General features: G+C 47.0%; 3 protein-coding genes, 2 long non-coding RNA genes and 2 pseudogenes across 10 annotated transcripts in view; 3 read left to right on the top strand and 4 right to left on the bottom strand.

The window, feature by feature from the left end:
• The first annotated feature begins 49,646 nt into the window (after window positions 1-49,646).
• LOC147984087 (uncharacterized) lies at window positions 49,647-92,112 on the top strand. The gene is made up of 2 exons (XM_087540975.1): window positions 49,647-51,547; window positions 92,091-92,112. The coding sequence occupies exons 1-2, from the start codon at window positions 49,647-49,649 to the stop codon at window positions 92,110-92,112; spliced, it is 1,923 nt and encodes a 640-aa protein (XP_087397101.1).
• A 2,132-nt stretch (window positions 92,113-94,244) lies between these two features.
• Window positions 94,245-104,437, bottom strand: LOC147984086 (putative GPI-anchored protein At3g06035 pseudogene; annotated as a pseudogene).
• Window positions 104,438-111,355: 6,918 nt separating this feature from the next.
• On the top strand, window positions 111,356-115,297 carry LOC125536025 (uncharacterized). 5 transcript variants are annotated; one of them, XR_015615845.1, is made up of 7 exons: window positions 111,356-111,846; window positions 112,804-112,915; window positions 113,015-113,184; window positions 113,342-113,506; window positions 113,651-113,787; window positions 114,171-114,306; window positions 115,054-115,297. XR_015615845.1 is itself a non-coding variant. In XM_087543367.1 (7 exons), exons 4-7 carry the CDS (start codon window positions 113,443-113,445, stop codon window positions 115,162-115,164), a joined length of 363 nt encoding a protein of 120 aa, XP_087399493.1. In that variant the 5' UTR covers window positions 111,356-111,842; window positions 112,804-112,915; window positions 113,015-113,184; window positions 113,342-113,442; the 3' UTR covers window positions 115,165-115,297. The 5 variants fall into 5 exon arrangements, 3 of the variants coding, with proteins under 3 accessions (XP_087399493.1, XP_087399492.1, XP_087399494.1); XM_087543367.1 differs by having other exon boundaries at window positions 111,356-111,842; window positions 113,651-113,707; window positions 115,059-115,297; XM_087543366.1 differs by having other exon boundaries at window positions 113,015-113,207; window positions 113,651-113,707; window positions 115,059-115,297.
• A 369-nt stretch (window positions 115,298-115,666) lies between these two features.
• On the bottom strand, window positions 115,667-118,974 carry LOC147984085 (uncharacterized). Its single transcript, XR_015615846.1, has 3 exons — window positions 118,598-118,974; window positions 117,292-117,365; window positions 115,667-115,989 (listed from the first exon to the last, which is right to left on the bottom strand). It is a non-coding gene; the product is annotated as an uncharacterized LOC147984085 (long non-coding RNA).
• A 472-nt stretch (window positions 118,975-119,446) lies between these two features.
• Window positions 119,447-120,773, top strand: LOC147984084 (uncharacterized). The gene is made up of 3 exons (XR_015615030.1): window positions 119,447-119,585; window positions 119,808-119,894; window positions 120,315-120,773. It is a non-coding gene; the product is annotated as an uncharacterized LOC147984084 (long non-coding RNA).
• An 18,651-nt stretch (window positions 120,774-139,424) lies between these two features.
• On the bottom strand, window positions 139,425-141,270 carry LOC147984083 (uncharacterized). Its single transcript, XM_087543365.1, has 5 exons — window positions 141,065-141,270; window positions 140,542-140,944; window positions 140,299-140,432; window positions 139,657-139,863; window positions 139,425-139,559 (listed from the first exon to the last, which is right to left on the bottom strand). The coding sequence occupies exons 1-5, from the start codon at window positions 141,170-141,172 to the stop codon at window positions 139,440-139,442; spliced, it is 972 nt and encodes a 323-aa protein (XP_087399491.1). The 5' UTR covers window positions 141,173-141,270; the 3' UTR covers window positions 139,425-139,439.
• Window positions 141,271-141,738: 468 nt separating this feature from the next.
• LOC147984082 (SAGA complex/NuA4 acetyltransferase complex subunit Tra1-like) overlaps window positions 141,739-144,179 on the bottom strand; it is a 4,147-nt pseudogene continuing 1,706 nt past the window's right edge. The window contains exons 3-7 of the transcript XR_015615841.1: window positions 143,498-144,179; window positions 143,151-143,411; window positions 142,777-143,067; window positions 142,233-142,676; window positions 141,739-141,822 (exon numbers count right to left, since the gene is read on the bottom strand). The exon at window positions 143,498-144,179 is cut by the window's right edge and continues 620 nt beyond it. The product of XR_015615841.1 is annotated as an SAGA complex/NuA4 acetyltransferase complex subunit Tra1-like (transcript). The remainder of the gene's footprint in view (window positions 141,823-142,232; window positions 142,677-142,776; window positions 143,068-143,150; window positions 143,412-143,497) is intronic.

The raw sequence follows: 144,179 nt of genomic DNA, 5'->3' as shown, positions 1-144,179 counted from the left end.
ATGGCAATCCCTACTCACTCACATTGATATCTAATGGGCATCTCCATAGCCCGTTGATATGCCTAGTTGATGTGAGACTATCTTCTTCTTTTTGTCCTCTCCACAACCATCTTCTATTCCACCTAAAGTGCTATATCCATGGCTCACGCTCATGTATTGCGTGAAAGTTGAAAAGGTCTGAGAACATCAAAAGTATGAAACAATTGCTTGGATTGTCATTGAGGTTGCATGATTTAAATATTTTGTGTGATGAAGATGGAGCATAGCCAGACTATATGACTTTGTAGGGATAAGCTTTCTTTGGCCATGTTATTTTGAGAAGACATAATTATTTTGTTAGTATGCTTGAAGTATTATTGTTTTTATGTCAATATTAAACTTTTGTTTTGAATCATACAAATCTGAACATTCATGCCACAATAAAGAGAAATACATGGATAAATATGTTAGGTAGCATTCACATCAAAAATTCTGTTTTTATCATTTACCTACTCGAGGACGAGCAGGAATTAAGCTTGGGGATGCTTGATACGTCTTTAACGTATCTATAATTTTTATTGCTCCATGCTATTATATTAACTGTTCTGAATGTTTTATATGAATTAATATGCTATTTTATATGATTTTTGGGACTAACCTATTAACCTAGAGCCTAGTGCCAGTTCCTGTTTTTTCCTTGTTTTAGAGTTTTGCAGAAAAGGAATACCAAACGGAGTCCAAACGGAATGAAACTTTCGCGATGATTTTTCTTGGACAAGAAGACATCCCGAGGGCTCAGAGTGCACGTCAGGAAAGCCACGAGGCAGCCACAAGGTCGAGAGGCGCGCCCCCCACCCTTGTGGGCCCCTCATGACTCCACCGACCTATTTCTTCTGCCTATATATTCTCAAATATCCCAAAACCTTCCAGGAGAGCCATGAAACCACTTTTCCACCACCGCAACCTTCTGTACCCATGAGATACCATCTAGGGGCCTTTTTCGACATCCAGTCGGAGGGGGATTCGATCACGGAGGGCTTCTACATAAACACCATTGCCTCTCCGATGAAACGTGAGTAGTTTACCACAGACCTACTGGTCCATAGCTAGTAGCTAGATGGCTTCTTCTCTCTCTTTGATTATCAATACAAAGTTCTCCTCGACGTTCTTGGAGATCTATTCGATGTAATACTCTATTGCGGTGTGTTTGCTGAGATCTGATGAATTGTAGATTTATGATCAGCTTATCTATGAATATTATTTGAATCTCCTCTGAATTCTTATATGCATGATTTGATATCTTTGCAAGTCTGTTCGAACTATTGATTTGGTTTGGCCAACTAGATTGGTTTTTCTTGCAATGGGAGAAGTGCTTAGCTTTGGGTTCAATCTTGTGGTGCTCGATCCTAGTGACAGAAGGGGAACCGACACGTATTGCATTGTTGCCATCGAGGATAAAAAGATGGGGTTTTCATCATATATTTGAGTTAATTCCTCTACATCATGTCATCTTTCTTAATGCGTTACTCCGTTCTTTATGAACTTAATACTCTAGATGCATGCTAGATAGCGATCGATGTGTGGAGTAATAGTAGTAGATGCAGAATCGTTTCGGTCTACTTGACAGGAATGTGATGCCTATATTCATGATCATTGCCTTAGATATCGTCATAACTTTGCGCTTTTCTATCAATTGCTCGGCAGTAATTTGTTCACCCACTGTAATATTTTCTATCTTGAGAGAAGCCTCTAGTGAAACCTATGGCCCCCGGGTCTACTTTCCATCATATAAGTTTTTGGTCTACAATTTTAGTTTCCTATTTACTTTCTTTGCAATCTTTTACTTTCCGTTCCATAAACCAAAAATATTACTTTACTATTTATCTATCTATATCAGATCTCACTTTGCAAATAACCGTGAAGGGATTGACAACCCGTTTATCGCGTTGGGTGCAAGTTGGTGTTTGTTTGTGCAGGTATTCGGTGGCTTGTGCGTTGTCTCCTACTGGATTGATACCTTGGTTCTCAAAAGCTAAGGGAAATACTTACTCTACTTTGCCGCATCACCCTTTCCTCTTCAAGGGAAAAACCAACGCAAGCTCAAGAGGTAGCAATGCCCAAGGAAGCACGCCAAATCTGTTGGGAAACATAGCATGCAATTTCAAAAATTTCCTACACTCACGCAAGATCTATCTAGGAGATGCATAGCAACAAGAGGGGGAGAGTGTGTCTACGTACCCTCATAGACCGAAAGTGGAAGAGTTTGACAACGCGGTTGATGTAGTCGAACTTCTTCTCGTTCCAACCGATCAAGTACCGAACGTACGGCACCTCCGAGTTCTGCACATGTTCATCTCGATGACATCCCTCGAACTCTTGATCCAACAAAGTGTCGAGGTAGTAGATGAGTTCCATCAGCACGACGGCTTGGTGACGGTGATGGTGAAGTGATCCGCGCAGGGCTTCGGCTAAGCACTACGAAGATATGACCGTGGGAGTAAACGGTGGAAGGGGGCGCCGCACACAGTTATGCAATAGTCTGGGTGTGCTAGAGCCCCCCCCCCCCACATATATATAGGTGGGGGGAGAGGGGAGTCAGCCAAGGGGCGCCCTAGGGTTGGCCGCCACCCCCTAGGAGACATGCCTTGCCCTGTGCCCCCCTTTCCATGTATGCATGAAGGGGGAGGAAAGAGGGGGGTGAGGGAAGGAAGTGGAATCCTAATCCACACTTTTGTTTCCCTCCCCTCCCCTTTCCTTCTCCTCCTCCTATAGCCTTATAGGGCACACCAGCCCCTTGTGGGCTTGTGTGTTCCTTCACAAGGCCCATATGGCCCATAGGATTGCCAGGGGTACCCGGAACACCTTCTAGTGACTCGATAAGTACCTGATACCCTCCGGAACACTTCCAGTATCTGAATACCATCGTCCTATATATCGATATTTACCTCACAACCATTTTGAGACTCCTCGTTGTGTCTGTGATCTCATCCGGGACTCCGAACAACATTCGGTCACCAAATCACATAACTCATATAGTACTATATCGTCATCGAACGTTAAGCGTGCGGACCCTACGGGTTCGAGAAGTATGTAGACATGACCGAGACACCTCTTCGTTCAATAACCAATAGTGGAACCTGGATGCTGTCGGTGTACAAAAGGAGGGGTACACTTTTTGTACCCCTACAACTGTGCACGGGCAGTCCGAGCCACGGGCACCGCCACACTGAGCAAGGCAAGGGAGGTGAGCCAAGGTAAGACCGAAGCTCAAGAGAAGCAGAACGACGCCAAGGCCAAGACCACAAAGAGCAAAGGGGACGAAGCGGACCCCCCCCGGCAAGATCCTTGCCGGGAGGCGGTTTTAGCAAGCCCGGCAAGACCCTTGCCGGGGGCCCGACAAGACCCTTGCCGTGGCAGCTCGCCCCCCACCTACGGAGAGAATCACCCTTGAGTCCACTGCCCCCATGGGGCAAGGATTCAGGAGACATCCCCGTGGTGGCATGCAGACCTTTGTGAAGACATTCAAGATCAGATACACCCTTTAGAAGATGATGATCCTTGGCGGGATCCCAGCCAAGGAGGACCACAAGGCCCCCGGCAAGAGCCTTGCCGGGGATGACAGCAGGCGCCACGGCAAGACCCTTGCCGGGGCCGCGGCAAGGCCCTTGCCAAGAACACCCATAGGGCCACCATCAGGCCCATGCCAAGCAAACCTCCACCGCTGTTCGCATGCAGCTGCCGACCCAACCAGCTGGACAGGCACCTGCGTGGCGGCAAGCAGATCTTCGTGGAGACCTACCACTGCGCCACCTCAGCTGCCTGCCTGCCTACATGACACCGCGGGCACCGCTGGCCAGGGCGCGTGTCGACACAAGGAGGAGCGGCGACGGATGAGACAGGGCTCTCCCCCGTCCCCGATAAAGCAAGGACACCTAAGCAAGGCGCACTAAATGCGCCTTGTCATGTAATGCGAAGGATAACCTCGCATCACTGTACCCTTTCCACCTCCTGTGTGCCACTGTGGCAACCCCTTTTCCTATAAAAGGAGGCCCAAGGTGACCAGGAGGGGGATTCGGCTTTTTGGAGCTCCTCATGCCCCATTGCTAGTTCAAGAACACAGATCAACAAACCACCAAAGCAGGAGTAGGGTTTTACGCATCCTCGCAGCCCGAACCTGGGTAAAGGAACCGTGTGCTCTCTATTTGATCCGCTCTTCTCACGACCCCGCGCCCCGCAACCGTAGTAGGGATTCTTGTGATCCCATAGGTGTCGTTCCACACCGACATCTTTGGCATGCTAGGTAGGGGGCGCAGTTGTGAGAATCGGCTCTAGCAGTTTGTTCGACGCTTCTTCATCGTCATGGCGCCCAAGAAGAAGACGACGACGGCGGTTGGCCCGTCGAAAGCCGGACATCCCGTTCCGACGCGGGCGAGCAGCGGACCGGTCGCAGAAAGGACCCGAGGCGTCGTTCGCGAACACTAACACCGTCCCAGCAGCCGAAGTTTGGGAGGCGGCGATGTTCGTGCGCCTGGTAACGGGTCGCACATCGCCAAATCCAAAGACGGAGCCAGGCCCTCCGCGGGTGGCGCGGGGCCTTCCAAGATCGCTGCCACCCCGCCCGAAGGCGACGCGAGGACTTCCAAGGCTCCCACGCCGGCGCCGACGGTGCGCTCCTCTCAAGTGGCGCGCAACGAGCGGCGTGATCATACTAAAGACCCCGGGCGTCGCCGTGGGAAGAGCCTCGAGCGCCACTCCCGGGATGTAGAAGACCTGCCCGCTCGCCGAGGCGCTGGTGAAGGTTGCGTGCGACCGCGGGGTCGTGATAGAGCTCCTTCTGACATGGTCAGAAGTCAAAGCGCGTCCCGATCCGTGCAGGTTTCGCTGCCACCCACGCCAGCAGAAGCCCTGGCGCGCGTGTAGTTGGTCCTTGATTTTCCTCCCACCACGGGGAAACTCGACGAATGGAGAGCCACTATCCGAAGCCTTGTTGCGGTGGCCAACAAAGACGAACCGAGTCCGGTGGAGCCCCCGGGTCGACGCTCCGACGGAGTCCCACGCACCAGTGGCGGGAAGGACGGCGGCGCCGCGATCACGGTGCACTCGCCTCCTCCTCGTCCGATGCCACGGACGCCAGCCCGTCGCGATGTTACGGGCGACGGAATCTCCATAGCGCCGTCCAACCCGCGGACCCGCTGTGACCAGCGCCAAGTTCTCCGGGAACGAGAACATGAAGACGCTCGAACCACTATCGAGCGCCGGCGCGGAGCATGCCACCAATCAGACAGGCGAGCTGGGCCTGTTGTGGACCACCCGGCACCGGGGAGCCCTGGAGGCCTACCCTACGAGGTAGGCTGTCCGGCTTTTACCCATGAGCTGCGGCAGTTCCAGTGGCCCACTCACCGCACCTTCAAACCTGACGTGGGCGAGAAGTACAGCGGCAAGACCCACCCGTCCGAGTTCCTTAGCATCTACACCATTGCAATGCAAGCTGCCGGGGCCCGCGACGATAAGGTGCTTGCGAATTACTTTCTGTTGGCTCTTAAACCCAATGCCATGTCATGGTTGATGCACTTGCCGGTGGACTCCATTTCCTCCTGGTCGGATTTGTGCCATGAGTTCGTGGGCGCCTTTACCGGAGGCCACCAAGCCCATGGCCAAGCAAGCGACCTGCACGTCATTCCCCAGAAGGGAGGCGAGAGTCTCCGCAAGTATATACAGAGGTTCAGCCGGATATAGTACAATATCCCTAATGTTCACCCTGCCGCCATCATCAGCGCGTTCCATCAGAACGTGCGTAACTGCAAGATGCGTGAAGAGCTGGCAATGAACAAGGTGAAAGATGTCGCAGAACTCTATGTTCTTGCTGACAGATGTGCCCGAGCTGAAGAGGGAAGGAAGTACCCCGGCGAAGATGCCGGCATGGAAACCGACTCCTCAGATGAAGATATTGCCGCCCGGCGAAGAAGGGTCGGTGCCGTAATAGGAAGCGCAAAGGTAAAGCCGTGCTTGCCGTCAAGGGATTTGATGACACCGGCTCCACCAAGAAAACCAAGGCAGATGACCCCGGCAAGGAAGTTGCCGGATGTGTCGCCTGCCGGGCCTTGGCGGCTGCCGAGAAGCCAGGTAACTACGACAAGCGATACTGCAAGATCCATCGCACCAAAGGCCATGCTCTCCAGGACTGCCGACAGGTTGAGCTCCTCGCTGAGAAGCAGAGGGCTGAGTATGAGAGGCGGGACAAGGAGAAGGGCCCAGACGGTGCTGAGGGGTCTGGCAAGAAGCGCGACGGCCAGGCGAGCCGTCGCGCAAGGATAAGCAACAGGAGAGGCCCGCCTAGGGCCGTGACAGAAAGCCAGAAGACGACGATCACGAAGAGGACGACGAATCCGGCGACCAAGGGTTTCAGAAAGCTATAGAGGCCATGTGCGTCGATGGCGGCGCCTCACTACATACTTCTCACCGCCGGCTTAAACAGTGGGCGCGAGAGATTACAGCGGTAGAGCCGTCGTTTGATGCCCAAAGGCCGCTGAAGTGGTCCAGCACTCCTGTCATTTTTGACACTAAGGATCACCCTGATCGCACTACTGTGGTCCGGTGCTTGCCATTGTTGGTTTCGCCGATAATACGCAACCTCAAGGTGACAAAGATGCTAGTCGATGGCGGGGCCGGTCTGAACTTGATCTCGCCTGCCGTGATCGAGAAACTGCAGATTCCTGATGGAGACCTCGAAGAGACGGGCACATTTCAGGGGGTCAACCCGCGAAGGAGCCAACCCAAGGGAAAGGTCACGTTGCCCGTGACTTTTGGAAGCGACCTGAACTACAGGACGGAGAGGATCGTGTTCGATGTTGCCAAGATCCCCTTGCCCTACAACGGGATCCTTGGTCGCCCAGCGCTAGACAAGTTCATGGCGGCGTCACACTATGCCTACAAAACCCTGAAGATGCCAGGGCCCATGACGATCATCACCGTCCCCTCCGATAAGAAAGATGCGCTGATTTGTGCTGACCAACTATACCAGCAAGCAGTTGCAGCAGCTGCCGCCACTAGGGCACTTGCTCCTGCCACTGGGACCCCGGGAGGGAAGAAGAAGAAGGCCGGTGAGACCTCGGACACCCACTCCGGCAAGCGCTCCTCTTTGGAGTGTAGCGCTGCCGTCGAGGACGTGCCAGAGAGCTCCACCGGCGGAAACAAGAAGCCCAGGGCCATACCACCGGGAACCAAGAAGGTTTCTGTCAATGAGGACGGCATGGGAGGAGCTTTCACCATAAGCTCCACCCTTGACGACAAATAGGAAGACGCGCTCGTCACCTTCCTGCGGGCGAATGTCGATGTGTTTGCATGGCAAGCCTCCGACATCCCCAGTGTTCCCAGGGAGGTGATTGAGCACCACCTTGCTATCTATCCTCATCCGCGGCCCGTCAAGCAGAAGGTCAGAAAGCAAGCTTTGGAGCGGCAAGAGTTCATCGCAGAAGAGATCCAGAAACTAGAAGCAGCGGGTTTGGTAAGAGGAGTGCTCCATCCAACGTGGTTGTCCAATCCGGTCATGGTGCGCAAGGCAAATGGGAAGTGGAGACTGTGTATTGATTACACGGATATCAATAAGGCTTGTCCGAAGGACCCCTTCCCGTTGCCGCACATCGACCAGATTGTTGACTCCACGGCTGGGTGCGATCTGTTGTCATTCCTCGACGCCTACTCCGGCTACCACCAGATCTTCATGACAAGAGAAGACGAAGAGAAAACAACATTCATCACCCCATGTGGTACGTATTGTTTCATGCGGATGCCTTTCGGGTTGAAGAGTGCTGGTTCGACGTTTGCAAGGGCGATCCAGATTGGTTTTGAACCCCAGCTCCATAGAAATATGGAAGCTTATATGGATGACATAGTGGTCAAAACCAAGGACAGGGCAACCCTCATACCATATTTGTAAGAAACATTTGCAAACCTGCGCAAGATCAATCTCAAGCTGAACCCTGAGAAGTGCGTCTTTGGCATCCCGCCCGGCAAGCTTCTCGGGTTCTTGGTGTCACAGCGTGGGATAGAGGCCAATCCGGACAAGATCAAAGCTATTCAGCAGATCGAAGCACCCAAGCGAATCAAGGATGAAGGATGTGCGTCGGCTTGCTGGTTGCGTCGCCGCCATGGGCAGATTCATTTCCAAGTCTGCCGAACACGCCCTTCCCTTTTTCAAGATCCTAAAAAAGGCGGGCCCGGTGGAGTGGACGCCAGAAGCCGAGGCAACATTGCAAGATTTGAAGAAGTACCTCTCATCTGCGCCAATACTAGTTGCGCCTAGGCCACAGGAGCCGTTGCTGCTATACCTGGCGGCAACGAACCAAGTGGTCAGCACCGCACTGGTGGCGCAGAGAGAGGTTGACGACGAGGTAATGGCGGCGGCAGAGCCCAACACCACTAATGCAGAGACGACACAGCCGGTTGGAGTGCTGCCAGAGAAGAAAATGATGCAGCACCCGGTCTACTTTGTTAGTTCCCTCCTGCAGGGGGCTAGATCAAGGTACTCCGGCGTGCAGAAACTGCTCTTCGGCCTTCTTATGGCCTCGAGGAAGCTGCGTCACTACTTCCAGGCACACGAGATCACTGTCGTCACTCGCCTCCCTCTGCAACGGATATTGCACAATCCAGATGCAAGGGGGAGAATTGTGGAATGGGCGAGCTGTCCAGCTTTGGCCTCAAGTTCGAAAGTACTTCAACGATTCAAAGCCGAGTCCTAGCGGAGTTCATTGCCGAATGGACCGCAACGCCCGACGAAGAAGCCCAAGAGATCGCCCTCCCCGGCAAAGAGGCAAGTTGTGACTGGATCATGTACTTCGATGGAGCTTTGTCCTTATAGGGCGCCGGAGCTGGCGTACTGCTTGTCGCACCCACCGGAGAGCACCTCAAGTACGTGATCCAGATGCACTTCCCCAGGGAGGTGTCGACAAACAAAACGTCAGAGTACGAAGGGCTGCTTGCCGGTCTTAGGATCGCGGCGGACCTCGGAATCAAGAAACTCATCGTCAGGGGTGACTCGCAACTCGTCGTCAAGCAAGTCAACAAGGATTACCAGAGCCCATTGATGAAGGCCTATGTCGATGAAGTGAGGAAGATGGAAGAGCGTTTCGACGGTATACAGGCTGAACACGTTCCCTGAGCGGAGAATGATATAGACGATTACCTGTCAAAACGCGCTGCCCTCAAGCTGCCTGTGGAACCAGGTACCTTTGTGCTTCAGCTAACTCAGCCATCCGTTGATCCATCAACAGAGCAGAACAAGAGGAGGAAATCAGGGCCCGGCAAGTACTTTCCCGCCGAGCTCCCTGGAGCCGCCGGCAAGGATGTTGCCGGGAACACTGAACCCGCCACGGGACGACTGGCTCCGGCGAAGCGTCAAGCTCTTGCCGTCGAGACAGCCGCTCCTGTAGCGGAGGGAATGCCTTTAGTCCTCGCCGTCGAGCCCCAGGCTCTAGCATGGGCACAACATACCGTCTGATTCCTCCAAACAGGGGAACTTCCTGAGGAGCAGGAAGAAGCGGAAAAAGTAGCCCGTCGCTCTACCATGTACCAATTCGTCGATGACGTCTTGTACAGGAAGAGGCCAAACGGTGTGAAATTGAAGTGTATCCCTCGAGAGGAAGGACTGGAGCTGTTGGCGGAGATACACGGAGGCATATGTGGATCCCACATCGGGTCAAGGGCCCTTGCCGGCAAGGCATTCCGGCAAGGCTTCTTCTGGCCCACCGCCCTCCAGGATGCGACGACACTAGTCACCAGGTGTGAAGCGTGTCAGTTCCATTAAAAGAAGCTTCATCAGCCAGCTCAAGCCCTTCAAACCATTCCTCTCTCCTGGCCCTTCTTGGTCTGGGGGCTCGACATAATGGGCCCTTTCCCCCGCGTTGTCGGGGGCTTTGAGTACTTGTACGTTGCAATCGACAAGTTCACAAAGTGGCCGGAGGTGGAGGCAGTGAGGAAGGTCACAGCTCAGTCAGCCGTCAAGTTCTTCAAGGGACTGGTGTGCCGTTTTGGCGTACCCAACAGGGTTATCACCGACAACGACACACAGTTCACAAGCCGCACCTTCATGCAGTATACCCAAGACCTCGGCAGCAAAGTCTGTTTCGCTTCCGTTGCTCACCCGCGAAGCAATGGTCAAGCTGAGAGGGCAAACGCTGAAGTGCTGCGAGGCTTAAGGACCAAGACCTTTGACAGGCTGCACAAGAGCGGAAGGCGCTGGATTGATGAGTTGCCAACGGTTCTTTGGTCGATCAGGACGACACCAAATCGAGCCACCGGCCAGACACCCTTTGCCCTGGTATACGGAGCAGAGGCAGTTCTCCCCACAGAACTCATACACGGGTCACCTCGAGTGCTCGCTTATGATGAGCTTGAGCAAGAGCAGCTGCGGCAAGATGACGCAATGCTCCTTGAGGAAGATCGTCTTCGGGCGGCTGTGAGAGCAGCACGCTACCAGCAAGCCTTGCGCCGCTACCATAGCCGCAAGGTTCGTGCCCGAAGCCTTGAGGAAGGCGACCTTGTCCTTCGGCGCGTTCAATCGGCCAAGAATTCCAACAAGTTGACGCCAAAGTGGGAAGGCCCTTATCGGGTAATACGAGTCACCAGGCCCGGCGCAGTCCGCCTGGAGACCGAAGATGCTGTTCCAGTGAGTAACTCCTGGAACATTGAGCATCTTCGCAAGTTTTACTCGTAAGGCGCGGCTTGCCGGGCCCCCCGGCAAGCCACCTTTTGTACAAGCATTGCCGATGATGCATGTAACCCTTTGTACAAAGCCAGGCGCAGACCCTGAGCATAAATAAATGAAGCGATGGCGCCCTAAGTTATAGCATGCATGCTAGATCGAGTCTCGTCCTTGGTTAGGGTTGATAGTGCTTAGCGGCGACTAACCCCTAGCTTAGAGGTCGAGTGTGCGTCTCTTTGCCGTTCTTTTGTCTTCTTTGGTTTGTAGGACTCACAGATATCCTTGCCGGATCATTTGAGGATGAAAAAGAGAAAGAGGGACGGACCAGCATCTAGACCCCGGCAAGCCAGTGTTGCCGGGGGCTGCAAGTGCAAAGATTCACCCACGGCAAACCAAAGTTGCCGGGGGCTACAGCTTCAGATAAGTTTTTCATCCCTTATCATGCATTCCCTTATGGACTGAGGTATGTGAAACCTTGTTTTTTTCCTAAGGCTGCCATGCTCCCCTAAACTCTGGGCCCTAGGGCTTGTTCCCGGGGGCAGGTTTGGTCGTGGTCGCGGTAGCAAAAGGATGAAACAAGGAGCCTGAACCCACCTCATCCCTGCCTCCGCCAAAAGCGCGAGAAAGGTCGAGCGACGTGGGAAGACGATAGGGCCTGCTGCCGGGCAAGGAAATGTTTATCTTAGAGATATCAAGGATTCACTCCTTAACGTGTGTTCTACCCGCAAACAAATGACCCGGCAAGCATCCCTTTTTCATTAAAGACATTCCACTCAGGTACAGTACATAGGGAATGAAAAACATGAATGATGGGATTACAAGTTTTAAATTCCGCTAAGGCCCGAGGGCTTACAAACTAAAAAGAGATAAGGTGCCCGTAATCCCTTTCTTGTCCCTCTCCTTAGGAGGCAGGTCAAGGAGGCGAAAAGGGCAAAAGGGGCGCCTAGGCGAGCTATGAGTGGTAGAAGACACCAAGAGAACATCTCGGTGGCCGTCCGAAGGCTGGATGGTGATGGCGGTGCCGGAAGCAGAGCTCGAAGACGAGGCGGCAGGGCGTCAATACGCGACGAAGGCGTCAGTGCCCGCGTACTCTGAGTTGATGGCCTCGCCGCCTGCCCTCTTCCTCTTCCGCAGCCTCCTAACGCCAGCCGCCCAAGGAGACGACCCCGAGAAGTTCAAGGAGCCGGCGACACGGATGATGGGGTCGCCGGTGCCGCACGGAGCGGCGCCCGACACCTAGTCGGACCCGTCATCCTGCCGCCTGCTACCCTCGTCGTCGCTGCCGCTGTCCTCCTCGTCACTCCCGCCCGAGGAGGAGTCTTCGCTATCAGAAGAGCTCTCCACGCAGCACCTTGCACGGGTCCCGAAGCACCCGAAGACCTTGACGGGGAGGAGACCGTCCTCCATCAGCTTGAAATGGAGAGTGAGCCCCTCCGTCAAGCAGTGGATATGAGCAAACGTCTTCCATCCCCGGCAAAGATACATCACATGAGGGGCTGGGAAGTCGACGCGAACCCGTGTGCCGCTAATCCCACAACCCCTCATGTGCAGCCGCAATGATTCCGGCGGATCCAGCTCCATCTCCCGCGCAAATGGAGTCGGGAGACGAAGGCGACAGCGAGGCGGCCGGCGCAGCCTGACGAAGAACTCGCAAGGGTCATCCCCAACGTGGCCCTCCATGGGGGAAGGGACTGCTAGTGGAGGCGAGGCCGGCGCGCCGCCCCGTCCTCGTCTTCCTCGAGCACCTCGGCCTCACCCACGGCCTCGCCCCCTCCCCCTTCCCCTTGCGGCTGGCTCCGCCATCACAGGTGCAGGAGAAGGAGGAGCGCATTGTCGAGCGGCGACCCTCGCCGCCACCGTTGAAGGAATAGGATTCCCTCTCTCCATGGCGGATGGAAGGGGGGAGCAGAAGCTGAAGGAAGGAGGAGATGAAAGAATGCAGGACACCACCCCCCCTCCCGCTCCTTATAAAGGAGCGGGGTGGGGGCTCGGCCGCCCCGCTCAGCCAATCAAGACGCAGAAGGCGCAGGGAACTGGGACCGACCCGCCGCCCTAGCCCGTGACGGCCCGGATTCCCGCCTCCACCGTTCGCCACCCCGGGCGCATGAGAGCCACGTGGCGGGCGTGCAGGACTGAGGCGACGGGTGAGGCGGCCTCTCCCCACCCCGTGATCGTGGGGAGTGGACGCCTTGAAGACCACACCTCGGCCCCGTTCAGTAAATAGGCCGCGCCTCCACGCCTCCCTCCGTTTATGGGGAAGGCGCGAACCGCCCCCTTTACTACGATGTGACGCATGCATGCGGAGGTCAGCCCCACGCATGCCGCCCACTTCACGCACGCCTCCCCACACCGCGCCGCGTGCGGGAGCCGTGGGAAGCGCAGCACGCGAAGAAACTTACCGCGGTAAAAACCACCCCGCCTGCCCGCACACTGTTTTTGGGCCTAGCCCACGACGCGAGTGCGCTTATGTGTGGCCCAGGCCCGGGGGCTCCTGTCGGTGTACAAAAAGAGGGGTACACTTTTTGTACCCCTACAACTGTGCACGGGCAGTCCGAGCCACGGGCACCGCCACACTGAGCAAGGCAAGGGAGGTGAGCCAAGGTAAGACCGAAGCTCAAGAGAAGCAGAACGACGCCAAGGCCAAGACCACAAAGAGCAAAGGGGACGAAGCAGACCCCCCCGGCAAGATCCTTGCCAGGAGACGGTTTTAGCAAGCCCGGCAAGACCCTTGCCGGGGGCCCGGCAAGACCCTTGTCGTGGGCCCGGCAAGACCCTTGCCGTGGCAGCTCGCCCCCCACCTACGGAGCGAATCACCCTCGAGTCCACTGCCCCCATGGGGCAAGGATTCAGGAGACATCCCCGTGGTGGCATGCAGACCTTTGTGAAGACATTCAAGATCAGATACACCCTTTAGAAGATGATGATCCTTGGCGGGATCCTAGCCAAGGAGGACCACAAGGCCCCCGGCAAGAGCCTTGCCGGGGATGACAGCAGGCGCCACGGCAAGACCCTTGCCGGGAGCCCGGCAAGGCCCTTGCCGGGGCCGCGGCAAGGCCCTTGCCAAGAACACCCATAGGGCCACCATCAGGCCCATGCCAAGCAAACCTCCACCGCCGTTCGCATGCAGCTGCCGACCCAACCAGCTGGACAGGCACCTGCGTGGCGGCAAGCAGATCTTCGTGGAGACCTACCACTGCGCCACCTCAGCTGCCTGCCTGCCTACATGGCACCGCGGGCACCGCTGGCCAGGGCGCGTGTCGACACGAGGAGGAGCGGCGACGGACGAGACAGGGCTCTCCCCCGTCCCCGATAAAGCAAGGACACCTAAGCAAGGCGCACTAAATGTGCCTTGTCATGTAATGCGAAGGATCACCTCACATCACTGTACCCTTTCCACCTCCTGTGTGCCATTGTGGCAACCCCTTTTCCTATAAAAGGAGGCCCAAGGCGACGAGGAGGGGGATTCGGCTTTTTGGATCTCCTCACACCCCATTGCTAGTTCAAGAACACAGATCAACAAACCACCAAAGCAGGAGTAGGGTTTTACGCATCCTCGCGGCCCGGACCTGGGTAAAGGAACCGTGTGCTCTCTGTTTGATCTGCTCTTCTCACGACCCCGCGCCCCGCAACCGTAGTAGGGATTCTTGTGATCCCATAGGTATCATTGCCCACCGATAGATGCTCATATTGGCTCCTACATATTCTACAAAGATCTTTATCGCCGAACCGTTATGACAACATACGTTATTCCCTTTCTCATCGGTATGTTACTTGCCCGAGGTTCGATCGTCGGTATCCACATACCTAGTTCAATCTCGTTATCGGCAGGTCTCTTTACTCGTTCTGTAATACATTGTAACTAACTCATTCGTCACTTTGCTTGCAAGGCTTCTTATGATGTGTATTACCGAGAGGGCCCGGAGACACCTCCCCGATACTCGGAGTGACAAATCCTAATCTCGATCTATGCCAACCCAACAAACACCTTCGGAGATACATGTAGAGCATCTTTATAATCACCCAGTTACGCTGTGATGTTTGATAGCAGACAAGGCATTCCTCTGGTATCCGGGAGTTGCATAATCTCATAGTCGAAGGAATATGTATTTGACATGAAGAAAGCAATTGCAATAAAAATGAACGATCAATATGCTAAGCTAACAGATGGGTCTTGTCCATGACATCATTCTCCTAATGATGTGATCTCGTTCATCAAATGACAACACATGTCTATGGTTAGGAAACTTAACCATCTTTGATTAACGAGCTAGTCTAATAGAGGCTTACTTGGGACACGGTGTTTTGTCTATGTATCCACACATGTATCAAGTTCCCGGTTAATACAATTCTAGCATGAATAATAAAAATTTATCATGACATAAGGAAATATAAATTAACAACTTTATTATTGCCTCTAGGGTATATTTCCTTCGGTCTCCCACTTGCACTAGAGTCAATAATCCAGTTCACATTGCCATGTGATTTAACACTAATAGTTCACATCTTTATGTGATTAACACCCATAGTTCACATCGCCATGTGATTTAACACCAAAGTTCACATCTTTATGTGATTAACACCCAAAGTTCACATCGCCATGTGATCAATACACAAAGAGTTTACTAGAGTAAATAATCTAGTTCACATCACTATGTGATTAACTCCCAAAGATGACTAAGGTGTGATCATGTTTTGCTTGTGAGAGAGGTTTAGTCAACGGGTCTGCCACATTCAGATCCGTATGTATTTCGCAAATTTCTATGTCTACCGCTCTGCACAGAGCTACTCTAACTAATTGCTCACACTTTCAATATGTATCCAGATTGAGACTCAGAGTCGTCTGGATCAGTGTTAAAGCTTGCATCGACGTAACCCTTTATGATGAACTCTTTTTCACCTCCATAACCGATTAACATTTCCTTAGTCCTCTTTAGGTACCTAAGGATAATTTTGACCGTTCTCCAGTGATCTACTCCTGGATCACTATTGTACCCCCTTGCCAAACTCATGGCAAGGTACATAATAGGTCTGGTATACAGCATGGCATACTTTATAGAACCTATGGATGAGGCATAGGGAATGACTTTCATTCTCTCTCTATCTTCTGCCGTGGTCAGGTTATGAGTCTTACTCAACTTCATACCTTACAACTCAGGAAAGAACTCCTTCTTTGACTGATCCATTTTGAACTCCTTCAAAGTCTTATCAAGGTATGTACTCATCAAAAGTCTTATCAAGTGTCTTAATCTATCTCTATAGATCTTGATGCCAATATGTAAGCAGCTTCACCGAGGTCTTTCTTCGAAAACTCCTTTCATCTCTATAGATCTTGATGCCCAATATGTAAGCAGCTTCACCGAGGTCTTTCTTCGAAAACTCCTTTCAAACACTCCTTTATGCTTTCCAGAAAATTCTACATCATTTCTGATCAACAATACGCCATTCACATATCCTTATCAGAAAGCATGTAGTGCTCCCACTCACTTTCTTGTAAATACAGGCTTCACCTCAAGTCTATATAAAACTATATTCTTTGATCAACTCATCAAATCGTATATTCCAACTCTGAAATGCTTGCACCAGTCCATAGATGGATCGCTCGAGCTTGCACATTTTGTTAGCACCTTTAGGATTAACAAAACCTTCTGGTTGCATCATATACAACTCTTTTTTAATAAATCCATTAAGGAATGCAATTTTGATATCCATTTGCCAGATTTCATAAAATGCGGCAATCGCTAACATGATTCGGACAGACTTAAGCATCGATACAAGTGAGAAAATCTCATCGTAGTCAACACCTTGAACTTGTCGAAAACCTTTTTGCGACAATTCGAGATTTGTAGATAGTAACACTACCATCAGCGTTCGTCTTCCTCTTGAAGATCCATTTATTCTCAATGGCTTGCCGATCATCGGGCAAGTCCATCAAAGTCCACACTTTGTTCTTATATATGGATCATATCTCAGATTTCATAGCCTTAAGCCATTTATTGGAATCTTCTTCATAGTTCATAGGTTCGTCATGGTCTACTAACATGACTTCCAGAACATGATTACCGTACCACTCTGGTGTGGATCGTGCTCTGGTTGACCTAGGAGTTTCAGTAGTAACTTGATCTTGAAGTTTCATGATCATCATCATTAGTTTCCTCTCTAGTTGGTGTAGGCATCACGAGAACGGATTTCTCTCATGTGCTACTTGCCAAATTGAGAGGAGGCATAAATACTTCATCTAGTTCTACTTTCCTCCCACTCACTTCTTTTGAGAGAAACTCCTTCTCTAGAAAGGATCCATTCTTAGCAACAAAGATATTGCCTTTCGGATCTGTGGTAGAAGGTGTACTGTCGGTGTCAAAACCGGCGGATCTCGGGTAGGGGGTCCCGGACTGTGCGTCTAGGGGGATGGTAACAGGAGACAAGGGACACAATGTTTTACTCAGGTTCGGGCCCTCTTGATGGAGGTAAAACCCTACATCCTGCTTGATTAATATTGATGATATGGTTAGTACAAGAGTAGATCTACCACGAGATCAAGGAGGCTAAACCCTAGAAGCTAGCCTATGGTATGATTGTTGTATGTTGGACTTGTCCTACGGACTAAAACCCTCCGGTTTATATAGACACCGGAGAGGGTTAGGGTTACACAAAGTCGGTTACAATGGTAGGAGATCTGAATATCTGCATCGCCAAGCTTGCCTTCCACGCCAAGGAAAGTCCCATCCGGATATGGGACGAAGTCTTCAATCTTGTATCTTCACAATCCAGGAGTCCGGCTGAAGGTATAGTTCGGCTACCCGGACACCCCCTAATCCAGGACTCCCTCAGTAGCCCCTGAACCAGGCTTCAATGACGACAAGTCCGGCGCGCAGATTGTCTTCGGCATTGCAAGGCGGGTTCCTCCTCCAAGTTCTTCATAAAAGTTTATAAACACTAAAGCTAGTGTCCGGCTCTGCAAAATAAGTTTCCACATATTTCCATAGAGAGAATAATATTAACACAAATCCAATCTGCTGACGTATTCCGTAACGTGAGATCACACTACGGCCAAGCCTTTATTCGAATCGTTTTCACTTCCCCACCTCAGCGTATTTTGTGAGGCGGTTTCCTTGGCACGTCTTGTCAAAGCAGAGATCGCGTCCCCTTTATTTACAGGATTCTCATCAATACGGACATGGGTAACCCAATCGTGCCCGTTAGTATGTTTTCTCGATTAAAGGCAAGTCCCAAACGGTTACGGGGAGGGCCCTTGGTATTCAACCTCTTATAAAGAGACCAAGGCCTTACTCCTTTTCAATCTCAAACGAGTTCGCCTGTCGCCTCGAGTTCCAACACCCTAGGATCCATATTCCAGGCGCTTCGGACCTTCGACAATGTCCGGTTCCGACCTTCGAGGCCGATGGATGCCCTCCCCTGTCACGGAGGAGGACGTGCTAAAGTTGAGAGAAGCCAGGTTCTTGACCGGTGAAATTTCACACATGTTGCCTGCTCAAGGGCAGGCCATCCCCAGTCCATAGCCTGGTGAGAGCGTGGTGTTCGTGTCTCACTTCCTTCGGGGGTTAGGCTTCCCAATGGATCCCTTCGTGAGGGGGCTGATGTTTTATTATGGGCTGGAATTCCATGACTTGGCTCCGGAGTCCATCCTCCAAGTTTCCTCATTCATCGTCGTGTGTGAAGCGTTCCTCCGTGTCACTCCTCACTTCGGATTATGGCTCAAGACCTTTAAGGTAGAGCCGAAGATGATCGAGGGACGGCACGCAGAGTGCGGAGGCGCTGTTATAAGCAAGAAGGCCGATGCTCCATGGCCCGAGGGCCCTTTTCAAGAGGAGCTCGGCTTGTGGCAATGAGAGTGGTTCTACATTACCGCTCCTAGGGGCACCAAGTGGGTGGCGCCGCCTGCCTTTCGCTCGGGTCCCCCAAAGCAGCTAGGGTCGTGGGACAATAAAGGCCTAGATTGGGGGTCACCCCAGGACGTGTCTTTGTTGCGGGGCCGCATCAGGGATCTCCTAGAAGGAGGTCTTATCTTGGTCAAAGTGACGCAAGTCATGCTAATCCGCCGAACACTGCCCGGTAAACGTCGTTCCCTTCATTTGTGGGAGTTTAATCCGGAGGGACCACGAGCTCTCCAGCATTTTATGGGCGCAATGCCCGTGGAGATGTATAAAATGTTCTTTGGATCACAAGCAATGTGTCCGGATTTGACCGAGGACGCAGGTCTGAGCTGCAATCGCGCGGATACTCAAGTAAGTAGCCTTGTGCCCGGACTCGTTATCCGTATATTTGTCATAAACTGGCCCCTAAAAGAGTTGTCCCTTTAAACAGGAGTGGATAGCGAAAGCAAAGCTGATAAGGTGTCCGGCTCCCCTCCCTGAGACCAGGCCGGATCCCGTCCTAGTCAGGATGTTGAAGATTGTGCCTTTGAAGGAAAGCGAAGGAGGGGACAAGGAAACTACGGCCTCCTCGAAGGAGGCTGTTCGGAGGGAAGGAACCGAAAATTCCTCTCCCCGGGGAAGAAAAGGACCGCCTCTGAAGACCTGGAGACCATAGCCTCAAAGCGGGGGGAAAAATCCTCGTCAGAGGGTCCTACGCCGGTGGATACTTCGGCCGAATTATGCCCTCAAGGGGACTAGACCTCCAGCGAGCCGTAAGTAGAGAAATATTATATTTTTGAGAGAGAAATCCTTGCTTTATATCTGTGAAGATTAACCAAAATTTTACCTTGTAGTTCAGACCCCAGCCCTTCTCAGCAGAGCTCGTCTTTGGGGGACCTTCTTCCAGAGATGATGGAGAGCAAGACGCCTCCCCCTGCCGTACCACCTAGCGAGGCAGGCGACCCTGAGGTGTCGTCGTGGAGGGCTTCTCCGAATCCGGCAGGGGAGGCAGGTAGCCACATGGCCCCCCAAGGTTCTCCTCATCCGGCCTTCGAAAGAGGCCATAGGACGAATCCGGCACCGTCTGGTGCTCGGTCGGAGGAGCTGAAGAATCTGCTAGGGCGAGCTTCTATCTCAGAGGAGCACCGTGCGTTGATGGGCACAGTGATTGAAAGGATCTCATCCGCGGAGAGCGGATTGCACGAGGCTGTCAGAAGTTTACTGACAGGTTTTGAGGTACGTGAAATAATGTACTTTTTCTGACAGTTGCACATAAATAAGATGCGCCCTGTGTAGATAGTAGCCCCTGAGACTCTTTGCGTTGTCAAAAGTGATGGCGCGCAGAGGATCATAATCCCAGGTCTAAAATGTCACCTTTGTATGTAGGTGGCGAATTGTCCGAAATCCAGCCGGACTGATGATTTTGCCGAGCTAAAGAGGCAACTCGACGTGGCAGATGCCGACATCACGCTCGTCAACAAGCGGCTTGATGAGGCTCAAGGTATGTAATTCCTCGGGCGGCACCTGGTAAGAGGAGCTTTATGCCAGTATCTTACAATGTGTGTGCTTGACGCAGATGGTGCGGCCGCCGTGGAGAGTCTTCAGGCGGAACTTTCCCAAGCTAAGGAACAAGCCAGAAAAAGTGATGCGGCTGCCGAGAAGGCCCTTGAAGAGCTGAGAGCCGAACAGGCTGCTCACTGCTGAAGCAAGAAAGAGATGGCCGAGATGGCCGTGAAGCTAAAGAGCGTTGCTGACCGTTGCAAGCTTCTGGAGAGAGAAGATCGGGCGGAACAGACGGACTTAAAGAAAGCCGTTGCCGATGCCAAGGATGCTCGCTCTGTGATGAGAGCTGCGAGGGAGGAGCTTCGTGAGGCTGGAGAGATTACGGCTGGAAAGCCCTTTATGCTGCGGAGGAAGTTTTGTGATCCTGAGCATGCTCCGTTGGACCGGCTATGGAGTATGACGGACACCTATCTGGATTTGGCGGCAAGTGCTGCTGATGCGACCAAACACTTTCGTGATCAAGCCGATCGCGAAGTGGAGAAACTCTTTTGGTCGCAGTTCCACAATCCAGAGCGTCCACTGTCAGTGGCCGATCGTCTGGCCGAATGGGCCGAGCTGAATAGGTTGTCCGGACTCGCCATGAAGTGCGTCATGAGTCATCTGTGGCCGGGGAGATCGGAGCCGAAGAGTTATTTCAGCTTGGTGCAGCAACTCCTTGGTGCGGTGCCATGTATCAATGCAGTGAAGAGGTCAGCATGCATAGAGGGTGCACGGATGGCTCTTGCCCGTGTCAAGTGAAAGTGCAACTATCCCTAGGTGGTTTTGGTAATTCATAACAACATATAGCTTATTGAGCTAATGCTATTCCAAGATGATCATTTCAGGAAAGCTCAATGATTGGCATGGCATGGATGGTGAAAGTGGAACCCTCAAAATGCTAAGGACAAAGGATTGGCTCTAGCTCATATGCTCAAGACTCTTCATTTTACATTTTAGTGGTCCAAGATCACATTGAGTCCATAGGAAAAGCCAATACTATCAAGGAGGGATGAGGTGTTGCTTAATGAGCCTCTTGCTTCATGTGCTTAATGATATGCTCCAAAATCCTCAGCTACTTTCCCATATCCACATTTGACCTAAACCCAAAGCCAAACTCGGCCCTACCAATTCTTTCAACCCGGCGCCACCGAGTTTCACTTGTCATAGCCATTGCCAAACCCTAAGCAAATCGGTTCTACCGATAGGGATCTCGGTCTCACCGAGATGGGATTCCAATTTCTCTGTTTCCTTTTTGTAACTTTTCGGTCTCACCGAAAGAGCGAATCGGTCCCACCGAGATTGCAATGTAAACTCACTGTTTCCTTTTTGTAACATTTCGGTCTCACCGAGAAGAGCGAATCGGTCCCACCGAGTTTTCCTGACCAACCCTCTGGTTAGCTTATTACCAAATCGGTCTCACCGAGTTTGTGTAATCGGTCTCACCGAGATTACGTTATGCCCTAACCCTAACCATATCGGTCCTACCGAGTTGCATGTCAGTCCCACCGAAAATCTCTAACGGTCACTAGGTTTACTTTTTTGGTCCGACCGAGTTTGTTGATTCGGTCCCACCGAGATTGGTAAATTGTGTGTAACGGTTGGATTTTGTGTGGAGGCTATATAAACCCCTCCACCTCCTCTTCACTCGTGGAGAGAGCCATCAGAACACATCTACACTTCCAACTCATATGTTCTGAGAGAGAACCACCTACTCATGTGTTGAGGCCAAGATATTCCATTCCTACCACATGAATCTTGATCTCTAGCCTTCCCCAAGTTGCTTTCCACTCAAATCTTCTTTCCACCAAATCCAAATCCTGTGAGAGAGAGTTGAGTGTTGGGGAGACTATCATTTGAAGCACAAGAGCAAGGAGTTCATCATCAACACACCATTTGTTACTTCTTGGAGAGTGGTGTCTCCTAGATTGTCTAGGTGTCACTTGGGAGCCTCCGACAAGATTGTGGAGTTGAACCAAGGAATTTGTAAGGGCAAGGAGGTCGCCTACTTCGTGAAGATCTACCGCTAGTAAGGCAAGTCCTTCGTGGGCGATGGCCATGGTGGGATAGACAAGGTTGCTTCTTCGTGGACCCTTCGTGGGTGGAGCCCTCCGTGGACTCGCGCAACCGTTACGCTTCGTGGGTTGAAGTCTCCATCAACGTGGATGTAGGATAGCACCACCTATCCGAACCACGGGAAAAACATCCGTGTCTCCAATTGCGTTTGAATTCTCCAAACCCTTTCCTTTACATTCTTGCAAGTTGCATGCTTTACTTTCCGCTGCCAATATACTCTTTGCATGCTTGCTTGAATTGTGTGATGAATGCTTGACTTGTCCTAAAATAGCTAAAATCTGCCAAGAACTAAAATTGGGAAAAGGTTGAGTTTTTATTTGGTCAAGTAGTCTAATCACCCCCCTCTAGACATACTTTCGATCCTACATCAAGACATACTGGGCGGAGATGGAGACCACTGTTGTTGCATCCCAAGATTCGGACAAAAGCCGAGTACCCTCCGAGCACTATTTTCAGGAAGTCCTTGAAGGCGCTCGTGTAATAGAGACGCAGTGCTCGAAGGATGCTATGTTCAAATAGCATGTGCCATTGTAAGGCGGTAGTTTGATAAATTGTAGGAACTTTTTATACTTGTGCCTGCAAGTATTATAACACCTCATGTGTGGCCGTTTAAAAAATATATATAAAATCTGAAAGATGGCAGTCGTTGGCTTCAGCCCCCACGCACATAGTGCGGGGTTGCTCGTAGAAGGCACATTTTCACACTTAATCCAACGTCTTGGTCCTACAAAGGAGTTGATAGCGCAGCGAGCTAGGCAACCGGACTATAATGCTTTAACACTTTCACTTAGCCATAGGAGCTTGACAGTGAGGCTACTTAGATAGCCCCTGGTGGCAACTGCGCTCGCCCGAGTTCGGGGCGCGTGTATGCCTGGCCGGGAAACGGCCCTTCGTTAATGCGGAGGAATCCTATAGATTCCGGAGAGTCATCGAGTGGTTGACTAATCTCACGCTATATCATGACAGTCAGTTTTCGGCTTTCTCTACTGAGGTGCTCGCCTGGCCGAACCAGGGCACAATCGCAGTAGTTCTCCTGGTGCCACCTTAGCCGATAGAGCGGAACGTAAGGTAGCCGAACACAGGAGCCGGGCAACCCAACATTTGACCAAAGACATGATTCAGAGCTGATGCATATAAGGCCAAACTCGCGACGCCGAACACTCCCTAAGGTGTTCGGTCTTTATGAGAGCGGGCGAAATAACGCTCTTAGGTATAAGCCCCTAGTGTCCAGGTACGCGCAGAAATTCTGACGTGGCCACATGCCAAGACGCCAGCCTCCTCCTTGGTTATAATACAGAGAACCAGGGGATGTGTATCAACAAGAGACAGTAAAAAAGGTTTACGCAGGGTCTTAATCTGAAAAGAATCCTTGTGACGGGTCCCCTGCTGCACGTCTGCGCCTGTGTCTCCGTTGTGCCGTTTCCTGGACGGGCGCAGCACGATATTCATCTGTGAAAGAGAGGAACTAAGTTGAAAAAAGGTCGTGCCGAACAAAAGTTATATTAAATAAACAAAGTATAAAGTAAAATATGTAAAATTGAGCTTTATTGTCTCTTATTTTATATGTGCGGAGCCCCTAGGGCAGGGGTATATGGCCACTAAGCCTTTATCAATGATACTTTTGTTCCGGACTCGTCTATCCGTGTCCATGGTCTTAATGACCTGTTCGGATGTCTTGGCTGGTGAAGCCATTTTATTGTGGGGCTGTTAAAGCAGCCGCAAATCCTCCGCTCGGGGGAGGCGCACTCAATGCTTCCCCTTCAAAGAGATGATGCCTCGTGGACCGGGCATCTTAAGCGTAAGAGATGCATAATGCGGTATTGCATTAAAGTGGGCGAAAGCTTCGCGTCCCAACAGTGCTTGATAGCGACTTGAGAATGGGACAATGTGGAAAGTTAGCTTTTCACGACGGAAGTTATAGGTAGAGCCGAATATAACTTCTAGCCAGAGAAAACCCATGCAGTGGGTGTCCGGGCCTGGCGTTACCCCTTGAAAGGAGGTTTTGCTGTGGAGAATTCTTTTTGGGTCTATCCCCATGTGGCGGATTGTATCCTGATATATCAGGTTTAGACCACTGCCGCCGTCCATCAAGACATTTGTAAACTGGAGTCCGTTGATTATTGGATCGAGTACCAAGGCAGTCCAGCCTGCATTCCTGATACTTCTAGAATAGTCCAGATGATCGAAGACGATTGGTTTTGACAACCAGTGGCGAGACTCCTTTGGGATAGGCCGTATGGCGCGTACCTTTATGGGTGCCGCGCGTTTTGTAATGCGAAGTAGGTTTACTGTTTTTACTTCTTGTGGAAAATTCTTTTGTTTCCTGGTACTCTGCTTTTGGGGTTCGTCATCGTCTTCGCTTAGTGTGTCGAGCCCCTTTTGTTCTGCGTTGAGTCTGCTGGATTGTTTGAAGATCCAACAATCTCTGTGGGTATGGTTAGCAGGCTTCCCGGGAGTACTGTGTATTTGACATATCCTATCCAGGATTTTGTTTAGGTTGGATAAATCATCTCTGTTATCCTGGAGGGGCGGCTTTTTCTGATTCTGCCATGAGCTTTTGAATCCGGCGTTGACTGACGTGCTCTTTGAACTGTTTTCTTTAGTCCGGCGACGATCCTTGTTGCGTCGCGGTTTTCCGTTTCCATCCCTAGTTTCGGATGTACTTGGGTCGCTGGTGCTACATCTTGCCAACCAGCTGTCCTCTCCTGCGCAAAAGCGGGTCATGAGGCTTGTTAATGCGGCCATTGTTCTTGGCTTTTCTTGCCCGAGGTGTCTGGCTAGCCATTCATCTCGAACGTTATGCCTAAAAGCTGCTAGGGCTTCAGCGTCCGGACAGTCGACTATCTGATTCTTTTTAGTAAGAAATATGTTCCAGAATTGCCAGGCTGACTCTCCGAGCTGTTGAGTTATGTGACTGAGATTGTCTGCATCCGGAGGGCGGACATAGGTCCCTTGAAAATTTTCTCGGAAAGCGTCCTCGAGCTCTTCCCAACTGCCAATTGTGTTTTCGGGAAGGCTTTTAAGCCAATGCCGGGCTGGCCCTTTAAGCTTGAGGGGTAAGTATTTGATGGCGTGGAGATCATCTCCTCTAGCCATATGTATGTGGAGGATATAATCCTCGATCCAGACTCCGGGGTCTGTTGTTCCGTCGTATGCCTCTATGTTTGCGGGTTTGAATCCCGCTGGAAATTCATAATCCAGGACCTCATCAGTGAAACATAGGGGATGTGCGGCGCCCCTATATTTGGGTGTGCCAGATTCGGATACTGGCTTTATTGCATTGCTCACGAGAGCTTGCTTTCTTGGCCCATAAATGGACCTGGCTGGGCCATCTTTTTGATGCGAATCCTTAAGTGGGTCGCGTGCCGGCTTAAGTGCGGCGCCGCTTGCTGCTTTGTGCTGGCCATGGGGTCGTCTATCCGACCGGGTGGCTTTCTTACTTTCTGAATGCGAGGGCTCTCCTTATCCCAACCTTGCTGACCGTATCCAAACCTTGCTGACCGTAGTCCGGCCAGTGCTCTCCTGATAAAGAGAGAGACTTTAGTGACTTCAGAATGTCGCCAAAGGGCGAGTGCTGAAAGATGTCCGCGGCGGTGAACTCCATGATTGGCGCCCAATCGGATTCGATCGGCGGGTGCGCGGAGGGCTCGGAGTCACGAGCCTCGCGGGGTGCGGGGCTGGCGTTCGGCTCGATCGCCTTTGAGATCACAGCCCCCGAGGCGGTGTCCAACCACTCATCCTCGATCGGCGTAGTAGGCTCCGAATTAAGGGTCGGAACCAATGCGCGTGCGGCCTCCAGGACACTGTTCGGCGGCAGAGATAGATCATGCCCATCGAGATAGTGCGGCGCGCTTGGCTGTGGCTCGAATTCGTCGAAGATCAAGTCCCCGCGGATATCAGCCGTGTAGTTTAGACTTCCAAATCTGACCTGATGGCCAGGGGCGTAGCTTTCGATCTGCTCCAGGTGGCCAAGCGAATTGGCCCGCAGTGCGAAGCCGCCGAAGATGAAGATCTGTCCGGGGAGAACAGTCTCAACCTGGACCGCATCGTTGTTGATGATCAAAGGAGCCATCGGGCCTAAAAGCGACGACACGGAGGAACTCTCAATGAAAGCACCAATGTCGGTGTCAAAACTGGCGGATCTCGGGTAGGGGTTCCCGAACTGTGCGTCTACGTAGATGGTAACAGGAGACAAGGGACACAATGTTTTACTCAGGTTTGGGCCCTCTTGATGGAGGTAAAACCCTACGTCCTGCTTGATTAATATTGATGATATGGTTAGTACAAGAGTAGATCTACCACGAGATCAAGGAGGCTAAACCCTAGAAGCTAGCCTATGGTATGATTGTTGTATGTTGGAGTTGTCCTAAGGACTAAAACCCTCCGGTTTATATAGACACCGGAGAGGGTTAGGGTTACACAAAGTCGGTTACAATGGTAGGAGATCTGAATATCCGCATCGCCAAGCTTGCCTTCCACGCCAAGGAAAGTCCCATCCGGATACGGGACGAAGTCTTCAATCTTGTATCTTCACAATCCAGGAGTCCGGCTGAAGGTATAGTCCGGCTACCCGGACACCCCCTAATCCAGGACTCCCTCATGTACCCAATTGTTTCCTTAGGGTATCCTATGAAGATGCACTTCTCCGATTTGGGTTCGATCTTATTAGGATGAAGCCTTTTGACATAAGTGTCACAACCCCAAACTTTTAAGAAACGAAAGCTTAGGTTTCTTGCCAAACCAGCCAAACCACAGTTCATACGGTGTCGTCTCAACGGATTTAGACGGTGCCCTATTTAACATGAATGCAACTATCTCTAATGCATAACCCCAAAATAATAGTGGTAAATCGGTAAGAGACATCATAGATCGCACCATATCTAATAAAGTACGGTTACGACGTTTGTACACACCATTACGCTGTGGTGTTCCAGGTGGCATGAGTTGTGAAACTATTCCACATTGGTTTAAATGAAGGCCAAACTCGTAACTCAAATATTCGCCTCCGCGATCAGATCGTAGAGACTTTATTTTCTTATTACGATGATTCTCCAATTCACTCTAAAATTCTTTGAACTTTGCAAATGTTCCATACTTGTGTTTCATCAAGTAGATATACCCATATTTGCTCAAATCATCTGTGAAGGTCAGAAAATAACGATACCCGCCGCGAGCTTCAACACTAATCGGACCGCATACATCGGTATGTATTATTTCCAATAAGTAATTAGCTCGCTCCATTGTTCCGGAGAACGGAGGTTTAGTCATCTTGCCCATGAGGCATGGTTCGCAAGTATCAAATGATTCATAATCAAGTGATTCCAAAAGTCCATCTACATGGAGTTTCTTCATGTGCTTTACACCAATATGAACTAAACGACAGTGCCACAAGTATGTTGCACTATCATTATCAACTTTGCATCTTTTGGCATCAATATTATGAATATGTGTATTACTACGATCGAGATTCAATAAGACCTTTACATTGGGTGTATGACCATAGAAGGTTTTATTCATGTAAACAGAACAACAATTATTCTTTGATTTTAAATGAATAACGGTATTGCATCAAACATGATCTAATCATATTCATGCTCAACGCAAACACCAAATAACATTTATTTAGTTTCAACACTAATCCCGAAGGTAGAGGGAGTGTGCGATGGTGATCGTATCAACCTTGGAATTACCTCCAACACACATTGTCACCCCATATTTAACTAGTCTCTGTTCATTCTGCAACTCCTGTTTCGATTTACTAATCTTAGCAACTGAACCAGTATCAAATACCCAGGGGTTGCTACGAACACTAGTAAAGTACACATCAATAATCTATATATCAAATATACCTTTGTGCACTTTGCCATCCTTCTTATCCGCCAAGTATTCGGGGAACTTCCGCTTCCAGTGGCCATTTCCTTTGCAGTAGAAGCACTCAGTTTCAGGCTTGGGTCCAGCTTTGGGCTTTTTCATGGGAGTCGCAACTTGCTTGTCATTGTTCTTGAAGTTCCCTTTCTTTCCCTTTGCCCTTTTCTTGAAACTAGTGGTCTTGTTAACCATCAACACCTGATGCTCTTTCTTGATTTCTACCTTCCTCGATTTCAGCATCGCGAAGAGCTCGGGAATTGTTTTCGTCATCCCTTGCATATCATAGTTCATCGCGAAGTTCTAGTAGCTTGGTGATAGTGACTAGAGAACTCTATCAATCACTATCTTATCTGGAATATTAAATCCCACTTGATTCAAGTGATTGTAGTGCTCAGACATTCTGAGTACATGCTCATGATGTCTACTACACAACTTTATTCTTGTAGACACGTGTTGGGCCTCCAAGCGTAGAGTTTTGTAGGACAGTAGCAATTTTCCCTCAAGTGGATGACCTAAGGTTTATCAATCCGTGGCAGGCGTAGGATGAAGATGGTCTCTCTCAAACGACCCTGCAACCAAATAACAAAAAGTCTCTTGTGTCCCCAACACACCCAATACAATGGAAAATTGTATAGGTGCACTAGTTCGGCAAAGAGATGGTGATAAAAGTGTAGTAGTGATTGTAGATATTGATTTTTGTAATAGGAACAATAAAAAACAGCAAGGTAGCAAGTAGCAAAAGTGAGCACAAACGGTATTGCAATTCTTTAAAACAAGGCCTAGGGTCCGTACTTTCGCTAGTGCAATCTCTCAACAATGCTAATATAATTGGATCATATAACCACCCCTCAAAGTGCGTGAAGAATCACTCCAAAGTTCCTATCTAGTGGAGAACATAAGAATAAATTTTTTTTGTAGGGTACGAAACCACCTCAAAGCTATTCTTTCCGTTCGGTCTATTCAAGAGTTCGTACTAAAATAACATAAAGCTATTCTTTCCGTTTGATCTATCCTAGAGTTCGTACTAAAATAACACCAAAGCAAATTCATATTCATAATACTTAATCCAACACAAATAACTTCAAAGAGTGCCCCAAGATTTCTACCAGAGAAACAAAGACAAGAACATGCATCAACCCCTATGCATAGATTACCCCAATGTCACCTCGGGAATCCGCGAATTGAGTGCCAAAACATATATCAAGTGAATCAATAAGATACCCCATTGTCACCATGAGTATTCAATTGCAAGACATATATCAAGTGTTCTCAAATCCATAAAAGTATTCAATCCGATAACAACGAAATCTCAAAGGGAAAACTCAATTCATCACAACAAGATAGAGAGGGGAAAACACCATATGATCCGACTATATTAACAAAGCCTGCGATACATCAAGATCGTGACATCTCAAGAACACGAGAGAGAGAGAGAGATTAAACACATAGCTACTGGTACAAACCCTCAGCCCCGAGGGTGGACTACTCCCTCCTCATCGTGGTGGCCGTCGAGATGATGAAGATGGCAACCGGTGATGATCTCCCCCTCCGGCAGGGTGCCGGAACAAGGTCTAGATTGGATCTTGTGGATACAGAGGCCTTGCGGTGGTGGAACTTCTGATCTAGGGCTACTTCTGATGGATTCTCTATTTATAGGATTTTTGGGCGTCGGTTTCACGGTAATATGGGCCTCGAGGTGAGCACAACCCACCGGGGCACGGACGGCCCACCAGGCGCGCCCTGGTAGGTTGTGCCCTCCTCGTGGCTCTTCTGGCCCTCTCACGAAGCTTCGGGGTTCTTTTTTGTTCCAAAAAAATCGTCAAAAAGTTTCAGCTCATTTGGAGAACTTTCATTTCTGCACAAAAAACAACACCACGGTAGTTCTGCTGAAAACAGCGTCAGTCCGGGTTAGTTCCATGGAAATCATACCAAAACCATATAAAATTATTGTAAACATGGCATGAATACTTCATAAATTATAGATACGTTGGAGACGTATCAGCATCCCCAAGCTTAATTCCTACTCGTCCTCGAGTAGGTAAATGATAAAAGAAATAATTTAGGAAGTGTGAATGCTAGCAAAGTGCATAATTTGATCAATGATAATTTCAATCACTTTTCCTAGCATCATAACAACAACTCTTCCTCATAAAACTTATCATGATAAAGTAGCAATTGAAAATGGAATTTTTGTTGTGGAATGCTACCTATCATATTCATCATAAACTATTTTCTTTTGTAGCATGGACACTTGGACTTTTATATGGTTCAAAGCAATAGTCTAATTTTGACATGAGGACTTTGATACTCAAGCATACCAACAAGCAACCATGTCTTTCAAAATATCAACACTAAAATAAGTTATCCCTAGACCATCATGCTCAATCATTTATCCATTCATGAAACACACACGCATATTAGCTACACCCAATGCTCAAGTACGATCATAGTGCCTCCTAGTTGGTGCTTTATAAGAGAAGATGGAGACTCAAATTGAAAATAAAAATTGCATAAAGTAAAAGAAAAGCCCTTCGCAGAGGGAAGTAGGGATTTGTAGAGGTGCCAGAGCTCAAAGCGAAAATTCAGAGATAAAAAACATTTTGAGAGGCATACTTTTCCCACCAACGAAAACGACTTAGAGCTCCCAACACTTTCCATGCTAGATAGTATATCATAAGCGGTTCCCAAACAAAAAATGAAGTTTATTCCTTTTTCCACCATACTTTCACTTTCCATGGCTAGCCGAATCCACGGTTGCCCTCCATACCAACACTTTCCAAGGAATTTATTATTTGACAACATAAAGTAAATTCATTTTTCATTTTGGGACTGGGCATCCCTAATACCTTTGCCTTACTCTCGTGCAATGACAAGTGAATAAACACTCATCGTGAGAATAACACATCTAGCATGGAAAATATTGGCCACCCCTCACCACCTCGCGAGCGATATGAGCACACAAAAGAGAAATTTATTTTGAAAATTAGAGATGGCACATACACATTTTCTTAGAACGACAAAAGAATACAGCATATAGGTAGGTATAGTGGACTCATGTGGCAAAACTGGTGTAAAGTATTTTGGATGCACAAGTAGTGATCATACTTAGTGCAAAATGAAGGCTAGCAAAAGATTGAGAAACGACCAACCAAGAAACGAATAATCTCATAAGCGAGCATTGAGCATAATTAACACCGAATAATGCACCACAAGTGGGATGTAATTTCATTGCATAACTATTGACTTTCGTGCTTGCATAGGGAATCACAAACCTTAACACCAATATTCTTACTAAAGCATAATTACTCATCAACATGACTCACATATCACATCATCATATCTCAAAACTATTACAAGGAATCAAGTTTATTTTGTCCAATGATCTTCCTGAAAGTTTTTATTATATCCTTCTTGGATATCTATCCCTTTGGAACTAATTCTCATGTGTTGATTTTGATAAGCTCAAACAAATATAAGTGAAGATGATGAGCATAATATTTATTTCTATCAAATTAATTTAGGTGAAGCAAGAGAGAATTTCTTCAAAAATACTAAAGCACGCCATGCTCAAAAAGATATAAGTGAAGCATTGAGCAATTCCATAGAAAAGAACTTCGTTGACGGGATGTGAGTGCTGCTTACCTAGCCTCTATAGCAACTATTTGAGGACTCTATTTTATTTAAAAGTTTAAGATCTAAGTATTTTATTAAAACAGCAAGCAATAAAAAGGACATTCCAAGAATAGCACACATCATGTGAAGAAGCAAAAACTTAGGCTCAACCGATACTAATCGATAATTGTTGAAGAAGAAAGGTGGGATGCTTACCGGGGCCTCCCCAAGCTTAGATGCTTGAGACTTCTTGAAATATTATCTTGGGGTGCCTTGGGCATCCCCAAGCTTGAGCTTATGTGTCTCCTTAATTCCTTTTATACCACGGTTTCCCCAAATCTCAAAAACTTCATACACACAAAAGTCAACAAGAACTCGTGAGATAAGTTAGTATAAACGAATGCAAAAACCTTATCATTCTCTACTATAGCAAATCACTAAAATTATTATTTAACATTGCATACTCATTGCATATTTAATACTCCTATCCTCAAATAGAATCATTAAACAAGCAAACATAACAGCAATCTGCCAAAACAATACAGTCTATAAAGAATGCAAGATTCATCATACTTCCCTAACTCCAAAAATTCTGAACATTTACCAAACTGTAGAAAATTAATCAGATCTTATTATGCAAAAAGTTTCAACATTTTATCATGTTCTGACTTTTCTAGGGAATTTTTGCAACAGCGATAAACTTTCTGTTTTGAAACAGCAACTCATATACTTGCAAGATAAGCATGGTAAAGGCTATCCCTGACATTTTTATTGACAAGAAAGATGCAAAACATTATTATAAATAACAGAAAGCAAATCCTAGCAAATTAAAATGACGCTCCAAGCAAAACACTTATCATGTGACGAATAAAAATGTAGCTCCAAGTGAGGTTACCGATAATTTTGGAGACGAAAGAGGGGATGCCTTCCGGGGCATCCCCAAGCTTAGTTTCTTGGATCTTCCTTGAATATTACCTTGGGGGTGCCTTGGGCATCCCCAAGCTTAGGGTCTTGTCACTCCTTATTCTCCTCATATCGATATTGTCGGCGTACAAAACTAGGGGCACATTTTTGTACCCCTTTACCTGTGCACGGGCAGTCAGAGCCACGCCCGCGACCACACCAAGCAGAGTGAGGGAGGTGAGACAAGGTAAGGCCGAAGCCCAAGACGAAGCAAAGCAACGACAAGGACCAAGGTCACAAAGATCAGATGGGCGAAGCAGGTTTCCCCGGCAAGGATCCTTGCCGGGGCAGCCTCAGCGGCCCCGGCAAGGGGCAGCCTCAGCGGCCCCGGCAAGACCCTTGTCGGGGCAGCTCGCCCATGCCAGCCGAGCGAGCCACCCTCGAGCCCACCAACACTCAACACATGCGTTGGGACAGGGCTCGGGAGGCACCTCTGTGGTGGCATGCAGATCTTTGTGAAGACAAAGGATAGTCAAGATCAAGTGAGGATAGAAAGGCAGCCATCCTCACTGAAGGAGCCCACAAGACCCCCGACAAGATTCTTGCCGGGGACGCCTGCACGCCATGGCAAGACCCTTGCTGGGCCGCCCGGCAAGGCCCTCGCCAAGCGCACCAGCAGGGCCACCGTCAGGCCCGCACCAGCCAAGTCTCCGCCGCCGTTCGCATGCAGCTGCCGACCCAACCAGCTGAGCAGGCACCTGCGTGGCAACATGCAGCCCTTCGTGGAGGCTCCACCACCGCGCCACCTCAGCTGCCTGCCTGCCTACATGGCACCGCATGCACCGCTGGCCAGGGCGCGTGTCAAAGCTTGGAGGAGCGGCGACAGACGGGACGGGCCTCGCCCTCGTCCCCGCTAAAGTGAGAGGACACCTAAGCGATGCATTAAATGCACCTTCTCCTGTAACACAAGGGATAACCTCGTGCCACTGTAGACCTTTCCACCTCCTGTGTGCCACTATGGCAGCCCCTTTCGCCTATAAAAGGAGGCCCGAGGCGACTAGGAGAAGGATTCGGCTTTTTGGAGCTCGTTATACTCCGTAGCTAGCTCAAGAACACAGAATACATCCACCAAAGCAGGAGTAGGGTTTTACGCATCCTCGCGGCCCGAACCTGGATAAACGAACCGCGTGCTCTCTGTTAGACCCGCTCTTCTCTCAACCCCGTGCCCCGCAACCGCAGTAGGGATTCTTGTGATCCCATAGGTGTCGTTTCCCACCGACATCTTTGGCGTGCCAGGTAGGGGGCGCGTTTGTGAGAATCGGTTTTAGCAGTGGAGTGAGTGTTTCTTCATTGCGATGGCTCTAAGTGGCGCAGGAGAGGGAGTCGAAAGATCGACACCGGCGCAACTACAAGCAGAAGCTAAGTCACACCAAACCCTGACTACTTTCTTTCCTTTTTATATGAGGTTATCTTCCTCAGAGATCTGGCCTTTGTATGGAAAACCTGCACGCCAGGGGCCTCTCCCGCTGTCGGCAACGCCCTTGCCCTGTTTCGAGTCCGCTCAACAGCTCAAGCGGCTGCGTCGAGGGCGGCAGGGTAGCCTTCCGCGGTTGACAACGCTCTCGATTCTGACTCGAGTCAAGCTCGACAGTTCGAGCGGCCGCGTTAAGGTAGCCTTCCGCAATTGACAACGCTCTCGATTCTGACTCGAGTCAAGCTCGACAGTTCGAGCGACCGCGTTAAGAACGGTAAGGTGGCTCGCCTGGCAGCACGCCTACTCGGCAGGCCAATGGGGATCCGTCCCCAAGACGCTGCCTTGGGATTCCGCGCCGGTGAACCTGCCCAGTTGGCGTAGGTGATACGTCTCCAACGTATCTATAATTTTTTATTGCTCCATGCTATGTTATCTACTGTTTTGGACAATATTGGGCTTTATTACCCACTTTTATATTATTTTTGGGACTAACCTATTAACCGGAGGCCCAGCCCAGATTTGTTGTTTTTTGCCTATTTCAGTGTTTCGAAGAAAAGGACTATCAAACGAAGTCGAAACAGAACGAAATCAACTGGAGAAGTTATTTTTGGAAGGAAAGCTACCGGATGGACTTGGACCCCACGTCAGGAGAGAAGGGAGGTGCCCACGAGGGTGGGGGGCGCCCCCCCTAGGGCGCGCCCCTGCCTCGTGGGGCCCCCGAAGCTCCACCGACGTACTTCCTGCACCCATATATACTCACGTACCCTAAAACTTCCAGAAAGGAGAATAGATCGGGAGTTCCGCCGCCGCAAGCCTCTGTAGCCACCAAAAACCAATCGGGACCCTGTTTCGGCACCCTGCCGGAGGGGGGGGATCCCTCACCGGTGGCCATCTTCATCATCCCGGCGCTCTCCATGACGAGGAGGGAGTAGTTCACCCTCGGGCTGAGGGTATGTACCAGTAGCTATGTGTTTGATCTCTCTCTCTCGTGTTCTTGATTTGGCACGATCTTGATGTATCGCGAGCTTTGCTATCATAGTTCGATCTTATGTTTCTTCTCCCCTCTACTCTCTTGTAATGGATTGAGTTTTCCCTTTGAAGTTATCTTATCGGATTGAGTCTTTAAAGATTTGAGAACACTTGATGTATATCTTGCCGTACGTATCTGTGGTGACAATGGGATATCACGTGACTCACTTGATGTATGTTTTGGTGATCAACTTGCGGGTTCCGCCCATGAACCTATGCTTAGGGGTTCGCACACGTTTTCGTCTTCACTCTCCGGTAGAAACTTTGGGGCACTCTTTGAGGCTCTATGTGTTGGTTGAATAGATGAATCTGAGATTGTGTGATGCATATCATATAATCATACCCACGGATACTTGAGGTGACATTGGAGTATCTAGGTGACATTAGGGTTTTGGTTGATTTGTGTTTTAAGGTGTTATTCTAGTACGAACTCTAGGGATGTTTGTGACACTTATAGGAATAGCCCAACGGATTGATTGGAAAGAATAACTTTGAGGTGGTTTCGTACCCTACCATAATCTCTTCGTTTGTTCTCTGCTATTAGTGACTTTGGAGTGACTCTTTGTTGCATGTTGAGGGATAGTTATATGATCCAATTATGTTATTATTGTTGAGAGAACTTGCACTAGTGAAAGTATGAACCCTGGGCCTTGTTTCCTGGCATTGCAATACCGTTTACGCTCACTTTTACCACTTGTTACCTTGCTGTTTTTATATTTTCAGATTACAAAAACCCATATCTACCATCCATATTGCACTTGTATCACCATCTCTTCGCCGAACTAGTGCACCTATACAATTTACCATTGTATTGGGTGTGTTGGGGACACAAGAGACCCTTTGTTATTTAGTTGCAGGGTTGTTTGAGAGAGACCATCTTCATCCTACGCCTCCTACGGATTGATAAACCTTAGGTCATCCACTTGAGGGAAACTTGCTACTGTCCTACAAACCTCTACACTTGGAGGCCCAACAACGTCTACAAGAAGAAGGTTGTGTGGTAGACATCAGTAGGGTGCGTATACAAAGGAAAAATCAAACAGGAAAATAACATGCAAGATACTAAAAGGTGCTGCAGAGTTATGTTACATCAAATTGTTGCTGCAGTTCTAACTAGAGATAGCAATTGTCTTGGTTATGAACCTGCAGCAGCGATAAGAAAACGGGGTGCCTAATCCCGGCGTTGGCCCTCCACCCTCAGAATTCCGCCGACTCGGCTGATGATGGGCTCAATGCGCTCCCTGAGCGGCGCAAGGTCGGTCCCGTCCGGCAAGCTCTCCAGCGCGGCATCGAAGTCGAGGTCGGGGTACCAGTGTGCCACCTTGGTGAGAACCTTGGTCATGGCGCCCTGGCAAAGCATCCGGGACTCGTCGGCCAGTGAGGCCGCCCGGCTGGCGTGGAGCCGCTCCAGAGCACCGAAGACCTTCTCAAAGAACATGGTCAGGCTGCAATTGGCGCTCACGCTCCGTTCTGGGACATACCTCACGTCCGGCATCCCCATGATGGCCAGCTGCGCGGCGGCCTGGTTGGCAATGGTGGCAAGGCGATCGAGCCAACGGTTCTCGCCCTCCACGTGCTCCGCAAAGTTGAGGCCCACGTTCTTCCACAACAGCTTCTCGCCCTCCAGCTCCTTGGCCAGGGTCTCCTCTTGGGTTGTAGCCTCCGACAGCACCTTCTCGAGACCCTCCAGCTTCAACTTGAGGTCTTTGATGGAGTTGTTGGCCTCGGAGAGCTCCCCGGCCTTGCTAGCGACCGCGCCCTGTGCCTCTGTCAGAGCACTATTGAGCGTGTCCTTTTCCCGGGACAGCTTCAAGGCCTGCTCCGTCAGCCTGTTGCGCTCCTCCTCCAGCTCCTTCACCTTGCCAGCATGGACCTGGGCCTGAGCATCGAGTGCCTCCTTGTGCCTCTGCTCCAACTCACCGGTCCGCTGCAAGACGAGCTTCTCCACCTCGGCATCTTTGCCACGAAGTATGGCGGCGAGCTTCTCCTCGCGTGCGGCAAGGTCCTCCTCCTGGGAGTTTAGCGCGGCCTCACACTGGATCCGAACGGCATCGGCGGCCTCGACCGAGTTCTTCGCCGCCTCCTGAGCTTTCTCGAAGTCGGCAAGCTTCATGGTGAGCTCCACGTCGCGCCTGGCCTGCTCGCCCTGGGCAGCCTTGAGCTCCTCGTGGGCCTCGCGGAACCAGTTCTACGCCTCGGCAACGCGCTCCTGGAGGTCCGCCTCCGCCTTCTCCACCACCATCGTCCTGGACTTCACCTTGTCCAGGCGGGCGTGGTGGAGCGCCTGGAGCTTCCGTAAGTTGGTGCCCATGGCCTGAAGGAGCCGCTCCTCCTGCGAGCCGTCGCCGCCAACGATTGGCTCGTCGACGACTCCAAGCCCGGCAGCGGCAAGCACCTCGTCGTCGAACACCTCTCCCTCGACAGGTGCCCTGGTGCTCGACATGCCTGGGAGGTGAACAAACAAGTCGTCGCTCACCCTCAGGTACTTGCCAGAGCCAGAAGCAGCTGAGGAGGAAGGCTGGTCGCCAACCTCCTCCTCCTCCTCCTCGACAGCGGCCCCGCCGGCCTCCCCGACAGGCCCCTTGCCGGTCTCCTCAGCGGTGGCCTTGCCGGCCTTCCCGGCGGACCCCTTGGTGGAAGCCTCGGCAGCGTCCTTGGCGGCCTCCCCTGCGGCGGCCTTGCCGGCCTCCCCTGCGGCGGCCTTGCCGGCCTCCTCGGTGGCCCCCTTGGCGCCGTCCTCTGCAGCCCCCTTGGCGGCCTCCTCCGCGGCGATCTTCTCGGCGTCCGCCTTGGCGGCCTTGGCGACGCCCTCGATGACGGCGTCCACGTCCTCTGGGTCCACCGAGGAGGAATCTGGGTGCCGAAGACGGGGGTGAGGCAAAGCCAAGACTAAGAACTGTAAAGAAGAAGAAGCAGGGGCGAACGGCGAGCGACTTACCGGTGCCGGCACCCGGCTGGGAAGCAGAAGTCCCCTCCCCGCCAACATTTGGCGTCGAGGCAAAGCCACCGGCGCCCAAGTTCTCTTCCTCCTCCTCCATGTGTGTAAGCTTGGTGCTTGGCGCCCTTGCCGGGGACGCCCCTCGGGGCGGCGTGGTCGATGGGGGTGGCACGTTGGGAGTAGCCCCCTGTGGCTCCTCCTGCTGCCGCTCCCCTCCTGCACACCTGGCAAGGTCAGCACCAAAGTGTTGCACCCGTGACACATGTCGAAGAGAGAAGAATGATGAACTTACGTTGGGGGTTTGCCGGGGGCTGCTGTCCGGGTTGCTCAATACCACCAAGGGCGCCCTCGAAGCACCAGCCGGGGGCTGGCCACCCGTCAAGACCTTGGCCCTTTTTGCTCTCTGGGCCAGCGTCTCCGCGTCCCTACAAAGACAAAGACAAGTAAAGATAAGCAACACAGAGTGAGGAGGGAGAGATAACAAAAAAGGAATCAGATGCTTACTCGTCGTCCGCCTCCTCCTATGTCGTTTTCCTCTACCTCCTCGGGCTGAGGGATCCGAAATCAAAGGTGATCCTCGTGCCGACGTTCGCCAGAGGAGGGGAGGGAGGCGGCGTCTGGGCACGCCTGGATGAAGAAGGGGCGGCCGTCTTCTTCTTCACCGCGACCTTCGCCGGCTTCTTCGCCGCCGCGGCCCTCGTGTGAGGCCGGGACCCCTCCAAAGTCATATGCGGCTGCGCAGTCCTGCGGGGCCGAACCGGCTCACCGGAACTGGCCCGCCGCAGGACTCGCCCCCTCCCCGCATGTGGCACCGGGTCTGCAGTCTCCTCCGACGACGACGACGACTTGCCGGTCACATCCTCAACCAGTGGAGCCTCGGTGCCGGCGCTGCTGGCTCCCCCGGCGGCCACCGCCCACCAGGCAAGCTCCTCCTCCTCCGCGGCTGTCGCGGCCTTGTCCTCCACGCCGCCATCGTTGCCGGCCTCCCTGGCGAGCTGTGCCTCCCTCTCCCTGGTGGCGATGTAGTCCAGCTCTGCCTGGGAGGTGTCTTGGACAAGCAGCCGCTCGACATCGGCATCGACATACCTATTGTGCAGGGTGTCGAAGAACTGCTGCACTTCTGCATCCTTCGGCTCTTTCCAGCTCGGGACGGGGTCGTGCGCGTTACAGTCCGGCATCATGGCAATGATCTCGGACCGACGCGAGTTGTTTCACAACGGGACCACCCCTGTTGGCAGCTTAAACAACGGCCCCTTGAGAACCTTGCCGGCCTTCGCGGCGGCCCTCGCAATCTTGCCGGTCCGCTCCACCTCGCCGTCATGGCCCACGTCAAGATGGAAGAGCCGCTGGCAGAAGTGGGCGTGCACCATCACCGTAAAGTTGTGGTCGAGGCCTGGGCGGAGTCGCATGATGTCAGCGGGGTTGGTGAAGAGCCAGGCTGGCCTCCCCTTGTTGTGCAACGGAGCAATCCGACAGCGGATGAAGTCTGCCCCGATCATCTTGAGGGTGAGCCCGGCCTGGGTAAGCCGGAGAATCCTAGTGGTGGCAACCGTAAGCTTTCCGTCGGCAGCATCAACATCGCTCCAATCGCTGCCGCGAACCGGCGGCGCCCGGCGAACTTTGCAGAACGTCGGCGGGTCCTTCTCTTCAATCCAGCACCACCAGCCCCGCCACTCATCCCACCTCTCCTTCATGGCGCCGTCCGGGTACGCCTCCTTGGATCTTGGGATCCAGGTGATGCAACCAGAGATGGCACCCCCCGTCTGGATCCGAGGGTAGAAGTAGTGGCGGAAGAGCGTCATGTTGGGGTGCACCCCGGCGAAGCCTTCGCAAAGGTGCGTGAAAAGGGCCATGCACGCCACCGCGTTTGGAGTAAAATCCAAGATACGGAAGCCGAAGTTGTGCATGATGTCGCTGAAGAAATCGGAAAAGGGAGGGTAGAGCCCACAAGAAAAGTAATTGACGAAGAAGGGATACCGATTTGGGGCAGGCTCGGCGCAGGCGGCGGGGATGACGCGCGTAGCCGGGTGCCCCGAATCCTCCCCCCCCCCCCCCCGTCTTCACCCCCCACAGGGGCCTGAAGAGGTCCCGAAGCTCGAACACATCGACCGTCGAGGGGAAGAAGGTGGACTGCGTCCGGTCCCCCGATAGCGCGCTCTCCGGCGGCTCCACAGCCCCGGCGTCCTCGGCCACCCCCTTGCCCTTGGTGGATTTTGGCACCATGGTGAAGGAGGAGGGAGGAGCAGAGGGTGACAGAAGCACGACGGCGGCGAGCGAAGACAAAGCTTGGAGAAGAAGAGAGGGACAGGCGGAGGTCTCCAAGATTGGGGTTGCGTGAAGGTAAAAGGAACAGTGCGCCCACGGTTATCCCTTTTTATGGGGAAGCCACGGGTCGCACCGCCCATTTACTGCGATGTGACGCATGCGTGTGAAAACCGCCCCACGCATGCCGCCCACGTCACGCACGCCCCTCCATGTCGCGCCGCGTGCACGAGTCGTGGGAAGCGCAGCGCGTGAAAAATCTTACCGCGGTAAAAACCGCCCCGCCTGCCCGCGCACCGTTTTGGGCCTGACCCAAGAACGTGTCGCGCTTATGTGTGGCCCAGGCCCGGGGGCTCCTATCGGCGTACAAAACTAGGGGCACATTTTTGTACCCCTTTACCTGTGCACGGGCAGTCAGTGCCACGCCCACGACCACACCAAGCAGAGCGAGGGAGGTGAGCCAAGGTAAGACCGAAGCCCAAGACGAAGCAAAGCAACGACAAGGACCAAGGCCACAAAGATCAGATGGGCGAAGCAGGTTTCCCCGTCAAGGATCCTTGCCGGGGCAGCCTCAGCGGCCCCGGCAAGACCCTTGCCAGGGCAGCTCGCCCACGCCAGCCGAGCGAGCCACCCTCGAGCCCACCAACACTCAACACATGCGTTGGGACAGGGCTCGGGAGGCAGCTCTGTGGTGGCATGCAGATCTTTGTGAAGACAAAGGATAGTCAAGATCAAGTGAGGATAGGAAGGCAGCCATCCTCACCGAAGGAGCCCACAAGACCCCCGGCAAGATTCTTGCCGGGGACGCCTGCACGCCACGGCAAGACCCTTGCCAGGCCGCCCAGCAAGGCCCTCGCCAAGCGCACCAGCAGGGCCACCGTCAGGCCCGCACCAGCCAAGTCTCCACCGCCGTTCGCATGCAACTGCCGACCCAACCAGCTGGGCAGGCACCTGCGTGGCAACATGAAGCCCTTCGTGGAGGCTCCACCACCGCGCCACCTCAGCTGCCTACCTGCCTACATGACACCGCATGCACCGCTAGCCAGGGCGCGTGTCGAAGCTTGGAGGAGCGGCAACGGACGGGACGAGCCTTGCCCCCGTCCCCGATAAAGTGAGAGGACACCTAAGAGATGCATTAAATGCACCTTGTCCTGTAATACGAGGGATAACCTCGTGCCACTGTAGACCTTTCCACCTCTTATGTGCCACTGTGGCAACCCCTTTCGCCTATAAAAGGAGGCCCGAGGCGACCAGGAGAAGGATTCGGCTTTTTGGAGCTCGTTATACTCCGTAGCTAGCTCAAGAACACAGAATACATCCACCAAAGTAGGAGTAGGGTTTTACGCATTCTCGCGGCCCGAACCTGGATAAACGAACCGCATGCTCTCTTTTAGACCCGCTCCTCTCTCAACCCCGCGCCCCGCAACCGCAGTAGGGATTCTTGTGATCCCATAGGTGTCGTTTCCCACCGATAGATATCTCAGCCAAAACTTGAAAACTTCAATCACACAAAACTTAACGAAACTTCGTGAGATGCGTTAGTATGATAAAGAGCAAACCATTTCACTTTGGTACTGTCAAAGACAAGATTCATAATTGTTTCCACACAATTCCTACTGTAGAATATCATTTCTACAATTTATATTGAGCAATATAAGCCGTAGAAACTAGAAAACAAGCAAACTATGCATTGAGAACAGAATCTGTCAAAGTCTGTAGTAATCTGTACCCCAACCATACTTCTGCTACTCCAAAAATTCTGAAAAACTAGGAAAACGTAGAGAATTTGTATATCTATCACCTGTAAACAATTCAGATCAAAAGCATGTCCCAGTGAATTTTTAAATTTCCTGGACTGAGCGCACAATTTTTTGTTTTTGGACAGAATCAAGTCAACTATCATCCACACTATCCCAAAGGCTTTACTTGGTACTTTATTGAAAAAAAGCAATAAAACATGATTACTACAATAGCTTAATCATGTGAACACATAAAAATAGTAGGGGTAAATGTTGGGTTGTCTCCCAACAAGCGCTTTTCTTTAATGCCTTTTAGCTAGGCATGAAGATTTCAATGATGCTCGCATAAAGGATAATAATTGAAACATAACAAGAGCATCATGAAACACATGGCAAGCACATTTAAGCCTAACCCACTTCCTATGCATAGGGATTTTGTGAGCAAATAACTTTTGGGAGCAAGAATCAACTAGCATAGGAAGGCAAAACAAGTGCAACTTCAAGATTTTCAACACACAGAGAGGAAACTTGATATTATTGCAATTCTTACAAGAATATGTTCCTCCCTCATAATAATTTCTAGTGGCATCATGAATGAATTCAACAATATAACTATCACATAAATCATTCTTTTCATGATGCATAAGCATAGAAAATTTTTATTACTCTCCACATAAGCAAAATTATTCTCATGAATAGTAGTGGGAGCAAACTCAACAAAATAACTATCATGTGATTGAAAATTAAAATCATGATGACAAGCTTTATGGTTATTATTATTCAATATAACATACATGTCATCACCATAATCATCATAGATAGCAACTTTGTTCTCATAATCAATTTTAACCTCTTCCAAAATAGTGGAATGATCATTAAATAAAGTCATGACCTCTCCAAATCCACTTTCATCAATATAATCATCATAAATAGGAGGCATGTTATCATTATAATAATTTTTCTCATCAAAACTTAGGGGACGAAAAATATCATAATCATCAAACATAGCATCCCCAAGCTTATGGCTTTGCATATCATTAGCATCATGGATATTCAAAGAATTCATACTAACAACATTGCAATCATGCTCAGCTTTCAAATATTTTGTGCCAAAAAATTTATTGACTTCTTCTTCTAACAATTGAGCACAATTTTCTGATCCATCATTTTCAAGAAAGATATTATAAAGATGATCAATAATATGATGCAACCAAAATTCCATTTTTTTGTAGTTTTCTTATTATAAACCAAACTAGTGATAAAAAAAGAAACTAAAAGATTCAATTGCAAGATCTAAAGATATACCTTCATGCACTCACCTCCCCGGCAACGGCGCCAGAAAAGAGCTTGATGTCTACTACGCAACTTTATTCTTGTAGACACATGTTGGGCCTCCAAGCGCAGAGTTTTGTAGGACAGTAGCAATTTTCCCTCAAGTGGATGACCTAAGGTTTATCAGTCCGTGGGATGCATAGGATGAAGATGGTCTCGCTCAAACGACCCTGCAACCAAATAACAAAAAGTCTCTTGTGTCCCCAACACACCCAATACAATGGCAAATTGTATAGGTGCACTACTTCGGCGAAGAGATGGTGATAAAAGTGTAGTGGTGATTGTAGATATTGATTTTCTAATAGGAACAATAAAAAAAGCAAGGTAGCAAGTAGCAAAAGTGAGCACAAACGGTATTACAATGCTTGAAAACAAGGCCTAGGGTCCGTACTTTCGCTGGTGCAATCTCTCAATAATGCTAATATAATTGGATCATATAACCACCCCTCAAAGTGCGATGAAGAATCACTCCAAAGTTCCTATCTAGTGGAGAACATAAGAATAAATTGTTTGTAGGGCACGAAACCAACTCAAAGCTATTGTTTTCGTTCAATCTATTCAAGAGTTCGTAATAAAATAACATAAAGCTATTCTTTCCGTTTGATCTATCCTAGAGTTCGTACTAAAATAACACCAAAGCAAATTCATATTCATAATACTCAATCCAACACAAAGAACTTCAAAGAGTGCCCCAAGATTTCTTCCGAAGAAACAAAGACAAGAACGTGCATCAACCCCTATGCATAGATTACCCCAATGTGACCTCGGGAATCCGCGAATTGAGTGCCAAAACATATATCAAATGAATCAATACAATACTCCATTGCCACCACGAATATTCAATTGCAAGACATATATCAAGTGTTCTCAAATCCATAAAAGTATTCAATCTGGTAACAACGAAATCTCAAAGGGAAAACTCAATTCATCACAACAAGATAGAGAGGGGAAAACACCATATGATCCGACTATATTAACAAAGCCCGCGATACATCAAGATCGTGACATCTCAAGAACATGAGAGAGAGAGAGAGATTAAAGACATTGCTACTGGTACAAACCCTCAGCCCCGAGGGTGGATTACTCCCTCCTCATCGTGGTGGCCGCCGGGATGATGAGGATGGCCACCAGTGATGATCTCCCCCTCCGGCATGGTGCCGAAACGGGGTCTAGATTGGATCTCATGGATACAAAGGCCTTGCGGCGGCAGAACTTCTGATCTAGGGATACTTCTGATGGTTTCTCTATTTATAGGACTTTTGGGCGTCGGTTTCACGGTAAGATGGGCCTCGAGGTGAGCACAACCTACCGGGGCACGGACGGCCCACCAGGCGCGCCCTGGTGGGTTGTGCCCTCCTCGTGGCTCTTATGGCCCTCCCACGAAGCTTAGAGGGTCTCTTTTGTTCCAAAAAAATCGTCAAAAAGTTTCAGCTCATTTGGAGAACTTCCACTTTTGCACAAAAAACAACACCACTGTAGTTCTGCTGAAAACAGCATCAGTTCGGGTTAGTTCCATGCAAATCATGCCAAAACCATATAAAATTATTGTAAACATGGCATGAATACTTCATAAATTATAGATATGTTGGAGACGTATCAGCTCACTGGCTGAGCTATTCTCCTCCATCTTCTAGGCAAAGTATTTGTCAAAGGTCTTATACCTCTCGACACGGGCATGAGTCTGAAATAGCAATTTCAGCTCTTGGAACATCTCATATGCTCCGTGGCGTTCAAAATGTTTTTGAATTCCCGGCTCTAAGCCGTAAAGCATGGCGCACTAAACTATCAAGTAGTCATCATAGCGAGCTTGCCAAAATGTTCATAACGTCTGCATCTGCTCTTGCAATAGTTCTGTCACATAGCGGTGCATCAAGGACATAATTCTTCTGTGCAGCAATGAGGATAATTCTCAGATCACGGACCCAGTCCGCATCATTGCTACTATCATCTTTCAACTTATTTTTCTCTAGGAACATATAAAAAATAAACCGGGGAGCTACATCGCGAGCTATTGATCTACAACATAATTTGCAAAAACTATCAGGACTAAGTTCATGATAAATTAAGTTCAATTAGTCAAATCACTCAAGAACTCACATTTAGATAGACATCCCTCAAGTCATCTAAATGTCACGTGATCCAAATCAACCAAACCATGTCCGATCATCATGTGAGATGGAGTAGTCATCAATGGTGAACATCTAGATGTTGAACATATCTACTATATGATTCACTTTCGACCTTTCGGTCTCCAGTGTTCCGAGGCCATGTTTGTACATGCTAGGCTCGTCAAGTTTAACTTGAGTATTCTGCATGTGTAAAACTGTCTTGCACCCGTTGTATGTGAACGTAGAGCCTATCACACCCGATCATCACATGGTGCCTCAGTAGGACGAACTGTCGCAACGGTGCATACTTAGGGAGAACACTTATACCCTAAAAATTTTAGTTAAGGGATCATCTTATAATGCTACCGCCGTACTAAGCAAAATAAGATGCATAAAAGATAAACGTCAGATGCAATCAAAATATGTGATATGATATGGCCATCATCATCTTGTGCTTTTGATCTCCATCTCCAAAGCACTGTCATGATCTCCATTGTCACCGGCTTGACACCTTGATCTCCACCATAGCATCGTGGTCATATCGCCAACTATTGTTTCTACAACTATCGCTAACGCATAGTGATAAAGTAAAGCAATCACATGGCGTTGCATACAATTAAGTGACAACCATAAGGCTCCTGCCAGTTGCCGATAACTTTTACAAAACATGATCATTTCATACAGTAACGTATATCACATCATGTCTTGACCATATCACATCACAACATGCCCTGCAAAAACAAGTTAGACGTCCTCTACTTCATTGTTGCAAGTTTTACGTGGCTGCTACGGGCTTCTAGTAAGAGCCGTTCTTACCTACGCATAAAAACCACAACGGTGATTTATCAAGTTTGTTGTTTTAACCTTCAACAAGGACCGGCCGCAGTCAAACTCGATTCAACTGAAGTTGGAGAAACAGACACTCGCCAGCCAGCTTTATGCAAAACTAGTTGCACGTCTGTCGATGGAACCGGTCTCATGAACGTGGTCATGCAAGGTTGGTCCGGGCCGCTTCATCCAACAATACCGCTGAATCAAAATAAGACGTTGGTGGTAAGCAGTATGACTATCACCGCCCACAACTCTTTGTGTTCTACTCGTGCATATCATCTACGCATAGACCTGGCTCGGATTCCACTATTTGGGAAATGTAGCATGCAATTTCAAAAATTTCCAACGCTCACGCAAGATCTATCTAGGAGATGCATAGCAACAAGAGGGGGAGAGTGTGTCTACGTGCCCTCGTAGACCTAAAGCGGAAGCGTTTAACAACACGGTTGATGTAGTCGAACTTCTTCTCATTCCGACCGATCAAGTACCAAATGTACGACACCTCTGAGTTTTGCACACATTCAGCTCGATGACGTCCCTCGAACACTTGATCCAGCAAAGTGTCGAGGTAGTAGATGAGTTCCATCAGCACGACGGCGTGGTGACGGTGATGGTGAAGTGATCCGCGTAGGGCTTTGCCTAAGCACTACGAACATATGACTGTGGGAGTAAACGGTGGAAGGGGCGCTGCACACGGCTATACAATAGTATCGGTGTGCTAGAGGCGCCCCCCACATATATATAGGTGGGGGAGGGGAGGCAGCCAAGGGGCGCCCTAGGGTTGGCCGCCGCCCCCTAGGGGCCCTGCCTTGCCCTGCGCCCCCTTTCCATGTATGCATGAAGGGGACGGAAAGAGGGGGGTGAGGGAAGGAAGTGGAATCCTAATCCACACTTTCCTTTCCCTTCCCCCCTTTCCTTCTCCTCCTCCTATAGCCTTATAGGGTGCACCAGCCCCTTGTGGGCTGGTGTGTTCCTTCACAAGGCCCATATGGCCCATAGGATTGCCGGGGGTACCCGAAACACCTTCCGATGACCCGATAATTATACGATACCCTCCGGAACACTTTTGGTGTCCGAATACCATCATCCTATATATCAATCTTTACCTCTCGACCATTTCGAGACTCCTCGTTGTGTCTGTGATCTCATCCGGGACTCCGAACAATATTCGGTCACCAAATCACATAACTCATATAATACTATATCGTCATCGAACGTTAAGCGCGCGGACCCTACGGGTTCGAGAACTATGTAGACATGACCAAGACACCACTCCGGTCAATAACCAATAGCGGAACCTGGATGCTCATATTGGCTCCTACATATTCTACAAAGACCTTTATCAGTCAAACCGTTATGACAACATACGTTATTCCCTTTGTCATCGGTATGTTACTTGCACGAGATTCGATAGTCGGTATCCACATACCTAGTTCAATCTCGTTACCGGCAAGTCTCTTAACTCGTTCCGTAATACATCATCTTGTAACTAACTCATTAGTCACTTTTCTTGAAAGGCTTCCTATGATGTGTATTACCGAGAGGGCCCAGAGATACCTCTCCGATACTCGGAGTGACAAATCCTAATCTCGATCTATGCCAACCCAACAAACACTGAAAGTGCAACTATCCCTGGGTGGTTTTGGTAATTCCTAACAACATATAGCTCACTGAGCTAACATTATTCCAAGATGAATATTTTAGAAAAGCTCAATGGATGGCATTGCATGGATGAGGAAAGTGGATCCCTCAAAATTAAGGACAAAGGATTGGCTCAAGCTTCAAGAACAAGACTCTACATTTTATACTTTAGTGATCCAAGGTCACATTGAGTCCATAGGAAAAGCCAATACTATTAAGGAGGGATGAGGTGTTGCTTAATGAGCCTCTTGCTTCATGTGCTTAGTGATATGCTCCAAAATCCTCAACTACCTTTCCATATCCACATATGACCCAAACCTAAAGTCAAACTCGGCCCCACCGATTCTTTCTATCCAGAGCCACCGAGTTTCACATGTCATAGCCACTGCCACAAACCCTAGCAAATCGGTTTCACCGATAGGGATCTCGGTCTCACCGAGATGGGATTGCAATTTCTCTATTTCCCTTCGTAACGTTTCGGTCCAACCGAAGTGAGCGATCGGTCCCACCGAGATTGCAATGTAAACTCACTGTTTCCCTTTTGTAACATTTCGGTCTCACCGAAAAGAGCAAATCGGTCCCACCGAGTTTACCTGACCAACTCTCTGGTTAGCTTATTACCAAAATCGGTCCCACCGAGTTTGTGTAATCGGTCACACCGAGATTACATTATGCCCTAACCCTAACCATATCGGTCCTACCGAGTTGCATCTCAGTCCCACCGAAAATCCTAACGGTCACTAGGTTTGCTGAATCGGTCCGACTGAGTTTAACGATTCGGTCCCACCGAGTTTGGCAGATTGTGTGTAATGGTTAGATTTTGTGTGGAGGCTATATATACCCCTCCACCCACTCTTCATTCATGGAGAGAGCCATCAGAATAGATCTTCACTTCCAATACAACTTTTCTGAGAGAGAACCACCTACCCTTGTGTTGAGCTCAAGATATTCCATTCCTACCATATGAATCTTGATCTCTAGCCTTCCCCAAGTTGCTTTCCACTCAAATCTTCTTTCCACCAAATTCAAATCCTGTGAGAGAGAGTTGAGTGTTGGGGAGACTATCATTTGAAGCACAAGAGCAAGGAGTTCATCATCAACACACCATTTGTTACTTCTTGGAGAGTGGTGTCTCCTAGATTGGCTAGGTGTCACTTGGGAGCCTTCGACAAGATTGTGGAGTTGAACCAAGGAGTTTGTAAGGGCAAGGAGATTGCCTACTTCGTGAAGATCTACCGCTAGTGAGGCAAGTCCTTCGTGGGCGACGGCCGTGATGGAATAGACAAGGTTGCTTCTTCGTGTACCCTTCGTGGGTGGAGCCCTCTGTGGACTCGCGCAACCGTTACCCTCCGTGGGTTGAAGTCTCCATCAACGTGGATGTACGATAGCACCACCTATCGGAACCACGACAAAAACATCCGTGTCTCCAATTGCGTTTGAATCCTCCAAACCCTTCCCCTTTACATTCTTGCAACTTGTATGCTTTACTTTCCACTGCTCATATACTCTTTGCATGCTTGATTGAATTGTGTGAAGATTGCTTGACTTGTGCTAAGATAGCCAAAATCTGCCAAGAACTAAAATTGGGAAAAGGATAGATTTTTATTTGGTCAAGTAGTCTAATCACCCCCCCCCCTCTAGACATACTTCCGATCATACAAGTGGTATCAGAGCTTTGGTCTCCATTTGCTTTGATTTCCATAGCTTTTGGTGGTCATAGCCTTGGTTTCACAACCTAGGAGAGTATGGCGTCTAGCGAGGGAAATTATCACCGTAGAGGTCCTTACTTTGATGGTACTAATTTTGCTAGTTGGAAGCATAAAATGAAAATGCATATTCTTAGACATAACCCTGCCGTTTGGGCTATTGTGTGTGTTGGTTTGCAAGGTGACTTCTTTGATGGGAAAGAACCAAACCGTGAAGCTACCGCGGATGAGTTGAAGATGCTGCAATACAACGCTCAAGCTTGTGATATTCTCTTCAACGGATTGTGCCCCGAAGAATTCAACAAAATCAGCCGTCTTGAGAATGCAAAGGAAATTTGGGATACTTTGATTGATATGCACGAAGGTACCGACTCCGTCAAGGAATCCAAATTGGATGTGCTTCAAAGTCAACTTGACAAGTTCAAAATGAAGGATGGTGAAGGTGTCGCTGAAATGTACTCTAGGCTTGCTCTTATCACAAATGAGATTGCTGGCTTAGGGAGTGAAGAGATGACCGATAGATTCATCATCAAGAAGATCCTAAGAGCCTTGGATGGAAAATATGATACCGTGTGCACATTGATCCAAATGATGCCTAATTACAAAGATCTCAAGCCAACGGAAGTCATTGGAAGAATTGTTGCTCATGAGATGTCACTCAAGGATAAAGAGGAACTTCACAACAAATCAAGTGGTGCTTACAAAGCCTCATGTGAAGCCCCCACATCATCAAGTGAGAAGCAAATCTTCAATGAAGAATTAAGCTTAATGGTGAAGAACTTCAACAAGTTCTACAAGAGTAGAAGCAAAGATAGAAGCTCCAAGTCAAGGTCCTACAATGACAAAAGATCTTCTAGTCGTGAGCGAAACTACTACAATTGTGGAAGACCCGAACACTATTCCAATGAGTGTACAGCTCCCTACAAGAAAAGAGAAGACTCTCCCAAAAGAAGAAGCCGAAGAGAGGAATCACCATCTAGAGAAAGAAGGAGTAGAGATGATCGTTATGAACGAAGATACTCACGGAGATGCAAGGATTCGGAAAGAAAGGACAAGTCATCAAGGAGCTACACAAAACGGAGACATCAAGCTCATGTTGGTGAATGGGTATCCGGCTCCGACTCCGACAACCACTCCGAGAGAAGTTATCACTCCGATTCCGAATATACTCAAGATGAAGGTGTTGCCGGTCTAGCACTTGTGTCAACCGACTCCTATGACATATTTGACTCACCAAATGAAGGAGTTGGAACATGCTTCATGGCTAAAGGCCCAAAGGTATCACACCTCGAGTATGTTGATTTCAATAGTGATGAAGATGACTTGTTAGGTGAGGTTGATTTACTTGTTGACAACTCTGGTGATGAATGCTATGATGAAATGTCAATTAATCATGCTAATCAAGATAAAATGAGTGACAATGATAAGGAGAAGATTGAGGCCCTAACTAAAGAACTAAACACTCTTAAGTTAGCTCATGAAACTATCTTAGAAGATCATCGAGAACTTTTAAGAACACATGAGAAATTACGCTTTGAAAAGCTCAACCTTGAGCAAGAGCATGAGTTCTTAAAAGCAATCAATGATGATCTTCGTAAGAAAAGTTCTTCTTACATTGCCAAGCGTTTACTTTTATCCACTTACATGCCTCAAGTTAAGTCTAGTAACAAGAACAAGAAATATGCTTCCTCTAGTAGTAACAATGATCATGTTATATCCAATATTGTTGCTTCTAGTAGTTCTCTTGATTCCACTAATGATTCTCTTAGCCAAGTTACACTTGAGCAAGAAAATAGCCTATTGAAGGGAATTATAGAGAAAGGAGTGTACAAGAGCCTTGCCGGGAGTAAGAAATTCGAGGAAATTGTACGCAAGCAAGGAAGGCACCGGAAGAATCAAGGTGTTGGTTTTGAACGAAAGTTCAATGCCAATGGAGTTGAGTGGGAAGAAGATCAATACCCCAAGACAAAGTTTGTTCCTCAACAAGAGAAGTATGATCCTACTTCTTTCAAAGGGACACAAGCTCAAGATGATCTTCCACCACAAGACTACAAGCAAAAAGGCAAGGACAAGCTTCAAGAGGAAATTGATGCATTCGAAGAAGCTCCTAAGACCTTAGTCAAGTGTATTCCCAAGACTACTTCAGGTTCCACTTCATCAAGTACGACTACAACTCCAAGGATTCCCATCAAGATGGTGTGGATCCAAAAGAAGACGAACTAGAGAAGTTCTTGAGGGTGACTCCGCCAACATACTTCACTTCTATCATTTTGGCAAGAACAAGTGCAATCAACTTCCACATCTTGCACTAGTTCAAGGAGTCACAAACCCTCTTGTTGGTAAGTCAAGGGACAAGGTAACCTAAAAGCTTTCATAGACATCATCTTGTGTGTGCATCACTCTATGTCTATGGATATCCTTGTTTGTTCCTTGTGGGACTTGTCGGATTTCGGGTTCCGGCAGACCCTTGAGGTTTGAACTCTGGGGTGCGCGCGGAGATTATGCCTTCTACCTACCTGCACCCCTCCGCCTCGCAAAGATCTAACCTATCAAAAGAACAGCATAAGGGACACAGGATTTATACTGGTTCGGGCCACCGATGTGGTGTAATACCCTACTCCAGTGTGTGGTGGTGGATTGCCTCTTGGGCTGATGAGGATGAACAATACAAGGAAGAACAGCCTCGCGAGGGTCTGTTCTTGGCTGGGGTGATGAACTTCTAGGAGGAGTTCAGTCACCTTTCTCTCTCTTTCTCAGCTACCCTGGTTTCTCGATGTCTCCACTCTGCGGGAGGCTAGTCCTATTTATAGGTAAAGGCCCTGGGCCTCTTCCCAAATATTGAGCGGGAAGGGCGCCAACAATTGGCCATTTTGAAGGGGAACATCTGGTACACTTATCCTGACTAAAGTTGGTCCTGGCGTGCCAAAGGCTCTGGTGGTGACGCTGGCTTGGGCTCCACAATGACTGCCTTCCTGCCGTTGGACTGGTCTTGGTCTCGTTGCACCGAAACGGGTGCCTTTGCTTGATGCTCTCACCTGCACTTGCTCCCTTTGCACCAAAGAGGAAAGGAGGACACTGCGCGGGCTAGCGCCCGCCTGGCGCCCTTGGTCGTCATGGCTTGCGTCACGGGCGCCTCGTGAGGTACCTCGCCTTGATCTCTCCGCCTCCTCGCGAGCCAGCCTGATGAGGCCATGCCTGGGGAAGCTCCATGTCGTCCGCCCCGCAAGGCTTGGCCCCTCGCGAGGGTCTTGGGTCTGTGTTGATGAAGACAGGCCATGCTAGGCCCCCCTTTGAGCCACGCCGCAGGCCGCAGGCAGGCAAGTCTGGGGACCCCCGTTCCCATAACGCCGATAGGACTAACCCATGTAGGTATTGAAAGTGCAATTCACTCCAATGGATAGCTCCAAGTGATCTACATCAACATTGAGCATCCACATCTTCAACATCTACATGAAGTCATCATCGACAAAACCCAAGGTTAGTTCATCCCTCTTAGGGGGGATATCACATCTAGGGGGAGCTTTACTCTAAGAATTGAGCTAAAGTAACTCTAATGATGTGAACACAACAATGCTTTATGTAAAAGTGGTAACCCCACTTGTGCTTAAACGATGAGTATGACCTATGATCAAATGTTCTCATTTGACTCCTAAGTCAATATACTCATATATAGATGACCTAGTCATCTGCTTGATAGATGCTAGAATTGGTTGTGCATGCTTTGCCACATATTTCAATTGCCATTTTATTGTGTGAGCATGTTGAGAGCATATTTTACTCATTCGAGGACATCCACTTGTTGTTTTGATCGATTGGTTTTTTCCCTTTTCCTTGCCAAGTGGATGGACAAGAATGCCTAAGAACCTTCTCTAGCTATCTATGCTTTTCTCGTCTCAAACTCTATTCATGCTACATCACAAAATTTGATCAAGTCAGATTCAAACCACTCTGTGTGAGGAGCACTCGGAGTCCCCTATTTGTCATAGACTTAAACTTCCAAAACTTCTTTGTGCTTTTCGGTCTGACCAATTCCTCCATTTCGGTCATACCGAGATCACTAAGTCGATCTAGGTTTTCACCTCGGTGCAACCGATTTGAACTTTTCGGTCACACCGAGTTGCTATAACTGTCAACAGTTATGCATCTCGGTGCCACCGAGTTGTTCCACTCGGTCACACCGACAGGGTCGGGCTATATATACTCACGGGCAAAATTTTGGAAATTTCTCCGAAACCTCTTTGCCCGCGCATAGCTCGCTCTGCCTCCTGGGTCTCCGGATCGTCCTCCTCGTCGCCAGCCGCCTCCAGTCGCTGGTCTCCGCCGCCGTCAACGGAATTCGTCTCCGCCGTTGCCGCCGTAGCGAGTCCGCCGCTGAACTAGGGTATGGACTCGATCACAGTGTTATTCCCCGTCCAATTCCTAGCACATTGTGTTCTTAATGAACCTTGCTACGATTGAAACACTCCTATCCAGTCAAAACAATCCTTAGAATAGTTGAGATTCGAAAATTTAGGTTTAGGTTTCCGCCGAAATCATCTCGGACCCACCGGGTTGCGGAACTCGGTTCCACCAATTCGGCCACGTCCATTGCACATGTGGTTCTCGGTCTGACCGAGAATTACAAATCGGTGAGACCGAGTTCAGGACTTTGTGAAACCCTAGCAGTCTCGGTGCCACCGAACTGAGACTCGGTCTGACCGAGTTCACTAGTTTTGGTTCCAAAAGCTGCTTCGGTATCACCGAGTTTGCAAATCGGTCGATCCAAAATGCTTTCTGTGAAAAACTAAAACTAACTTTTTGACTCATTCTTTTGCAAAAATCTCTGCATTTTGTGATGCTCATCCACTCTATCTCATCTATAAACTATTCACAGGGTCAGCAGTCTGAACTTCAACATGTCTGATCAGAGTGATAACCAGAACAGATCTGAGGAGCAGGCTCATTTGAGTGAGGGCACTAGTCCCTCTAGCAGTTCTGATGAGGGTAGCAGGAGCACCCCAAGCAATCTGCCCAAAGCTGCCACTAGAGCAAGCAAGAAGAGAACTTCTGAATCAGAGGATGAGGACTATGTGGCAGAAGAGGAAGCCACATCCAAGAAGAAGGTGCTCAAGAAAGAATATGGCTCAGCTGCAGCCATCAAACCTGGAATGCAGAAAAAGGCACCTGCAAGAAGAGTTCCTACCTCTAAGCCTAGGAAGGCTGTACCTGAAGAAACCATGAAGCTCACCATGGAATCAGAAGAGGAAGCAAGTGGCCAAGATAAGAAGAAGAAGAGAGTCAGGACTACCACTGCCAGAGTTCTTGGTAAACCCTCTATGAGGAGAGACTCGGAAGAAGAAGAAGAAGAGGTTGCTGCACCAGCACCTGTAGGATCGAAAGTATGTCTAGAGGGGGGGTGATTAGACTACTTGACCAAATAAAAACTTAACCTTTTCCCAATTTTAGTTCTTCGCAGATTTTAGCTATTGTAGGACAAGTCAAGCAATCATCACACAATTCAACCAAGCATGCAAAGAGTATATTGGCAGCAGAAAGTAAAGCATGCAACTTGCAAGAATGTAAAGGGAAGGGTTTGGAGAATTCAAACGCAATTGGAGACACGGATGTTTTTCCCGTGGTTCGGATAGGTGGTGCTATCCTACATCCACGTTGATGGAGACTTCAACCCACAAAGGGTAACGGTTGCACGAGTCCACGAAGGGCTCCACCCACAAAGGGTAATGGTTGCGCGAGTCCACGGAGGGCTCCACCCACAAAGGGTCCACGAAGAAGCAACCACACACAAAGGGTCCACGAAGAAGCAACCTTGTCTATCCCACCATGGCCATCGCCCACGAAGGACTTGCCTCACTAGCGGTAGATCTCCACGAAGTAGGAGATCTCCTTGCCCTTACAAACTCCTTGGTTCAACTCCACAATCTTGTCGGAGGCTCCCAAGTGACACCTAGCCAATCTAGGAGACACCACTCTCCAAGAAGTAACAAATGGTGTGTAGGTAATGAACTCCTTGCTCTTGTGCTTCAAATGATAGTCTCCCCAACGCTCAACTCTCTCTCATAGGATTTGGATCTGGTGGAAAGAAGATTTGAGTGGAAAGCAACTTGGGGAAGGCTAGAGATCAAGATTCATATGGTAGGAATGGAATATCTTGGTCTCAACACATGAGTAGGTGGTTCTCTCTCAGAACATATGAGTTGGAATTGTGTATGTGTTCTGATGGCTCTCTCCACGAATGAAGAGGAGGTGGAGGGGTATATATAGCCTCCACACAAAATCCAACCGTTACACACAGTTTTCCAATCTCGGTGGGACCGAATCAACAAACTCGGTCGGACCGAAAAGGTAAACCTAGTGACCGTTAGAGATTTTCGGTGGGACTGACATGCAACTCGGTAGGACCGATATGGTTAGGGTTTGGGCATAACGTAATCTCGGTGAGACCGATTATACAAACTCGGTGGGACCGATTTTGGTAATAAGCTAACCAGAGAGTTGGTCAGGCAAACTTGTGGGACCGATTTGCTCTTTAGGTGAGACCAAAAAGTTACAAAAAGGAAACACTGAATTTACATTGCAATCTCGATGGGACCGATTCGCTCTTTCGGTGAGACCGAAAAGTTATGAAAGGGAAACAGAGAGTTTGCAATCCCATCTCGGTGAGACCGAGATCCCTATCGGTAGAACCGAATTGCTAGGGTTTGGCAGTGGCTTATGACAAATGAAACTCGGTGGCGCCGGATAGAAAGAATCGGTAGGACCGAGTTTGGCTTAGGGTTTTAGGTCATATGTGGATATGGGAAAGTAGTTGAGGGTTTTGGAGCATATCACTAAGCACATGAAGCAAGAGGCTCATTAAGCAACACCTCATCCCTCCTTGATAGTATTGGCTTTTCTTAAAGACTCAATGTGATCTTGGATCACTAAAATATAAAATGTAGAGTCTTGAGCTTTTGAGCTTGAGCCAATCCTTTGTCCTTAGCATTTTGAGGGTTCCACTTTCACATCCATGCCATGCCAATCATTGAGCTTTCCTGAAATAATCATCTTGGAATAGCATTAGCTCAATGAGCTATATGTTGTTATGAATTACCAAAACCACCTAGGGATAGTTGCACTTTCAATCTCCCCCCTTTTGGTAATTGATGACAACATATAGATCAAAGCTTCGACAAATGATAATAAGCATGAAATATATTGTCGCTTTGAGAAGTATGTGACAAGTAAGAGATCCCCCTAAATTTGTGCATATTTAAAATTTGCTTTGGACTGCAAATGCACAAAGAGTTAGAGTCATGGGTTACTCTTCCATGTCACATACATCTTGGTGGAGCGCTTAAAATGATAAGAATCAAATACATGCACTCATCACCAAGAATAGTGAATGATCCAATAAGATTGATAAGATAATAGCATTAAGCAAACATTAAGTGTAGCTTATGATCAAACACATGATCATCAATGTCTCACAAGCATAGTATCTCAAGCACTCAAAAGCAAACAAAGTTCGAAAAACCACCAAATAAAGCAAGAGAGAAAAAGGCAACACTCTCTCTCTCGAAGCCTATGATCTATACATTTTTCTCCCCCTTTGGCAACAAGTTACCAAAAAGTTCCTAGAAAATGCATAGTGCTAGATCGACACTCAGGCTTGATCTTCAGGTGGTGGTGGAGTCCGGATCACTCCAAGGATGAAGGCTTCCGTAAATGCTGAAGTAGACGCTGGAGTTGGAGCTGAAGTAGATGCTGGAGCTGGTGGAACTGAGGCTGTAGCTGGTGCAGACGTGGTGGCTCTGGTGTTAGCAACTGGCACTGCAGACGACCTCGGACCTCGTGGCACTCTGGCAAAGGCATCAGTTGTAGTCCTGCCTCTCCTCTCCTGCATGTCATCCTGGAGCTGCTCCACTGCAGTCTGAATCTCTGTCACCTTGACATCCAAGTCATAGAACTTTTGTTCCATGATTCTCTCTAGGCTTGCCTGGTTCTGAGTTAGGGTGGCTAGTCCTTTCTCAATCCGCAGGGTGGATGCAATTAGGTAACCAAGCTACTCTTGTTTGGTTTTCAAGAAGTACTCAGATGCCTCCTCTTGAGTTGGCATCTTGGCAGCTTTCTCCTTCCTTGCCTTCTCCTTCTTTGCTTGTGCTTGTGCAGACGATGGTTCATTTTCAGTCATCACAACTTGATTGTCCTTAAAATATAGACGGATGGGCAGGTGTTCCTTGTCCAATAAGTATATGCCCGTGCCCATCTTGGAGTTAATGAGCTCCTGAATTTGTGGGGCATATCCACAGCTCCTCTTCTGGTCTGCCGATGTCCTCTTGATTGTCTCTACCATGAGGCTCATCACCTTAAACTTCTGAGGCACATCAAATACATGAAGCAAATTGATTGCATGGCCTCTGATCATCTTGTGATCACCTGACTTGGGCAACAGAGTGTGCCTAAGGATCCAGTTAATGGTTGGCAGCCCTGACAGAAGATAATGCACAGAACCAAACTTGAAAGTATCAAGTGCTTCATTGGGAATTTCCTTGTACATGTTGGACATAGAGTTGTGGTCCATCTTCTTCTTGGCATAAATGTCCAAGTCATCTGCTTGCTCCTCTGGGGCATTGATCAACTTTGCCCATTCAGCAACTATAGATTGGTACCTCGTACCTTCTGACATCCAAGTTATCCTACCATTTGGATAAAAGTGTGCTGTGGAGTAGAATTGCATGATAAGCTCCTCATTCCACTTTGTGAGCTTCTGCCCAACAAAGTCTGTAACTCCACAAGCACTAAAGCTGTCATACACTCTAGGGTAGTGTTCCTCATTTTCCTTCATGTACTGCCAGTCAACCCGTCTCATATCACAGACTATTGGCTTCTTATCAAGCAGTACTGTCTCATAGAAGTCCTGTTGTTCCTTGGTGTGAAATCTGTAATCCACAGCAGTTCTTCTCCTTGAAGCATACGGATCTGCTTCTCTCCACTTCCTGAGCCCTGAGTCTCTCCTGAGCTTCATGTCCTCAGCCACAGGATGAGCATCATTGTGGTCTGGGATCTTGGGCTTGAGTTTTCTGAGAATTTGCTCTTCATCATCTTCTTCTGCAGCTTCAGGCACTGGGGCCTTGTTCTTCTCAGCAGCTGGGATGCTTCTTGTATTTCTCTTTGGTTTTGGCTTTGGAGCTGGCTTGGCCTTGGAAGCAGCTGCCCCTGATCTTATGGCATCACCCATTAGCTTGGGTGCCTTTGGTGCTGGTGCGGCTACCTCTTCTTCTTCTTCCTCTTCCATGATGGAAGCCTTTCCAAGCACTCTGGCTACGGTCTTCTTAACCCTTTCCTTCCTTTTCTTGCCTTCAGCAGCAACTGGCTCTTTGGGAGTGGGCTTCTCAGTTGAAGCTCTGGCCTTTGACATAGGCTGCCTGCCTGCTGGCCTTTTTATCTTTAACCCTGGCCTTGTGCCTTGTGCTGGCTCAACTCTCTTGGAAGTTGCTTCCTCATCTGCCACATAATCTTCATCCTCAGAATCTGAAGTTCTCTTCTTCCTCTGTCTGGTGGCAGCTTTCGGCAAATTGCTAGGGGTGCTCCTACTGCCTTCATCAAAAGAACTGGAGGGACTAGTGCACTCACTCATCTGCACTTGCTGCTCTGACAAGTTCTGGCTGTCACTCTGATCAGACATGTTGCAAACTCTGACTGCTGACCCTGTGAATAGTTTATAGATGAGGTAGAATAGATGAGCATCACAAAATGCAGAGATTTTTGCAAAAGAATGATCCAAAAACTTAGTTTTAGTTTCCCACTGAAATCATCTCAGATCTACCAATTTTTAAACTCGGTGATACCGAAGCAGTTTTGGAACCTAAACTAGTGAACTCGGTCAGACCGAGTCACAGTTCGGTGGCACCGAGACTGCTAGGGTTTCACAAAGTTCCAAAATCGGTCACACCGATAAGTAATTCTCGGTCAGACCGAGTCTCACTTGTGCAATGGCATAAGCCAAATCGGTGGGACCGAGTTTTTCAACTCGGTGGGTCCGAGATGGTTTCGGCGGAAACCTAACCCTAAAATTTTCGAATCAAAACTAATCTACGAACGCATTGACTGGATAGGAGTGTTTCAATCGTGGCAAGAATCATGATGATCACAATGTGCTAAGAATTGGATTGGAGAATAGCACAAAGATCGAGTCCATACCCTAGTTCGGCGGAGACTCGCTATGGCGGCAACGGCGGGGTAGAATTCCCGTTGACGGTGACGGAGACCAGCGACTGGAGGCGCCTGGCGGCGAGGAGACGATCCGGAGACCAAGTTGGTAGAGCAGGCTATCGCTCGGGCGAAGGGGTTCAGAGAAATTTCCAAATTTTTGCCCGTGACTATATATAGCCCGACCCTGTCGGTGTGACCGAGTGGAACAACTCGGTGGCACCAAGATTCATAACTGCAAGCAGTTACTGAAACTCGGTGTGACCGAAAGGTTCAAATCAGTTGCACCGAGATCGAAAACCTAGATCAACTTAATGATCTCGGTAGGACCGAAAGTGGGGTATCGGTCAGACCGAGAATCATAAAGAGGTTTTGGAAGTTTAAGTCTATGACAAATCGGGGACTCCGAGCGCTCCTCACACAGAGTGGTTCGAATCTGACTTGATCAAATTTTGTGATGTAGCATGAATAGAGTTTGAGACAAGAACAGCATAGATAGCTAGAGGAGGTTCTTAGGCATTCTTGTCCATCCACTTGGCAAAAGGAAATAAAACCAAACAATCAAAACAACAAGTGGATGTCCTCGAATGAGTAAAATATGCAACCAGCATGCTCACACAATAAGATGGCAAATGAAATATGTGACAAGGCATGCACAACCAATTCTAGCATCTATCAAGCAATTTGCGATGACAAGGTCATCTATATATGAGTATATTGACTTAGGAGTCAAGTGAGAACACTTGATCATAGGTCATACTCATCGTTTAAGCTCAACTGGGGTTACCACTTTTACATAAAGCATTGTTGTGTTCACATCTTTAGAGTTGCTTTAGCTCAAGTCTTAGAGTAAAGCTCCCCCTAGATGTGATATCCCCCCTTAGAGGGATGAACTAACCTCGGGTTTTGTCGATGATGACTTCATGTAGATGTTGAAGATGTGGATGCTCAATGTTGATGTAGATCACTTGGAGCTATCCATTTGAGTGAATTGCACTTTCAATACCTACATGGGTTAGTCCCACAAGGAACAAACAAGGATATCCATAGACATAGAGTGATGCACACACAAGATGATGTCCATGAAAACTTTTAGGTTACCTTGTCCCTTGTCTTGCCAACAAGAGGGTTTGTGACTCCTTGAACTAGTGCAAGATGTGGAAGTTGATTGCACTTGTTCTTGCCAAAATGATAAGAGTGAAGTATGTTGGCGGAGTCACCCTCAAGAACTCTCTAGTTCTTCTTCTTTTGGATCCACATCATCTTGATGGGAATCCTTGGAGTTGTAGTTGTACTTGATGAAGTGGAACTTGAAGTAGTCTTGGGAATCCACTTGACTAAGGTCTTAGGAGCTTCTTCAAATGCATCAATTTCCTCTTGAAGCTTGTCCTTGACTTTTTTTCTTGTAGTCTTGTGGTGGAAGATCATCTTGAGCTTGTGTCCCCTTGAAAGAAGTATCATACTTGTCTTGTTGAGGAACAAACTTTGTCTTGGGGTATTGATCTTCTTCCCACTCAACTCCATTGGCATTGAACTTTCGTTCAAAACCAACACCTTGATTCTTCCGGTGCATTCCTTGCTTACGCACAATTTCCTCGAATTGCTTACTCCCGGCAAGGCTTTTGTACACTCCTTTCTCTATAATTCCCTTCAATAAGCTATTTTCTTGCTCAAGTGTAACTTGGCTAAGAGAATCATTAGTGGAATCAAGAGAACTACTAGAAGCAACAATATTGGATTTAGCATGATCATTGTTACTACTAGAGGAAGAATCTTTCTTGTTCTTGTTACTAGACTTGACTTGAGGCATGTAAGTGGATAAGAGTAAATGCTTGGCAATGTAAGAAGAACTTTTCTTGCGGAGATCATCATTGATTGCTTTTAAGAACTCATGCTCTTGCTCAAGATTGAGCTTTTCAAAGCGTAATTTCTCATGAGCTCTTAAAAGTTCTCGATGATCTTCGAAGATAGTTTCATGAGCTAACTTAAGAGTGTTTAGTTCTTTAGTTAGAGCCTCAATCTTCTCCTTATCATTGTCATTCGTTTTATCTTGATTAGCATGATTAATTGACGTTTTATCATAGTATTCATCACTAGAGTTGTCAACAAGCAAATCATCACCTAACAAGTCATCTTCATCACTATTGAAATCAACATACTCGGGGTGTGTTACCTTAGGACCTTTGGTCATGAAGCATCTTCCAATTCCTTCATTTGGTGAGTCAAATATGTCGTAGGAGTTGGTTGACACAAGTGCTAGACCGGCAACACCTTCATCTTGAGTATCTTCCGAGTCGGAGTGATAACTTCTCTCGGAGTGGCTGTCGGAGTCGGAGCCGGATACCCATTCACCAACATGAGCTTGATGTCTTCGTTTTGTGTAGCTCCTTGATGATTTTTCCTTCCTTTCCGAATCCTTGCTTCTCCGTGAGTATCTTCGTTCATAACGATCATCTCTAATCCTTCTCTCTCTTGGTGGTGATTCTTTGCTTCTTCTTTTTGGAGAATCTTCTCTTCTCTTGTAGGGAGCCGTACACTCATTGCAATAGTGTCCGGGTCTTCCACAACTATAGCAGTTTCGCTCTCGACTAGAAGATCTTTTGTCATTGTAGGACCTTGACTTGAAGCTTCTATCTTTGCTTCTACTCTTGTAGAACTTGTTGAAGTTCTTCACCATTAAGCTCACTTCTTCATTGAAGTTTTGTTTCTCACTTGATGATGTAGGGGCTTCACATGAGGCTTTGTAGGCACCACTTGATTTGTTGTGAACTTCCTCTTTATCCTTAAGTGACATCTCATGAGCAACAATTCTTCCAATCACCTCCGTTGGCTTGAGATCTTTGTAATTGGGCATCACTTGGATCAAAGTGCACACGGTATCATATTTTCCATCCAAGGCTCTTAGAATCTTCTTGATGATGAATCTATCGGTCATCTCTTCACTTCCTAAGCCGGCAATCTCATTTGTGATGAGAGAAAGCCTAGAGTACATTTCAGCGACACCTTCACCATCCTTCATCTTGAACTTGTCAAGTTGACTTTGAAGCACATCCAACTTGGATTCCTTGACGGAGTCGGTACCTTCGTGCATATCAATCAAAGTGTCCCAAATTTCCTTTGCATTCTCAAGACGGCTGATTTTGTTGAATTCTTCGGGGCACAATCCGTTGAAGAGAATATCACAAGCTTGAGCATTGTATTGCAACATCTTCAACTCATCCGCGGTAGCTTCACGGTTTGGTTCTTTCCCATCAAAGAAGTCACCTTGCAAACCAACACACACAATAGCCCAAACGGCAGGGTTATGTCCAAGAATATGCATTTTCATTTTATGCTTCCAACTAGCAAAATTAGTACCATCAAAGTAAGGACCTCTACGGTGACAATTTCCCTCACTAGACGCCATACTCTCCTAGGTTGTGAAACCAAGGCTATGACCACCAAAAGCTATGGAGATCAAAGCAAATGGAGACCAAAGCTCTGATACCACTTGTAGGATCGAAAGTATGTCTAGAGGGGGGTGATTAGACTACTTGACCAAATAAAAACTTAACCTTTTCCCAATTTTAGTTCTTGGCGGATTTTAGCTATTGTAGGACAAGTCAAGCAATCATCACATAATTCAAGCAAGCATGCAAAGAGTATATTGGCAGCAGAAAGTAAAGCATGAAACTTGCAAGAATGTAAAGGGAAGGGTTTGGAGAATTCAAACACAATTGGAGACACGGATGTTTTTCCCATGGTTTGGATAGGTGGTGCTATCCTACATCCACGTTGATGGAGACTTCAACCCACAAAGGGTAACGGTTGCGCGAGTCCATGAAGAGCTCAACCCACAAAGGGTAACGGTTGCGCGAGTCCACGGAGGGCTCCACCCACAAAGGGTCCACGAAGAAGCAACCACCCACAAAGGGTCCACGAAGAAGCAACCTTGTCTATCCCACCATGGCCATCGCCCACGAAGGACTTGCCTCACTAGCGGTAGATCTTCATGAATTAGGCGATCTCCTTGCCCTTACAAACTCCTTGGTTCAACTCCACAATCTTGTCGGAGGCTCCCAAGTGACACCTAGCCAATCTAGGAGACACCACTCTCCAAGAAGTAACAAATGGTGTGTAGGTAATGAACTCCTTGCTCTTGTGCTTCAAATGATAGTCTCCCCAACACTCAACTCTCTCTCATAGGATTTGGATCTGGTGGAAAGAAGATTTGAGTGGAAAGCAACTTGGGGAAGGCTAGAGATCAAGATTCATATGGTAGGAATGGAATATCTTGGTCTCAACACATGAGTAGGTGGTTCTCTCTCAGAACATATGAGTTGGAATTGTGTATGTGTTCTGATGGCTCTCTCCACGAATGAAGAGGACGTGGAGGGGTATATATAGCCTCCACACAAAATCCAACCGTTACACACAGTTTTCCAATCTCGGTGGGATCGAATCAACAAACTCGGTCGGACCGAAAAGGTAAACCTAGTGACCGTTAGAGATTTTCGGTGGGACTGACATGCAACTCGGTAGGACCGATATGGTTAGGGTTTGGGCATAACGTAATCTCGGTGAGACCGATTACACAAACTCGGTGGGACCGATTTTGGTAATAAGCTAACCAGAGAGTTGGTCAGGCAAACTCGGTGGGACCGATTTGCTCTTTCGGTGAGACCGAAAAGTTACAAAAAGGAGACACTGAATTTACATTGCAATCTCGGTGGGACCGATTCGCTCTTTCGGTGAGACCGAAAAGTTACGAAGGGAAACAGAGAGTTTGCAATCCCATCTCGGTGAGACCGAGATCCCTATCGGTAGAACCGAATTGCTAGGGTTTGGTAGTGGCTTATGACAAATGAAACTCGGTGGCGCCGGATAGAAAGAATCGGTAGGACCGAGTTTGGCTTAGGGTTTTAGGTCATATGTGGATATGGGAAAGTAGTTGAGGGTTTTGGAGCATATCACTAAGCACATGAAGCAAGAGGCTCATTAAGCAACACCTCATCCATCCTTGATAGTATTGGCTTTTCTTAAAGACTCAATGTGATCTTGGATCACTAAAATATAAAATGTAGAGTCTTGAGCTTTTGAGCTTGAGCCAATCCTTTGTCCTTAGCATTTTGAGGGTTCCACTTTCACATCCATGCCATGCCAATCATTGAGCTTTCCTGAAATAATCATCTTGGAATAGCATTAGCTCAATGAGCTATATGTTGTTATGAATTACCAAAACCACCTAGGGATAGTTGCACTTTCAGCACCTAAGGCACAGAAACTCATGGGAGATGCCATAAGGTCAGGGGCTACTGCATCCAAGCCCAAGGAAGCACCCAAAGCTGCATCTAAGCCCAAGAGTGCACCAAAGAGAAGCACCAGAAACATATCTGCTGCTGAAAAGAAAAAGGCCCCAGTGCCTGACATTGCTGAAGAAGAAGAAGGTCAAGTGCTCAGGAAGCTTAAGCCCAAGATCCCAGACCACAATGATGCTCATCCTGTGGCTGAGGACATGAAAATTAGAAGAGATTCAGGGCTGAAGAAGTGGAGAGAAGCAGATCCATATGCTTCAAGGAGAAGAACTGCTGTGGATTACAGGTTTCATACCAAGGAACAGCAGGATTTCTATGAGACAGTGTTGCTTGATAAGAAGCCCATAGTTTGTGACATGAGATGGGTTGATTGGGAGTACATCAAGGAGAATGAAGAGCAATATCCTGGAGTATATGACAGCTTCAAGGGTTGTGGAGTTGCAGACTTTGTTGGGCAAAAGCTCACAAAGTGGAATGAAGATCTGATCATGCAATTCTACTCCACAACACACTTCTATCCAGATGGTAGGATTGTGTGGATGTCAGAAGGAACCAGATATCAGTCAACAGTTGCTGAGTGGGCACAGCTCATCAATGCCCCAGAAGAACAGGAAGATGACCTGGACATATATGCCAAGAAGAAGATGGATCACAACTCCATGTCCAACATGTACAAGGAGATCCCAAACAAGGCACTTGATACTTTCAAGTTTGGCTCAGTGCATTATCTTCTGTCAGGGCCGCCCACTATTAATTGGATTCTGAGGCATACCCTATTACCCAAGTCAGGTGATCACAAGATGATCCGTGGCCATGCAATAAACATGCTCCACATATTTGATGTGCCACAGAAGTTCAAGGTGATGAGCCTCATGGTAGAAACCATTAAGAGGACAGCAGTTGATCAGAAGAGGAGTTGTGGATATGCCCCACAAATTCAAGAGCTGATAAACTCAAAGATGGGCATAGGCACATACCTGCTGGATAAGGAACACCTGCCCATCCATCCAGACTTTGAAGACAATCAGGTTGTCATGAACAAGGATGAACCATCATCTGCACATGCTCAAGCAAAGAAGGAGAAGGCAAATATGGAGAAAGCTGCCAAGATGCCAACTCAAGAGGAGGCATCTGAGTATTTCTTGAAGAACAAGCAGGAGCAGCTCAGTTACCTGATAGCATCCACTCTGAGGATTGAGAAAGGACTGGCCACCCTAACTCAAAACCAAGAGAGTTTGGAAAGAATCATGGAACAAAAGTTCTATGACCTAGAGGTGAAGGTGACAGAGGTCCAGTCTGCTGTGGAACAACTACAAGAAGATATGCAGGAGAGGAAGGGCAAGACCACAACTGATGCATTTGCCAGGGTGCCCCGAGCTCAGAGATCATCTGCAGTGCCAGTTCCTGACACCAGAGCCACCACTTCTGCACCAGCTACAGCTTCAGTTCCACCAACTCTAGCTCCTACCCCAGCAGCTCCAACTACTTCTACTGAAGCCTTTGTCCTTGGCATCATCCGGACTCCACCACCTGAAGACCAAGCCTGAGAGTCGTTTAGTGCTATGCATTTTCTATGAACTTTTTGGTAACTTGTTGCCAAAGGGGGAGAAAAATGTATAGATCATAGGCTTCGAGAGAGAGAGAGAGTTTGCATTTGTTCTCTCTTGTCTTCTTGGTTGAACTTTATTTTGCTTTTGAGTGCTTGAGATACTATGCTTTTATCTGTGAGACATTGATGATCATGTGTTTCATCATAAGCTACACTTAATGCTTGTTGGATGTTACTATCAGTTTATCCTTATTTTGATCATTCACTTTGCTTGGTGATGAGTGCATGCATTTAATTCTTATCATGTTGAGCGCTGCACCAAGATGTATGTGACATGGAAGAGTAACCCATGATCCTAACTCATTGTGCATTTGCAGTCCAAAGCAAATCCTAAATATGCACAAATTTAGGGGGAGCTCTTGCTTATCACATACTTCTCAAAGCGACGATATATTCCATTCTTATTATCATTTGTCGAAGCTTTGATCTATATGTTGTCATCAATTACCAAAAAGGGGGGGATTGAAAGTGCAACTATCCCTGGGTGGTTTTGGTAATTCCTAACAACATATAGCTCATTGTGCTAACATTATTCCAAGATGAATATTTTAGAAAAGCTCAATGGATGGCATGGCATGGATGAGGAAAGTGGATCCGTCAAAATTAAGGACAAAGGATTGGCTCAAGCTTCAAGAACAAGACTCTATATTTTATACTTTAGTGATCCAAGATCACATTGAGTCCATAGGAAAAGCCAATACTATTAAGGAGGGATGAGGTGTTGCTTAATGAGCCTCTTGCTTCATGTGCTTAGTGATATGCTCCAAAATCCTCAACTACCTTTCCATATCCACATATGACCCAAACCTAAAGTCAAACTCGGCCCCACCGATTCTTTCTATCCGGAGCCACCGAGTTTCACATGTCATAGCCACTGCCACAAACCCTAGCAAATCGGTTTCACCGATAGGGATCTCGGTCTCACCGAGATGGGATTGCAATTTCTCTGTTTCCCTTCGTAACGTTTCGGTCCAACCGAAGTGAGCGATCGGTCCCACCGAGATTGCAATGTAAACTCACTGTTTCCCTTTCGTAACATTTCGGTCTCACCGAAAAGAGCGAATCGGTCCCACCGAGTTTACCTGACCAACTCTCTGGTTAGCTTATTACCAAAATTGGTCCCACCGAGTTTGTGTAATCGGTCACACCGAGATTACGTTATGCCCTAACCCTAACCATATCGGTCCTACCGAGTTGCATCTCAGTCCCACCGAAAATCCTAATGGTCACTAGGTTTGCTGAATCGGTCCGACCGAGTTTAACGATTCGGTCCCACCGAGTTTGACAGATTGTGTAACGGTTAGATTTTGTGTGGAGGCTATATATACCCCTCCACCCACTCTTCATTCGTGGAGAGAGCCATCAGAACAGATCTTCACTTCCAATACACATTTTCTGAGAGAGAACCACCTACCCTTGTGTTGAGCTCAAGATATTCCATTCCTACCATATGAATCTTGATCTCTAGCCTTCCCCAAGTTGCTTTCCACTCAAATCTTCTTTCCACCAAATTCAAATCCTGTGAGAGAGAGTTGAGTGTTGGGGAGACTATCATTTGAAGCACAAGAGCAAGGAGTTCATCATCAACACACCATTTGTTACTTCTTAGAGAGTGGTGTCTCCTAGATTGGCTAGGTGTCACTTGGGAGCCTCCGACAAGATTGTGGAGTTGAACCAAGGAGTTTGTAAGGGCAAGGAGATCGCCTACTTTGTGAAGATCTACCTCTAGTGAGGCAAGTCCTTCGTGGGCGACGGCCGTGATGGAATAGACAAGGTTGCTTCTTCGTGGACCCTTCGTGGGTGGAGCCCTCTGTGGACTCGCACAACCGTTACCCTCCGTGGGTTGAAGTCTCCATCAACGTGGATGTACGATAGCACCACCTATCGGAACCACGACAAAAACATCCATGTCTCCAATTGCGTTTGAATCCTCCAAACCCTTCCCCTTTACATTCTTGCAAGTTGTATGCTTTACTTTCCGCTGCTCATATACTCTTTGCATGCTTGCTTGAATTGTGTGAAGATTGCTTGACTTGTGCTAGGATAGCCAAAATCTGCCAAGAACTAAAATTGGGAAAAGGATAGATTTTTATTTGGTCAAGTAGTCTAATCACCCCCCCCCTCTAGACATACTTCCGATCCTACAAACACCTTTGGAGATACCTGTAGAGCATCTTTATAATCATCCAGTTACGTTGTGACGTTTGATAGCACACAAGGCATTCCTCCGGTATCCGGGAGTTGCATAATCTCGTAGTCGAAGGAAGATGTATTTGACATGACGAAAGCAATAGCAATAAAACTGAACGATCAATATGCTAAGCTAACGGATGGGTCTTGTCCATCACATCATTCTCCTAATGATGTGATCACGTTCATAAAATTACAACACATGTCTATGGTTAGGAAACTTAACCATCTTTGGTTAACGAGCTAGTCTAGTAGAGGCTTACAAGGGACACGGTGTTTTGTCTATGTATCCACACATGTACCAAGTTTTCGGTTAATACAATTCTAGTATGAATAATAAACATTTATCATGATATAAGGAAATATAAAATAACAACTTTATTATTGCCTCTAGGGCATATTTCCTTCAAAATCCACAAGTCCCTTGATACTATTGCTTCTAGTATGGTGGTTGCCTCTTTGGTGTGACATTGGTACATCATGTGTAAATCTTTGGGGCAGTTCTTCCATTGCCAATGCATGCAAACATTTTTTTGACTATTTACTGTGAAGAAATAGCTCCACTGCATGCAATCAATTGAATCCAGTATACATGGAAAACCTCTTGGTGCTCCAATAGCCATCAACCTTCCTCTATATTGCATACTTGGTTCTCTCAGATACTCCGCTCCAAACACTTGCACCATGATGCGGTCAAATCTCACAGTGGTATCAAGTCATGTGCTCTCCCCCATCCGGACTATCTCTACTAGGGAAAACCCTAGTGGTAGCACTTGTTTTTAAGCTAGTAGTAGCGCTTGTGCAAGCGCTACCACTAAGGCGCTACAGCTAACTAGTAGCAGTAGCGCTGGAAAGGAAGCGCTACTGCTATACCTAGTTAGCAGTAGCGCTTTTCTATAGTAAGCGCTACTGATAGTACTAAGTAGCAGTGGCGCTTCCTCTGAAAAGCGTTGCTGCTAACTTTTCCTGTATTTTAAAAAATACAGCTTATTTTCGTTGTGGTTTTATATACAATAACTTCATCATATGATTTTATGACCATGATTAGTTATTATATATAATAGTGGGTGAAATGAATGTGCAGTAGATTCAAGTGGAGGCAACATGTGGTGCATGTCGGAAGTACTACTAATCCAAACTTGATCTAGTTTGGATTAGCAGTACTTTCGATGTGCACCACATGTTGCCTCCACTTGAATCTAATCCATGTTCATTTCACCTACTGATATATATATATAATAACTCATCATGCTCATGTAACAACTTAGCATCATGCATCATCTATCATAATAATAAATAACTCATCATTGGTATCATAATAACAAGTCATACTCATCATCATCGATCATACAACTTCTACTACTCGATACCACATCATCATCATAGTCATCTAACCAATCCTACTTAGTTGTTCTTAGCACATGATCATGAGTATTAGCTAGGACCTACTACCTTCTCCTAGGTAAAATATCATAAAACAAGATAGCCCCTGGCTCTCCATTATGGAGAATGGAGATTATCCTGTCTCCAATTCTTGCCTTTTGCGCAATCTTGCTTCCAAGAACCTCCTTACGATTGTCCATACATTTTTTTCCATTCCTTGATTACCATGTGTTCACCGGTTTTAGAAATCCGATATGGACAGGTGAGACTCATAGGATGACCTGGCTGTATGTTTAAAACATCAAGGCGAGCATTGTGATACATCAAATGAGGCACGCAATCCATCAGGATTTTCTGTTAAAAAAATAATAACTTCATAGTTAACAATGTAGTTCAGTTTTAGAAGTATGCAAAAGATGCACGGATGTCGTAATAGTAAAAAATCTTACCAGGGTATCTCCATGGAAGTTACCGTTGTTCAACACGTGCACTAGTGGCACGTATTGACCATAATTTGGAGGAGTATGGTAATAGGTATTGTAATTCTCAAGGTCAGTACAAAATGCGATCACATGATTTTTCTCCTGATAAGTTAATTCGGAGCCATCGGTGTAGTGGGTTTTGTCTACCATCTTCCGCACATTGTTTGAAGAATGAAAATAAGCTGTCAATGGAAATAAGCTGTCAACTATTTTGAAATAAACAATATAAATTAGTTAATAACTATGTTCAAGAAACTCACATCACGGTAGAATTGGAAGCGTATCAATAAGGACCCAAATGTCCATATTGTCTTGCTCGATGTCAGGATCACCAAGATCCATGGTGACAAGCATATCCTCATAAAAACCATAAATCTTGCAAAGTGCTTCCCAATTTGGGCAACCAAAATGGGTTACGCTCTGAGAATTGTACAGATTTACTTCAAAATCCATACCATGATGGGTCCTTAGGTGAATTTTCTTTGTTTCAAAACTTTCATGGTCTTCAAAACCCATCCTCTCCAAGACATAGCGTCTTGCATGGCATGGGATAAGCTAGTCGAATTGTAAAAGATGAAAATTACAGGTTGAATTAGTTGAAGTCGTGCTTAATTATGAAAAAAAACACTTGTCGTCGTTGCGTACCGTTTCAACATCGAAGGTCTCCTGGAGCTTAATGCTGAAGCGCCGATCTTTGTCGAGGTGAGGCCTGTCGCACTGACCTCAGTCGTCGTTGCACCAGTCGCACTCCCCCGGAAGACTTTCGTCGTCCGAGTACAGCATTTCCTATGTTCATAATTCAAAGATTAAACTTGTACAATTAAATATATGTACTACAAAAACTAACTTAGATCATTACTATTCATCACGGATTGACTATCGGTCTGTCGAGTATTTTATTGAAAACTCTCAGCTCATGTGGTGTATATATTCGACCGTCGGTGATGGTAGCTCCTCCTTTCATTCCCGAGTGCATTACACCAAATTGTCTAGCACACGGGAACGAAGGAGAAGCTACCACCACGACAACAGTCGGGATTCTTCGTCCTCTATGGTGGAGACTCTCTCTCACTGATTCCTCTCTGACATTTGCGACCGTCGGTGATGGTCTCCTCCTTCCCCTAGTGCATAACAAAGGTCTAGCACCCGGATAAGAAGGAGAAACGACCCCCACGACAACAGTCGGGCTTCTTCGTCCTCACTCATATATGGTGGATACACTCCCTCACTGATTTTTCGACCTTCAGTGATGGAGCCTTGACAGACTTAAAGTCAACCCAAAATATCTTTTAATTATTTTTCTAGAAAATCTAGGCCACTCGATATTTCCTACATATTCTAGCACAAGTCATGCTAGAATTCACGGAAAAATCCGGCATGGCCTTTGCTAAAAAAGGACATATCGAGCGCCTGAAATTTGCCGGAACGGAAATTAATCAACACTCTGGTAAAACATAGGCCACTCGGAGGTGTAACCTGCAAACATGACCAACCACTTGGGCAAGCACATATCCTATTTGAGGAACACAAGATATACATCATATGAACCGGAAAGTCTTCAATAACCTGCAAACATGACAAAGTTTATATCTACATCATATGAGCATTCAAACTTGATGGAGTAATTTTCCAATTTGAGCATTCAATAAGCAAAACCAAATCGTAAAATAAATTAGTATTCAAAGTAGCATTCATGCAATAAGCAAAACTAAATCATATCTTCCGTCCGTACATCGTCGAATATTATCACTAATACATCTCGAATAGTATCATACATATAACATCACTAATACAGCTAAAACCCTAGCGAACGACGGGTATCAGCGTGGGCGGTGGACACCCAAAGAGAAGGAACCATCACAGGATCATTGCTCCAGTGAGATCCCTGAAGAACCTGCTAGGTATTGGAGAACCTACCCTCCAACGCAACCATGTAGCGACGGATGTGCTCGTCCTCCTCGCTGACACGGTGACGTACCACCTCCGTGGGGTCCTCAAGCCTCCGCACCGTCACTGGCCCACACGACCGCTGATGCATCTCCATCGTATCTACTTTTCCAAACACTTTTGTCCTTGTTTTGGACTCTAACTTGTATGATTTGAATGGGTCTAACCCGGACTGACGCTGTTTTCAGCAGAATTGCCATGATGTTGTTTTATGTGCAGAAAGCAAATATTCTCGGAAAGTCCTGAAACTCCATGGAACACCTTAGAAAAAATAATAAAAAATCCTCGCCAAAGATGAAGACCAGGGGGCCCACACCCTGTCCATGAGGGTGGGGGGCGCCCTGCCCCCCCCCCTCTAGGGCGCGCCCCCCTACCTCGTGGGCCCCCTGGAAACCCTCCGACGCCAACTCCAACTCTATATATTGGCTTTCGGGGAGAAAAAAATAGGAGAGAAGAATTCATCGCGTTTTACGATACAGAGCCGCCGCCAAGCCCTAAAACCTCTCGGGAGGGCTGATCTGGAGTCCGTTCGAGGCTCCGGAGAGGGGGATTCGTCGCCATCGTCATCATCAACCATCCTCCATCACCAGTTTCATGATGCTCACCACCGTGCGTGAGTAATTCCATCGTAGGCTTGCTGGACGGTGATGGGTTGGATGAGATTTATCATGTAATCGAGTTAGTTTTGTTAGGGTTTGATCCCTCGTATCCACTATGTTCTGAGATTGATGTTGCTATGACTTTGCTATGCTTAATGCTTGTCACTAGGGCCCGAGTGCCATGATTTCAGATCTGAACCTATTATGTTTTCATGAATATATGTGAGTTCTTGATCCTATCTTGCAAGTCTATAGTCACCTACTATGTGTTATGATCCGGCAACCCCGAAGTGACAATAATCGGGACCACTCCCGGTGATGACCATAGTTTGAGGAGTTCATGTATTCACTATGTGCTAATGCTTTGTTCCGTTCTCTATTAAAAGGAGGCCTTAATATCCCTTAGTTTCCAATAGGACCCCGCTTCCACAGGAGGGTAGGACAAAAGATGGCATGCAAGTTCTTTTCCATAAGCACGTATGACTATATACGGAATACATGCCTACATTACATTGATGAATTGGAGCTAGTTCTGTGTCACCCTATGTTATGACTGTCCGGCATAATTATCCATCACTGATCCGATGCCTACGAGCTTTCCATATACTGGTTTATGCTTATTTACTTTCCCGCTGCTACTGTTACAACCACTACAAAATACCAAAAATATTACTTTTGTTGTCTTTACTTTTGTTGCCGTTACCACCACTATCATATTACTTTGCTACTAAACACTTTGCTGCAGATACTAAGTTTCCAGGTGTGGTTGAATTGACAAATCGGCTGCTAATACTTGAGAATATTCTTTGGCTCCCCTTGTGTCGAATCAATAAATTTGGGTTGAATACTCTATCCTCGAAAACTGTTGCGATCCCCTATACTTGTGGGTTATCAAGACCTTTTTCTGGCGCCGTTGCCGGGGAGCATAGCTCTATTCTTTGAGTCACTTGGGATTTATATCTGCTGGATACTATGAAGAACTTGAAAGATGCTAAGACAACAATTTATCCCTCAACTACGAGGGGAGGTAAGGAACTGCCATCTAGCTCTGCACTTGATTCACCTTCTGTTATGAGTAAGCTAGCGACACCTAAATCTTCTTCTGCTATTCGTCCCGATATGTCGCATGTTATTGATGATGCCACTTCTGCTATGCATGATACTTATGATGAAACTGCTTCTATGCCTGATACTACTGTGCCCCTTAGTGAATTTCTTGAAGAACAAATTGCTAGGGCTAGAGAAAGAGAAATTGATGAATCTGAATACGATGATGAAAGTGATGATGAAAATATGCCCGTTATTCCTTAGGGTTATCTTTTTGATAAAGATTCTTCTTTAGCTATTTTAGCCTGCAAAGATAGATATGAGCTTAAGAGGTTATTGATTAAATGGAACAAAGAATCACTTAGAGATAAAATGAAACTTGATCCTGCTTTTGCAACTTCACCTATCTGTGTTCCTGATAAGGATTATGAATTCTCTGTTGATCCAGATATAATTACTTTGGTTGCATCTGATCCTTTTTATGGCTATGAATCTGAAACTATTGTGGCACATCTTACTAAGTTAAATGATATAGCTGCCCTGTTCACTAATGATGAGAGTTCGCGTTACTTCTATATACTCAAAATATTTCCGTTCTCATTAAAGGGTGATGCTAAGATATGGTTTAATTCTCTTGATCCTGGTTGTGTGCGTAGTCCCCAGGATATGATTTATTACTTCTATGCTAAATATTTCCCGCTCATAAGAAACAAGCCGCTTTAAGGGAAATATACAACTTTGTGCAAATTAAAGAAGAGAGTCTCCCACAAGCTTGGGGGAGGCTTCTCAAGTTACTTAATGCTTTGCCTGATCATCCTCTGAAGAAACCTGAAATACTTGATATCTTTTATAATGGACTAACCGATGCTTCCAGAGATTACCTGGATAGTTGTGCTGGTTCTCTTTTCAGGGAAAGAACACCGGATGAAGCTGAAATTCTATTGAATAATATGTTGACAAATGAAAATAATTGGGCACCTCCTGAGCCAGCTCCCGCTCCAATTACTGAGCCTATTCCTAATCCAACTCCGAAGAAGAGAGGTGTTTTATTTCTCAGTCCTGAAGATATGCAAGAGGCAAAGAAATCTATGAAAGAAAAAGGTATTAAAGCTGAAGATGTTAAGAATTTACCTCCTATTGAAGAAATACATGGTCTTAATCTACCGCCTGTCGAAGAAACATATGATCTCAATCACTTATTTACTGAAGAACCTCCTGATCCCGATATCCCGACACAGGTAGTAAAGGTAAATTCTCTCTATAGATTTGATGAAGGTGATATCCCTCACTATAAGTCTGCTAGGCAATGCTTTGATGAGTTTGATAATTTTATTGCCAAACAAGAAAATTTCAATGCTTATTTTGCTAGACAATTGAAATATGATTCCGATATGCTTAAATACTTGGGTGATAATATGGCTAATATTAAGGGTGAACTTAAACTTGTTAGCAAACATGCTTCTATGGTTACCACTCAAGTAGAACAAGTACTTAAGGCTCAAAAAGAATTGCTCCATGAAATGAATAGTAAGAAAAATGATTATGCTGTTAGAGTGGCTACTAGAACTGGTAGAATGACTCAGGAACCTTTGTATCCTGAAGGCCACCCTAAGAGAATCGAGCAAGATTCTCAGAGATATAATATTGATGATCCTAGTTCTTCTAAAAAGAAGAAAAAGAAAAATGATAGAACTGTGCAAACTTCTAGTGAACCTGTTGCTGAACCACCTGATAATCCAAATGATATATCTATGTCTGATGCTGAAACACAATCTGGTAATGAACATGAACCTAGTGAAAATGTTAACGATGATGTTCATGATGGTGCTCAACCTAGTAATGATAATGATGTAGAAATTGAACCTGCTGTTGATCTTGATAACCCACAATCAAAGAATCAACGTTATGATAAAAGAGACTTTGTTGCTAGGAAACATGGTAAAGAAAGAGAACCATGGGTTCAGAAGCCCATGCCTTTTCCTCCCAAACCATCCAAGAAAAAGGATGATGAGGATTTTGAGCGCTTTGCTGAAATGATTAGACCTATCTTTTTGCGTATGCGATTGACTGATGTGCTCAAAACAAATCCTTATGCTAAATATATGAAAGATATCATCACCAACAAAAGAAAGATACCGGAAGCTGAAATTTCCACCATGCTTGCTAATTATACTTTTAAGGGTGGAATACCAAAGAAACTTGGAGATCCCGGAGTACCTACTATACCTTGCTCCATTAAAAGAAATTATATTAGAACTGCTTTATGTGATCTTGGACCGGTGTTAGTGTTATGCCTCTCTCTTTATATCGTAGACTTGACTTGAATAAGTTGACACCTGCTGAAATATCTTTGCAAATGGCTGACAAATCAACTGCTATACCTGTCAGTATTTGTGAGGACGTGCCTGTTGTGGTTGCAAACGTTACTATTTTAACGGACTTTGTTATTCTTGATATTCCCGAGGATGATAGTATGTCTATCATTCTTGGAAGACCTTTTCTTAACATTGCAGGGGCTGTTATTGATTGCAACAAAGGCAATGTCACTTTTCATGTTAATGGTAATGAGCATACGGTACACTTCCCGAGGAAACAACCTCAAGTCCACAGTATCAACTCCATTGGAAAAATTCCATCGACTATATTTGGAGGTTTTGAATTTCCTCTTCCTACTGTCAAAAAGAAATATGATATACTTATTATAGGGGATGTGCATATCCCCGTTGAGGTAACTTAGTGTTATTCGAAATTTCTCCGGTTTCATGATTATCGGAATGGGTTTGTTAACAAGACTTGATCAACCTTGTTAGTGGATTCTTTTTTATGAGCATGAGATGGATGAAACTAGAAGCACAACCTTCTGTACCCTCTTTATATTCTTTGTTCTTTAGTTGAAATAAAGTAAAAAAATAGTATTTTTCTGTCTGTTTCCCGTCTTATCCGTGCAATATAAAAATATCCCAAAAATAAAAGTCCTCAGAATGACATGCCAATTTAATATGATTTTTTCGGGAATATTTGTGGATTTACTATGCAAAAATTACCACGGGAGGAGCTGCCACCTGGCCACGAGGGTGGTAGGCGCGCCCTACACCCCTGGGCGCGCCCCCTGCCTCGTGGGCCCACGGTGGCCCTCCTCCACTTATCCCTGCACCCATCTTCTTCCTCTGCCTCACACAAACCCGAAAAACCAACTCAAGCACGCGTTCCAGCCACTTTTGCTGTGATTTTCGATCTCCTTGCTCAAAGCACCTCTCGCAAAACTGCTTGGGGAGATTGTTCCTTGGTATGTGACTCCTCCATTGGTCCAATTAGTTTTTGTTCTAGTGCTCTATTCTTTGCAAATTTGTGCTGCATAGGTGACCATGTTCTTGAGCTTGCATGTCAAATTTATATGGTTCCAAGTAGTTCTAATGCTTGATATAGGCTCTAGGCACTTGTAGGAGTAGTAGCTATCAGTTTTATTGAAGTTGGTTCACTTTTGTTTGAAGTTACTAAAAATTTTAGAATTTTTCAGAGAAAAACAATATGCTTAGGAAGATGTTCCAAGGTGGTTCTTCTAAGAAGCAAGGACCTAGGATTGCTATGCGCGATGCTGACGAGGATCCACCAAGAGACGCCCCCGTACGGCCTTGCGAATGGCCGTCGGAAAATTTTATGGACCGTGCAGGAATTAAAGAATAATTCAAAGCATATTTGTGCAATGCCGGTCTTGAGGATTTTGAGGCTGACAAATGCCCCCAATATCATGATCTCACAAGTTCATTTGTGAGGAGGTTTGAGTATTCATCTTCGCGTAATTCTCCTTCAGTCATGTTTGATCTTTATGATAAATCTTATAGAATGGACTTAGAGGATTTCACTCGTGCTTGCAAACTTCCATCATGGGGTAGTATTAGGGATCCCCCTAAATCTGAATTTAGAGACTTTCTTGCTAGTATAACTGTAGGGGAATCTAGAGATATAACGCAGGCTACCATAGGGAGCATTCAATTTCCTGCTATACATTATTTTGCTCCTTTCATCGGTAGATGCATAAATGCTAAGGATGAAGCATGTCACATGTGTGTCCCTGACCTCAGCATTCTTAGGAGTGCTGTGTTAGGAGACCAATCTTATCATATGGGAGCCATTGTAGCTCGTAGGTTGCATCATAATAGACATAATGGAGATTTCTTTGGAGGAATTTATGCAACCCGCTTAGCTAATTTTCTTGAGATAGACATCCGAGAGGGTGATACGGAGTTGCCTCTTTCATATTTAGATTATGACTCTATGGCTTCGCATCAGTTTGTCGAGAGGCCTGAATCACCTCTCCTATATCGTTTAATTTTTAACAAACGGCATGTTGTCCGTATTACTCTCCCTGCTCCTGCCTTCTTTGATTCTCAGGCAAAACGAAGATATACTATCACCAGAGAGGAGGCAGATGAGTACGCGAGGAGAGCGGAGGCAGCCCGACTCCACGCTGCAGATCAGCAGGCGATAACCGCTGCACAACAGTATGATCCCAACTATTCCTCGTCGCAGTACGACCCCAGCTACACCTACGGGTATCCGCCAGGCTATCCCTGGCAATAGACCAACTTAGGCCAAAAGCCTAAGCTTGGGGGAGTACGTATTTCTCACCGACATTACATTTATGTCCACACACACTCATTGCTAGATGTCCGTGCTCATACTCTTTCACTGTAATATCCATGCTAGTTTATTTTCTTTTCCCTGCTTTCTTCTTGTGTGTTTGTTAAACCTTAAGAAAACCAAAAAAAATAGTAGTAGTTTACTTTCTTGCTGTAGTAGTAATTAAAAAGAAAACCCAAAAATATTTCCCGCTCTTCTTTTGCTTGTTGGGAGCTTTCGCGTGTAAATAGTTTTTATTTCTTTTCTTTTCTTTGGGGGTCAGTAGGAGAAGACCATGATTAAATTGTTGAAGTGGCTCTTATATGCTTTAATGTTGATTTAACCCAGAGCCATATTGCCTTGTCTTCTCCTGTTTCTTGAATGCTCGCAGATTCCAGCTTAGTCCAATGCACGTGCACTCTTATTATTATTCACACCATTCGGTCGTGCAAGTGAAAGGCAATTATGATGATATATGATGGACTGACTGAGATGAGAAAAGCTGGTATGAACTCGACCTCTTTTGTTTTTGTAAATATGATGAGTTCGTCGTTCTTGATTCAGTGTATTATGAATAAATATGTTTGCAATGACAATTAGAGATCATAGTTTCTTGTGCCATGCTTGATTAGCTATGAGTTATAATGATTTACCTTGTGTGCCAACATGCTATTGAGATGGTTATGATGTGGTATGATGGGGTGGTATCCTCCTTTGAATGATTTAAGTGACTTGACTTGGCACATGTTCACGCATGTAGTTGAAACAAATCAACATAGCCTTCACGATATTTATGTTCATGGTGGATTATATCCTACTCATGCTTGCATCCAATGTTTATTAATTTTAATGCATGTACATGGCCGTTGTCGCTCTCTAGTTGGTCACTTCCCAGTCCTTTGCTAGCCTTCACTTGTACTAAGCGGGAATACTGCTTGTGCATCCAATCCCTTTAAACCCCAAAGTTATTCCAGATGAGTCCACTATACCTTCCTATATGCGGTAACTACCTGCCGTTCCAAGTAAATTTGTATGTGCCAAACTCTAAACCTTCAAATAAATATTCGGTTTTGTATGCTCGAATAGCTCATGTATCAACCAAGGTTGTCCTTATCTTCCGTGTTAGGCGGGTTATTCTCAAGAGGAGTGGACTCCGCTCCTCAGTCACGAGAAAATGACTGGTCACCGGGATGCCCAGTCCCAGGCTTTACGCAAACTAAATCAAAATTAATTGCAAACAAAACTCCCCCTGGGACCCGTTGAATGTTGGAGGCACTCGTTGTTTCGAGCAAGCCATGGATTGATGCTTGTGGAGGAGGGGGGTATAAACTTTACCATTCTTTTTGGGAACCGCCTATAATTTGTTTAGCATGGAAGATATCGCCATCTCTTAGTTGTTACGTTGACATTGAAAGTATACCGCTCAAAATGCAATTTATCTCTATTTCAAAACCGAGCTCTAGCACCTCTACAAATCCCTGCTTCCCTCTACGAAGGGCCTATCCATTTACTTTTATGTTGAGTCATCACCCTCTTATTAAAAAGCACTAGCTGGAGAGCACAACTGTCATTTTCATTCATCACTATTAATTTATATTGGGTATGACTATGATTGGATCTCCTTTACCATGAATTACAATGTCTAGTCAGTCCTTGATCTTTAAAGGTGCTCTGCATTTATGTTTTGCGGTCTCAGAAAGGGCTAGCGAGATACCATCCTGTTATATCATATTATGATTGTTTTGAGAAAGTGTTGTCATCCGAGATTTATTATTATGGCTTGCTAGTTGATTATGCTATTGATATGAGTAATTATGAGACCTGAGAATTATTGCAAATATGGTTAGTTATGATATATGCTGAAAACTTGAATGTTGGCTTGACATAGTTACAACAACAAGAGCAAACAGAGTTTGTAAAAGTTTTTCTTTCTTTCTTTCAGTTTGTCAACTGAATTGCTTGAGGACAAGCAAGGGTTTAAGCTTGGGGGAGTTGATACGTCTCCGTCGTATCTACTTTTCCAAACACTTTTGCCCTTGTTTTGGACTCTAACTTGTATGATTTGAATGGAACTAACCCGGACTGACGCTGTTTTCAGCAGAATTGCCATGATGTTGTTTTATGTGCAGAAAGCAAATATTCTTGGAAAGTCCTGAAACTCCACGGAACACCTTAGAAAAAATAATAAAAAATCATCGCCAAAGATGAACACCAGGGGGCCCACACCCTGTCCACGAGGGTGGGGGCGCCCCCCCCCTCTAGGGCACGCCCCCTACCTCGTGGGCCCCCTGGAAACCCTCTGATGCCAACTCCAACTCTATATATTGGCTTTCGGGGAGAAAAAATAGGAGAGAAGAATTCATCGCGTTTTACGATACGGAGCCGCCGCCAAGCCCTAAAACCTCTCGGGAGGGCTGATCTGGAGTCTGTTAGGGGCTCTGGAGAGGGGGATTTGTCGCCATCGTCATCATCAACCATCCTCCATCACCAGTTTCATGATGCTCACCGCCGTGCGTGAGTAATTCCATCGTAGGCTTGCTGGACGGTGATGGGTTGGATGAGATTTATCATGTAATCGAGTTAGTTTTGTTAGGGTTTGATCCCTAGTATCCACTATGTTCTAAGATTGATGTTGCTATGACTTTGCTATGCTTAATGCTTGTCACTAGGGCCCGAGTGCCATGATTTCAGATCGGAACCTATTATGTTTTCATGAATATATGTGAGTTCTTGATCCTATCTTGCAAGTCTATAGTCACCTACTATGTGTTATGATCCGGCAACCCCGAAGTGACAATAATCGGGACCACTCCCGGTGATGACCATAGTTTGAGGAGTTCATGTATTCACTATGTGCTAATGCTTTGTTCCGGTTCTCTATTAAAAGGAGGCCTTAATATCCCTTAGTTTCCAATAGGACCCCGCTGCCACGGGAGGGTAGGACAAAAGATGTCATGCAAGTTCTTTTCCATAAGCACGTATGACTATATATGGAATACATGCCTACATTACATTGATGAATTGGAGCTAGTTCTGTGTCACCCTATGTTATGACTGTTACATGATGAACCGCATCCAGCATAATTATCCATCACGGATCCGATGCCTACGAGCTTTCCATATACTGGTTTACGCTTATTTACTTTCCCGCTGCTACTGTTACAACCACTACAAAATACCAAAAATATTACTATTGCTGTCTTTACTTTTGTTGCCGTTACCACCACTATCATATTACTTTGCTACTAAACACTTTGCTGCAGATACTAAGTTTCCAGGTGTGGTTGAATTGACAACTCAGCTACTAATACTTGAGAATATTCTTTAGCTCCCCTTGTGTCGAATCAATAAATTTGGGTTGAATACTCTATCCTCGAAAACTGTTGCGATCCCCTATAATTGTGGGTTATGAACCGCCACCAAAGAAGGTTCGGGTCAACGACGGGCTAGCTCCTCACCAAGCTGCGCCCCCGGGAAGGTAGCACCTCCCAGTACCAGCCCGGCGGAGCCCAGTCCCGGACATGGCCCCTCTAATCAAGCAGGCCTCCTCCGCTGAGTCGACGACAAGGATGCGGGATAGGCATCGTCGACGTCGATGCAGGAATTATTGCTTTAACTAAAAAATAACAACAAATGTGACACCTAAAACACCTAAATTCTATTAACTACACCTAATTAAAAACCTACATTTTGAACATGATTCGATCATAACTAGGTTTCATACTACATTATTCTAAGATTAATCGCCTAAAATACCTAAATTAAATTAACAACATGGGGTGGCTGGTCTCACCTCGATCGAGGTCGGAGGGGGTCGGTGACGGGGACGACGGCGGGGATGATGCAGGGGCTCCTTGATTTCTGCAAAAAACAAAATATAAACAAAAACATTATTATTATTATCTTAGGACTTAGTGAAACTCCATAAGCTACATTTAATTATTCTATTCAAATTTACTTATAATTTCCTATTCTATTCAAATTTATTTATTCAAATTTTCTAAAAATTTCCTATTCTATTCAAAAGACCTACATTTACTTTTTTTCAATTTCATATTTTATTCTATTCAAATTTACTGATCCAAAATTTCTAAAAAATTCCTATTCTATTCAAAAAAACCTACATTTACTTATTCTTTTCAAATTACTTATTCAAATTTTCTAAAAACAAAATATACTAAAAACCTACATTTACTAAAAACAAAAACCTACATTTAACAAAAACTAAAACCTTTTTACAGAAAGGGGAGGAGGAGGGTGTGGGAGGAGGCCAGAAGGAGGGGAAGGAGGAGGAGGAGAGAGCAGGAGGGGGAGGAGGAGAGAGGAGGGAGGAGGAGAGAGCAGGAGAGGGAGGAGGGAGGAGGAGGAGGGGGCGCCAGAGAGGGAGGAGGAGGAGGGGGCCGCCGGTGCCGGAGAGGGAGGAGGAGGAAGGAGGAGGGGGAGGAGGAGGAGGGAGGGATCGACCTTGGGGTGGAGGAGGAGGACGGCGACGGCAGCAGCGAGGCGACGGAGGCGACAGAGAGACGACGGAGAGTGTGAGGGGGAGAGTGAGAGGACCCGCGTGCTGGTTAATTTGGATAAGGGCCCTTAGTGGTAGTGCTTGTCTATAAAAAGCGCTACTACTAACATCTGTAGTAGTAGCGCTTTCTGAAGAAAAACGCTACTACTAACATCTGTAGTAGTAGCGCTTTCTGAAGAAAAGCGCTACTGCTACAGATTTTAGCAGTAGCGCTTTCTGAAGAAAGGCGCTATTGATAAGGCTAAGAATGTAAAAAAATCAAAAATACATTGGTCATCAATGATCTTTTTGTGTAGAATCTAAATTGTCAATATGAATCTTCTCCGGTTTAAGAACCGATGAAGATTCCTATAGCGGCCACAGATCCTACACATAGAGTTCAATGAAGACCAAGTGGTTGTGATGGTTTGAGAAGCACCATATTTAAGGTGGTAAAAAATGTGTTCGTGGAGCGAGGTGGGACTAAACTTTGGTCTTATTAGGAGGGGACTGAATATATCAGTAGCGCTGGTAAGGGAAAAAGCATTGTTGCTAAGATCAATACTAGTAGCGCTTTCTACCCATGAGCTCTACTAGTATCCCTAGAATACCTGGAACAGTCTGTCAGTTTTAGTAGTAGCGTGTTTTCTAGTTCCAACACTACTGCTATGCTCATATTAGCAGCGCTTGTAGTTCCCGAGCGCTACTGCTAATTAGCAGCACCGCTTAGTACTTTACAGCGCTACTACTATGCTACTGTGTATAAGCATTTTCCTAGTAGTGTATCTTCACGATAGTATCAATGGTGGTACCTACAACAAGCATCCTCAGTGTAGCCATGCATTTCTACAAAGGAGAGAATGAGAGTTTTCCGCAACAATCCTTCTTGATACTAAAGCAGGGATCATGTGCCTCCACTCTCTCTGTCACGCGCAAGAATAAGGGTTCACACATAGGGTAGCATCGATGAAAAATGTTTTAGCGAATGTTGGTACAGGGTGAAAATAGTCCTTGTAAAGCAGCTTTGCGCTAGCGATCCTATCCCAGTTGTAAACTCTCAACCCTTTGATCAAACCCTTGAAGTTCAGAATCTGCTCCATTTCCCCCTGCATGCTCATCATCATCTTATCATCTTCGTCGTCCGAATATGAAGAATCAAAGAACTCCTTTTGAATTAATTCATCAAGCTCCTTGTGTTGATACTCTTCATCTCAAAAACCCTCCAAATCCATCGTTTCGCCTACAAAACAATCAAAAAAACTTCTTGAACAATTTTTTGCACACGTAGGGGGCAAGGCATACTATGACAAGAGATACACGTAGTGTGGCGGCGACACTGATGTGAAGGAGTTTTATGGTTGTGGGGGCGGCGCTGAGTGGTTGGGATGGCAGTGGAGCTAGGAGAGGGCCAGCGCGGACGAGGAAGAAGAGAGGGGACGAGAAGGACCGGTCCGACTAGGTTGGGGGGAGGAGGAAAATTTGATGAAATTTTTGGTGGGCCCTGTCTGTCAGATCTGACGTGGTGGATGCATCCAGGCCTTCCCATATTTGCCCTAGATATGGATGGATATGGGAGTGCTGGTCAGCTTGGACCTCCCATATTTGGTCTAGATATGGGCTGGATATGGGAGTGCTGGTCAGTCTGGACATATAGGGCTGGTTTGAAGATATCAGCCGAGTTGTAATTTTATGACAGGTCATTGACTAGACCGTTCGTCTGGACGTATCAGGGGGCATTTGAGGAGCCTAGTTGTAGATGCTCTTACATTACAAGGTCCCTTTGAGGAGGTGTGCGGCCTCTCCCCTCTAATTGAAAATCTACTGGTTATCTATGTGGTTTATGAATAAGAGAGTCATTTTGATGAAGGATAAACGACAAAGCGTAGTTGGGAAGGTAGTAGACGTTGTTGCTTTTGTGATCACGATGAAACAATAGAACATATGTTTCTCCTTTGCCCACTTGCAAAGTTACTATGGCGGACAATTCACGTATCCTTTAACGTTGCTCCGCCCGTCTCGGATACACATTTATTTGGGCTTGGTTAACCGGGATTGAGCCTAAAACTGCAGCACAAATTTGAGTAGGAGTTTGTGCATTACTTTGAGCCATTTGAAATTATCGGAATGATGTTGCCTTTAACAGACAAACCATCACAAAAAAATTTGCAAGTTATCTTCAGGGCGTCAGCTTGGATACCTACATGGTCCTTACTCAGCCATGTGGACCACATGGGCTTATGGATATTGGTGCAACCGATGAAATATGGTTGCACGGGATACATACAACCGGTTTGGGTGGCGGTCCAATAATAGGACAGTTGTTTAGTCATCTTTACCTATTTTCGCATCGCCGGTTGTGGCATATCATTTTTTTTCTTTCTTTGAGGTCCGTAAGACTCTCTTTTTTGGAAATGGAGGCGTGCCCCCGTCCTCTGCATCATGATGATGCATGCAGCCATCTTATTAAAAAATCCACGAAGTATCACAAAGTCATAAAAGTATTACAGCTCGCAAGTGGAGCGAAGCAAAAGAAATAAAATAGAAATACATGCTGACGATCACCACCGGTACGGCAATATGAAGGATAAGCTTCCTAGACTCCTATCCTGTTATGCGACCGCCATCCGAACCGGTTGAATATAGCCCATGCTACCATCTCCCACTGGTTGCACCCAGTAACCAAAGGCTCCCTGGAGTCCATAGGAGTGAGTAAGGACCACGTACGGATCCATGTGGTAGCTCTGAAGATGACCTGCAAGAAAGTTAAAGTGTGTTGTTTGTTAAAAATCAAATCATTCCTACAGTTCCATATAGCCCACATAAGCGCACATATTCCAATCTGAATACGAGCCGCGGTAGTATGTTCAATCCCAGCTAACCACATTCCAAACAACGACTCAATGTCAACTGGAGCATGAATGTTGAAGGCTATATGAATCGTTCTCCAAAGCAATTTGGCGAGTGGGCATTCAAGGAATAAATGTTGTATTATTTCATCATGATCACAAAAACAACAACGTGAACTACCTACCCATCACCTATTGATTAAGTTGTCCTTGGTGAGTATTACTTGCTTGTGGACAAACCACATAAGAATTTTAATACGCAAGGGAACTTTAATCTTCCAAATATGCAACGATCTTGAGATTGGGCCAGAATTAATCAAATCCATATAGAAAGATTTCACCGTAAAAACCCAATTTTTAGCTAATTTCCATTGCGTCGAGTCTGGCTGGTCAGAGAGTTGAACATCTATCAATCTCCGAACCAAGTGCATCCATGCATTCCAACGTTCACCAACTAACGCACGTCTGAACTAGATATTCAAGGGAATCGTTTGGAAAATTGTGCCTACGTAATCCTCCTTACGTTGCACAATGTTATAAAGGGTGGGATATTGTATGGCCAGGGGTGTCTCTCCTAACCACGTATCCTCCCAAAATCTTGTTGACATCCCATTTCCAACCAAGAATTTGACCCTACGAAAGAACAAGTCCTTCGTTCTCATAAGCCCTTTCCAGAATGGCAAATCCGTTGGTCTCATGGTAACCTGGGTGAGCGTTTTAGACAAGTAAATACTTATTGCACAAAACCTATGTCCACATGCCCTCTGGCTCTGTCTCTAGCCTGTAGAGCCATTTGCTCATAAGGCATTTATACTTGATTTCTAAGTTCTCAATACTGAGACCCCCTGGTCTTTAGGTCGGCAAAGGATATCCCATCGCGTGAGGCGGTATTTCCTCTTGGCCTCATCTGATTGCCTGAAGAAACGAGATCTGAAGAAATCAAGTCGCTTCCGTACCCCTTTTGGAATTTCGAAGAACGATAGTAGGAACATCGGCATACTAGTCAGTATCGAATTAATCAGCACTAGCCGACCTCCATAAGACATAAGCTTGCCCTTCCAACAGCTAAGCTTTTTTTCAATTCGATCTTCGATACATTTCCATTCTTTATTAGATAACTTACGGTGGTGAATCGGTATTCCCGGATAACTAAATGGTAAAGAACCCAATTCACACCCGAACACTTGTCTATAAGTGCCTTGCTCGTCTTTGGCCTTCCCAAAGCAGAACAACTCACTCTTGTGAAAGTTTATCTTTAAGCCAGACAATTGTTCGAAGAGACATAATATAAGTTTCATATTGCACGCTTTGGCAATGTCATGTTCCATGAATAAGATAGCGTCGCCAGCATACTGTAGGATGGATACTCCTCCATCGACCAGATGAGGAACTAACCCCTCCACTTGACCATGCTGCTTGGCTCTTCCAATAAGAGTGGCTAACATATCGGCCACTAAACAGGAGAGGAGACATGGAGTCTCCTTGTCTCAAACCCTTGTGTATCTCAAAGTAATGACCGATATCGTCGTTAACCTTAATTCCGATGCTACCCTTCTGGAGTTGAGACCCCACTTGGTTCCGCCAGGCCTCACTAAATCCTTTCATGTGCATTGCCTGCTGAACGAAAGGCCATTTAACCTTATCATATGCCTTCTCAAAATCCACTTTGAAGATAACCACATCTAGCTTCTTCGAATGAATTTCGTGTAACGTTTCATGCAAAACGACCACCCCTTGTAGTATGTGTCGCCCTAGCATGAACGCTGTCTGGCTTGGTTGTGCCACGGAATGAGCAATCTGTGTCAATCTATTGGTACCCACCTTTGTGAAAAATTTGAAGCTCACATTAAGAAGACATATGGGCCTGAATTGTTCGATCCGAACTGCCTCTGCTTTGTTTGGCAACAGCGTAATCATGCCAAAGTTGAGATGAAACAACTCAAGATGACCGTTAAAGAAATCATGAATCATAGGCATAAGGTCATCCTTAATAATATGCCAACATTTCTTATAGAATTCAGCTGGAAACCCATCTGGTCCCGGTGCTTTATTCGATTTCATTTGTGAGATTGCATCCAAAACCTCCTTCTCAGTGAACGGTGCAGATAGAATATCATTCTCCTCTACCTGGAGCAGAGGGATATCTCCAATAATAGATTCATCTAGGGTTACCGTGCTTGCTTTTGGATGCCCAAAAAGTTGTTTATAGTAATTAGAGATATAAGCTTTCAGATTCTCATGCCCCACAATTGTCCCCTCGTCATGTTCAAGTAGTATGGTTTTCTTCTTCCTATGTTTACCATTCGCAATCATATGGAAGAATTGTGTATTGTCATCCCCTTGGACAACCTTAAGCACTTTAGCATGCAATGCCCACTTGAGCTCCTCTTCTCTAAGAAGAGCTCGTAACCCTTGCTCAGCTTCGGACTTGGAACTTTGCTCATTAACCGTAAGGAGATGACTTTCAGCTTTCAAATCTAGTTCTTCAATTAATTGAGTGATTCGCACTTTTTCTTGTTTGTAAATCCCACTCTCGTTTCTGGCCCAACCTCGCAAAAACTGTCTTAGATGTATTATTTTATTTTGCCATCTCTCAATACTAGTTCTTCCACTAACACGCATTGCCCATTCGCGTGCAATGATCTCCAAAAAGTTTTCTTTCTCGAACCAACTTAGTTCGAAAGAGAAAGCGTTCTTGTTCGCAACGTGTGTAGCCTCTCCTGAGTCTACAAGAAGTGGTGTGTGATCTGAGGTCGCTCTCTGCATCGCATGAACTGACACCAATGGGTACTTTTGTTCCCATTCCACACTAGCTAGAACCCTATCCAACTTCTCATAAGTCGGGGTGGGCAACGAATTGGCCCATGTAAATTGTCTACCGGTGAGCTCAATTTCTCTTAGATTAAGACTCTCGATAATCATGTTAAACATCATAGACCAACGTCCATCAAAGTTATCATTATTCTTTTCATCTCTCCTCCGAATTATATTAAAGTCCCCACTGACTAGGATTGGGAGAGTTTCATCTTCATAGATCCGCACCAAGTCGACTAAAAAATCTGGTTTGAGTTCCGGTTGTGCTGCCCCATATACAGCCACGAGAGACCATCGGAAACCATCCAATTTTAATCTCACCCGAAACTTGACCGCAAAATCTCCCCGAACCATGTTAAGCGCCTCAAGTGTTTCACAACGAACCCCTAGTAATATCCCACCAGATCTTCCTCTAGGAGGTAAGATGTGCCAATGAAAATCAATTCCTCCGGATAGAGTTCCAAGGAACTGTGAGGTAAAGTTGTCCCATCGTGTTTCCAATAGTGCAATAAAATCTAATTGTTGCTCTATCGTTGTCTCAGCCAAGAACCTTCGTTTAGCCAAATCAGCTAGACCTCTACTATTCCAAAAGATTCCTTTCATAAGTCATCATGGAATTTTTTTTCTTGAGCTTAACCCTACCACTTCTACGGACCGCCGAAGTAGGATAATTTTTCGTTTCCAGGGTCGCTTGGGCTTCTCCCCATCACCCTTCGGGAATGTAGGATCGGCAGAACAAGAGATATTGCCCTCTATCATTAGAGGCCCCACAGTGTCCGTAGTCTCCCACCCCTCCTCATCTTCATCCGCCGCACTAGGCAAGAGATTATTGCAAATATTTTCAAGGGCTACAATTCCTACATTGTTCATGTCTTTGTCATTCATAGGTTTAACTGATGCGAGATTTCAAATTATTTCAGAAGCCCGCTTTGCTTCTAAATCTAAAAGATCATTTACTGATTTCGCTACCTCCTTCTCATTTGAACCCAGAGTTATTCCTAAGTCGTTTGCCTTATCAATAATTACATTATCGGTGAAATGCATAATTGAAAAACTCTTATCAAAAGACATACCTGTAGTTGCCTCGACATCTCGAAGCATGGCCGATCTCTTGGCGTGCGCTAACTGCAGGTCGTCAGCATCTGGCTGTCCCTGGATCCGGTTGCTGACACGCCTGCCAGCCGTGACCAGATCCGAAATCCCACCGAAAGGGACAAGCTCCTCCGTCGTCCTCTCCTGAGTTATGTGCTCACCGCTCCAATGCCCTTCCCTAGTTGCCGGTGAAGAAGGGTAGGGCGCGATCGAGCGGGTAACACCAGCCGAAATGGAGGGAGAAGGAGATCGTGGAGCCGCCTGCTCTCAACAGTCCCATTCCCCCCCCCCAACCCGTCAGCGCGGCGTGGAGACAACGTCGGAGAGGGAGAGTTGCGGGCCTCCTGCCCGCGCTCCTGACCGTGCAGCCCGGGGCTGCCTCGTGGTGAGAGAACACAGTGGGCCTCCAGCCCGCGTGCCTCCATCGGATGAACCGCTGCGGTGGGGCTGGGGATCGCCGCGGTTGGGCTGTGGGCCGCCGCGGTGGGGCTGGGGATGCGGGCCGCCTCCCCCCCACACACACACACACACCATCGGTATACCACTGCTCGGCGCGTCCTGCAGCCCGGAAACAACCCTCTGAGACTCCCGCGAACCAACAGCACGGAGCATCACTGGCGGTAACTTGAGCTCCTCTTGATCGTCCGCCTTGACTCGGTTACTCCATAACCGGCTAGGTGTAGATCGCGCTCCAAAAGAACCAAACCGAAGTGTGTTCATCGGTGTCGTGGAAGATGACGCCTCCTTGGCAGTATCCGCCTTATCCGACTGCGATGACGGCCCCTTCGCCGATTCCCGTGGAGTACTCTCAGGCCCCTTGTCCTGATTCCCGGGGGCTCCATCACCCTCAGTTGTATCCATGTCGTGATGATCATCTCCCTCCTGAGGTATCGATGTATCCTCAATCTCAATCTCGAGCACATATGTGACCCCGACATGCATCCACCTGACTACATCCGGCACAAATTTCAGACTGGCCACACTGACAAGTAACCTTGCAGCTCCGTGTGCACGAGTGAAAGGCATGTAAACATGTTCCGTCTTACCAATTAGCGAACCCAAGATCCAAGCAACCAAGAAGTGATTGATATATTTGCATGGTGCACCATAAAATCGTGCCCAGACCTTCTCTAAATGTGTACCCTCAGGCTCCTTCTTCCACTCATCAAAAGCCATGATAATATTCGTATTCTGTACTCTGCACATGCCAAACTTAAGGATATGTAACTGGTCCTCCTTAGTGGGAAAATCAACCTTGTAAGTCTGGTTCTCCAACTTGACAAGGTCCCACTGGTAGTTGCCTGGTACTAGTTCCCTCAACTGTCGCACAATTTGTGCCTCTGTCAGAACCCGTTAGTAACCTTGACAACTGCGAGGAAAGAGTTGTCCATAATATGCGTCATAGGTGCCACATCAGGTGACTCAAAAAACATTAGCTCCTGACAGCAAACCCCGTAAATGTTAACCACCGGCTTGGGGCCAGAAAGAAGCAGACACTCACCGGATACATGATGCGATCTACAACAATAGTCACATAACTCTGTGGTACACTCTGCCACAAAATGTCCCGGCTCACCACATCTATAGCATGTAGCGTCTTCTTCTTAATAGCCCACTTCGATAGTTTTTCACCATCCCTCTTGTCCTGACAGCAAACCCCGTAAGACTCTTTGAGACCTTGTTTTGAACGTGGACGTTTAATCATATGCCTGTGTGCATCAAGAGATGCAGAGGCCGGCCGGGGGTATTCCTCCTTTTTGAAAGAAAAATAATCTAAGCTACAAACACACAAGTTATCTCCTAGCAAAGAAGAAAAAACGCAAGTTATCTCAGCTTCACCAATATACTCTAACAATAACAAACTAAATGTGCAGTACAGATGTTAAAAGAAATTGAATGCACAGTGCCAACACCTAACAAAGTTGAAGTTCTAGCTTTAGCTAAATGTTCAAAGATGAAAGATGGGGGAACAATCAGCACAACCAGAAGAGCCCCATGCCGCTCCCGTGAGCAGCCCGGGTGCGACCTAGCTCTCCGCCGCCGGCACCCCCCACCTCGCCTCTCCCCTCCCTCGCCGCCGCCGAGGGGACGCCGTCGGGCAAAGCCCGTGCGCGCGGCGGCGGCGGCGAGGCCCTTCCCTCCCCACGAGGCGTCCGGGCGGCGTGGGACGGCTGGTCCTGTGGTGGCGCGCGGCTCGGCGGGGCATGTCGGGTCGTCGGCGGCTCAGGTTGGCTGCTAGGGGCGGCGCCGGTGCTCTCTTGCACCGGGCGGCGTCGGTCGGGCATGGCGCAGCCATGTGTGGCATGAGACGCGGATCTGACATCGATCTGGCGTGGTGCGGGGTCGCAGTGTGCTGGCGCTGGGTGGGCGGCATTGCCTGGCAGAGAGGTGCGGCGTGTGCATGTTGGAGGCGGCGGATCTGGCCTGACGGCGCTCATGGGCTCTGCTGCTCCGGCGGCGGCGGCTTTGTGTGGTGCTAGGAGGCCTGCTTCGCCCGAGGGGCTTGAGGGATGTCGGGGCGGCGGCCCCGGGCCTGATGCCGCCGGATCTTGCCGGCGGGTTGCGATGGTGGTTCTGCCGACGAAGATGGAGGTGCTGTGGCTTGCAGGTCACAGAGAGCCGGTGGACGTCGACCATGTGGATGGTGTGCAGTGCAGTGCTTCTGATTTGCTCGGATTCGAAGGTGTGATGGAGCTCCGGGCGAAAGTCTAGCCCCGACTTTGGGTTGGTGCCGGCAACGGTGGCGCCATGGTGTCGCTCCCCTTCTTGAAGGCGTTGCCATGGAGCTCCATTTCACGACTCTCTGGGAGAAATCCCTAGCTTCGGTGGTCGAAGCGGGCGTTGACAGCGGCTACGTCGTATCCTTCTTTGAGGCATCGCCTTGGAGAGTCAGCATTTTGCAATTTGCACGGATCTCTTCGTCGTCGGGGACAGTGGACATCGGGGCGGCGCCTCCGGGTGGTTTCTGATTGTGCGTCGAGATGGTGATCTCGGGAACAATGCGAGTGGCAGCTCTATGAGGTGGGGCTCTGGCTCGACATTGGTTGGGTAGCATTCTTGTTAAGCTTGGGCGGTAGGGATGTCGGCTCGGTCGATGCGCCTCAGAGGAGGCGGTCTGACTTAACATCGGGGCGGCGACCCCGGATGTGGTGCGACGTTCGTGGTCTGCGAGCGGTTGCCCTGAGTAGCATGGGCTGCGGGCAGTTGGGTTGTGCGGCGTTGCTGCTCGAGGGGAGCGGTGGTATGTCGGGGTGGCGGCCCTGGAAGGCGGTGCCGGTTGATTGCGCTGGGCGCGACAGAGCGATGGATGTCGGGGCGGCGGCCCCGAGAGAATCACTGTGGCGACCAGACTTTTGTGACAACGATGATGGTGGGAGCGATGTCGGCGACGCGGCAATGGTTGCGGTAGTCGGCTCTTCTCCGGCGTGTCCACGGTTTTGCCTCGGTTTGCTTGTTGCTGTGGAGTCGAAACTGCAACGGCGGGGCCCTGTGGTGTACTATAACTGGCTGTAGCTGGCCCGTTCGGTGATCTTCTGTGGCACCAGCCGTGCCTGGTTTTGTTCTTCTGAATTTTCCGTCAAAGTCAGAGTTGCGTTGTCTGGCTGCAGGTCGACTTGTCTTCGATTAGGGTCGGCTTTGCCCTATGTGTTTCAGTCTATGGGAGTGGGCTTGGCCCTTGTTGTTCCGGTTTTTACCCGGTTTTCCGTAATTAGGGTCGGCTTAATTAATAGATGAGGCAATCTTTGCCTCCGTTTCAAAAAAAGACGAAAGATGTGGTTCAATAATGCACATCACCTGACCACAATATCCATAAAGCCATTGCCAATTGTGTTCAAAGGAAAATACTGAAGAAAAAAAGTTCTGATCCTAAACCTCGTGGCATGCATATGCTACTGTACTGTGGTGTCAACTGGACCGAGTAGAAATGAAAATCTAAAAGATACAGAAATGACCAACACGGGCATAAGATCAACACACTCATTTGCAGGGGTGCAGCACGCGAGATGAGCAACACAACACCGATCTTCTCACTTCATCAGCAAAACTACGAACCCTACCAGCGAAACAATCATCCAGCTGAATGGCTGAACCGAAGGAGCCCAGTTGGATCCCGGGGGAGCAGGGGAGTAGTCGCCGGAGTCGGTGCTGAGGACGATGACCACCCAGTCCCCCTCGTTGGCGATCCCGACGCCGGAGTACTTGGTGTCGTTGAGGAACCGGTTGTACTGGGACTTGGTGTAGTTGGTCAGCACAATTTCGGCCACAAGGCCGGGCACGCATGCCGGCATCACCTGCCCGTCCCCGGTTACCGACGCATTGAGGTGGCAGCGGTTGAGAAACTGGGGGTAGTCGGGGAACTGTGGCTCGGTGCCGGGCACGGTGTTGGCTCCGGTGGTGTTGGTGCACTCCTGGCCCTTGAACTTCTTTGCTAGTTGCTCGGCCAGGCAGTCGGCATTGCTGTTCTCGGTGAGCGCCGGGACCTTGAGTGAAAAGCTCTGTAGCTGTTGATCCCCTTGAGGAGCTGGTTGTCCTCCCCTGAAAACAGTCACCAGTATCAAGCAAACAGATTAATTACAAGGTGATTTTTCCCGATAAACGCCATTTTTCTATTAACTCATAATGAAGCATTGAGGGGATACAAACACAACCACATTCGGCCTCTGCATGACTAGGATGGACACATCAAACATGAACGCGCTCACACAAAGGATCGCGCAGGCAACAAGGTGATAGGCTGCAGCATCAAAACAATGGGTGCAGAGTTCTCTTCATTTCATGGCTAAAGCAACTATTTTGTGAGTGAGTACCAGATCTCTACGGAGGGAGTACCAATTAAGCGGTGTGTCTTGTGCCTAGCACACTCAACGCCAACTCAAACAGCGACCCGTTCATTTGTGCCACGACCGTGCCCTGCAACAGAACATGAGCACCAGCAACCAGCTCGAGCGAACAGAACACTGCAATTGTTCACCAGCCAGGCCTGACCATCAGATCATGCATGCTGAATCTTGTGTGTGCTGGAACAATTTGACAAATTATCATGTCTCAGATGAAGGTAAAACAGAGTAAGAGATCTTGGGAGGCCAGATCTCTCTGTTGGAAATATGCCCTAGAGGCAATAATAAAAAGCATTATTATTATATTTCCTTGTTCATGATAATTGTCTTTATTCATGCTATAATTGTGTTATCCGGAAATCGTAATACATGTGTGAATAACAGACACCAACATGTCCCTAGTAAGCCTCTAGTTGACTAGCTCGTTGATCAACAGATAGTCATGGTTTCCTGACTATGGACATTGGATGTCATTGATAACGAGATCACATCATTAGGAGAATGATGTGATGGACAAGACCCAATCCTAAACATAGCATAAGATCGTGTAGTTCGTTTGCTAGAGTTTTCCAATGTCAAGTATCCTTTCCTTAGACCATGAGATCGTGTAACTCCCGGATACCGTAGGAGTTCTTTGGGTGTACCAAACGTCACAACGTAACTGGGTGACTATAAAGGTAGACTACGGGTATCTCCGAAAGTGTCTGTTGGGTTGACACGGATCAAGACTGGGATTTGTCACTCCGTATGACGGAGAGGTATCACTGGGCCCACTCGGTAATGCATCATCATAATGAGCTCAAAGTGACCAAGTGTCTGGTCACGGGATCATGCATTACGGTATGATTAAAGTGACTTGCCGGTAACGAGATTGAACGAGGTATTGGGATACCGATGATCGAATCTCGGGCAAGTAACATATCGATTGACAAAGGGAATTGCATACGGGGTTGCTTGAATCCTCGACATCGTGGTTCATCCGATGAGATCATCGTGGAGCATGTGGGAGCCAACATGGGTATCCAGATCCCGCTGTTGGTTATTGACCAGAGAGTCGTCTCGGTCATGTCTGCATGTCTCCCGAACCCGTAGGGTCTACACACTTAAGGTTCGGTGATGCTAGGGCTGTAGGGATATGTATATGCAGTAACCCGAATGTTGTTCGGAGTCCCGGATGAGATCCTGGACGTCACGAGGAGTTCCGGAATGGTCCGGAGGTAAAGAATTATATATAGGAAGTCCTGTTTCGGCCATCGGGACAAGTTTCGGGGTTATCGGTATTGTACCGGGACCACCGGAAGGGTCCCGGGGGTCCACCGGGTGGGTCCACCTGCCCCGGGGGGGCACATGGGCTGTAGGGGGTGCACCTTGGCCTACATGGGCCAAGGGCACCAGCCCCAAAGGGCCCATGCGCCTAGGGTTTCACAAAAGGGAAGAGTCCCAATAGTGGAAGGCACCTCCTAGGTGCCTTGGGGGGGAGGGAAACCTCCCCTTGGCCGCCGCCCCCCCTAGGAGATTGGATCTCCTAGGGCCGGCGCCCCCCCTTGGCCCTCCTATATATAGTGGGGGAAGGAGGGCTTTTCATCCACGCCTTTGGTTGCCTCCTTCTCCCTCTCCAACACCTTCTCCTCCTCCATAGCGCTTGGCGAAGCCCTGACGGAGTACTGCAGCTCCATCACCACCACGCCGTCGTGCTGCTGCTGGAGCCATCTTCCTCAACCTCTCCTTACCTCTTGCTGGATCAAGAAGAAGGAGACGTTACGCTGACCGTACGTGTGTTGAACACAGAGGTGCCGTCCGTTCGGCGCTAGGATCTTCGGTGATTTGGATCACGTCGTGTACGACTTCCTCATCCCCGTTCTTTGAACGCTTCCGCGCGTGATCTACAAAGGTATGTAGATGCAATCCAATCACTCGTTGCTAGATGAACTCCTAGATGGATGTTGGTGAAACCGTAGGAAATTTTTTGTTTTCTGCAACGTTCCCCAAACAGTGGTATCAGAGCTAGGTCTATGCGTAGTTCTTCTTGCGCGAGTAGAATACAATTTGTTGTGGGCGTAGATGTTGTCAACTTTCTTGCCGCTAATAGTCTTATCTTGCTTCAACAGTATTGTGGGATGAAGCGGCCCGGACCAACCTTACACGTATGCTTACGTGAGACCGGTTCCACCGACTAACATGCACTAGTTGCATAAGGTGGCTGGCGGGTGTCTGTCTCTCCTACTTTAGTTGGAGCGGATTCGATGAAAAGGGTCCTTATGAAGGGTAAATAGAAGTTGACAAATCACGTTGTGGCTTTCACGTAGGTAAGAAAACGTTCTTGCTAGAACCCTACTTCAGCCACGTAAAACTTGCAACAACAATGAGGACGTCTAACTTGTTTTTGCAGCAAGTGCTTTGTGATATGATATGGCCAAAGTTGTGATGAATGATGAATGATGTATATGTGATGTATGAGTTGTTCATGCTATTGTAATAGGAATCACGACTTGCATGTCGATGAGTATGACAACCGACAGGAGCCATAGGAGTTGTCTTTATTTTTATATGACCTGCGTGTCATTAAGAAACGCCATGTAAATTACTTTACTTTATTGCTAAACGCGTTAGCCATAGTAGTAGAAGTAATAGTTGGCGAGCAACTTCATGGAGACACAATGATGGAGATCATGATGATGGAGATCATGGTGTCATGCCGGTGACAAGATGATCATGGAGCCCCAAGATGGAGATCAAAGGAGCTATGTGATATTGGCCATATCATGTCACTATTATTATTTGATTGCATGTGATGTTTATCATGTTTTGCATCTTGTTTGCTTAGAACGACGGTAGTAAATAAGATGATCCCTCATAATAATTTCAAGAAAGTGTTCCCCCTAACTGTGCACCGTTGCGACAGTTCGTTGTTTCAATGCACCACGTGATGATCGGGTGTTTGATTCAAAACGTTCACATACAACGGGTGTAAGACAGATTTACACATGCAAACACTTAGGTTGACTTGACGAGCCTAGCATGTGTATAGACATGGCCTCAGAACACAGAAGACCGAAAGGTCGAGCATGAGTCGTATAGAAGATACGATCAACATGAAGATGTTCGCCGACGTTGACTAGTCCGTCTCACGTGATGATCGGACACGGCCTAGTTGACTCGGATCATGTTATACTTAGATGACTAGAAGAGGGATGTCTATCTAAGTGGGAGTTCATTGAATAATTTGATTAGATGAACTTAATTATCATGAACTTAGTCTAAAATCTTTACAATATGTCTTGTAGATCAAATGGCCAACGTAGTCCTCAACTTCAACGCGTTCCTAGAGAAAACCAAGCTGAAAGACGATGGCAGCAACTATACGGACTGGGTCCGGAACCTGAGGATCATCCTCATAGCTGCCAAGAAAGATTATGTCCTACAAGCACCGCTAGGTGATCCACCCGTCCCACAGAACCAAGACGTTATGAACGCTTGGCAGACACGTGTTGATGACTACTCCCTCGTTCAGTGCGGCATGCTTTACAGCTTAGAGCCGGGACTCCAAAAGCGTTTTGAGAGACATGGAGCATATGAGATGTTCGAAGAGCTGAAAATGGTTTTTCAAGCTCATGCCCGGGTCGAGAGATATGAAGTCTCCGACAAATTCTTTAGCTGTAAGATGGAGGAAAATAGTTCTGTCAGTGAGCACATACTCACTATGTCTGGGTTACATAATCGCTTGACTCAGCTGGGAGTTAATCTCCCGAATGATGCGGTCATTGACAGAATCCTCCAGTCGCTTCCACCAAGTTACAAGAGCTTTGTGATGAACTTCAATATGCAGGGGATGGAAAAGACCATTCCTGAAGTATTTGCTATGCTGAAATCAGCAGAGGTAGAAGTCAAGAAGGAACATCAAGTGTTGATGGTGAATAAAACCACTAAGTTCAAGAAGGGCAAGGGTAAAAAGAACTTCAAGAAGGACGGCAAAGGAGTTGCCGCGCCCGGCAAGCAGGCTGCTGGGAAGAAGCCAAAGAATGGACCCAAGCCCGAGACTGAGTGCTTTTATTGCAAGGGAAGTGGTCACTGGAAGCGGAACTGCCCCAAATACTTAGCGGACAAGAAGGCCGGCAAAACAAAAGGTATATATGATATACATGTAATTGATGTGTACCTTACTAGTACCCATGGTAGCTCCTGGGTATTTGATACTGGTGCAGTTGCTCACATTTGTAACTCAAAGCAGGGGCTGCGGAATAAGCGGAGACTAGCAAAGGACGAGGTGACGATGCGTGTCGGGAATGGTTCCAAGGTCAATGTGATCGCCGTCGGCACGCTACCTCTATATTTACCTTCGGGGTTAGTTTTAAACCTTAATAATTGTTATTTAGTGCCAGCTTTGAGCATGAACATTGTATCGGGATCTCGTTTAATTCGAGATGGCTACTCATTTAAATCCGAGAATAATGGTTGTTCTATTTATATGAGAGATATGTTTTATGATCATGCTCCTATGGTGAAAGGTTTATTCTTAATGAATCTCGAGCGTAATGCTACACATATTCATAGTGTGAGTACCAAAAGATGTAAAGTTGATAATGATAGTCCCACATACTTGTGGCACTGCCGCCTTGGTCACATAGGTGTCAAACGCATGAAGAAGCTCCATGCAGATGGACTTTTAGAGTCTCTTGATTACGAATCATTTGACACGTGCGAACCATGCCTCATGGGTAAGATGACCAAGACTCCGTTCTCAGGAACAATGGAGCGAGCAACCAACTTATTGGAAATCATACATACGGATGTGTGCGGTCCAATGAGTGTTGAGGCTCGCGGTGGCTATCGTTATGTTCTCACCCTCACTGATGACTTGAGTAGATATGGGTATGTCTACTTAATGAAACACAAGTCTGAAACCTTTGAAAAGTTCAAGGAATTTCAGAGTGAGGTTGAAAATCAACGTGACAGGAAAATCAAGTTTCTACGATCAGATCGTGGAGGAGAATACTTGAGTCACGAATTTGGCACACACTTAAGAAAATGTGGAATAGTTTCACAACTCACGCCGCCTGGAACACCTCAGCGTAATGGTGTGTCCGAACGTCGTAATCGCACTCTATTAGATATGGTACGATCTATGATGTCTCTTACCGATTTACCGCTATCTTTTTGGGGCTATGCTTTAGAGACTGCCGCATTCACTTTAAATAGGGCTCCGTCGAAATCCGTTGAGACGACACCGTTTGAATTATGGTTTGGGAAGAAACCTAAGCTGTCGTTTCTAAAAGTTTGGGGATGCGATGCTTATGTCAAGAAACTTCAACCTGAAAAGCTCGAACCCAAGTCGGAAAAATGCTTCTTCATAGGATACCCTAAAGAAACTGTTGGGTATACCTTCTACCTCAGATCCGAAGGCAAGATCTTTGTTGCCAAGAATGGATTCTTTCTAGAGAAAGAGTTTCTCTCGAAAGAAGTAAGTGGGAGGAAAGTAGAACTTGATGAAGTGTTACCTCTTGAACCGGAAAATGGCACAACTCAAGAAAATGTTCCTGAGGTGTCTGCACCAACTAGAGAGGAAGTTATTGATGATGATCAAGATACTTCTGATCAAGCTCCTACTGAAATTCGAAGGTCCACAAGGACACGTTCCGCACCAGAGTGGTACGGCAACCCTGTCTTGGAAATCATGTTGTTAGAAAACGGTGAACCTTCGAACTATGAAGAAGCGATGGCGGGCCCGGATTCTGACAAATGGCTAGAAGCCATGAAATCCGAGATAGGATCCATGTATGAAAACGAAGTATGGACTTTAACTGACTTGCCCGTTGAACGGCGAGCCATAGAAAATAAATGGATCTTTAAGAAGAAGACAGACGCGGATGGTAATGTGACCATCTATAAAGCTAGGCTTGTCGCTAAGGGTTATCGACAAGTTCAAGGGGTTGACTACGATGAGACTTTCTCACCGGTAGCGAAGCTAAAGTCCGTCCGAATCATGTTAGCAATTGCCGCATTCTACGATTATGAAATATGGCAAATGGACGTCAAAACGGCATTCCTTAATGGTTTCCTTAAGGAAGAATTGTATATGATGCAGCCGGAAGGTTTTGTCGATCCTAAGAATGCTAATAAGGTGTGCAAGCTCCAACGCTCGATTTATGGGCTGGTGCAAGCATCTCGGAGTTGGAACATTCGCTTTGATGAGATGATCAAAGCGTTTGGGTTTACGCAGACTTATGGAGAAGCCTGCGTTTACAAGAAAGTGAGTGGGAGCTCTGTAGCATTTCTCATACTATATGTAGATGACATACTTTTGATGCGAAATGATATAGAACTCTTGGACAGCATCAAGGCCTACTTGAATAAGAGTTTTTCAATGAAGGACCTTGGAGAAGCTGCTTATATATTAGGCATCAAGATCTATAGAGATAGATCAAGACGCCTCATAGGTCTTTCACAAAGCACATACCTTGATAAGATATTGAAGAAGTTCAATATGGATCAGTCTAAGAAGGGGTTCTTGCCTGTGTTGCAAGGTGTAAAATTGAGCTCAGCTCAATGTCCGACCACGGCAGAAGATATAGAAGAGATGAGCGTCATCCCCTATGCCTCAGCCATAGGTTCTATTATGTATGCCATGCTGTGTACCAGACCTGATGTAAACCTTGTCGTAAGTTTGGTAGGAAGGTACCAAAGTAATCCCGGCAAGGAACACTGGACAGCGGTCAAGAATATCCTGAAGTACCTGAAAAGGACTAAGGAAATGTTTCTCGTTTATGGAGGTGACGAAGAGCTCGTCGTAAAGGGTTACGTCGATGCTAGCTTCGACACAGATCTGGATGACTCTAAGTCACAAACCGGATACGTGTATATTTTGAATGGTGGGGCAGTAAGCTGGTGCAATTGCAAGCAAAGCGTTGTGGCGGGATCTACATGTGAAGCGGAGTACATGGCAGCCTCAGAGGCAGCGCATGAAGCAATTTGGGTGAAGGAGTTCATCACCGACCTAGGAGTCATACCCAATGCGTCGGGGCCAATCAAACTCTTTTGTGACAACACTGGAGCTATTGCACTTGCCAAGGAGCCCAGGTTTCACAAGAAGACAAGGCACATCAAGCGTCGCTTCAACTCCATTCGTGAAAATGTTCAAGATGGAGACATAGAGATTTGTAAAGTACATACAGACCTGAATGTAGCAGATCCGTTGACTAAACCTCTCCCTAGGGCAAAACATGATCAACACCAGAATTCCATGGGTGTTTGATTCATCACAATGTAACTAGATTATTGACTCTAGTGCAAGTGGGAGACTGTTGGAAATATGCCCTGGAGGCAATAATAAAAAGCATTATTATTATATTTTTGTTCATGATAATTGTCTTTATTCATGCTATAATTGTGTTATCCGGAAATCGTAATGCATGTGTGAATAACAGACACCAACATGTCCCTAGTAAGCCTCTAGTTGACTAGCTCGTTGATCAACAGATAGTCATGGTTTCCTGACTATGGACATTGGATGTCATTGATAACGAGATCACATCATTAGGAGAATGATGTGATGGACAAGACCCAATCCTAAACATAGCATAAGATCGTGTAGTTCGTTTGCTAGAGTTTTCCAATGTCAAGTATCCTTTCCTTAGACCATGAGATCGTGTAACTCCCGGATACCGTAGGAGTGCTTTGGGTGTACCAAACGTCACAACGTAACTGGGTGACTATAAAGGTAGACTACGGGTATCTCCGAAAGTGTCTGTTGGGTTGACACGGATCAAGACTGGGATTTGTCACTCCGTATGACGGAGAGGTATCACTGGGCCCACTCGGTAATGCATCATCATAATGGGCTCAAAGTGACCAAGTGTCTGGTCACGGGATCATGCATTACGGTACAAGTAAAGTGACTTGCCGGTAACGAGATTGAACGAGGTATTGGGATACCGACGATCGAATCTCGGGCAAGTAACATATCGATTGACAAAGGGAATTGCATACGGGGTTGCTTGAATCCTCGACATCGTGGTTCATCCGATGAGATCATCGTGGAGCATGTGGGAGCCAACATGGGTATCCAGATCCCGCTGTTGGTTATTGACCAGAGAGTCGTCTCGGTCATGTCTGCATGTCTCCCGAACCCGTAGGGTCTACACACTTAAGGTTCGGTGACGCTAGGGCTGTAGGGATATGTATATGCAGTAACCCGAATGTTGTTCGGAGTCCCGGATGAGATCCCGGACATCACGAGGAGTTCCGGAATGGTCCGGAGGTAAAGAATTATATATATGAAGTCCTGTTTCGGCCATCGGGACAAGTTTCGGGGTTATCGGTATTGTACCGGGACCACCGGAAGGGTCCCGGGGGTCCACCGGGTGGGTCCACCTGCCCCGGGGGGCCACATGGGCTGTAGGGGGTGCGCCTTGGCCTACATGGGCCAAGGGCACCAGCCCCAAAGGGCCCATGCGCCTAGGGTTTCACAAAAGGGAAGAGTCCCAATAGTGGAAAGCACCTCCTAGGTGCCTTGGGGGGGAGGGAAACCTCCCCTTGGCCGCCGCCCCCCTAGGAGATTGGATCTCCTAGGGCCGGCGCCCCCCCTTGGCCCTCCTATATATAGTGGGGGAAGGAGGGCTTTTCATCCACGCCTTTGGTTGCCTCCTTCTCCCTCTCCAACACCTTCTCCTCCTCCATAGCGCTTGGCGAAGCCCTGACGGAGTACTGCAGCTCCATCACCACCACGCCGTCGTGCTGCTGCTGGAGCCATCTTCCTCAACCTCTCCTTACCTCTTGTTGGATCAAGAAGAAGGAGACGTTACGTTGACCGTACGTGTGTTGAACACGGAGGTGCCGTCCGTTCGGCGCTAGGATCTTCGGTGATTTGGATCACGTCGTGTACGACTTCCTCATCCCGGTTCTTTGAACGCTTCCGCGCGTGATCTACAAAGGTATGTAGATGCAATCCAATCACTCGTTGCTAGATGAACTCCTAGATGGATCTTGGTGAAACCGTAGGAAAATTTTTGTTTTCTGCAACGTTCCCCAACACTCTCACCAACCCACTAGAACCGCTTAGTGACATCCAACGGCAAACCAACTAGGAACTACTAGGATGTCATGTGCCACCGAAATCAAGACGAACACCCTGGCCCGTAGCAGGCTCTTAGTCCATACGGCTACGCTACACAGGCTCACCCTAAGTGGTTACAAAAATCAACTTGTGAATTCACACAGCGCGGATCAGAATCAGATCCGGCCGAAGCGCTGAACAGAATCACAAATGCAGTAGCGAGCGAAAGAAAAGAAGAGCAGCGCCTGGTCTTATCGTCAGATCTGGCAGGGTGCAGGAGGGAGGAGGCGACGGCCAGGAAGCAGAGGAGGGTGGCCCTGGAACTGGAATACATTTGCCCCGACAATCCACTGAGCTCCACCACTGCGCGCACCCTCCGACCGACGGGTAGGGTAGTAGGTATATAGGGGGGAGTGAGGCGGAAGGAAGGAAGGAGGCGAGCTGTTGTCTGCGGCCAACCACTGCCACTGCACTTACCTTGGCCGAAATCACTATTCTAACCTTTTCAGCAATCTTTGTCACAAAATGAACTCATCATGAAAGTATTTCATGATCTGATCCTTTTAGCAACGCCATAGCCCGTGACATTTCTTCTCCATATAAAAACGCCGTGGTAGCTTGCGTTTCAACTCCACATTCAAACGCCAAGGTAGCTCACGTTTTTGCTCCACATAGAAATGCCAAGAGAGTTGGCGTTGCTGCACAAGCCGAAACGCCATGAGCTTTGGCGTTTCTAGCTGACGAGCAAACTTGAAACAGGCATGCATGCACTGGCTCCTAGAAGAAAGGGAACTTTGTTGGCGAGCTAGCTTGAAACCAGTCCAAGATAACTAGCGTTGCAGAAGTTACTAGCACTTAACAGCAACCCATCCATGCATGCATCCATGCATGCGCCGGCTCCTGGAAGAAAGTGAACTCTGTTAAAAAAAGAAGAAGAAAGGAACCCCTCCCGAGAAGAAAGCAACCCATTCATGCACGCACTGCGCCGTATCGATCACATGCATTCTCCCGAGACTAAATGCAACGCCACGAGGCATGCCATTCTCAGCAACACCAAAATGTTTGGCGTTTCTGACCGCCACTCACTCCAGCTACGCCTGACGGTGGGCCTGATCTGAAACGCCAAAGACCCCGGCATTTGTATATTGGGATGAAACGCCAAGGTTCCTGACGTTTCTAGCAACGCGAACTGGCTCGGCGTTTCCAGCTTGCCACGTTCTGATCGTGGGTCAGGGCTGCAACGCGAGCTAGCTCGGGGTTTCTGTGGCGCCTAGAAACGCCATGGGCCGTGGCGTTGTTAAAAGGGTCAGATCGTGAAGTACTTTTATGTCGAGTTTAGTTTGTGACAAAGATTACTAAAAGGTCAGAATAGTGATTTCGGCCACTTACCTTGCTCTTCACTTACTCCTCTGTCCTAAAAGGTAAGAGCGGCGCTGTTGTTAACGGAACTGTTCTTCTGCCGGTGTTAAAATGGTTTACCTGCCGTCGCTTTCCTGTTAAGAAAAAGATCGCTAACTAACACTGTCGGTGTGCTACTAATAAAAGACGCCCGGCAACGTGCGCGGCAGTGCCAAATTGATTACGTGAAGCAAACGAATTAAGAAAGCGGCGCATCGCGGGTTTTTCCATCGGGTTGGTACCACCGGACCGACGCCGGGACAGGCGGACAGCTCAACGTCAGGGCGTCGGTGTTGCTTCCCCCTTTTCTCCCTACCAAGTCCGTCCCGTACTACGAAAGGTTCGAGTCTATTTCAAACCGTTGATTTGAAATATGAAGAGGATTCGAGTCTATTTCAAACCGTGGTTATACTTATAAAATCTTTATAACATGAATGAACGTGGATGCCACGGCGGCGGTTCTTCGAAACCACGACGGTGAGGCTCTTACTGGGGGTGTGTTCTAATCTCCTCCCGCTCCACACTTCACAATTTCCTGGAGCAGATAAGAGCCGAACGAAATAACCTCCAGAAGCTGGCTTCGCGAAGCTGTGGTCGATCCTAGTGGAAAAATCTGGAGCGAGGAAGGCCCAGCTCCACCGATTGGAAAAGCTGGAGTTCACCTTATTTACAACATCCTGCCACCGCTAAAGAAAACGGTTCGCTGAGTGCGCTCGAAAATTAGAACCTATCACTACAGGATCGATCTCCCTCGCCTCGCTGTGCACCTGTCGGCCCTAATTGGGCTGCTTCCAGCTGGCCCAGTCTGAACCATACAAGGCCATAGCCCTCCTAGCCGGGCCGCAGCGCTTGAGAAGCTGCAGATGCAGCAGAACGCATCTCAGATCACTGCTTGGAGTTAGAAGCCACGGAAAGAAGTTGGATATATGAAGTTTTGTGAAGCTAGAGGAGATCAGAACACGCCCTGGGTCAACAACATGTGCTTGATGCCGCTGCAGTGGAAGCTTTGGCATTGAAGAATGGTATGGAGCTAGCGCACTAGTAGAAAACTGATCTTTCGTCCGAAGCACTAGTCCCGGTCGGGTTTGGGTCCGGCACTAATATGAGCATTAGTCCCGATTCCAACGGCTAGAAGCGGACGGGGGCACGGTCAGGATTAGTTATGTTGCTCCTCATGTGGCCATGTTTCTCGTCATGTGGTCGTACCTAGCACCCCCTACGTCGAAGGCGCGAGCCCACTTCTCCTTCAAAGGAAGGTGTGTCTGTATGAACTCCGAGCCATCATTGAACACAAACTTCAAGAGGTGATTCAGCCTTTGCTGGAACATGGAAGGCTCAAATTCACAGCACACGAGCTTCAATGCGTCAGTGCAGTCTTTGTTCTTTACCCTGGAGTAGAAGTTCTGTATGAAATGCCTCATGCACCATCTGTGAATCACATCCGGATAACCTTCTAACTACGCGCGCACAACATTGATGATACTAGGGTGCCGGTCAGATATGATGCACGGTGACCTATCAGCACCTAGAACATGCACCCAGAGAAGAGTCAGAAACCATTCCCAGTTGGAATTGTCTTCCCATTCGACGAGACCGAAAGCAAGGGGCACGAGCTGATTGTCGGCGTCATAGGTTATGGCCACCAGAAGCACGCCTCGGACCTTGCCGGACATAAACGTTCCGTCAACAGAAAGAACTGGCTTGCAGTGACGGTACGCCTCTATGGACGCCCCGAAGGCCCAGAATGACCTCCTAAACACAGTGAATCTCCTGTCCCACCCCTCCGGGGTCTTTTCTAGGTATCCCCCCACCTCGTACACCAATCCTGGATTGCGGGCTTTCATCGCCTGAAGTTGTTTCGGGAGCAGACTGTACGACTCCTCCCAGACACCGTATACCATCTTTAGAGCCAGCTGCTTAGCCCTCCAGGGCTTTCCATAGTTGACATTGTACTCAAATATCATGCTTATGTAATCCTGAAGTTGTGACACGGACTGCGTCGACTGCTTGGCGATGGCATGTTTCAGACGCTGGCCGATGAAGCTGGACGTCAGCTGCCGGTGATGACCTTCTATGCGGTCTCTCCCGCATTTGTGCGATCCTACGCAGCTAACAATCTTCCATCGATCGTCCGGTTTGCGCTTCCTGGCACACACCTTCCAGGGACAGCCTTGCTCCCTGTTCTCACACCACACCACGAATCGCTTTTTTTGTCTCACTTTCGGACTATGTAAGGCCGATAGTGTCGCACTGCATACTCCTGCAGCAATATCTTCATGTCTAGCATTGAGCTGAACACAAGCCCTGGATATATTAAAGGCTTGGACCTTGGATTTATCTTCTTTTCTTCCAATGTCTGAGGCCTTGGCACCGCCACTGCCTCCGTATCATACATATCTTCCTCCGTCACAACTACTAGGTCAGCGCCTGTCAAATCTCTAAACTCATGTGTACTCATGTCTCTCTGGTATACAGTGCGGAAGACTATCTTTTCCAACAAACTGAACTCAAATTCATCAGCGGGGCAATCGTCATCCGAGTTCTCTGCATGTCTCGTCAGGTATTCCCACTCGGCATCTTCCTCTCCCTCTTCCTGAGAATCATAAGTTGCCTCGTTAAGATCGTCTGATGCAAAGGTTGTTTCCTCTGCGCGTAACTCGGTTAATATTTCTATCAGAGGAAGCTCCGGGGCCATTCTTTCAAACAATGGCTCTTCCTCTTCATCATCTTCCTCGACCTCCTCTGCATCCACCTCCTCTGCATCCACCTCCAACTCACTCCTTCCTGGCGAAACTGCATCACTCTCGTCCTCGGTAGCCACATTGTTGTTCAGATCAAAACCACTGACCACATTTTCCTCAGCTTCTACAAACTCTTGTGTTACAGGGGTGCTAACTTCTGCCGTTGGCTGACTGCCGGTCATGGTATCATAGATCTCTGGACTAAGGACACAATGACTAGGTACACTATGGCTGCCTACGCCTGACCTATGGCCGTGACCATCACAGCCTTGAGGCATGCGATTGAGGTCTATGTCTGACAGGTTCTGACCCGCAAGGATCTTCATGCAAGATTCATCGAACCATTGCCTTGTAGTTATCCCAAAAATAATCCTCGGCCAAGGGGATCATGGTGCAGAACGGTCGAGGGCCTGTGTCGGCGTCATATCTTCCTTCCATCCTTACTACAGAACTTCCAACGACATCCATCACTTTTCTCACCTTATCAGCAAGTTCAACAAGAGTTGGATCCTTTGGAAAACATTACACACGGCTTTGGGTGTTCATAAACTCCACACCGGTGCTGCCAGATTGGATGTTAAGAACACCACCATGATGTAAAAATGGACTACGTTACGATACGCCATCCTACAAAAAAGGCAATATAGCCAACATTAACCCAGAAAAAGGTTCGACATACGCCATCCTATTGGGAGAATATCAGGTGCTCCCGGAGCACCTGAGCTTAGGTGCTCCGATGCAACCTCGGCCGATGGATTGTGATCCAATGGGCAGCATCATGGGGATGTGGATGAAAGCATTATTTTAGGAATGTTCGGGGCGTTTTCTGCAAAACATTGATGCTGGATTTGTCTTTTTTGTTTCTTAATGTGTGTTTCGAATTTTGATTCGAAATTTTTAGGGATTGTACACTCATGTGATGTGAACATCCACGATTTTTTCGGAATTTTTTGAAACATTTAAATGCACATTTTGAAAATTTGGAGCATGGGAGCACCAAAATAAACGGGAGCACTAGATATTCTCCCCCCTCCTATTACCTAATGAACAACTGATATACATGCTCTAAGGTTGATTCGTAACAAGATTACCTGCTGGTTTGCCCAGATCTAGAAGCTTCTGCGTCGTCTCCACCGTCGGACTATCCGACCACCGTGGATTTGGGGTTGGGGTCGAGATTGGTAACAGGGCCTTAAGGGAAGAGGGGCCTGCCGCCAGCAGCAAGCTTCCAATGGCCCGTCGCTTCCGTGTGGAACACCCGGAGGAGCCGACGAGGTTGGGTGAACCGCGAGTGTGGCTCTGTGGAGGGGACGACTTGGTTTCGGGGGGGAGGTGGGTGGGTCGAGCGGAGCTCAAATGGACAAATTCCAAGGAGCCATAAAAAGGACACGTCACCTGACGGCATGACCAGCCTATCTGACATGACACGGCTAACTCTAGGTGGCACCATAAACGGCCTGACACACCAAGTTCGCGGGCGGTTCATGGCACTATAGCGTCAAGTTAAAAGGCGAGGTTGACGGTATTATGCCACGCCATACACAAGGGCGTACTTACAACGTCCAGACACCAAAAAGGAAGGCGTCATGGACTGGACACGCCATATTGGTTGACGTATTTGATATTCATGTGCAGACGCCTACCCCTTAGGCGTTTCATCCTTACATAAGAACATCTAAGCTGGAATGTGAATGTACCGAGACGACGGTTCTGGTCATTACAAGCAATTCAGATATTCTAATAGGTGTGACGCCTTACGCACGTCAGGCCGGTGCCACGCTGGTGGTGTGACCAACGACTGGGGCCGGTCAAAGGCTCCTTGGTGTGCGGCGCAGCAACATGCAAGTGTGGCGCCTATCGGGCAGGCACGAATGGGTCATCCCCTTGTTAGAGTCTGGACCAAAATGGAGCTCCCCCGTTCATTTGGATTCTGGACCGTCGGATCGAGATCTCCTCGTGATACAGGCCGTCGGATCTCAGGCCAGATCGCTGTGGGCTGTCTGATATTTACCCGATCGTCCTGAGCCGTCGGATAAAATTTCAATGGCAACTAATTGTACTAGTATGCGTGCACGCGCAATGCGCGTCTTTACGTTGCAAAGTGATTTCGGTGAAAATAAGTCATGAAAATGCCTGGAGAAATTATTCAAGACAAATGACCATTAAGCATGTATGAAAGCATAAAGAAAATACTCAGAATTAGCATAAGAAAGCTTGTCACGTTCTTACGACATTAACTATCACATGAATATGTAATTTGCACAAAAAATAGGGTACATATTGCGGAAAATATATAAAAGAACCAGGGTACATATGAACTCGCCTTGGAAACACATTTCTAAATCCTCAAAAAAAAAAGCTGCCCGTGTATATCTCCATGTTCTATCTGTGCACAGAAACTTTCACGGAGAAACAAAATTTTTTGCATGTGCAAAAAAGAAAAAACAACATGTCGTAAAATGCTACTTAGAAGCACTGGAATTTGTCTTTTATACGGACGCAAAATAAAAAGACATTTTTTGTTAAACTTTGTATCGCGCATATGTATTGTGAAGATGTAAGCGTGAAATTTTATTTGTATTTTTTCACATTTTAACACACGTTCAAAATGCATTTAAAAAAAACAGGTTAATATGTATGTACGTACCTAGGTTCAGGTAGTGCCTCCTCTACCTATGGCTATGTTTTACTGTAGCATTCACTATAACTTTCCACCCAGAATTGCACGTGAGACAGGTTCATATGTGCGCTATACACTGGTTTGATTTGTTTACCTTTTTTATTATGTGGGCGTCTTTAGTAAATCAGTTTGCACTGCTCCAGGCGATTCGACTATGGCATGGCGTGACTCTGTTTGCTCAAAAGAACTGACATGCAGTGGGGTCCTAGATGCTTCTAGAGTGACGCAGAAAACACTGATGCTACTGCAGCAGCGAATCCATGCATTATAAGCCGTCGGATAGAGCCCAATGAACGGCTAGGAATGCATTTTGATGCATGAAATCAAACTTTCAAAACTGGTACACTATATAGAAGAATAGTATAGAAATACCTTACCTCCACCAGGGCATTCCGGTCATTTCGCGTCGTGGGGGTATAAAAGGGGGGCGCTCCTGTGGTGGAGACCTAGCCGCCTCCTCCTCTCTCCCTCCCTCCCGCGCGCCTCCTATCCTCCCACCCGCATCGCCGCCGCCGCCACCCACCTCCTCGAACCGCGATTGAACCCTAGCCATCACTCCCCGCCAGCCATCCTCCCTGCCCATCCGCCGCCGCCACGCCATCACCGCCACCTACCCTACGCGCTGTGGAGGAAGCGACCAGAGAGGGAGGGCGTCGCCGGCGTGTGCGCGTGCTTCCACGGGTTCTCGCCGCGGTCGCCGGAGCCGTGGTCAACCGTGTCGGGGGGGATGGGCGCCACATCGCGGTCGCCGAATCCGTTGGCTGCGAGTCCGGGCGCGTCGGATCCGGTGGCTGTTAGGAGGCAGCGCTCGGAGGAGGTCGGACGCAAGAGGCCAGCGCGCGGAAGAGGCCGGGGCATGGAGGCAGCGCTCGGAGCTCAGCTGCGGCGACGAGCTGTGCTACTGCCTTGGCTACAACCTCGTAGGTGAGCTCGTCCTCTCCTCTGCTGCTTTGTTTTTATTAGTTTGCGGCTATGTTCATTTTCCATGGACTATAGAGTTCATAAAACGTCTATGGAGTACAAGCACGCAGCTCCAGCTCCTTTGATTTGCATCCATGCAGTACAAACACTCAATTCCTATGTTTAGTACACCAAACATGCACTTAGGTTCAGTAGTACTCCTAGGTTTTGTAAATGCTCCAAAATCCAGTTAGGTTCAGTAGTACTCCTAGGAGTAAATGGGCATCAAGAGAATGATTTGGCATGTGTTTCAGTTAGGTTCAGTAATACTCCTAGATTTTGCATGGTGTTCAGTTAGGTTCATTTATCCAATAGCACAAGCAAAGCATTTTCAGTCTAATCTGCTTCCAAAGGACATAATCTTTATCCTGTAGGCTAGATTGGGCTTAGAGCCATGTGGTAGCCAACTGCATGTTGGAAACAGGAGCAAGAATGGTCAACTTTATGCTTTGATCAACTATGGTGTTTGGTGTTTTGGTTTAGTCCTATGAACTTCTTATAGTATTTCTTCTTATATGGGACATTAAGAAATGTATTAGTTGCACCTATATGCGGTCCCGCAAAACAAAACTGAACAATTCCTCTAATTTGGAATTTGTATTTGTTGTATTCTCTATCTGCTATGCAAGCTATATGATGCAACAATTTTAGTTTTTTATTCTTTTGTACTGTCATGAACTCTGATGGTTGTATAGGGCAACTTTTTTCTTCACTCCATAATTCAGGATGAACCAGGTGTCTTGGTCATATGGTTTATTTCAGTCCACCTCAGGGAACAAAGTTGGTATCTTTTGTCTGAATTTACGGACATCTTATAGAATAAATTATGCCAGATTTGTTTCCTTCACTCCTCTTGTTATGCCAGATTTTTTTCCTTCACTCCTCTTGATTTCTTCCATTTCTTACAATCTACTCTGCTAGGTTCATCTCCAATGGCAAATCCATAGCTTTGTGCTAAAGGTTCAGGCAGATGGAAGCATTAGCAATTCCCTCGACGTAGCTCTCGATTGGGCCTGAACCACAACCAGCTAAGGTACCAAACTTTCTTTACAACCTCATTACTACTAGAGGACGTTTGCCTTTTTCTTACTACTAGAGTACTTTGTGATGACATTTCACTTTTATTTTTCAGGGGACATTTCTACAGATCGTTTCTATCTGATTTCCGACATTTTCAGTTTTTGGAACACCCAGAATGGATATATTGAGTGTCCCTCTTGCTGCTAAACACAATACAGTTGAGATTATGTCCCTACAGAGATTCTTAAAGAACATGGTACACCGGAATAGCTTCAGATCAAAGTGAGCTGCACATTTCAACACATGTGATTTCTAAAAATCCTATACCCCCAAATATAATTTTTTATTGGTCCAGTTTCATGATTTTGTATAAACCCGTCTTTAGCTATACAAAATAGCTTGGTGTGTGATGCAGCAAATTATGTGCTTGTGCTTGCAGATAACTCAGCCGATGGACCTTCTTATCATGAAACACCATGGCAATCGAGCTGTCGTCCGTCCGTCCCTCCCTCCTCGCGCCCGGAACCCTAGCTCGCGGCCATGGCGACCGTGCACGTCGCAGGCAGCGCAGGATCTTCAGCACTACAACACGTCGACAAGGAAGGTATGAGATGGCGCGCTGCGTCATCGTTGTCAGTGCTCTTGGCTGTTTGGCGGCTGACCGTTCTGCTTCTTCTCCTTCTTCTCGCACCATGTTCTCATACGGAGTCCCCTGATCGATGTTGTGCGTTTTGTGGTGCGCTTGCAGGCGGATGCGGCGACGGACAAGGTGTACACGCGGCTCGCGCTGGTGGCGGAGGCCGAGGTGAGTGCTCCTGCATCGTTTCTCAGCACACCATTGGCCATCCCTCCATCGGTCACGTTGTAACACTGGGATATAGCAGGGTAACATATGGATTATGTTATTTGTCATTGCCATATTTCTTCTTGGTATTACTTATTTTTTGTTTGTTTGGGAATTTCTTGGCTCTAGATATGAGAAAATTCAAACAAAATCATGTGTTATTATGTTCTTATAGTTTAGTGTTGTGTTACTTTTTAGCCAATGGAGGCATCCTGGGCTATGCAACAAAGTTGACGAGGTTATGAACTTGTTGCCGGTTATGTTTACACGGATCTCTTGTTAAGAAAAAACTATATTGATCAAAATTGACGAGGTTGTGTGAGATGTGAGAGATTTTCTTTGTTTTCACCTTTTTTACTTTGATAGATGTTCACTTCCTTACAAATGAGTCCAGTTTGTAACATTCTCATTTTTATGATCTCAGGCAAACTGCTGGTGCTAAAGAAAAGAATGTGCCTACATTTTAGCCAGCTAGCATGGCAAGCAGCCCTTTTGTTTCTTTTGAAACAACTTCTACTTCGGCTTGTCAATACCATGTTGATTTTGGTTTCTCAATCCGGGTAGGAAAAATGCATGACTTCTTTCCAATCCCTTTTATATAATGATGCCCTGTGTTTTCCTCTTCCCATTCTGATATAATAGTCTTTTTTTATTATTTGTCTATGTGCGCTCTGTATATGCATAGTATTTTTTCAATTCGACACAACGTATAGCTGAGAGCAGGGTTACCTATGCTTGTTTTAGTTGCAGAAAGGTTATTAGTTTACACTGCTCTGGGCACTTCAGGTTGCCCAACAGGGTGCTTTTAACCACTGAAAATTGAACTTTTAGTCTCTGCTACCCTATAACATCAAGTAGAAAACTAGCCATGTGAGTTCAATGTGCAGGCCTGCGTGTTTGTAGGTTTTTTCCGAAAACGCAAAATGACAGTAGCTAATGTTTATGTGAATTCTGAAGCTGATTATCTGCTGTTTAATAAGGTATACTTGCTATTAAACTTTGAAGCGCTGATTCTCATGGGTGGCCATAATTTAGTACATTGACATTCCCATGTTCATTAGTACAGCAACCCTTTCTATAATTAGATGGAGCCACTGAAATTCTGGAAGTGAACATGTTTTGTCTGAGATTGTGTGATAGAACCAAATGTGTTTTCCACCCTTTTCTAGTTAAGATTAAGGTGTGTGCTGATTGCAGTGTCATGGTGCTTACATCCTACTCCCCATGGCTCGCTATTGTTTCTTGATTGTATTATCCTATTACTTTTGGCATCACATCGTTGACTAATTTTATTTTTCATTTGTCAGGTCAGGTGCCAATTACTAAGGAGAGTCAACTTTAATTGGCTGGTCCTAAGGATTGAAAGGAATGTAAGATATATGTGCTCCTCAATGATTAGCTTTGTGATTACGGAATGATCTATATGTAAAGTATTTCTGTTTCAGTTATATTATGTTGCCGATGATGTATAGTTTTGGAACTTCAAACTAGATCCATGTATTTTGTTTGTTTCCTATATGATTCTGATTGATAGAAGCAACTTTGAAGTCATGGAGAATGAAAATAGGACCCTGGCTCGCAGCTATTAAATTTAAGCAAGAGTTGTGACTCTCTTCTTTCTGTAGAAGTATGGAGATAACATGAAAGGTTGTGACGCCCCCGATCCAGTCGTACACTAATCATGTACGCAAATGTGTACGGTCAAGATCAGGGACTCACGGAAAGATATCACAACACAACTCTATAAATAAAAATAAGTCATACAAGCATCATAATACAAACCAGGGTTAAGCAAGAGTTGTGACTCTTCTTTCTGTAGAAGTATGGAGATAACATGAAAGGTTGTGACGCCCCCGATCCAGTCGTACACTAATCATGCACGCAAATGTGTACGGTCAAGATCAGGGACTCACGGAAAGATATCACAACACAACTCTATAAATAAAAATAAATCATACAAGCATCATAATACAAACCAGGGGCCTTGAGGGCTCGAATACAAGTGCTCGATCATAGACGAGTCAGCGGAAGCAACAATATCTGAGTACAGATATAAGTTAAACAAGTTTGCCTTAAGAAGGCTAGCACAAACTGGGATACAGATCGAAAGAGGAGCAGGCCTCCTGCCTGGGATCCTCCTAACTACTCCTGGTCGTCGTCAGCGGGCTGCACGTAGTAGTAGGCACCTCCAGAGTAATAGGAATCATCGTCGAAGGTGGCGTCTGGATCCTGGGCTCCATCGTCTGGTTGCAGCAATCGGATAGAGAGATGGGAAAAAGGGGAAACAAGGCAACCGTGAGTACTCATCCAAAGTACTCGCAAGCAAGGAGCTACACTACATATGCATGGGTATATGTGTAAAGGGCCATATCAATAGACTGAACTGCAGAATGCCGGAATAAGAGGGGGATAGCTAATCCTGTCGAAGACTACGCTTCTGGCAGCCTCCGTCTTGCAGCATATAGAAGAGAGTAGACTGAAGTCCTCCATGTAGCATCGCATAGCATAATCCTACCCGGCAATCCCCTCCTCGATGCCCTGTTGGAGAGCAATCACCGGGTTGTATCTGGCACTTGGAAGTGTGTGTTTTATTAAGTATCCGGTTCTAGTTGTCATAAGGTCAAGGTACAACTCCAAGTCGTCCTGTTACAGAAGATCACGGCTATTCGAATAGATTAACTTCCCTGTAGGGGTGCACCACATAACCCAACACGCTTGATCCCATTTGGCCGGACACACTTTTCGGGGTCATGCCCGGCCGCGGAAGATCAACACGTCGCAGCCCCACCTAGGCCCAACAGAGAGGTCAGCACGCCGGTCTAAACCTAAGCGCACAGGGGTCTGGGCCCATCGCCCATAGCACACCTACACGTAGCGTACGCGGCCGGAAGCAGAACTAGCCTCCTTAATACAAGAGTAGGCCTACGTTCCAATCCGGCGCGCGCCGCTCAGTCGCTGACGTCACGAAGTGCTTCGGCTGATACCACGACGCCGAGTGCCCATAACTGTTCCTGCGTAGCTGGTTAGTGCGTATAGACCAAATGGCCAGACTCAGATCAAATACCAAGAACTCGTTAAGCGTGTTAAGTATCCGTGAACGCCGACCAGGGCCAGGCCCACCTCTCTCCTAGGTGGTCTCAACCTGCCCTGTCGCTCCGCCACAAAGTAACAGTCGGGGGCCGTCAGGAACCCAGGCCCACCACTACCTGGGTGGAACCACTTGCCCCTTCAGCCCCCATCTCCGAACAGTATCACAGGTAATGTAACAGTGTAAAGTATATAGTATATGCCCGTGATCACCTCCCGAAGTGATCACGGCCCGGTAGTATAGCATGGCAGACGAACAAGAGTGTAGGGCCACTAATGGAACACTAGCATCCTATACTAAGCAGTAGGATAGCAGGTAAAGGTAACAACAGTAGTAGCAAGGACAGGCTATGCAGTAGAATAGGATTAACCGAAAGCAGTAACAGGCTACACTACTCTAATGCAAGCAGTAGAGAAGAATAGGCGATATCTGGTGATCGGGGGGGGGGGGGGCTTGCCTGGTTGCTCTGGCAAGAAGGGGGGTCGTCAACACTGTAGTCGATCACAGGGGTACCGGCAGCGGTCTCGGGGTCTACCGGAAAAAGTAACGGAGGGGAACACAATAAATAACATAGCAATCAAAGCATAACATGACAAACGCGGCGCTAGAAGTGATCTAACGCAGGGATAGGTGATACTGGTGAAGGGGGGAAACATCCGGGAAAGTATCCCCGGTGTTTCGCGTTTTCGGGCAGAGTAGCCGGAGGGGGAAAGTTGCAAGTTTGCTATGCTAGGGATGCATGACGGACGAACAGGCTGCGTATCCGGGTTCGTCTCGTCGTTCTGAGCAACTTTTATGTTGAAAATAATTTAATCCGAGTTACGGATTAAAAAATATGATTTTCTAAAGATTTTATTAATTTCTGAAATTTATTTAATTACTTCAACATTATCCAGAATAGTAAATGATGACATCAGCATGACATCATGCTGACGTCAGCAGTCAATTGCGCAGTTGACTGGGTCAACCACGTGTGGGGCCCACAGGTCATTGGCTGTTTAATTAGTAGGTTAATTAAACAATGTCAATTAGTTTAATTAGTGGTTAGATTAATCTAATCAGGTTTAATTAATTCTTTAATTAACTAATTAATTATCATTTTAATTATTGTTTATTAATTTATTTTTTTAATCAATTTAATTATTTAATTTTTTACTTTCTTTTTTTGTTTTTTACATTTGTTCTGGGGCTAGGCCCCACTTGTCATTGGGCCAGGGGTGGCTTAGCGGGCGCGCGGGTTACGGGCGCCTGGAGTGGGTGCTGTGCACCCGCCCAGGCCGACAGAGGAGGGGGACGGGCGCTGGGCGCCGGCGTCCGCGGGTGCAGGGGAGGGGGAGCGGCAGCAGGGCGAGGTCGGAGCGGGGCCGAGCGGGCGTGGCCGGACCGTGGTCGGCGGCAGGAGGCGGAGCAGGGGTGGGGGGCAGCAGCAGGAGCGGCGACGAGGCAGACAGCGGTCGCGGCGAGCGGCTGCGCTAGGCGAGGCCGTGGCCGGAGCGGCGAGGCGGAGCAGGGCCACGCGGGCGAGCGGCACGGTGGGGCGCGCGGCCCAGGCGCAGCGTAGGGAAGGAGGCCGCGGCCCCGGGGTGGCAGCGGGGCGCTGGGCGCGCGAGCGCGCGTGCATCGACGGAGGCAGGAGCGGCCAGGAGCTGGGGCGCGGCGCGCGGGGGCACGCCGGGCGCGGCGAGGCCACGGCGGCGTCAGCGGAGCCGCGGGGGGAGGCCATGGCCTGAGCGCGAGGAAGAGAGGAGGAGGGGGAAGCTCACTGGGCGGCGTAGGGTTCGTGGCAGTGAGCTCGGGGAGGAGGACGACGAAGGGGCGGCGTTGGTGCCGCGGCGGGGCGGCGCGCCTCCACGGCGTCCGGCGAGGAGGGAGATGAGGACGAGCAGCGGGGCGGCGATCCGAGCGGCGACGGGGTGACCGAGGCGGGGGGGTGTTCCGGGTGGCGTCGAGGCGGCGGGGTAGGCGACGGGGACGTGCGCCGGGGCAGCGACGGGGTGGCGTCTCCGGGCGACGACGAGCGATGGGGCGCGGCGTCGGGGTCGAGGCAATGGGGGAGTGGGGCGCTAGCGTCGCGCGTCGTGGGCGCGGTCAGGCCCCGATCCAGAAGGGGATCGGGGGAGTGGGGGGAGTGTGTGGGAAGTGGGTTAGGGTTTCTATGTCCAGGGGGGTTAAGGGAGTGAGGGGCCGGATGGGCCAGTGGGCTGGCCGGCTGGGCCGTTTGGCCCAGTTGGCCAGGGGTCCCCCCCCTTTATTTATTTTGTCTGTTTTTCTTTTCTTATTTTTCTTTCTATGGGTTTATATTATTTTAGTTTTATAAAACATAAAAGTTGCACCTAAATTAGTATTAGTAATTGTACCTCGGTCAAAAAAAGGTTTAACCCCCAAATAAAATAGTTTAGTATTTTATAAAATACAAAAGGCATTTATTTAGTTGTTTTAGCTACTCCTTAAATCATTTTTGAGCATTCAAACATTTTTATAAAAGTGTGGTTCTTTCACCATAAATATCTAGACTTTATTTCCACGCTCCGAATATTTTAGTTTTGACTTTTGAAAACTTTAATTGTTTAAACTTTAATTCTAATTTTAAAAGAATCCGTTTCGAACTAACGCGAGATTATCAACAGTACCCAAGGTGACATGGCATCGTTAACGCGGGATTACTGTAGCCTAATTATCCGGGCGTCACAAAGGTACTCCAGGATCTCTTGCTAGACTAAGCTTCCATTTGTTGGCTGCCCAAAAAAGGAGGTAAATCATTATTCTTTACAATTGACACAGAAGCATGTCAGTTCGCTTACCTTTCTATGTTGAACTTTATTTCAAATATTATTGTCCTGTTGCTTACCTACAATCGTTAGCTTATGTGTTAAATTGACTTTATTTTTGTTTCATCCTTATTTCATTTTGCTCCTTCTTTAAAGTGTGCTTTTGTTGTTACTTATCTTTTTGTTTTCTGCTATCTACATGCAGCCTCTTGCGACAAGTATGCATAGTTTGCAAGTATCAAAAATGGCATTCAGGTTACATATTACTGAGCCCTGGCTTCAAGAGTATCAGGTCAGTGCATTAGCAATGACGATGTTACACTGGAAATAGCTATGCTTCAGAGTTTTGTTTGAATTTTCTCTTTGCGTGTCTTTTATAAGCCTGATTAATGCGTCACATGAGTAAAGAATTTGCGTGTCTTTTATAAGCTTGAAAATGTGGTTGTTTACACAGCAGTTTTGGTTGCCATTCTACTTATATACTAATAAACTGATGAGATTTATTATGGGGTGAATATGCTCAATACAAATAATTGAAATTTGAACGTACATATTTTTATCATATGTTTGTTTGATACACAAGGTCGATCGTCTATCACCTGTTCCTATTAGGCTTGAAATACAACAAAGGATATGCGATTAGTGCTTACTACTCTTGCATGTAAAAAGTTGTGATTTCTTTTTTTCAAGCCCTTCTTTTCTCTGGATGCAGGTCCTTCCATCATGTACCCACCCACACATGCAAATGAATTCGTTTGGTGGTTATATCTTGAGTGGCATCTGAATACACAAGCGTGACCAATAGTAAGCGTGAGTGCTAGAGAAGTCCCCATTTAGCATGATGGAGAGCAGGATTGTCCCCATTTATATTTGGTTCACACAGTTGTAGCTTCCTTTTTCTACGGCTTGGTCGCGGCTTAGGTCAGACAGTGATGATCCAGTACTAATTAAGCATCATTGATAAATAACAAGAGGGGCATGTGAGGAGCTCTGTCTTGCTTGTAATAGCTAAACTATTGTTACCTACTTAATGAGATCCATCGTCGATCTGCTCTATTGACTAAATGTACCCTGCTTGCTTTGCTTTGACAAAATGGCCTGTACTGAACTTGGTCATCCTTGGCTACCCAGATGGGATGTCTATAAGGAGAACTATCCAGTCCATATCTGAACCTAGGAACTATGAACTATTATATCGATGATGTCGAGTTATGTCTACATAGCCTGCCTTGCTATGCTTTTATAAGCTCAATGTATCCTTTGTACTGTTCTTCTTCTTCGACTTATCTGCTCATTTTTAGATAAATTTTCATGTGAGTACCAATGTTATAAACCAGAATTCTCTTTCTAAAGATGCTTATGTCGGAACGGTTCATCATATTTGTCAATATATTCTATACAATATGTTATGCAGTCCCATTCCCATCTTAAATTTCATATCTTATGAATAGATAATAATTTGCAGTATGACACTGTACTGAACTAATATCATTGCTTTTTTTTATTATACATATACTAAATCTGGCCAGGTTTCTTTTACCAGGTTTTTTAACTTTTTTCTATCAGTGAAAAACCAGCCAATAGAAACACGACACGTTATTTACCTGGGGACCTGACCGTGTAGGCATTGGGTAGGTTTAGCGATTTTGCGTGAGATACGTAACATTCCTTCTGTCTTGCATGTGCGCCGCATGCATTCCATCCACCGCTTTCTGATTTTTGACTTTCTGTCCTACCTTATCTGCATGCATTCCATTCACCCCACCGCTTTCTTCTCTCCTTCTTTATCTTCTTTTTTCTGGATGTGTCCGCCGCCGCTTACCGCTCATGGTGATCGAGGTGGTTTCCAGATGACTCCGGTCAAATCATCTACCGCCATAAGCATCTATAAAATCCTCTCCTTTCTCTTCTTCGTGGCCATCTCATCTCAACAGAAGTACCATTGAGGAGTAGCGTCGGCGCAAAACATCGAGCCGCTCTCGGTTTCTCTCCTATAGGATGAAAAGGAGCTCCGTTTGCCGCCTCGCAGAGCATGCCCCGCCCTTCTAGGCTCCTCCTTTCTTCGACGTGCAGCATGGAGCAAGCTCGGCCACGGCGAGCTGCGGAGCCGCGCTTCAAGGTTCGGTGGGCTCTACCCACGCTGCACCTCCGAGCCTTGCCGGGGAGGAGCTGCGTCCAGCCTCCGTCGCTGCTACCCTGTCGAGCGAGAAACTGCATCATCATCGCTATGATATGGTGGTTGTCGACGGCCACCGCGGGGACGGCGTGGTGTTGAACGCCCCCCTTGGCACGCTGGCGAGGTGATTCCAATCTCGCGCATCGGAGGCGTTGGTGGCCAATGGCGACGTCTCGCAGACGTCGCTGGACGCGATCGCCGATCTAGAGTCGTCGACGGTGCGCGAGACCGGCCACCTGCTTGGGCTCGGCCACTTCTCGGTGGAGGACGACCTGGACGCCATCACGTCGCGCAGGCAGAACTGGAGCTGGCCAACAACGACGACGTCAAGAAGCGCGGGAATAGAAAGTTTGATTTGTTTTCTGTTCATGTGGCTTTCCTCGTGTGGTTTCACAAGCGGTGGGCGGTGTCATGTCGGTGTCTTTTTTGTGTAGGTTCTGGTGCTTGCATCTGCCCATGGAGGAGGTGCATGGAGGAAGATGAAGGTGGACTGGAGGAGGCGGGTGTGCGCGCGGGGTACGGGACGGCGGCAAGAGTGCACATGAGGTGCGCCCGACTGTGAACAACCCAAGCTTCAAGGACGTCTCACCAGCGACGAGCAAGGAGGAGAGACCCACAACGGCGTCGCTGCCGTGCGCTCCCTGACGTCGACCGGCTTGGTTGGCATAGCTGCGGCGGCTACGATCGCACTAGCTAGCGTTGTCCTGATAGGTTTTCAATAGACTGACGGCCACTTCTTCAAAAGAAAGAGCGTTCTTAGTAGCCTGTGATTTTTCGACTGATGATTATGCTCGGGTTCAGAGATATTTTTATGAATCACAGGAGTAGGAGTAAGGTGTGCAGGTAAGTGGAGCGGCTTCTCTGTTGCTTTAAAAACATTCAGTTTTATGTTAGGGCTTACTTTTTTATTAAGCGTCTCTGCAAATGGTGATCGACCAAGTTGTTACTATGTTGGATCTGTTAATTTTCTTCCTCTCTTCCCTGCTCGGAGAACAAGCCATTTTCTCCTTGATGGTTTGTATCTGAACTTGATTTTTTTTCTCCTCCAGAATCCGATGCGAGCCTGTGCTTTTGTACTAAAATCCATGGAGGTTCGCTGCTTTGAAATGTTGGTGTGAATCTGTTGGGTATACTCTGTGTTTGGGAATTTGTGCGAAATGAAGTTTCTGAATATGTAGCTTCTGAACTTCTATCCAGTGAGCTATTTTGCTTTGTTAAAGTTGACGATTGCAATGCATTTTGCTAGATTCTCTTCACAGCATTTCTTTGAAATATACTAAACCTATCTAGGTTTGATTTATCTTTTTTTTTTATTTTTCTTATCAGTGAAAACCAGGCTAATGGGGAGGCCACACCTTATTTAGTGTCTGGCTGGGTAGGATCTTGGGTGTGTGCAATGATACATGGGATTGAGACATTCCGTTTGTTGTATTGTCAGTTTGTGCGTGAGTGCATGTATCTGATTTGACTACATAGAACAAATGGATGTTCTATGGATCTTGCTGACTAGCTTTTTGGCGGTTTGTATGTGGTTGCGATGTGCATGCAATTTGCATGTTCAGAATTGTCTCTGCTATCGCCGATTGGTGTGGGCAGGTTGTACCTGGCGCTGCCACGTTGTATAGTACTCCCTCCGTTTGAAATTACTTGTCTTGAAAATGGATATATCTAGAACTAAAATACATCTAGATACATTCATTTCTACGATAAGTAATTCCGAACGAAGGAAGTACTGTAAGTAATTCCGAACGAAGGAAGTACTGTAGAAAGTTTAGCGGTTTTCTCTCTATCTATCCACATCTCTCTTGAAGGACCGTAGCAAATACGTACACGACTGAACCACCACTTCGCTACAAGCTCGCGGCTGCTGCCATCAACCTCGTGCTAGCCGTCACCTCGACCCACTCTCCTCTATCCCGCTTTATCTTCCGTCTTGTTTGGCCGTTCCATCCTCTGCTCCACCGTCCAGAAGTATTGTGGAGTCTCAGCAAGCGAGGCGGTCGGGTACATGGTGATGGCATATGCACGCACGACGGCTAGGGCGGAGGCCCTGATCGCCGCTGGAGTGTGCCTAGCGGACACCGTTTGCTGGTCGCCAGTAGCGTAGGGCGACCGGGCCAGCCGAGCCCTTCTGAATTAGTTGACAACTTTGATGACTTATTTTTACTCCTTTCATGCAATTATGAACAAAACGTTCTTGATTTCAATGCAACTTATCATTTTGGCTCAAAGTGTAGAGCTGAAAAGAAGCTCATTTTTTTGCCAAAAAATAGCCTTTTATGATTATATTGGTAATATTCCGGCAAAAGGGAGATTATTCAGAGCAGGCTTTTTTTTTTCTTGCAATTGCAAAGTGGTGGGAAAAAAGTTGTATTTCGGTCACTATGTCGTAGCCAATTGGCTCTACCCCAGGGGAGCCATGCTACTTCTTCTTGTTCAAACAGGTTCTCAAGCAGCAGTCAAATTGACTTCCCCTGCTCGGTCCGGCTCTGGGCCGTCTGATCTTCAGGAACTATACTAAACCTAGCTAGGATTCTTGTTTCTGGTTTTTCTTTTACTTTTTTAATCAGTAAAAAACAGGCCAATGGGGTCTCGCCACGTTAATTAGTAGGGGATCTGAGGTGGTGCATTTTAGGGTGCACTTAGCGATTCGTTTTGAGGTATGCTACATTCTTTTTGCAGCGTTCTAGAGGAATGGGCTGCATGCAGTCTTGGATTTGACTATGTCTAAGTTTGCATGCGGTGGTTCTGACGGTGAGCATGCAGGTGCGGTTGTTTAGATGCATGAACCGCATATAGGCGGTTGTAGATTTCTTTTTCTTTGGGTACGTGTTTTTTTCTGGATACGTGTTGGCTGACACTGTGACTCAAGTTTGGCACGTCATGGGACTGCACAAATTTTAATTATGGGAGCTTGACACATGTTGACACCGCTTTTACGGATGGTTCCAGACGTCGTGATGCCGCCATCGTGGTTGATTCTGGACGCCGCTTTATCTGATGGTTCCAGCGATCTGGGCTTTTATAAATACGGACTTGATGTCCCCACCAAGGGCATTCATCAGCTCCCATTCACGTAGGCGCACGTTGAGGCAACAACGTCGACCAGTGAGGGGAGGTAATGGCGTCGTGTTGTGTGCGGGAGGTGGAAATCTGGCCGCGGCGGTCTTGAGTTCGCGCCCACCCTGGCCGCCGGTGCAACGCCATCCATGTCGCCCAGGCATGCCTCAACCTGACGCAGCCTGATAAGGACGCTCCGGTGCGGCGATCTCTCTGCCCACTCCGGTGGCCCATCGAGCGACGATTACGTCGACAACCTCCCCAAATTCTATGACGTCGAAGAGACCACAGCTGACGGCCGCGACAGGAGCCCGTTGTCGGCAGCGTCATGGCGGATGAGACGTCTCAGAACATGGACTCGCTCCGCGCGAGCGACCGACCGTCCGTAGTAACCTCGGGGTTTCCCAGGTCGTCGGTATCCCGTCGCTTGCACGTCAAGTCATGGCGCCTACCGAGCTGCATCAGGTGGCGCACCCGGTACGGCGGCAGCTCGCTCATGTCCCTCTCCAGATCCGACTATGTAAAAGAAACCATGTGAGACGGTGGCCTTCACTTCACGGCAGCTCGCCGCACAAGGCGTTCCAGCCCGAGGTAACCCCGACGTCGGATCATCCCAAAGCGAGGCGGCTGCAGAGTTGTGCACATGGCGGCGCTCGGCCCTTGGCCTTGCCGACGGCGTCTTCGTCTGGTTCGTATGCAACCACGCTCTGGCCGATGGCGCCGCCCTCTGGGATTTCCTCAACGTCGGGGCCGAGATTGCGTATGCCAGGCCATGTTCGAGCGATTGTCACCCAGCGGCGGAGTGGCGGTACCGGTAGTGATGCCGTCCGCAGATCGATCAGGATTCATCGAGCGGCTGGAGCCGCGCCTCCGTTGCGCGCTCATGGTGCACTTCCAACGGTGTCTCTGGCGGCACTCAATTAGCGCGCTCCGTATGAGGTTATTTCGTACTGTTCTCACATGGCTACGTGAGCAAATCCGGTATGGGTTCGTTGATCTACAGCTTTGGTTGGCTTGCACAAAACTTAAACGGATTACATACACGGGTATGCAGCGCACAATCCCTGAATTAATCCCTACTATCTAGGAGAAGTTAACAGCTTAGAGAGAGACTAGGAGACGTGGGATAAGGCCTAAAGAAACTGTGCTGTACATGCATGCACAACAAACTCTCTCAACACCTGTAATCGAAGGAGACCTCCCGCATGTAGGACAAGCGTGGCCGGTTGGCGAGCGGAGGAATACTTCCTGGTGACCGCCGAGGTGGCGACGACGGCGGGGCATGAGCCGAGACGTCCGGAGGGAGAAGACTGTGCCATAGCGCCGTGTGAGGCGCGCGGGCGTGGCCTGGAGCGGCTTCTTGAGGAAGGGGAGGTGGTCGAGGAACGGGAGTACCATCGCTGAAGCATGTCAGGGATGGAGGCCTCCTGCCGCTGCTGCCGACATGCGTCATCTCAGCCCCAGCTTCTCCCTGGAGGTGCAGCTACAGATGCTGCATGCATGCACCTAAGGAAAATCCAGAAACTGATTCCAGGCAATCTTGGTCACGAATCAAAAAGCAAAGCGCTACGTACACACCGATCACGTATCCCGCCAGATCCCAACCAATTAGATGAATCAGTACCATTATTCAGTTTTAGGTTGCAGGAAAATTCCAAAAAAACCCAGAAAAGAAATAGAGTTTGGTCGAGAAAAGCAAGAATCCATATGTGTAGTTTATGATTTGGCGTCGGATTAACTTTATACTTGATGTAGGTTAGTGGTACTGGAATGACTATATCTACTAAGATTTCAACATTTTAGTTATGTTTTGTGTCATCATTCATTTTAGTTATGTTTTGTGTCATCATTCTTTCACGACATACAGACGGGTGCGGCGTGCCGCCGCACGGGTTAAGCTAGTACTCCCTCCGGTCCTTTTTAGTTCGCATATAAGATTTGTCTAAAGTCAAACCTCGTGAACTTTGACAAAGTTTATAGAAAAAAATACCAACATTCGAAATGTGAAATCAACAACATTAGATGCGTCATTACTTTAGGTTTCATATTGTATAAACTTAGCATTGCAGATGTTAATATTTTTTCATATAAATATGATCAAACTTTATGAAGTTTGACTTCAGACAATTCTTATATGCAGAGTAAACACTAGTAGAAAACGGGCCATTAGCACCGGTTCGTAAGGCCCTTTAGTGCCGGTTTCGGAACCGGCACTAACATTTCGGCACTAAAGGCCCCCCCCCCCTTTAGTACCGGTTCAGCACGAACCGGTGCTAAACGGCAACTACGTGGCACGAGCCAGCTCCGGGGGCCGGGAGCCCTTTAGTACCGGTTGGTAACACCAACCGGTACTAAAATGTTTGGGGGACTTTTGGTTTTATGATTTCTTTTTCATTTAATTTTGTGTTTTCTATTTTAATTCTTTTTCGTTTGCTGGTATTTTACGATACTACACATTGTACATGTTATGCATATATATATATAAATAGAATTTCTAGTAGAACCAATCATATATATATATATATCATCAATGTCTCACAAACCACCATATTAATTTACACATACGCACATGTATAGCTATATAGAATTTCTCCTACATATGCATGTTGCCTTCAGAGCCAGTGGCATTAGCCTAATTGGTGCCTTCGGAGCACACGATGACAATTAGAAGTGGTTCATGACATGTTCGATGGGGGCGGTAGCGGGTAATAGTATTCTCCCTTCGGATTTATGACCTGGTCGAGCAAAAATCCCGCTATTTCCTCTTGAAGTGCTTCTACGCGCTCCGTTTCTAGGAACTTGTCCCGCACCTCTTTGAACTGTTAAGAAGGAGATCAATATGCATGTGTATTAGTTGTGTGACTAGATATCGATAATGGTGTAAAAATTGTGAATAGTGTTCTGACAAGCGTACCCATTCCTGTCTTTGAGATCTGCTCCTTTCGGACGCCATCATGCGAATGTTCTCGCAAACGTAGTATGCACACAGATTAGTCCCCTGCGCCTGCTTCAGGGCCTTTATTACGAGAATGGAATTTAATTTGATCAGATAATAATTAATCAAACATGATAATTAAAGAGATGGCAGCTAGCTAGCTAGCTAGTACTACTTAATTATTTACCTTGGATCGAAACCATTTCAGCTGTGGTTTCCATTCGCCTTCCGTGACGCTGATGAACCTTGCCCAAGCCCTGCCCGCCGACAAAGAAAATGAATAAAGGGGTTATTAAATAGTTCATATCATGAAATGACGAACTAAATAGGCCGAGATATATAGTTAATAATGATTGAAATTACCTGTTGACTATCCCATACAAGATGTTGTAGTCACTATTTGCTTTGAGTAGCGAGTCCAGTATTTCAACTGTTCCGGCGTCAACTTTAATGATACACAAGATCCAGTGAAATCTGCATGCACACACGTTTGCATGTCTTAATTAAGCGGGCATATGTAAGCAAAAACATGTAGCTAGCTAGTAGGCAAAAACAGAGAATTTGTAGTACAAGAAAGTGTGACTCACTCGAAGTTGTAAGGAAGTAGTATATCTTCATTGTATTTGAGGCGCTTCAAGAACTCTAGCATGCTGTCCTCTACCTACTTTTCATAATACTTGCTCATTTTCCATGTGTATTGATTAACGGTGTTTGGGTCAATGAACCCAATGCCATAGCGTCCACCTTTTCTCATTTCATACATCTTCATCCTGCATAATACCACAGAAAAGAATATAGTGAGGATAATTACAGGTAATGATTGATCAAAAGGATCACTACAGCTAGCTTGAGACTTAAATTACAGAAAGAAATCACTTACAGACAATAGCAACTGACGATAGATTTGTCGAGTGCGTCTTGATTGTATAACTGAAACAGTTCAGAATACTCAACGGCCACAGCATTCTCATGGTAGTAATCATCCTTCTTGACATACACCATGAGGGACTCTCGATTGGATCTCTTGGTAATGTCCATGTACCATTGATGCAATTCATACATTCTCGTTGGGAGCTTCTTGACATCTTCTGGCTTGACCAAAGGTTAGCCCCGGACATATTTCCGTTTTATTTCCTCCTCTGTAATCACAGGCATGTCCTCGATCTCGAGGAGTTGTCCAACAGTGATCTTGAGTTCTTCAGCCTGCATTATATGCTCCTGGGTTATTACCACATCGCCCACCTCGAGAACGTAAACTGTTTGGCCACAATAATATTGGGCGCGCGTACTGTCACGTGTTGTCGGCACAACAAGCGGGGGGGGGGGGTCGATTGCGCCGCCTGTTCTCCCAGCTGGGCAACGGTTTTCCCGCATTTTTCGACAGCTGCTTGTTGTTTGCTCGAGCTCGAGCTCGCCTCCTTCTGTAGACGTTGTCGATGTAACTTCCTGATGTGGCGCTCATAGTCTGTGTCAACAGGCTTAGGAGCTGCTGGTTGAGCCATACGAATGAAGTGGTCAACTACTTCCACAGGCACTTTCTCCCTTGGCGGCGGTGGCGGTTTCGGTCCAAAATGGGCGTCGACTTCTGCCCGCACTATGGCATTGGTTTGCTCCTCGGTCCTGTCGTAAGCCCTCACAGGAAGAGGAGTAGTGAGGTTTGGACCATATTTATATCGCTTGCCTCCGCCTGTACTTCCTGTACTATGACCTCGACTGGTACCGCTACGCACCATAGCTGCGGGGTGTCTCTTCTGCGATTGCTGAGGCAGCGGAGACGGCTGACGGGGCTGAGTTGGACGAGGAGGAGTGGCCTGAAGCTGTGCTGGACTTGGAGGAGGAGTGGACGTCTGACGCTGTGTCAGACTTGGAGGAGGAGTGGCTTGACACTTTGCCGGACTTGGAGGAGGAGGAGTGGCCTCACGCGTTGGTGGACTTGGAGGAGCGGGAGTCTGCTGACTCGGCGGCGGACTTCGACGAGGAGTCGGGTGACGCGGTGTCGGTGGCCTTCGAAAAATGATGCAATCCTTTCTCCATAGGATGATACGATGTTTGGCATCTCCGAGTGTGTGCTCCTCATCACCTCCAGGAATGTCAAGCTCTAGCCCCGAATATTGGTCCATCACCTCATCAACCAAGACACGAGCATAGCCCGCTGGAATCGGGTTGCAATGGAAGGTTGCCTCGGGGGAATTTGAAAAAGCAACGGCGTCCGCCACCTTCATGGATATGTTCTTCATTTTGAAGTGTAGCTCGCAGTTAGTGTTCTCCGTGATGTCATCCACGGGGTATCTATCCAGCACTACTGCGTCGCCCGGGGCGGAACCCACGCTGCTTCTCGGCATGGATGGGGCGGTGGTATCCAATGCTGGATCATCCGCTAGCTGCTGCAGCTGTTGAGACCCCCTTTGCTGGCTAAGTGAGTCGATCTGCTTCTGCTGCCGCTGGAATTTAGCTGCCAATTCCGCTTGACTTGCTTCTAGGCCTTGAAGGCGTTCATAGTCGAGCTTCCTTTGCTCCTCCTCCATCTTCCTCTTCTTCTCCTCCGCAATCTTCTTTCTCGCACGGGTTCTGTAGTCGGCGTTCCAGTCCGAAAACCCCTCATACCACGGAATAGCGCCCTTGCCTCGTGTTCTTCCCGGGTGTTCAGGATTTCCCAGCGCACGCGTAAGCTCGTCGTTCTCTCTGTTGGGCTGGAACACCCCCGATCGAGCCTCTTCTATTGCAACAAGTAGCGCATCGTCGGCTCCGTTTAGACATGCCTTCGTCGAAACATTGCCTTCTTCGGGTCCAACTCCCCCCATGCGCATAGAACCAAGTCCTGCACCTGGGGGGCCAGCTCTTACTAACCGGAGTGACACCTGCATCCTCCATCTCTTTCTCAGACTTATCCCACTTAGGCATTGCCACCGCGTAGCCACCTGGCCCCAGCTTATGAAACTTATCCTTTTTTCGGCATTCTTCTTGTTTATTCTCGACCGTTCCTTAGCTAATTCTGAATCCTTGAATTTCACAAAATCGTCCCAATGAGCACTTTGATTCTCTAGTATCCCCTCGAATACTGGAGTCTTCCTTCCTCCCTTGACGTACTTCTCCCACGTCATTCTCTTGTGGTTCTTGAATGCAACCGCCATCTTCCTAAGAGCAGCGTCCTTGACTTTCCGCACGTCTGCTCTGTGAAATTATCTGGTAAGGTGAAATGTTCCATGAGAGTATCCCAAAGCAGATTTTTTTGATTCTCGTCGACAAAAGTAACATCTGGACGTGGATTTGCTGGCTTTCTCCATTCTTGAAGGGAGATCGGGAGTTGGTCCTTCACAATAACTCCGCACTGACGAACGAACTTGTCCGCAATCTTCTTAGGCGCTAATGGTTCGCCATTAGGTCTGATTGCCTCGATATTGTACTTTACGCCCTCCTTCAACTTTTTGTTCGGGCCTCGTTTCGTTCTTTTGCCTGAAGATTTGCTCGATCCGGATGGCTGAAAGAAGAAAGATCGATTCGTTAATATATCTTCAACTCATTTAAAACATGCGATGATCACCAGATTCCTGCTTATATAAATATATATATACCTCGCCGGTGTTTGTTGTTTCAGGATCAACATGTTCTTCGTCGTAGTTCATGACTTCATCTTCTCGGTCGTCGCGATCGAATATCATATCACCCTCTCCGGTGTTGTTTAGAAATTCGGAGCCGTCAAAATCTTCTTCATTCTGATCATCATCTGGCCCGCGTATGATATCGAGCATGGTCTGTTCTCTCTCTCTGTCGGTATTGTCCGCCATAGCTTTTATTTAACTATGCCAAAAGAAATATAAAACAATTTAGTATAATCTCGAATAATAGATATAATCTCGAATACATCGTCTCGAATAATAGATATAATCTCGAATACATCATCTCGAATAATAGATATAATATTGAATACATCACTAGCTAGCTAGCTAGCAAGCTAATAAAGATTGAATAGTACAGAGTAATCTAGGCCACTCGCGGTTCCCGAGGTGCGGGCGGTGGACACCCAAAGAGAAGGAACCATCACTGGATCATAGCTCGGGTGATCTCCCCAAAGAACCTACCAGGTATTGGAGAACCTGACGTCCATAGCAGCCATGTAGCGATGGACGTGCTCGTCCTCCTCCCTGACACGGCGACGTACCACCTCCGGCGGGGCCGGCTCCCTCCGCACCGAAAGTGGCCCACGTGAATGCCACCAAAGGAGATGAGGGTCGACGACGGGACCCGGGGCCGGGTTCCTCACCAAGCGTCGCGCCCCTGAAGGTAGCACCTCCCAGTGCCAGCCCGGCGGAGCCCAGTCCCGGACATGGGTCCTCTGAAGCAGGACGTCGTCGCGGACGTGTCGACGGCGAGGATGCGGGCCGGGCATCGTCGACAACAAAATACTATATGCCGTAAAAGTAAAGTAACATTTTTTAAATGATGGATTGTGATGATTTCATATATGCAAATTCTAAATTTTATAACTAAAAATATAAGAAACTAAAAAAACATCGATCATCGTCTAACAATTTGAAATTAATCTAATTCATCTAGCTAGCTAAAACTAACATTTCCAAAATTTCTAACATTTCTATATAACTAACATTTCTATAACATTTGACATTATATATATTATAACTAACATTTCTACATACTATTTGACATTAATCTAATTAATTAATTAATTCATCTAAAACTTTGTATGAAAAACAGAAAAAACTAAAAGCTAAAAACAGAAAAATTGTGTGTGTGTGCGTGTCTAGTGTGTGTGTGTGTGTGCATGTAGTGTGTGTGTGCGCGTGCGCGTGTGTGTGCGCTACGGTCGGCGCTGGCGCCGGCGCCGGTGTGCGCTACGATCGATTGGAGGGAGGAGAGGGGCCGGGGGAGGGGCTCACAGCGCGCGCGGGCAAGGTCGAGGCGACGGCGACGGCGAGGGCGAGGTCGATCCAAAGGCGACGGCGATGGCGAAGCGAGGGGATCGGCGACCGGGACGGCGACGGGGGTGCCGCAGAGTCGACGGGGACGACGCGACGAGGACGGGGGCGTCGCGGAGTCGACGGGGACGGCGCGACGGGGGCGGCGACGACGCGGGAACGGGCGGCGGCAGAGAGAAGTGGGAGATGAGAAACTGAAAAATTTCGAAGTGTTTCTTATATAGGGGACACCTTTAGTACCGGTTGGAGCCACCAACCGGTACTAAAGGCCTGTTTTGGCCAGGCCAAGCGGGGGGAGCACCCCCCTTTAGTACCGGTTCCTGGCTCCAACCGGTACTAAAGGCCCCCCTTTAGTACCGGTTGGTGCCACGACCCGGTACTAAAGGGGGTGCGCTGCCAGGCGAGGGGCGCAGAAGTTTAGTCCCACCTCGCTAGCCGAAGGGCGCTCACACCTGCTTATAAGCCCCGCCGCCGCTGCTGTCTCGAACTCCTCTCTAAAGCAGGCCTTCTAGGCCTACCTCTTCTACTCTGCCCTGTGGGGCCTATTGGGCTTGCGGGCCTGCATCCTGGCCCAACAACAGGTTGGGTTTCTAGTCGTATGCAGGCCGCTGTGGCCCGGTAGGTGGGCTTTTTTCATTTAGTTTTTTCTTTTCTGCTTTATTTATTTTGTTTTATTTATTTTTAGTTGTTTTTTGCTGTATTTAGAGTTTCTTTGTGAATATTTTTGATAGTTTTTAGAAACTTTCAGTTAGTGCCGGTAGTTTTTAAATTTGAATAGTTTAAAATTTGAATTATTTGAAATTTGTGTGAATCACTAGTTTGTGAATAACTTAACTTTAAAAATACATTTTCCAGTGATTCTTTTTTCTTATGTTTAATATTAATGTGTTTTATCATTATATTCAATTTGGTAATGCTTAAGTTATTTAAAAATGAAATGCCTTTGTAACGGATGAGTTTTCGTCCGAAACCCTGATACTTCGAAACAGATTGTCCATTTTGTACACGAAGTGTATCCAGTTTTTGCGCTAACCCTCTCTACTTTTTTGCACATGCTATGTGGGTGAAATTATGATACCATGCCAACTTTCATCCTTTTCTGAGTTCATTTGAAATGCTTTTCAATTTCAGGGTCATTTAGCTGAAAAAATCAATAAATGCATGAAAGAATTTGCTTGCACATAAAATTTCTTCGCGTTTCAAATGTCAAAACACATAACTAGCTACCCTAACTATTACAGAGATTCTCTCCTGGGTGTGAAACACAGAAAAAAGTGATGATAGCTAAGCCGATCACATCCCAGATCTTTGGGTGTGAAACTTTTTCTTCGCGTGTGTCCCTTTGCGTCGTAGCCATGGAAAATCTTCATCATTTAACGGGATGCTCGGGTCAATATTCACTGTGAATGGAGCAATTTCATCAAACTTTTCATAATCTTCTGACTTGTCTGTCTTGTCATCCACTCCCACGATGTTTCTCTTCCCAGAAAGAATTATGTGCCGCTTTGACTCATCGTACGATGCATTCGCTTCCTTATCTTTTCTTTTTCTTGGCTTGGTAGACATGTCCTTCACATAGAAAACCTGTGCCACATCATTGGCTAGGACGAATGGTTTGTCTGCATACGCAAGATTGTTGAGATCCACTATTGTCATTCCGTACTGCGGGTCTTCCGTTACCCCGCCTCGTGTCATATTGACCCATTTGCACCGAAACAAAGGGACCTTCAAACCACGTCGATAGTCAAGTTCCCATATGTCCTGTATATAACCATAATATGTTTCCTTTTCTGTCTTGGTTTCTGCATCAAAGCGGACACCACTGTTTTGGTTGGTGCTCTTCTTATCTTGGGCGATCGTGTAAAATGTATTACCATTTATCTCGTACCCTTTGAAAGTCATTATATTCGAAGATGGTAACTGGGACAGCAAGTACATGTCATCTTCAATAGAGGTGTCATGCATGGTACGTGCTTGCAACCAGCTGGCGAAACTCCTGGTTTGTTCACGTGTAATCCAGTCATCAGACCGCTCCGGGTGTTTGGAGCATAGCAAATTCTTGTGTTCATCCATATACGGAGCCACCAAGGCGGAATTCTGTAGAACTGTGTAGTGTGCTTCAGTGAGAGAATGTCCGTCCATACATATTATTTGTTCCCCTCCTAGCGTGCCTTTTCCATCCAGTCTGCCCTTATGCCGCGATTTAGGAACACCAATCGGCTTAAGGTCAGGAATAAAGTCAATACAAAACTCAATGACCTCCTCATTTTGACGGCCCTTGGAGATGCTTCCTTCTGGCCTAGCACGGTTATGAACATATTTCTTTAAGACTCCCATGAACCTCTCAAAGGGGAACATATTGTGTAGAAATACAGGACCCAAAACGTTAATCTCTTCGCATAGGTGAACTAGGATGTGCGTCATGATGTTGAAGAAGGATTGTGGGAACACCAACTCGAAACTGACAAGACATTGCACCAAATCATTCTGTAACCTTGGTATGATTTCTGGATCGATTACCTTCTGAGAGATTGCATTGAGAAATGCACATAGCTTCACAATGGCTAATCGAACGTTTTCCGGTAGAAGCCCCCTCAATGCAACCGGAAGCAGTTGCGTCATAATCACGTGGCAGTCATGAGACTTTAGGTTCTGGAAATTTTTCTCTGCCATGTTTATTATTCCCTTTATATTCGATGAGAAGCCAGACAGTACCTTAATACTGAGCAGGCATTCAAAGAAGATTTCCTTCTCTTCTTTGGTAAGAGCGTAGTTTGCATGACCCTGATGTATGCCGTCTTTTCCGTGCATACGTTGCTGGTCCTCCCGTGCCTCAGGTGTATCTTTTGTCTTCCCATACACACCCAAGAAGCCAAGCAGGGTCACACAAAGATTCTTCGTCACGTGCATCACGTCGATTGCGGAGCGGACCTCGAGGTCTTTCCAATAGGGCAGGTCCCAAAATATAGATTTCTTCTTCCACATGGGTGCGCGTCCGTCAGCATCATTCGGAACAGGTTGTCCACCAGGACCCTTTCCAAAGACCACCTTCAAATCCTTGACCATATCATGTACATCAGCACCAGTACGGTGGCGAGGCTTCGTCCGGTGATCTGCCTCACCTTTGAAATGCTTGCCTTTCTTTCTTACGGGATGCCTGCTCGGAAGAAATCGACGATGTCCCAGGTACACATTCTTCTTACAATTAGCCAAATATATACTGTCGGTATCGTCCAAACAGTGCGTGCATGCGCGGTATCCCTTGTTTGTCTGTCCTGAAAGGTTACTGAGAGCAGGCCAATCATTGATGGTCACGAACAACAACGCCTTTAGGTCAAATTCTTCCCTCATGTGCTCATCGCACGCACGTACACCTGTTCCATTCCACAGTTGTAAGAGTTCTTCAACTAATGGCCTTAGGTACACATCAATGTTGTTGCCGGATTTCTTAGGGCCTTGGATGAGCACTGGCATCATAATAAACTTCCGCTTCATGCACAACCAAGGAGGAAGGTTATACAAACATAGAGTCACAGGCCAGGTGCTATGGTTGCTGCTCTGCTCCCCAAAAGGATTAATGCCATCTGCGCTTAGACCAAACCATACGCTCCTTGCGTCATCTGCAAACTCCTTCCCGTACTTTCTTTCGATTTTTCTCCACTGCGACCCGTCAGCGGGTACTCTCAACTTTCCGTCTTTCTTACGGTCTTCTCTGTGCCATCGCATCGCCTTGGCATGCTCTTTGTTTTGGAACAAACGTTTCAACCGTGGTATTATAGGAGCATACCACATCACCTTGGCAGGAATCTTCTTCCTGGGGCGCCGGCCCTCGACATCACCAGGGTCATCACGGCAGATCTTATAGCGCAATGCACCACATACCGGGCAAGCGTTCAAATCCTCGTACTCACCGCGGTAGAGGATGCAATCATTAGGGCATGCATGTATCTTCTGCACCTCTAACCCTAGAGGGCAGACAACCTTCTTTGCTTCGTACGTACTCTCGGGCAATTCGTTGTCCTTTGGAAGCATATCCTTTATCATTACCAGCAACTTTCCAAATCCCTTGTCAGATACACCATTCTCTGCCTTCCATTGCAACAATTCCAGTGTGGTGCCCAGCTTTTTCTTGTCACCTACGCAATTCGGGTATAACAATTTTTTTTGATCCTCTAACATGCGCTGCAACTTCTTCTTCTCCAAATCACTTGCGCAGTTTCTCTTTGCATCGGCAATGGCCTGACCTAGATCATCAACGGGCTCATCTGATGCCTCTTCTTCAGCTTCTTTCCGCATTGCCGGCTCAGCTTCTTCCCGCATTACCGGCTCAGCTTCTTCCCCCATTGTTGTATCATCGTATTCAGGGAACCCATGGCCAGGATAGCTGTCGTCGTCCTCTTCTTCTTCATTGTCTTCCATCATAACCCCTCTTTCTCCGTGCTTGGTCCAAACATTATAATGGGGCATGAAACCGGTCTTAAACAGGTGGACGTGAATGGTTCTTGACGTAGAGTAATTATGACCATTCTTACAGCGAGCACATGGACAAGGCATAAAACCATCCGCCCGCTTGTTTGCCTCAGCCGCAAGCAGAAAAGTACGCACGCCCTCAACGAACTGGGGAGAGCATCGGTCATCGTACATCCATTGCCGGCTCATCTTCATTACACAACACCGAATAGACCAAATTAATACAAGTTCATACATAAAGTTCATACAACACTTAAATGCAACAAACAAATAACTCTCTAGCTAAAGCATTTAAATGCAACAACAAATACGATCAAGATCGCAACTAAGGTAACAATGGATCCAACAACATAATGATACCAAGCCTCACTATCGATGGCATATTTTCTAATCTTTCTAATCTTCAAGCGCATTTTCTCCATCTTGATCTTGTGATCATCGACGACATCGGCAACATGCAACTCCAATTCCATCTTCTCCCCCTCAATTCTTTTCAATTTTTCTTTCAAGTACTCGTTTTCTCTTTCAACTAAATTTAACCTCTCGGCAATAGGGTCGGTTGGAATTTCAGGTTCAGATACCTCCTAGAAAAAATTTCTATGTCAACTTGATGGGCATAATTTGTCATAAACACGAAATGCAACTAGTTTTAAAAGAGAATATACATACCACATCCGAATCATAACAAGGACCAGGGCCGACGGGGACGGATATCAAAACCATGGCACTATATGTATAACAAACAATGTACGGGTAAGATAATTATACGAGTAACTATATATCCAAATCACACACATCAATTTTTATATAAAATGTCATGAACAAGAGGCTCACCACAAGGTGGTGCCGGCGACGGGACGGTGCGGGCGATCGACGGTGGCTACGATGGAGATTTAGAAGGCACTAAGTAAACCACACCTACATATGCAAACTAAGTGTTATTTTTGACCTCAAATTGCATATAAATCAAATACTAGCATATATATATATATCCTCCCAAATTACTAAACTCACAAATTAATCACTATATAAACCAATGCAAGAGCTAATCTAGCAATGAGAGATGAAAGGACAAAGTTGCTAACCTTTGTGATCATTTGAATGGATGAGGGCCTTCAAATCTTGACAAATTTTGGGCAAATTTTGTGATGAACTCGAGAGGAAGAAGGGAAGAACAGAGGAGAGGGCCGGAGAGGGGAAAGGGGGAAGAACAGAGTGCTGGTGGACGAAGGGTTTATATAGGACGACCTTTAGTACTGGTTCGTGGCACGAACCGGTACTAAAGGGGCTGGAGGGGCACCTGTCTGACAACATCCTGCCACCACTCTCATTAGTACCGGTTCGTGGCACGAACCGGTGCTAAAGGTTCGCCATGAACCGGTACTAATGAAAGCGGCCCGGCTAGCCGTTGGAACCGGCACTAATGTATACATTAGTGCCGGCTCAAATACAAACCGGCACTAATGTGCTTCACGATTGACCCTTTTTCTACTAGTGAAAAAGGACCGGAGGGAGTATTTACAATGCGCCTATGACTGTTCTGTAAAAAAAAATGCTCCTATGACTATTACCCAATTGGATATAACTGTACCCGGCAGAGCTGCCGGGTGTGACAAGCCACATTTCCTATCTAGTTTTGTAAAAATTATACGCTGATAGGGATCACACGCGGGGCAGCATGCAACAGGTCGCTCGTGGGCGTACAGACCCCGCCCAATGACGGTGACCCCAGGTGCAACCCCGGTCCACCCATCATGAACCGCCCAGCCGGGTCCCCGGGTACAAGCCATCCACTTTTGTGACATATAGTTACATTTTATATGTTACATGTAGTATGCATGGTCAAACTTTCTCTCAAAACGAAAGGATCAAACGCGGGCGAAGGGAGCACAGCCCAAGTTTTTAAAGGCAGTCTTCAAGAAAGAAAATACATGGTGCAACATCCAAGAGACAGGATTCTGCACAATTATGATGGAAGTCACAACAATTATTTGTTGAATCTCATTCTCTAGGAGTCATGTCTCACTTTTCAAATTGGACATGTTACCGTTGGTTCATTCATGCCGCCGAGCTAAACCAACAAAATCAAACTATGTCAATACCGGCAGGAAAACAGAGCTGCAACCCCAGCTTCCTACTTTATCTACACGAACACGATACAAGCTAGCGGACCGGTTCTGCTACATAAGGTTATATTCACAGGAGATATTAACTAGGGAGACACTACTTGCTCATTAGTCTACAAAATGTGATTCGCATCCCTCAGAACCACGGGTGCCACGTCGGATCCATCATGCACAGGTTCCTCGAAGATAGCGCCGATTCCACCAGTTCTGCAACGCCTCTTTGGACAGACTGGGGCGGTTCTGTTGTGCTCTCCTCCTGAAAAATCAAGAGAATGGTCAGAGATCGCACAACTTAAATGTTATTTGCAAAAGATCAAGCGCCACACAAACATCATCTTCAAGAAACTGCATACCTCATCAGCAAGATAATGTGGTGATATGGATTTGATACGGTTGATGACGTGATCCACATTGTGTATAACCTTTTGCTGGAAATCCAATGGATTGATCATTCCAGCGGCAACTGGAACAGACGGAATGCCAAGCGGCCTTCTCCATGACCAAGATAACAGCTCGTCGCGGAAAAACATAGCCAGATGATGCCATATGTGTTGGGTTTGCTGAAAATCATAATAGCAGCAATTTCAACATGTGGCGCATGCAATAAAACTAAATAGATGCACCCTATAATGAATCTTCAAGCAGAATCGGTACCAAGATAAGATCCTATCTATCTTAGTCTTAGAGAATACTCCCGCCGGTCCTTTTTACTCTGCACATGGGATTTGCCGAAAGTCAAACTTTGCTAAGTTTGACCAAATTTATATTAGAAATTATTAGCATCTATAATATCTAATAAATATAATATGAAAATATATTCCAAGATGAATCTAATGATATTGGTGTTGTTATGTGAATGTCTATAATTTTTTATATAAACTTGGTCAAAGTTGGATGAGATTGACTTCAGACAAACCTAATATGCAGAGTAAAAAGGACCGGAGGGAGTATATCCTACAAGAATCACCTATGCTGGGTGGAAATATTCACTCCACAGACTGGGCAGCAGAACACATGGCAGAAACGATGAGACCTTCAACGCCAAAATTTGAGAAGAAAGCTTGCATGTTGCGTGTCATCCTAAATGGAACTAGCTCATTGAACTCAATCAATCCATTTGGATCATAAGCTGAAAAAAAAATCAAATGTGAGTGATCATCAAGTTCCACATGCCATATTTACATAGATTAATTATTGACCCTCAAAAGAAAAGGATTAATGATCATCAAGAAGAATACCTGGATGGAAGTCAGTCTGGAAGATCTTCCCGGTATTTTTCGCAAACAGAATTTTGTTAGGAGCCCTGCCACCAATCTGCAACATGTATGACATGAAGCAGGACAGAGCCACTTGGATTGCAAACTGTTTCTTGAAAGTCCAAAGGTGGTTGCCAGTTGGCAGAATCTTGTGCATGTACTGGGAGAAGATATTATCATTTACAATACTTTTAGTAATTTCATTGTATGCTTGCAAACGCAGTTCCACCACTTGTTCAGGAGAAACCTTCCCTGAGATGGCTTGATTTAGCTGCTCTTTAAAAATTGTTATAGGTGAATCAGCTTCTCTGTTATGCCGTGCACAGTTGATTTCATAAACCTCAAGGAAAGTGCTGTACATCAAATCATCCTCTACCATCCGAACCTGAATAATAAAAATTGCAATGTCAAGACATGTTCATTACATACTACCTTGAACCTAAAAGTTCAGGATAACAGATTATTATCAGGTAAGGAATAGGGCAGAACCAGGGGGTTAGTTCACCTGAGACCAAACAGGAATAATTATCGGGGTATGGATAGCAAGATGGCGACGTCTCGACTCCTTGTGTTTGTCAAACATTTTGTTTAGCACACGGAAAAGCTGCAGCATTCTTTCATCACTCCGAGCATTCGGAGTTAATGATGTCTGAACAATAAAATGGCGCTGTGAACCATCAGAACCAATAAGTGTCAGGCGCCGAAAGCTACTACCATGTCTCCGGACAATTGGTATATCAGGTCCAACTCTGTCCAACTTGACAGTGTGGTCAAGCGCAACCTCCTGCAAAAGAAATGCAAAGTGAGATAATACAAACAATAACCAGTGTGGCGAGTAGTACACAGTCACGAACTGGTGGGTAGCATAAAACTTTCAAAAGAATGTGGAGCATTACTTCATCTGACACCAATCATGAGTGAAATAGTTCAAAAGAATAAGGACCGACCTGATCTGTAAAATACTGCCCTGGGAGTTCTACGTCAACAACATGAAAATCCCTAAGTACTTTACTTTCTTCCTCTAGCTTTAATACAGCAGGAAATCTGTCCTCAAAATTACTCTGCAGAATATTCTTCCAGTGCTTCAATCTCTCAGTAAGTTCAGCAAGGATTGATGGAAATGTAGTAGCACTATCTGGGTCAAGGTCACGCTCAAAATCTTGCTTGTACTCCTTGACAAAATCAACGTGTTTGTTAACAGCATCTTGTGAAAAGCAAGCCCTGCACACACCAGAATCTTGATCCAATTTCAGACAGTAAAAGCTGAAACAAGCATGAAATAACATTATATTATAAACCTTCATTATAGACGAACTATATTGTACATAAGCATCACAGCTTTCTGCCGATTTTAAAGTGTGCCATTGTTTAACAAATTTCCTTAAAAATGTGCAAACAGCCTAAAACTATTTACTCTACAATTATAGAGCAGTTGGTGGTTTGAGTAAATTGCAAAAAACCACCACAATTGTGCAAATATCATCAAAACACCCACCAAAATGCATGTTTTCTGGTGGTTTTTTTGTGAAGCATTGAAAACTTTGACCCAATTGTGGTGGTTTTTTGCAATTTACTCTGGTGGTTTAGAAATAATATATCACCTCTACCACACTTTTGAGATATGTACATCAATATGAATAATCTTCTCACTAAACTACTTAGTTATTTCTTACCTCAAGTTCGTTGGCTAGATTGGTATGCTTGCTCCTAAGAGCTTCCATGATATCCTTTGCAGCATCAAAGGCACTTGCTGCGGAAGTGACCCAACCAAGTCCATTGTTACGTCTTAGTGCATTTTGTGAACCCTCTGCACCTGTTGAGCTCTGTTGACCTTGATCATGACTGGTACTTGTACCACCTTCAACCGTAGATCTGTCCACCTCTTGTCCTTGGAGGTTGCCCCCCTCATGAGAACCTGTAGCACTACCAGACTGGGCGTCCTGATGAACCTGGTTGTCAGAAGTCAAATTACCACCCGCACTGCTGTTATTTGCAGCATTGTTTGCCAACATAGCTTGTTGCATACGCTGCTGAGCCAACATATTTCTTCCCATTTCAGTTTTAGTAGCAACATCACGCCGCTCCATCAAGTATGTACGAAGCCAATAATACAAGGCCTGCATGAACAACTTTCAGATGTGTACATCCAGAGGCAAGAATATGCATTTTTTTAGTCCAAGAAGTTCAATAACAAGAAAGTTAAAGCATTGATTTTACCTGTGGATAAACTTGAGCTATCTTCAGCAAAACCAATTTGCAGTGTTGAGCTTCATTTCTCTGTAATGATAGCAACAATTGAGGGATCCAAGAAAGCCAAACCCAATGGGGCAGCTGCTCAAGATATTTATCTAAAGCCCTTCCGACTGGTTCATTTTGCGTATCAAAGCTGAGAAGATAGAGAATTCGAGCTAGATGGCTGCTTGAGTTCGAAACTCCATATTTAACGCCTTGGAAAAAACAACTTGCGGCATACTCAAGCCAAACCTCTTCTTGTGTTTCTTTGAAAATCTGCATAAAGACAAACAATCATAATTACTCAATAAATCTGTAAACTGAACGGGCATTGTTAACAAAGAGGATCATAGCCATACCATGTCACAATAATTTCCCCAGCTAATCCACCCTTTTGGCAAATGCTTAAAAAGGGTGATTGCATTTGAATACGCAACATTTGCATTCTCACAGTCATTCATTTTCAACATGAAGTCGCCTTTCAGACGAAATATTTCTGCTTTATTTTTCACAGGGAAAAATTCTAAATTGGTATTATTGATCAAGTTAAGACCACTGACTAGTTCGCCTTTCATATCTAAGTATGCCTTAGCTTGTTCGCATATCTTCACAAATGCTTCCTGCAATCAGATCAGAACGCAAACTAGTAAAATAGACATTGGATGAGTGTGCAGTAATACAAATTTTTAATGGTAGAGACAGTCACCTGGACTTCCATTGTAGCATGCCCATACATCTTATCAAGTATAGTAACACAAACATCAGGAAGACCATGCTTGCGAGTGATGTGAGCAAGCTTGTTCACATTCCAAGCCTTGTCTCGGTAACCAAGATGATGAAGTTGAGGATTTGTTTGGCCAAAATCCTTGAACGCATCTATTACCGAATTGTACATTTCATTCCTCCATTGGAGCAGGTCATACCAAATAGTCGTATTGTCCCAATCATTAGGAGTCCTAAGTCTCCATGTCTCAAGGATATCCTTGAGATCAGCAAATGAATTCTGGTGATTTGAACTGGCACCGGAGTTCCCCGAAGCTGGTTTATTCCCATTATCAGTGTCAAGAAGTATTTTAGAGGATTCTTTCACTTCAACCAACTGCTGAAACTGCTGCAGCAGAGGCATTCGGGACTGCACAGACATCTCAGGCAACTGCCACCACTGTTCTAGTGCGAGTTCAACACCTTTGCTAACGAGGTTCTCAGCTTCTCCAACACCATTAGTACCTTTGTCATGAAGAGTGAAAAATGCTTGAATCAGACGTAACTTTGGTGTCTCTTCTACTTGAGCTTTCGGAATTACATGCTCCTTCATATATGTCCAGTCAGGCGCCTTCCAGAGGCAATCCAAAAGAATCTCATAATTCTCCACACCTTTTCCAAAATCA

This window comes from Triticum urartu, chromosome 2A, assembly GCF_056163025.1.
Source record: "Triticum urartu cultivar PI428250 chromosome 2A, HENAU_Tu73, whole genome shotgun sequence".
NCBI lineage: Eukaryota > Viridiplantae > Streptophyta > Magnoliopsida > Poales > Poaceae > Triticum > Triticum urartu.
The sequence above is the reverse complement of the archived record's forward strand: the minus strand, read 5'-3'. Positions and strand labels throughout refer to the sequence as shown.

Excerpts from the sequence above, each read along its gene's own strand:
- LOC147984083 (XM_087543365.1), bottom strand. The coding sequence starts at position 141,172 with ATGCTGCAGCTTTTCCGTGTGCTAAACAAAATGTTTGACAAACACAAG. Across the intron at positions 140,945-141,064 it reads TTATTCCTGTTTGGTCTCAG|GTTCGGATGGTAGAGGATGA; the intron begins GTGAACTAACCC and ends TTTATTATTCAG. Across the intron at positions 139,560-139,656 it reads CACATTATCTTGCTGATGAG|GAGGAGAGCACAACAGAACC; the intron begins GTATGCAGTTTC and ends TTGATTTTTCAG.
- LOC125536025 (XM_087543367.1), top strand. The coding sequence starts at position 113,443 with ATGGCGACCGTGCACGTCGCAGGCAGCGCAGGATCTTCAGCACTACAA. Across the intron at positions 113,708-114,170 it reads CGCTGGTGGCGGAGGCCGAG|GCAAACTGCTGGTGCTAAAG; the intron begins GTGAGTGCTCCT and ends TTATGATCTCAG. Across the intron at positions 114,307-115,058 it reads ATTTTGGTTTCTCAATCCGG|GTGCCAATTACTAAGGAGAG; the intron begins GTAGGAAAAATG and ends TTGTCAGGTCAG.
- LOC147984087 (XM_087540975.1), top strand. The coding sequence starts at position 49,647 with ATGGCGTCTAGCGAGGGAAATTATCACCGTAGAGGTCCTTACTTTGAT. Across the intron at positions 51,548-92,090 it reads TTCAATGCCAATGGAGTTGA|TACAGATGTTAAAAGAAATT; the intron begins GTGGGAAGAAGA and ends CTAAATGTGCAG.